We start from the raw sequence: 105,215 nt of genomic DNA, 5'->3' as shown, positions 1-105,215 counted from the left end.
TTCAATCGGTAGTCACTCGGATCTTCTACTGAAATTTGAGGTAATTTAGACACCTCATTTGTGTTAATAATTGTAGTAGTAATCTATGCTTTAATTTGAGGTAATTTAGACACCTCATTTGTGTTAATAATTGTAGTAGTAATCTATGCTTTGTAGTCGTTCTCATTGAATCAATTGCACGCTCTGAAGACATTTCTACCTAGTTCAGTGTTAGGCTTTTAGGTTACAAACAAAATATGTAAAATATTTATGATGATGTCAAAAATAGGACTGACCCTACTGGACGAATCAGTTAGTCAGACCAATTCCTTCATTCCTGATTGATTGCATTCCTTCCTACACAAGGAGCAAAATAAGCTACGGTAAGGCGCCGAGGGTGTGCTCAGGGACCTCTCCGAATCTCAAGTCAGTGTTGAACTTAATTAGGGAGGATGTGTTAGAACTATACTTCGGTCGGTTCCGAGATACTTCCCCATTCTTGCCTAACTAGCTTACGGGTGCCACATGGCTTATAATTAGTGGGAATTTTGATATTATCAATTTATATGAATTGTTACTTTTATACATATGCTTGGTGATGTAAATGTTGTAGAATGAGTCAACAAAGTACTCCAATTGTTGCAAAATCATCTCAAGCAGACAAGACACAATATGATGCTCCACTGACAAAAGATTTTGTTGACATCTATGTCTATCACTAAAAGGCAGGCAATAGGCCTAACACACACTTCAGCTGAGAGGGTTGGAAGAAGATAATTACTTCATTTAAAGAAAAAATGAGTACATCATATGATCAAACCCAATTAAAAGACAAATGAGATAATATGAGGAAAGACTGACATTTGTGGCAGAAGTTGGTGATTGGAGAGTCGGGGCTTGGATGAGATCCTATCCTCAGACGATGCTTGCAGAAAACAAATGGTGGGAAAGAAAAATAAAAAATCTAATATTCGTGTGTCGAATCAACAGATTTAAGTAGACTTGTTCCTGGTATTCGTGTGTCGAATCAACAAGTCCAAGTAGATATTCTTTCCACCACGTCGCGCTACATCAGTTGGTATCGGAGGGAGGTCTTCCTTCGCAATCATGGTACACGACGGTATAGCTGATGGAGTCTGTGAAGGTCATGGAAGTAGGCGGGTTCCGAAAGAGGAGGCCTATGAACATGAAAATCGTGGTAGTAGGCGGGTTCCGAAAGAGGAGGCCTATGAACATAAAAATCATGGTGGTGGACGGGTTCCGAGCGAGGAGGTCTACGATCATACGAGAGATGTTCTTGATATTTTCGATTCAAAGATAGTTCTTGTAGAAGAACTTATCTTCGATCCAGTTGGAGATCCTATCTTCAATGATTACAACGATGTTGACGACCCGGAGGTAGATCGGAAGTCAGAGTCGTACTTGGCTGAATCAGTGTTTGATTATTATCCGGAAGATCTAGAGTAGTTTCTATTAGAACAAGTTGTTGGTGTGGAAAAACCTACAAAATTTGTAGCTAAAGAAAGATTTCATCAAGGACTTCTTGTAGAGATACAACATGTGGAGTTTATTATTCCAGAATGGCTTGACAACCCACGTGGAAAAGGCTTTTTATTAATATTGTTTCTGAATTTAATCAAAAGTTTAAAGTGCCATGAGTTGGAGGCTTGTTCTTTTGTTGCAATGACAATGATCGAGAAATCCAGAGTTTTCTTACATTCTTTAAAACTCGAGGTCGAGTTTTCTCCAACAAGAGGAGAATGATGCAGATTGAGATTGAGATATTTCAATTAAATATTTTATTTTGGTGTTTTAGGAAATCAATTGTTTGTAAATCAATTAGTATTATTTTCTAGGAGTCTAGTATATTTTTTATTAGGAGTACTTTTATATATTTTCTTTTAGGTATTTGTTTCCTATTAAAAGGGTCAAGGGTTTTATTTAGTTTACTATTTAAGGTTGTAACCCTCATTGAGGAATTTAAGTTTTTGATTGAATAAAATTAAGAGACGGCTAGTATTTTCCAATTCTTTGGTATTCGTTAGAATAAACAAAGTTTTGAAGCCTTAAATCTGATATTCGTGTGTCGAATCAACAGATTTAAGTAGACTTGTTTCTGGTATTCGTGTGTCGAATCAACAGGTCCAAGTAGGTAATCTTTCCACCACGCCGCGCTACATCACTTGGGCATATAAGTGAGAGCAACCTTCTTCGAGGCTGGAGCTAGGAGAGAAAGTTTGGCTAAAGGTCGAATCTCAAAAACTTGGGATACAATAGACTCCAGAGCCGAGGCAGAAGCTCCAGGTCAGTCAGCAGCAACATTCTTATCACCTTCACAACCTCTCTTGTTCGGTCCAACATTGGTAGCATTGGACTTCCTCTTCGGCCCCCGAGGTGAGGAACTTGCATCTTCATATACTATCGAAAGTTCACCATATATGCTAATGAAAACAAGTTAGAAATCCAGAAAAAGTAAGAAAAATACACACTTCTCTATTCACCTTTAGATGCTCTCTCGGATCGAAAAGTTATGGTGCAGTCTTCATGCGAACAAACATGAGGGGGAGTAGTAGGAGGGTAGAAATGTTTATTAAGATTATAATAATAATCCACTCCCTTTCGTCTAGCTCAAGCAGCTGAGAAAATTTGGATAGCTTAGGGAGGCTCTAGTTGGACCGAAAAGAGAGGAACTCATAAGTATTAAGGGGGACTTGAACGAAAATAAAACTCGTCTTCTAGTCATGATTGGAAAACGCATATTTTGGAGCCACATGTTTTGGCTTGAACTTCAAATAACACAGTTCTTGGAACTTGGAAACATGGCATAGAGAAAAGAGATAAGGAATAACATTAGACGATGAAGGAATATTGTATATATCACAGATATACAAAATAGTGCCAAGAAATATCCAAGAATTAGGAGCTCAAATGGCTGGAAAAATTGATAGAATAATTGGTTGAGACATAAGGAAAGGGTATTTGAACACCATACTGTAGTGCAGGAATCGAGATGGCAAACTCCCCTTGACGAGGATCAAATGGGGAAACATCCTTAGGCACTCGCCTGCAAGTTAAAGGGATCTTATACTACCTTCTAAACTCCTGAACCTCTTCATCAGATAACCTACAACCCAAACCACTTGGTTTCTCATGCCATCCTTTTTATATCCTTTGCGTAAGTTGTTGTTAGCTTTGCAAATTTCTAAGTTCGGCATATCATCAGACAAGGAGGAACTCTCCTCGTCGGACGAAAAAGCTCCTAAAGACAAATAAGATTCATTAGACTCAAGGAATGGGGCATCCTCTAAGATGTTATCATAAAGATTAGAATCAGAAGCGGAATATATTTTTAACGTACCTTGGGAAAATGGAAGAAATGCTCGGGAATAAGAAAACCTAGCTCGAAACGAATAATGCTCAGTGCTCAAAATATTATTCAGTCTCAAGCTCACGAAAGGTAGTGTAATACCTGAATTTTGTCTGGGTAGATTTTTCAATAAATATTCTTTTTCTTTACATATAGATATACTATTTGATTTGTGTTGGGTCAAATTGTATTTTCAATTTTTTGTCTTAGTGAAATTCAAAATCAACAAAAAAAAAAAGAAGTCTAAGCCTATTTAATTTTAGGGAGGCCCAATTCCCTTTTTCTTTTAAACAAGCCCAATTCTCATATCAATTTATCCAAATCCGAAGCCCAATGATTTTTGAAGAAATCGAAACAAAACACTCAAAAGCCCAACTTATTTTGTCCTATCTAAAAGTCCCAATTAATCCAAGTATCCAACGCTACCCAAAAGCCCAACAATTCTAACTCAAGACCCCCCATTAATTCAATTCAACCTAAAAGCCCAATGTCCAAATAGACCCAAGCCCATAACCCTAAAAGTGGTCTTGACTAAAGGAAATAAAAGGGGAGAGGGACCCTTTTGAAGAGGGAGGACAACAACTACAAAACAAAAGTGGGGGAGAGGCAGCTGAGCAGAAAAGAACGAGAGAAAAAAAAAAGAGATGAAAAGGGGGAGAGATGAAAATGAAGAAGGTAGAGAGAACTTTTTACTTGCTTGGTTCATTCTACTTTCTCAGTCCTCATTTTGAAAAGTTTTCCCCCATTTCATTTTTTATTCTTGCTAGATAGTGTTCATCCAAGGTAGATGATCCTCAGAACTGGCTCCTCCCCTCTTCGAGAGATTCTGTCTCCATGCAGAGGGGAGAGTCTAGGCTGATCTTGTGAACTCTATCGTTGGATCCATTGAACTCCATCTCATGCACCTTGTCACTTCCATTCATTTTTTGTTTTATTCTTCATTGATTTTGTTATGAATAGTTTTTGATTGGTTTTCTCCTCTTTATGTCCACATCTTGTTTACATTGACAAATTTCTCTTCCCTTTTTCTTGGTCTTTATCTGGTGGTGCTCCTCCAAGATGGAGAAGGTCCCAGAAACAGGCTCAGCCCTACTCTTATCTGGTGAACTCTATCTTCAAAACTGAAATCCAAGAATCTATCGTGCCTCTCGGTTTGTTAGCCCAAAATGGATAGGTTTCATACCAGTTTTGAGCCATTTAGCCTTTGTTTTGGGCTGGATTTCAAACCAGATTTGGGCACATTTTAGCCTCTGTTTTAGGCTGGGTTTTAGACCAGTTTTGGGCCCACTTTGGCCTCGATTTTGGGCTGGATTCAAACATGTTTTAGGCCCATTTTCATCACCGTTTCGGTTGTTTTTCGTCTCTTTTTGGGATGTTTTCTAGGCTGCCATTTTTATTTTTTTTTGAAGAGAAATTCTATTAAAAAGCGCCAGGGAAGCACTCAAGCAAATACAAAGAGGTGATGGATACAGGGACTTCCTCTTGGAAAATACATGAATTATAAGAAAAAGACAGTCTTCCCATCAGAGCAAGAGCATTCGCTACTCTGTTTTGACTTCGAGAGGTGTGGATAATGTGGTGATCCACCAAGGCTATTAAAGCTTTAGTATCCTCAATCACAAAACCAATGGATGAGAGAGGCAAATCGTTCCCACGAAGGTCATTCACCACCTGAAGGGCATCGCCTTCCAGACAAAAAGGAAACAGGAGGTGTTCCATAGCCATTTGAGCCCCAAAAAGGAAAGCAAGCGACTCAATCATCACCGGACCCCCAGCCAGCGAGACTCTTTTGTAACCCGAAAGATGGACGCATCCACAAGCATCCCTAATAATGAATCCAACCCCAGCTGAACTCTCTCCTTGTTTCCAAGAACCATCCACATTGACTTTGTACCACCCATTGGTTGGAGGGGTCCACCGGGAGGGGGTGGAAGCAGAGATAGTAGACCCAATTGGGCTTACATGACTACAACATTCAATAAAATCCTCAATCAGCTTGGATGCTTGACACACAACTTCAAGAGGCTTCCAAGACTCATCCCTGAATGCAATCCCATTCCAAGACACACAACTTCTAGGCTGCCATTTGGACTTTATTTTATCTCTGTTTTGGGCCAACATTCATTTTATTATGTAATTACTTTTAAAATCGGGATAGCTATCGCCCCGAGATAAAAACGGTTGTAACCACCCACTCGTGAAAAATGACTTTAACTCTTAAAATGGTTATCGTTAAATTCAAAAGTTGGATATTTAATTCATTTATTAAAATTAAATTATTCCTTTGTAAATATTATTCTTGATTCTCCTCTCAAAAAAATGATGATTCTTTTTTTCAATAAAATTACGTAAGCTCTCGTACTCTTGTTCGAAGGATTTTGTCCCCGTGTAGAAGGAGTTGTTTCTAAAAAATCACTCATTTTCAAAAAATCAAAAATATCTTGTCGCAAGCTTGCATACTCCTTATTCGAGGGATTATGCCCTTGTGTAGACGGAATTCTTTCAAAAAATCTCTTTTGTTTTTGAAATTCTCAATATTTTCATTAGCCCTTCGATCAAGTGTTGGTAACCGTGCAAATGGGTGTCGTAGGGTGCTAACAATTTTCCTATACTCAATCGACCTCCGGACTCAATTTTCAAAATGGCATATCGGTATTTTAAAAGGTGGCCAATTGCACCTCCAAATCAATTGGTGATAACTTCATTGTTTTTTGTAAGTTTACTTGCGTCGCGATTTCAATTGCAATAGATAGCAATAGTGAAAATGACAATCCCACCACTATTTATAGTGGGGCATTGAGTGGGCCTACAACATTAGGTGACTCTTCATATCCTCTAATCTGAGCTCCAGATCCCAATAGCCGACATTTCATAGTTAATGACAAGTAATGATTACAAACCTTTGAACCAGCTCAATAAGATGACTCGACGCAAGCCTGGGGGATATGATGATGCTAGTTTGAAAAAACTAGAAACTAACATGTGACACAATTGAGATGAGCAAAACATCACCTCATACAAGCGAACCTTGGAGGAGCTCACCTCACCCCAACTTTACAAAACAAAGTTAAAATCTATCTCAATCCCGAGAAGTATATCTTGGGACCGAGAAGTCCATCTCGGTTAAAGGCAATTCTCCAGAATAATATAGGACTTCTACAAGGAAAGACTTCTAATCCAACTCAAAGAGACAAAGTCCAACATCTCCTAAATCAAATAGAAGACAAATACTCCAACTCCACTATGTATTAGAGTTAGCCCATCACTATATAAAGGTACTCCGGTACATGTAAATAGATTCATTAACAACTTTCTGTATTTTCTTCCTAAGAGCTATGTCTCCTCAAGTTCTTAGTTTTCCTTTTTCCTGCTTTTTTTAGTTAAGCATCGGAGTGTCTTTCCCAATAGAAAACACCTTGGGTTAGGTTTTGTAACTTACGTTTTATCATCCGTATAGTTTCGAAAATGTCACCAACAACATTGTAACCTATCTGGTTTGGATCAACATGAGGTGTTTGTAAGGCAAGATTTGCAAGTTATCACAACATATGTTCAATATATAATTTGGTCAGTCAGATTGGTTTACGAATCAGATAATGAAGAAATGCTACGACACATAAGTGCATTGACTGATCGAAAATCACAAAATCTGTTTGAGTTATGAAACAATTTTACTCTTCCGGTTACTAAGTTACATTATTTATACTTTTAGTGACTGAAATAAATTTTTTCGATCTTTCAGTAACGAAAAGTTGTATTAACCCAAATTGCTAATGAGTGGTTAATTAATGTTTAGCCTGCTAATGAGTGGTTAATTAATGTTCAGCCTAAAAACATAAAATATCAATTATCCTTAGATTTTTGATGATTTTCCTTCTTTTGTTTTTTGAATTGTTGCACTTCTTTCTTTTCTTTTTATAAGGTGTTGGACTTCATCTTTTCATGCACAAAATGCAATTAACTTCATGGAAGAAATATTGATTATATAGCAAAGGAGCATTCTGTAGGCCCCATTTTGATTGATTCAGACAAGACTAAGCTTAGCACTCCAGTAACAACATTTATTTTCAACCCAATTCATGTCCATACGTATTGATGTATGATAATGCTGCAAATAATAAAAATACTTCTTTTGTTTGTGCAATGACATTAAGATTAAAGCCGGTCCAAATTGCATGAAAGAGGATTCCCTCTAGCAGTGTTGCAAGATCTTTCACGCTAAAAAATATAATTAATTACTAGTTTACTAGACCATTATATCCTCCACTATATACCTCTATAATGTCTCATTTTGAACACATATGACTTGACACTTTTTTGCAGGGTTATTAGAATCAGCCCGGTCCGACCCATCAATTGAATCGGTTCAACCGATATTTTTCAACAAAGTCAGGCCAGTTATGATGTTGAACCGAACAAACAATTAACTCACACTGAGCTATTGAAACCCACAGTTAAATTATAAACCATCCGGGTTAAAGATTTAGGGGTTAAAATGTTTAAGAAAAATAAATGAAAATACTTTGATAGAAAACACTTTGTTCGCAAGTTAAAGCACGATTAAGCATTGTTAAAACATTGTTTTTTTTGTAGTCTAGTGTGACAAGTGTGTCTTACATTTTTAACCGAGAATGATATCATACAAATTTGTTATTTGAAAATTCAATATGAGTCTAAACTCAATCGTCATGCCCACGAGAACATAAATTTTTCACCTGATAATGGAATAAGATGGGTCAAAGCCCAACTTGCACACTTGCACCAGGAAGAAGACAAAGTGCTTTGTCTCGAGTAAGATAGCGATTGTTGATTAGGGCAAGCAGAGGAATCGCACAAGAGGACTACTACCTGTTTGGCAAGGCGGCTCTGCCCATGCCAAACAGGCAAAAATCGCCAGCGGATCCGCTAGCGCAAAAGAAGCTCCCTTAGGTAACGGTTTTCACTGCTACAGCTTTTTGGCATGGGTTCCACGCCAAACAGTTGCTGCTTTTATTTTTTAAAAGTTTTTAATGTGTGCGCCCCACACTTTTTACATATTTAATGATTTAAATATAATTATATTTTAATAAAAATTATAAATTAATTATATTTATGCATTTATAATTATTATAACAGTAAATTTAATATTGAAATAAAATAATTAAAATTTAAAAATGCAAATAAAATATACTTTTAAATTAATAATTATACTTCTAAATTAGTAATTATAATACAGATAAATATCTTAATTTTTATATAAAAATATTTAATAATGTATACCTAAAAATAATATAAATAAAGAATATATTTATTTCATTAAATTTAATATTAAATTTACTAACAAATTTCATATATAATTTATAAATCTAATATTATAATACTTTAATTCAACAGCTTTTCTGCTAGCGTCAATTTTTAATTCACCAAACACCTCACAGCATATCAGCATATTTCATAGCTTTAAGCTCAGTTTTTTTTTTCTACAACATTTCCACTAGCATTGAAAATCAATCTTTCCGCTCTACCAAACAGAGCCCTAGTGAAAGGTTTAGCCGTTAGGGCCTTAGGCATATGAGTATTTGATACAGTGGAGTCTCATGCAAGTTTGAAGTCCAATGACGTGGAGGATGGTCAACCAAGCATTGTTGTAGCTGACTTGGATCAAGTCACGTGACTCTTAAAGAGTCTTCTTTTTGTCCGTTGTTCTCTTAGAGATTTACTGCTCCTTTTCTCTTTGACTGAAGTTTGTAGCCGTTGTCTCTAGTTTGATTTGGTATTTAAAGTGTTCTCGTTGTAGCCGTTGGGCAGATCAGAATTTGGAAACAAAGTCTCTTACGAGATTACTGTAGTAGTGTAGTTTGTGCTTGTTATCTTCTAAGGAATATTGTGCTCTTTGTCTTATACATCTTGTTTTGTTACCGAGAGCGTGAAGCTTTGAGATTGCGTGTTATTCTTGACTCCAGATCTGTGTCTTTCGCTGTTGCTGGACCAGTTCCCAAGGGAGCTGCATCAAAGTGGTATCAGAGGCAGCACACCGTGCATAAAGGCTCTTCTATGTGCACTCGTAGTGGTCGCACTTACTCCGCTATGACTAATTCCACACAGGAAGATGCTATCCTGGCACTTACCCAACAGATCCAAGCGTTGGGCGGTCATGTTCAAGACATCTCACAGCGTCTTGATCTAGTTTGTCAACAGGTACTTCCGTCGGGCTCGACTTCCGAACCCCTCGCTGAGCCAGATCTGGCAGCCTCCACCGGCAGCGGTCGCTTGACGTCTCTTGCGGAGAGGACTCCACCTCCATACCGAAGTGGCACTCGCACCACGGGTAACCCAGAACCCAACTACCCGGCCCGTCGTACTGACCCTGTCGATGATGTCAAACGGCTTGTCCGTACTGATGTTCCTGAGTTCTGGGGAGATCTCAATCCCACAACCTTCCATGACTGGTTGATCTCCGTTGAGGATTATTTTCGGTGGTATAAAATGCCAGTTGAGTGCAAGGTGGATTATGCCATAATGAAACTGAAAGGCAGCGCTCGAATGTGGTGGCTCAGTATTGAGGAGCAGGCCCATCGATTGGGAAGACCTCCACTCTCGGATTGGGTGGAGATGAAGTTTCGTCTTAAGGAGAAGTACATGCCTACTGATTATGTCGATGCTCTACTTCGCGAGCTATGGGGTTTTAAGCAAGGGACTACCTCGGTGACCTCGTACACGGCCCGCTAGCAAGAACTAACCATCCGCAGTCAGATTGTCGAACCAGAGCGCCAAGCCATCGCCCGCTATGTCGCTGGATTACGTGAAGAAATTCAGCATGAGCTTTTGTCTATATCGTTGACCTCTGTTGATGCTGCCTACCAAGCGGCCCTTCGCATGGAAGCGCATCTTTCTCACCAGAAGCGGCCGTGGCTGACATCTGCCTCAATTCCTACTGTTTCGTCCCGAGGTACCAGTGTCAATTCCAATTTGTCCACTAATAATTCAGCTTCTTTTACAGGATCTTCTGCACCCTTTCGTGCGTCAACAACTCCAACATTCAATGACAACCGTCGACGAGGAGGAGATAGCACGACGGGCAGCTGTTTCACTTGCGGGGGCAAGGGTCATTTTGCTATAGTTTGCCCCAGCAAATCCACCAAGTTGGGTCTAGTCTGCGAGGGCGATCATGACTCCTCCAATTGTCAATCGGAACATTCTATAGAACATGAAACCCCAGATACAACCGAAGAGATCTTGGAGGCATCCCAATTGCCTAGTTGTGTCATCCAACCCATTCTTGTGGGAGAGTCCTCCTCCATAGACAAGGACTCGTGGCTTCGCACTTCCATCTTCCACACCCGGTTTGAAATTGGCGGCAAAGCCATAGACACGGTCATTGATAATGGCAGCGGCATGAATGCTATCGCCAGTGGAGTGGTCGACAAGTTGTCCCTCACCAAAGAGCCCCACCCTCGTCCTTATCATATTAGTTGGGTGGATTCCACTTCCAAGCCCGTTGAGGCTAGATGTCGTGTTCGATTTGCATTGGGCCCGAACTACAGTGACGAAGTTTGGTGTGACATTGTGCCCATGACAGTGTGCCAACTCTTGCTAGGTCGACCCTGGCTCTTTGATAGGAAAGCCCTGTATGATGGATTCCAAAATTCCTACTCGTTCTTCTTTAAAGGAAAGCACATCAAGCTCAATCCCTTGAGATCACCTCCTCGTCCTTCTCCTAAATTGGCAAATAACACAGAAGTACTGACTCTATCTCGTCTCTCGGAGGTGCCACAAGATGCTCCAATGTTATTTCTTCTCCTTAGCAAAACAACTTCGATCTCACCGGAGTTAGCAACCGTTTCGGCTCCAGAACCTGTCCAGGGACTGCTGTCTGAATTCGCTGACCTTATGCCCTGCCAGATAGTCTTCCTCTTTTGCGTGCTGTGCAGCATGCCATTGACCTGGTTCCGGGTTCTTCTTTGCCTAATCTGCCAACTTATCGCTTCACACCAGGCGAACATGTTGAGATGCAACAACAGATTACGAAATTACTTTCCAAGGGCTTTATTAGGGAAAGTTTGTCCCCTTGTGCCGTTCCGACTCTGCTCATTCCTAAGCGGGATGGATCATGGCGTCTATGCGTTGATAGCAGGGCTATCAATCGGATCACAGTAAAATACAGATTTCCAATTCCTCATTTAGATGATCTGCTGGATCAACTCTCAGGGGCTTCAATATTCTCAAAAATGGATTTACGAAGTGGGTATCACCAAATACGAATTAAGCCCGGAGATGAGTGGAAGACGGCTTTCCGTACTAAAGATGGGTTGTTCGAATGGATGGTTATGCCCTTTGGCTTGACCAACGCGCCCAGCACTTTCATGCGAGTGATGACGCAAACTTTCAAACCTTTCTTGGGCAAATTCCTTGTGGTGTATTTTGATGACCTGTTAATCTACAGTCACTCCCAGGAAGAACATCTCCAGCACCTGCGTTTGGTGTTCAAAACTCTGAGAACTCATTCTTTTTTTGTTCACAAAAAAAAGTGCTCTTTTTTACAATCAAAAATTGATTTTTTGGGGTTTATTATTTCGCAGGATGGTCTCGAGGTGGATCCTGAAAAGACGAAAGCAATCTCGTCTTGGCCGACCCCCACCAATTTCACGGAAGCTCGTAGCTTTCACGGTCTGGCCTCGTTCTACCGTCGATTCATCCGTAACTTCAGTGCAATTACCGCTCCCATTACTGATTGTCTCAAGGGCAAGAATTTCGCCTGGACTCCAGCGGCTGCCAAAGCCTTTATCTACCTCAAAACTAAGCTCACCTCAGCTCCTGTTCTTAGGTTGCCTGACTTTCACAAAGTCTTTGAGGTGGCATGTGACGCTTCTATTGCAGGTATAGGAGGAGTCCTAAGTCAAGAAGGCCACCCTATTGCCTTTTATAGCGAAAAGTTGACAGACACTAGGAGACGCTACTCCACATATGAACTGGAATTCTACGCTCTGGTCCAAACACTTAGGCATTGGCGGCCTTACTTACTTCACAAGGAGTTCATATTATTCACCGATCATGATTCGTTGAAGTACATTCCTACTCAAAAGACCTTAAGTCCCAAGCAAGCCCGCTGGGTGGACTTCCTGCAACAATTTACATTTGTTCTGAAGCACAAGTCGGGTATTGAGAACAAGGTCGCAGATGCGCTCAGCCGTCGCCTACACTTACTGACTACTTTCTCGTTAGCAGCTACCGGGTTTGAATTAATTCGAGACCTTTATGCAACTGATTCTGATTTTTCTTCTATTTGGGCAGAACTGTCTAATGTGGTGTCCAAGGACACTGTTGTTTCTCCTTTTGTTTTGCAGGAGGGATACCTATTTAAGAACAATCGTCTATGCCTTCCGCAAGGCTCCATCCGCGAATTTGCTATCACAGAATTACATGCTGGGGGGCTTGCAGGCCACCTTGGCCGTGACAAAACTTTCGCCTTGGTTGCCGACCGATTCTTTTGGCCTCACCTCCGACGGGATGTTTTTCGCATTGTCCAGCGTTGTCGCATTTGTCAGTTACAAAAGGGCTCTAAAACTAATAGTGGTCTGTACACTCCGTTGCCCATTCCGCTACAACCGTGGGATGACATTTGCATGGATTTTATTTTGGGCTTGCCGCGTACTGTTCGCCACCATGATTCAATACTTGTGGTTGTGGATCGCTTCTCTAAGATGGCTCATTTCCTTCCATGTGCGCGGACTTTTGATGCGTCACATGTTGCCACCATTTTCTTCAGAGAAGTAGTTCGCCTTCATGGCCTTCCTAAGTCTATCACCACGGACCGCGACGTTAAGTTTATGTCTTACTTTTGGAAGACTTTGTGGATGAAATTGGGCACAAAACTGCAATACTCCAGCGCCTTCCATCCTCAAACGGATGGCCAAACCGAGGTGACGAATCGGAGTGTTGGTAATCTCTTGCGGTGTTTAGTGATGGACCATGCGTCCTCATGGGACTTAATTCTTCCGCAAGCTGAATTTGTTTTTAACAATTCTGTTAACCGTTCCTCTGGCAGCTCCCCTTTTGAAGTTGTTGCAGGTATTAAGCCACGGACTCCAGTTGACTTGCTACCTCTTCCCTCCTTTCAACAACCCAGCGGAGAGGCCCTTGAGCTTGCGACCCACATTCACCAGGTTCATGCTGAAGTCAAACGACGTCTCTCTATCAGTAATGATTCCTACAGTTCGGCCGCGAATGCGCATCGCCGCCTTATCGAGTTTCAACCTGGCGATTTGGTGTTTATTCGCATCCACCCCGCTCGTTTCCCTCCGGGTACCATTCATAAACTTCATTCCCGAAGAGCAGGCCCCTTTGCAGTTCTCAAGCGACTTGGCGCGAATGCTTACTTGATTGACTTGCCATCCGAATTTCGGTTCAGCCCCATTTTTAATGTTGCTGACCTGACGGCATGCCATGAAGATTCCCCAATTCATCCTCCTCCTTCAGATGAAACTGGGAACCACACACCCCTGCCTACGGCCACTCTTCCCCATCCTGATTCGTCATTCCCTCCCGATGATACCCCTTATGTGATCTTACAACGTGAATTTGTCACTACGCGTCGAGGCGGATATTGGCGTTACTTAGTGTTGCTTCGTAACAGGCCTGTTGCGGATGGGATTTGGCTCTCTGAGTCACATCTTCGTCATTTTTATCTTGATCTTCTCCAACAGTACCTTCAATTGTACTCGACAGAGTCGAGTTCTTTGCCGGGAGAGATAGTTGATGCAGTGGAGTCTCATGCAAGTTTGAAGTCCAATGACGTGGAGGATGGTCAACCAAGCATTGTTGTAGCTGACTTGGATCAAGTCACGTGACTCTTAAAGAGTGTTCTTTTTGTCCGTTGTTCTCTTAGAGATTTACTGCTCCTTTTCTCTTTGACTGAAGTTTGTAGCCGTTGTCTCTAGTTTGATTTGGTATTTAAAGTGTTCTCGTTGTAGCCGTTGGGCAGATCAGAATTTGGAAACAAAGTCTCTTACGAGATTACTGTAGTAGTGTAGTTTGTGCTTGTTATCTTCTAAGGAATATTGTGCTCTTTGTCTTATACATCTTGTTTTGTTACCGAGAGCGTGAAGCTTTGAGATTGCGTGTTATTCTTGACTCCAGATCTGTGTCTTTCGCTGTTGCTGGACCAGTTCCCACGGGAGCTGCATCAGTATGAATCTGACTATATGGTTCGGTTATGTCATATAGGCTCGAGTTGGACATCCAATTGCTTTGATTTGAATTATCAGGACGATGCCTTGTATCTATTCTATCAAAAAGATGGGCAATCAAACCTATTTCTCGATTCAATAGAAGCCCAAAGAAGTGAATAGAATAGGATCACAAATAACGAGATATATATGTAAAAATATAAAAAGCAGGTCCAATTACCATATTGAATAGGGGCCTGTATAACCATAATGTAAATAACGAGATATATATGAATAGGGGTCTGTATAACCATATGGTGTATAAGTGTATTTTTTTTAAACCTATAATGTACTACAGCTCAGTGCAGTCCCCTAATCCCCTTCTTATGCCTTGGGTCGAATAATGGTTATACAAGCCCCTATTCATATATATCTCGTTGACCGAGTTGATTGATGTATCTCGATTTAATTATACATTTTCTCTTTCCACCCAACATGGAGGCCAACAACATTCCAGTCCTCCATATTATCCACAACAAAACTACACCAAAACACAAAATACCAAATCCACATCAACAAAACACTTCTCTCAATACAACTACATAAACAAAACATGTTTCACAAAATAGTCACATTAACAAAAGAAAACATTTTTGTTGATCCAATAACAAATTATCATTACAGGTGTCCTTAGAAGAATTCGTTGACCGAGTTAATTGACGTATCTCGATTTAATTATATTCTGTTTCATTAAAGAAGTTTGAGGAAAGTTTATTTTAGTACAACTTTTATTATAATTATGCTCTGGTAGGTCCAATGTGAACGCAGAGTGCACATGTGAAGAATTCTCAGAGATAGAGATTTGAGATTCTGATTCTTTTCATATTTTTTTATTACAAAAAAGTTGACCAGATAATTAATGATGCCTCCACTCCTCTACCCTTTTTCTACTCTACTTTGTTTCTTTCTTAGTGGGAATTAGAGACGGAGATGGTCTGATATGACCCCCCATCCCCTACCATCTCGATGAGACATTTTACTCTTACCATATGTAATGATTTCAAAGGTAAATTAGGTAATAATGATAGGGTACATCTAAATGTACACAAAATTTACTAAATGCACACAGCGTTGATTCCAAGACTGTCTTTTCACTCTTCACATACACCATCACGGTACCTTTTTATTCTCTCTTTCTTTTTTACATATAATCATTATATTATACGAGTGGGGTCCACGATAGCCTTTTCATTTTTGTTTTCCTCTTTTTTACTTTTTACCCCTCGTCGACTTCTTTACTATTCTTTTCTTGATCAACATTTTGACTATACTTTTTTTTGTCTCTTTTTTTTTATTTTGTATTTTTAAAAGAATTTTTCGATCAGTCAAAGAGTCAAAGACTATTAAGTGTTAAGGGCAAATGCAATGGTTGGTAGGTAATGAGGATAGTAAACTGTATTGGAAAAAGTGTTTTGTTGATGTGGATAGGAATGGAAATGTATTGTCTCTTGCCATTGTACAATGGTGTTAAATAGATATTGGTTTAGTTAGTTAATTTTGATGGCAAATGTTTGAATAACATACAACAATATATATACTATTCAAAATGATTTTCTATAAAATTACATTAACCATAAATAATTATTTTAATTAATAAAATTTTACAGCAAATAAATACAATATTTAAAAAAAAATAGTAAATGATGGAAGAAAAATTTTAAATTTCATCCTGTCCATTTTGTGTGTATATATATATATATATATACACACACATGTATATATACATGGGTTTGGGTCTTTTAAAAAAACTAAAGAGAGAGATGGGTCTTTTAATCAAAACAGTATCTCATACGAAACAGTATCACATACGAAACAGTATCTCATACGAAACAGTATCTCATACGAAACAGTATCACATACAAAACAGTATCTCATACAAAACAATATCACATACAAAACAGTATCTCTTACAAAACAATATCACATACAAAACAGTATCTCTTACAAAACAGTATCACAGGAGAGAAAATATATTTGCAGTTAATGTTTGTGTGGGCCCACACCAGTCCAGCAATTAGAAGCCCCAATAGAAGTCTTTGTTCCCAAAATTGGTCCAGCAACTTTGATTGCCAAAAAGCCCATCATTGTATGGATTTAACCTCTCCATTTCCCATTAAAGATCCATTTAACCCATCCATTCTTGCCCTAAAGCCCACCATTGCATTTGCCCTAATATTTTTTTTGGTACACTAATTCAAGCCATTTTTTCATGCTAAAAAAATTCTTTAATTTACAACTTAACATATAGAGGCTAATTAATTTCCATGTTTTCATTAAGGTGACTAGGTTTAATTTATTTATTATTTTGGTATTATACACCCTGAATGTTGGTTGGCATGGGTTGTGTGGGGTTAATTAAGAAATGTCGTCCTTTATGTACTATATTTCAATTTTCTCAATCGTTTGATGAAAATGGCATGGCCAACACTGACATGGAACACGTGAAAGAATATTCTATCAACCATGATTTAAGTTCTATGAATAAAACTTCTGCCACGTGTAATCACCCCTAAAATGCCGCTACTTGTCCGCCACTTAAAGAAATGACAGGTGCATTGACCTACTCATATCACCGACTGGTTCATGCAATCAAATGGTTAGGAACAGTGAAATAAGCTTAATAAATGAGAGATAGTGTGTCGGCCTCAAGTCCATGCCCACCTGGAATAAGCATCTGCAATTTCTTTATTTTCATTCTCATCGCCATTCCCCGGCGACGAAGCCCTCTCCTCCCTCTTCTTGATCTCCATTTCAACTTCTTTGACAACCCATTTTTATTATTAGTAGCCATTCACAACAAGATCTCTCTCACGCTCTTGATAGACTTATAAATAAAAAAGAAGTACTGACAGATGATGAAGAATTGAAGAGATACTAGCAAATGGGCTATAAATTAATGATATGATGCAAAGGGACAAGCCCATGCGAGTCGAGCCATCTACGTACGTTTGTTTTTTTTTATTTATTATTTTATATCTTTTGATCCCGGGGAAAACATTTCTGTTGAGGCAACTTCACCTGGTCAGTAGAACATGGTCTCGGCTGGACCTACATTCCCAATGTTATGGTTTTTGACGTTGCCCACGAAATTAATATGGCACACTAGACAGGCAACTTCTATTTTTTCATTCTATGCAAAATATATTTAAGTCTTCATTGTTCAATAGCAGTGGATTCTCAAGCACTGCTTTGTTCGGAAGGACAAACAGAGTGCACAATCCCTAGCTTGCTCGGTTTAAAAAATAACGAAAAAAATATTTAGTTAGCTTTCGATTAAGTTTGGTAACCATTTTTAAATGGGTGTTGTAGGGTGGTAACATCTTCCATACACTAAACCCAACCAACCTCCATACTCAAATTCTATTCTTGCGGATATGGACCATTTGGAAGAAATGAGAGCTTGGGCTGAAGATCTACGATTGTCAAGTAGTAGTTCTAGTGATCAGGTAAATATAGATACTAAAGACATTTCTTATTTGTTTCACGAAATATTTGGATTACTTACAGATATTCAAGTGAAATTTATTGTTAACAGGATTATACTATCAGAAACGATATGAAAAAAGAAGAAGAACTTGCGGATGATTGTGAAGAGAAAATTGAAGTTGACGTTACAAATCCATTTTTAACAGAGGAGGTATAACAATTAGGAAAATAATATGTCTTCTATTTTGAACATTTTCAGCAAACCTGTTTCAAGTTATAACATTTAGAAATTATTTTCAGGTGTTCGATTCACGTCAATCGTTGATTGATTGGGTGCAAGAAATAGGGCTTAATTTGGGATTCATCATCGTTACAAGGAGCTCATCGAGCTCATCATTATTGTTGCAATGCGATCGCGGTGGCACGTACAGAAGGAAGAAAACATCCACGAAGCTCACAGGCACGAAAAAGATTGATTGTCCTTTCAGACTTAAAGGGATGAAACTACGTGAAGCTGATTATTGGATGGTAAAAGTGCTATGTGGAATGCACAACCATGCCCCTGCATCATATATGGAGGGGCATCCATACGCCGGACGCCTTTCTGAATCTGAAGTTGAGATAATGGTAGATATGTCTAGCAATTATGTCAAGCCACGAGACATCTTGGCTTCGTTGAAGAAACGAGATCTGAACAATGCGTCCACTATTAAAACAATATACAATGCACGACAGAAGTTTCGAACTTCTGAAAAAGCTGGTAAATCCCACATCCAGTCTCTAATGTCTTTCCTACATGAGCACAGGTACATTTTCTATCATCGAACCAATGATGTAACCAACGAGCTCCAGGATTTATTCTTTGCTCATCCAGGCTCATTAGAACTACTACGTGCATTCCCACATGTTTTATTAATGGACGCAACATACAAGACAAACAGGTTCAGGATGCTTCTTCTTGAGATTGTCGGGGTGACTCCAACAAATATGACGTATTGCATAGCATTTGTGCTCTTGAATTCCGAGAAGGATGATAATTATACATGGGCTTTAAGGTGTTTGCAGTCAATAATTGAGGAAAGCATTGCCCCAAAAGTTATTGTCACCGATAGAGAGTTGGCTGTGATGAAATCATGTCGCCTGGTATTTCCTGATGCAAAGAAACTACTTTGTCGATGGCACATATATAGGAGTGTTTTGGCGAACTGTAAAAGATCATTTCAAGACAAAGAATCATGGGATGCATTCTACTCCTCCTGGAATACGTTGGTGGAATCTGAAAATGAGATTGCCTACGTGTACAATTTGTCGCACCTAGAGGTAATCCTACAAAACTATGCAGTTGTGTTTAGTTACATTAAAGATGTATGGTTGACACCGTATAAGGAGATGTTTGTCTCTGCTTGGACAAATACGTATTTGCATTTCGGGAACTTGACCACTAATAGGGTCGAGAGTCAGCATGCAAAGTTAAAGAAATACCTTGGATCATCACAGTTAGACGTTGAGTCTGTAGTATCTTTAATTCATCAGCTCGTCCAAGCTCAGTTCACATCAATCAAGGCTAGTTTGGAGAAAAGTAGACATATCGTCCAGCATCGGTTCAACACAGTTCAGTTCAGGGAACTACGTGGTTTTGTTTCGATTGATGCGTTGGATCTGATTTTCCAAGAATCTGATCAATCTAAATTCATCGGAGAAGATTCGTACGCCTGTGGATGTAAACTTCGTACAATCTACGGATTACCGTGTGCGCACGAACTTTCAATATACATTAACGATGGTCAACCGATACCACTTGCTTCCATCGATGCATTCTAGAAGAAACTTGACCTATCGCCATTTGCTTCTCTTAGAGACGATGATATCGATTGTACTGTTGAGTTACAAATGTTTGCAGAACAATTTAAGCGTCATTCACGACCAGGAAAGTTCAGTCTACTGTGAAAGATCAGGGAGATAATTAAACCCTCAACTACTACAGTACAAGATCCGGCTGTTATAAAAAGCACACGTGGACGCCCTTCTTCAAAGAAAAAAGCAGACATGCATACTCGTTGTAATCTTATCGCACCCGACTCTGTAGAACAAGATTTTCTTCAGTCCTACCAATAAAGTAGACATAGTATTTCAATGGGACGCCTATCATCGAAGAAAAAGGCAAGTGGAGTAACTCATACAGATTCACATCATGAATTTCATCATTCCCAGCAACCAGGGAGACACAGTTGCTCATCCCTCTACAGTACTCCACCACTCCCTACACAAAGGAGTTCCAAATCGAGTAACGTTACGCATGAACATATTTATGTTCGTCAGTTTCCGTCAATATTGCATCCTTACATTGGGTCTATACAAGATGTAATACCTGATGGAAATTGCGGCTTTCGGGCGATTGCTGTTTGTCTTGGTTTAGGCGAACATGCATGGGATACTGTCCGTCGTGATTTGATAGGTGAGTTGGGCGCATTCTGGCATGAATATGTTGCAATGTTTGGTAGTGAAGAGCATGCATTGGGTGTTCACAACTCACTGAACTTCTTTGAATCAGATAGAGCAGCACCAGTTCAGCACTGGATGACAATGCCAGACATGAGTCTCTTGATTGCTTCGAGGTACAATGTCATATTACATGTTCTTAGTTTTTCACAGAGCTTCACATATTTACCACTGCGATCAACTCCTCCACCACAGTATCAACATGTCGCGATAGCTATCGGACACGTTAATAATAATCACTATGTCCAGGTTTCCTTAGCTGGGGGTTACCCGATGCCTACCATTATGCCTCAGTGGAATTACTTTAGGTATGAGTGCGCAACTGCATGGGTTTTACCATATATGAAACAACTTGATGCATACATGCAGCATACTCGTTCTAGGTTTCCACCTGAAACCATTGTGGTGGAAGATTAATAATGTAATATGTGTTATTGTGTTTTAATAAAATTGAAGTCACTTTATTGAGAAATGTGTTCAAGCATATCCATTGTTTTTGCTAAATAATATTTTTATGAACTAAACTTATATATTTATAAAAAAAATGTTAATTAGTAGTATTTTAGTTTACAACTTAACATATAGAAATAGTTTTAATTAGGTGCTCCTAAGTTGAACAAACTATATAAACTCAAATAATAAATACATTAATATTCTAAAAATAATTCATTTAAGATATATGTTGAAGTTCATAGCTTTCAAAGAAACAAAAAAGAATAAATAAGGTAATTAATTAATTACTGTAATTGTTGGAATTTGAATAAATGGAAAAAGTAAATTTGTTTTGTCCTAGATGGTCATTTCCCTTTAAACTTAAAAACAAATGTTAGAAGACAAAAGAAAAAAAAAACGACGGTTCCTCCTTTACACATAAAAAGTAACGCCGTTATATCATAGATACACATACGTCAAGTCAATTGTCAATTCATATAATACACAAAAAAACATGTTTGTGTGCATTTAGCAAAACTCATGTGCATTTAGCAATTACCATAATGATATAGTGTTGACATGTGTGAATTTGATTGTTAAGTTGACTATTTTGGAGTGACTTTTAAGGTAAGAAACATAGTTGGATAACAAATTAATCACCTGCCTCAACTAAGTTTTGTCTCCACAAATGGATAGATATAGTAATAAATTAGTTTTATCAGCCCCATCCCCATCTAAGTTAAGAGAGTTGAATCGATCGACCCAATTGAAAGTTATTGTGAGACAATATATTTAATTTAATTTAATGTGTTTATTTTTATATTAGAAATGAGGAAAGTTGCTCTGTATTAATATATATATATATATATATATATATATGTGAGTGAATTTAGACAATTCAACATCAACAAACAGTTTTCGGGGGTGGTGGGACACACGTCATTGGTGAGGTCAAGAGCCCAAAGCCCTTACGAGTACGCGTTCAAACCTACAAGCCACATCCACACCAACACAACATCCCTGCGTTTTCTCTGCTCCTGCATCTTCAGGTTCTCATTCATAAAAAAAAAACAAATCTTCTATGTTAACTTCCTTTTAACGTTAGTTGTCCTCATCGTTTACTTCGTTTACTTTTCAATTTCAATTTTTTTTCTTTTATATATTGAGCTCAACCCATGATTACCTACTGATTATTAATTAAATAAGAAGTTGAAATATAAAACCCAAGGAAGAAGAAGAAAGCCACCTTTGCCGCAGTCTATGGGTAACTGCCTTGGTTCTTCTGCTAAAGTAGATAGCAGCCAAAGGTCACACACTCCTTCAGGTAACTTTGGATTGCCTTATTTCTCTTGGGTTTTCAAGAGCTTTGTTGTCTTTTTTGTGTGTTCCAAGTTGGTTTTCACTCGTAAGTTCTGAGTTGGGTTATCACAGATTTGGATTGGTCTTTTTTTTTTCTTCTTTTTTTAAGCCAACTTTGATGTTCTTATTCATTTAATTATTTTGTGGGACTGTTGAAAACCTCTCTTTTCATTTGGTTCTGCTTCAATTTTCTGAACTAACGGTTGTATGATGAAATTCCTTTTGTAATTGTCCTTGATTCTTGTTTTTGGGAATCAGTATTCTGGTCCATGAAGGTTAATTATTTGGATTCTCTGAAGGACAAGCTATTAGTCTCAATAATGTTAGCTTTTCTCTAAAGTGCCTGATTACTTAATAATTCATACCCAAAGTGAAGTTTTGTGTTTGAGCTTTCGAGTTCTTGTTCAAGGACCTATTTTCTGGTTAAGGTGCGAGAAATGGTGTTGTGATTCGTGAAATTTCAGTTTGATATCAGTTTCTGGGTACATGGATTTTATGTGTTATTCAATGTATTTGATCTGGAAAAACAATCTTTTGATCTGGTTGTAAAAAAAAAAAGTAAACAACTACCTTCCACAAGGCTCCCACAGTAGGCAATGTCAGGCACAAGCGGGATGTAGGCAAACTTTAACCATATAATATGTGGAGAGGCACTTTCATTTTAGAACTTGATGCCTTTGCTTAAAGAAATGGTTAGTTTGACTTGGCTACTGAATATTTTTCCATGTTTGCTTTCACTAGTGGATTCTAATTAAGAAATTCGATTTCTATCTACATTTACCACCAGTGGCTAGAACCTACTTTTTGAAAAGTCAGATATACTATTATCTATATAACTATATGCAGCCCCTACAAGAAAATAAAGAAAGAATGCAGATTTCATTTGGAAAGCAATCTGTGACAAACAAATGATGGCCAAAGGGGAATGAAAAGTACCCATGTGTAATTTTCCATCAATTTCACACTCTGACCAAAGTGTTTTAGATCAGTGAATTTCAAAGTTACCTTTAATTGAATGAAATTTCTTGTCTTGCCATGTGAGCTTGTGCCTTTTTTCTAAGATAGTTTAATAACTAGAGTCTGATATGCTTTGCACCTGCTATCGGTAAAAGGGCAGGAGTGTCTTCAGCTTTGCTTTTTTTTTTTTTGGTACTAATAAAAGGATAGAGAAAGAAATTTGAATTTAATGACTAGAGTCTGATATGCTTTGCACCCGTTTTGGATGGAGGTAGTAAAAGGGCAGGAGTTTCTTCGGCTTTGCTTTTTTTTTTTTGGTACTAATACAAGGATAGAGAAAGAAAATTGAATTTAATAACTGGAGTCTGATATGCTATGCTTTGCACCTGTTGTCGATGCAGGCAGTAAAAGGGCAGGATTATGTCAGCTTTGCTTCTTTTTTTTTTTGTACTAATACAATAAAGAAAGAAAATTGAGCTTAATAACTAGAGTCTGATTTGCTTTGCACCTCTTGTCAATGGAGGCAGTATAAGGGCACACTTTTGTTCAGGTTTGCTTTTTTGTACTAATACAAGGATTGTGAAAAAAAATTGACTGACACTGAGATGTAGCTTTAGGTTAATGCTAGTATGCTACTTTTTTGTTCTGTGAAATTCCTTCCATTTGTTATTTATGATGTATTTGAACTGTGACTATTCTCTTACCAGCATCTGGATCCTCAAGAATTTCCAGCAAAACGAGCCGTTCTTCAGCTCCATCCAGCCTGAATATCCCATCATATAGTGAAAAAAGCAATTCTGAATCTCTTCCTACCCCGAGGACTGAAAGTGAAATATTGTTATCTCCATATCTAAAAGCCTTTACGTTAAATGAGCTAAAAAATTGCACTCGGAACTTTCGCTCGGATAGTCTTCTTGGTGAAGGCGGATTTGGTTATGTTTTCAAAGGATGGATTGATGTACACACTTTGGCTCCAGCGAGGCCTGGGTCAGGAATGGTTGTTGCTGTTAAAAAGCTTAAACCTGAAGGTTTCCAAGGCCACAAGGAATGGTTGGTACGTTTATCTCCTTTAAGACCTGCTATGTTTAACATTTTGAGCTTGGCCTGTTGCCTAATATCTAATTTGTTTCAGACAGAAGTAAATTATCTTGGTCAACTTCATCATCCGAATCTAGTAAAACTAATTGGGTACTGCTTGGAGGGTGAGAACCGGCTTTTGGTATATGAGTTCATGCCTAAAGGGAGCCTAGAGAATCATCTATTTAGAAGTAAGTAATGCATTTTGACATTTTTCATTGAAATGGTCAAATTGAGTCTGTTACATATTGCAGTAGTGTCATTCTCATTATTTACATGGCAATGAAAGAAAAAGATAAGTAGCCCACCTTTCTTTCCCTTTGCCTTTGTCTCATCTCCATTGTCCACTTTATGCTTTCCTGTTGGGTTTCATTCAATTAATACCGCTGTCAGTCACTCTTATTATTATTTCATTTGTAGCTTTCATCCACTTACTTCCTAAAATTGAGAGCCAGTTACAGCTAGGATAAAAGTTATTTTGTTAACTCAGCGAATAAGAAAATGCAAGGATCCTATTTTATGTACTTTTGCTGTAGGTTGCATTGAGATGATCTTTTCAGCTTCAAGTGAATTTTTTTTGGCAAATTGGGGAGTCAAACCTCTGACTTTTACCCGGGTGGTTGCGGCCTCTGCCAGCTCTACCAGGGTAGTGACACTAAAATAAATTTCTTCTCTCTTTGAGTTTTCCACAAGATTTCACCCTCTTTCTTTCCATCATAAATTTATAATACATATATGAAAAATATTTTTTTAGGGTACAGTTGAACATGGGGATGAATCTCCACATGATGAAATTAAGTATATCACAATTGCTGAGAACACCTGTATTTTTTGTATATCACTTCATTCGGGAAAAAGTTGCTCGTGGAAAATCTTAATTTTCCATTCTTTTTGGTCATGTTACAAAAGAACTTAAACTTAATTTTTTTAAAAGTATTGTCTTAATTCTCATCTCGAGGTTATGATGAATATTTTTCCTAAGTCTAGAATACAAATTGGCAGGTTCTAGTAATGGTTTTTGATATTGATTCTTTTTGTGTGCACGAAAAGAATATTGGTGATGTAAAACAGTAAAAGTTATGTCATATTTTTGAGATATTTGGTGATCTTATCTGATACTGTTTTGCTTCCCAGAAGGGCCACAGCCACTTTCATGGGCAATAAGGATCAAAGTGGCCATAGGTGCTGCTAGAGGGCTCTCTTTCCTCCATGACGCAAAATCACAAGTCATATACCGTGATTTTAAGGCTTCTAATATTTTACTGGATGGGGTAAGCTTGTTAAATAGGAGACGGCATTTTTTACTCTGATAGCTTGTTTAAACTTTAAACTATCTCCTGTGAGGATAGTTATATCATTTACTTGCGTTAGTAATACCTTGCTTATGCAGGAATTCAATGCAAAGCTTTCTGACTTTGGTTTGGCGAAGGCAGGACCTACTGGTGATAGGACTCATGTATCAACTCAGGTCATGGGTACTCAAGGGTATGCAGCACCAGAATATGTTGCTACAGGTTGGCTGCAATTTATAAGTTAATAGTCAATTTGCATACTTTTATAGTGCTGTAACTGCGAAAATTAACTTAATTATAGGACTGAGAACATTCTACTAATTGTTTTTCATTAGCTGAAAAAAAAAAAAAAAAAAAAAAAACCTTGCATTAAGATTCAGGCCAAGTGACGCGCAGCTGGCACAAGCATAAGATTTTTGCTTTGATCATATGAACTCCCATTGGGTCTTTTGATATTAGAACCTCTAAAATGTCGTTCTAAAACTCAAATTTTCTACATAGTCTAATTAGTTGTTGTGGTGGTGATAAAAAAAGTTTGGTAACTAGGTTTTTTGTAGTGTTTGTTTGGAAAGTAGGAAATATAACTTGATCATTTCAACCTGGTGCTGCCAAGTTCCATCAACCATGGACTTACTTTACTTGTGTTTGAAATTTGCCATATAATGACGCTTTGAATTGTTGGACAGGTCGCCTGACGGCCAAAAGTGATGTGTACAGCTTTGGGGTTGTGTTGCTGGAGCTGTTGTCTGGACGAGGTGCTGTTGATAAGTCAAAAGTAGGTATAGAGCAGAAACTGGTTGATTGGGCAAAGCCATATTTGGGTGATAAACGAAGATTATTCAGAATAATGGACACCAAGTTAGGAGGCCAGTATCCCCAGAAGAGTGCCTACATGGCTGCTAACCTCGCCTTACAGTGCTTAGGCACTGATGCTAAACTGAGGCCTAAAATGTCGGAGGTATTAGCAACGCTGGAGCAGATTGAATCTCCTAAAAGTGCTTCAAAGCACTATCCGTTCGAACAGCAAACGCGGGCAGTTCACCCAGGCAAGTCCCCCATGAGACAGCAATATTCTCCACTGAATCTAACCCCACGAGCTTCGCCATTGCCATCACACCGTCAATCATCGCGAGTTCGATGACTTCTCCATAAATTTCTTATTTGCTTCCATATTTTAGAGTGGGTGTAGTTTTGAATCCAAGCATTTGCCATGATGCAATTTTATACTATGGGGAATGGATGACCATATTTTCTTATTCGGGAGCTATATGGTTTGATTTCATTGTTGGTAATCTGTTCATTCTGTTTATCATGTAATTAAAATTCGTGCATCAATACCCGCTCTATGCGTTGCTTGTTTTTTGATTACTCATATTAGAAGGAAATGTTTTAAATACTTACCGGGGAAGACTTTTAGTGTAATACCTCGTCCTAATGAAAGGAAAAAAAAAATAGAATAATAAAAAAAAAATGAATAAATGGGATTTAGTTGTGAAAATAATAAAAATTGTGGAATGAAAGTAGAATGTCATAAGAGTTTAAAGAATATTAGAGTTAAAGTTAGGGTCAAATGAGTAAAAGAACAAAAAATAATAATTTAAAAATGTATATATATCTATCTATATCTATACTATACTCTAAAATTCGAAGATTTCGCACGATTTGAAGGCGAGTTGACAATTTTTGTTGTGGTTTTATCCTACTCACGAGAAATAATAACAAACCGGCCGCAACGCAAAACCCAGAAAAACCATGCCCACCGCAAAGCGCGGGTCAGACACGTGTGTGTATATATATATATATATATATATATAACCCATCGGAATAGTGACTACCGTGTGTCGTTTGAGGAGAAAACGAAGCAAGATTCTTTTTTTTATTTACTTTTGCTCGGGTGAAGGCATTTGCACCTTCACCCTTTTTTTTAAACAAATCCTTAACTTCTGCATTTATTTACTTATATATATATATATATATATATATACTTATATATATATATATATATATATATATAAGTAAATAAATGCAGAAGTTAAGGATTTGTTTAAAAAAAAGGGTGAAGGTGCAAATGCCTTCACCCGAGCAAAAGTAAATAAAAAAAAGAATCTTGCTTCGTTTTCTCCTCAAACGACACATGGTAGTCACTATTCCGATGGGTTTTTGGCGAAGCTCCGGATGTAATACCCCAAACTTCTTTTTCTTTTAGAAAATAAGTAGAATCATCATGTGTTGAGTATAGAGATATGTATAAAATCATTAGAAATTAATACCGAGTGATTTTGGGGGTGTACGAGGGGTTTAAAACTGAAATTTTTTTGATTACAGTGGTAACCGTCCGAACAGTTTTAAAAACCGTCCGGACAGATACAAAAGAAAACTGAACAGAGGGGTTTTTAGGCATAAGTGTCCGGATACCTATAGAGGTGTCCGGACACTTCCTAAAATCTGCAACCCGAGATTGTTTAAAAACACTCATTTTCGCGATTTCTTTCAAAATACACGACCTAAACAAACTCTAAACCCCATTTTCTCTCAAATTTCCTCCCTCCCATCAATCTAAGATCATCAATCAAGGTAAGATTACTCTCTTTCAAGTTGTTTCAAGTTGGATTCCTAACTTCTCTCTCTAGCTTACACATTCTTAAATTTCTCTCTTTGTTCTAATCTTTCAAGGTTTGAACCCAAACTCAAACCCATGGGTTCCTACATCATTTGAGGCCTAAAGGAAGCTTAAATCCCTTCTCTCTACTTGTTTCTACAACCTTGATAAGTTTCTTAAACCTAAAGGTTAGTATCTAAAGATTGGGGGATTTGGGATTCTAGGGTTTATGGGTTTTGTGGATTTGGGGGAAATTCTCTAAACTAGATGAAATTAGTGATATAATAGGTTGATTTAGACTTGTTTATGGTTGTATTGCTAGATCCTATTGTCGATTGGAGTAGTAAGCTTGAGTAGGTGAAGTTCAAGAATTTGGGAAGTTTTGGGTAAGAGAAGGTAAGGAGTTCTTGATTTATTGAATTAATTTGTATTGGATATGTGCAATTGAAGTTGTTTTTATATTGATTGGAGGATGGGTTTACCGAATAATAGGTTGGTTGAGGCCGGGAAAAGTCAAGGTTGAGTATTGATTTACATAGCTAATTTTTGGAGTGCGAGGTAGGGAAATTCCATCCTTTGTTATTCTCTTTGAATATGTATTCCTATTGGGAACATTTATTTTTCTCCATTGCTCATTATGATGCATTCTCGCCTTAATTGTGCCTAAGGGAGAATAACCCCACTTTGTGATTTATTTATTATATGATTTGAATTATAATGCATACCCCGCTTGTTCAATCTTCCATTGAGCATGAATTACTCTTGAACATGCATCATGTAGTAGTATATGTATATATATAGGTTGTAGGTTACCTATTGCATAACCATGTTGGACATGCATTGTAATTGCATGGAAGATGTCGGGTATGGACCCGTATATCTCCTAGTTGTGATTGATGTGAAATGTGGAATGCCGTTGGGCCGTTCAGGGTTCCCATGACTACGGGAATGCCGGTAGGCCGGATCAGGATTTCATATGTGCTTGAACACCATGTGATGATGCCGTTGGGCTGTTCAGGGTCCCAATATGTGTAGGATGCCGGTGGGCCAAGTTAGGATCTCATATGGTGTAGTTATCTACTTGTGTTTGATGTACAGGATGTTAGCTATTATATTGTTGCATTTGTGCCTTTATTTAATATTTCAGCCTTATTTATTCAATTACTCCTTATTATTCCCTACTGGGCCTTTCGCTCACCCTTTTCTTTCTCCTATTCCCTCCTCTCAGGTGAGTCTAGTGTCGGTACCAGGGTCGCGGATCAGGAGGAGGGTGCGTGACATGGATGGACCCCTGGAGGGTGATAAGACTAAATAGTTCTAAACTTGATATATGTTATTATTTTGTCGTAATTATGTTACCTTGTCGAGACATTGTGTGATGTCCCTGTTCGATGACGGGATGGACGGTAGGGAGGGTACTCCGTGTGATCGGGACTCCCGAACCGGATTTGTGGACTTCGAGTCCTGACGATTCTTATGTTTTCAGAATTGCTATTTGTGCTGGATATTGACTATATATGTTGTTGTGTGGAGAAATTATGTGTGACTGTTAGGTGGCCTGAGGCCCTGCTTAGATGTGAGAATTTTCTTGATGCTATGATTGCTAGGTGGCCTGAGGCCCTGCTTAGAATTGAGAATTTAAATTTTGATGTTCTTGTTAGATGGCCGGAGGCCCTGCCTAGGTTGTGAATATGTTTGTGAAATTGTTGCGTGTTACTCCAGGTTGGCATCCTCTGTATTATGGGGAGGTGCGGTTGAATTGTTTTTTGGTGGTTTGATGATTGAATTTATTGTAGTTCAATTTATAGAGTTCCAAAAGTAGCGCATTCCGGGTCGGGGCGTTACACCGGCCGTCAAGGGTTTTTCTTAGGGAGTCTACACACATGCTTTAATTTCTTACAAGAAAAGAGAAGGATTAAGGTAAATCTTTGAACCTAGGGTTGTGGGTTAAATGGGTTTTGGAGATTTAGATTCAATGAGAGTTTTCTTTGTTCAATAACTCAAAATTAGGTTATACTATTCTTATATTACTAGGTTCAAGTGTGGTTCTTGAACCAATTCAAGAGACTTTATTTTCTTGATTTGGTGGAACTAACAAGTTTCAAGGTAAGGTTTCTTGACTCAAATTGTTCTAATTAAGGTTGGGTTGGGATGAAAATAATGTTGTGATAGAATTTTAATTGTTTAACCTTGAAAAATTAAGGTAGAATGTGAATATTTAGGAAATGGGTTAGATTGTGAAGTATGGAATCTTAATTGTTTAACCTTGAATGGGTTGGTGAATATGAAAACTTAATGAAGCTTATTTTAATGAATAGGTTAGTGAATTGGCGTGGAGTGTACGTTGCTTTCTTGGTGAGGATTGCAAGTTCACTTCGAGGTAGGGATTTCTTACTCTTTTTATTTCGAAACACTTTCAAGCCACCGAATTGCTTGAATATGGTAAGTTTTGGTTTCCATCTCGATCCTTTCCGAGGGTAAACAAGCCTTGAAGGCTTACCATTCTTTCTTTGTAATATTGTCAATGACAATGTTATTGGTGATTTAATACGGTGAATATATAACCCTTGAAATGCTTGGTCATAAAATCGGGTATTGTGTGATTCTTCATGCATCATAATGAATGGGTGTTTTTATATATGTATATTGCACGAATGACATGTTTTTATAGAATTTACATTAGATGCATGGTGGGACCCAAGGATGGACCCGGGCTCACGTTAGGTGTTGGATGTTATTTGGGCACGTGCGTGGATGATGGATAGGAGCCTTGTGATGGTCCTAGTCCATAGGATTCCTATAGCGGTATTTATTACTGCAGTTGGCTAGTATCCGACGCTAGCGGCAGGTTGAGATATCACTGTGGGGCCAATAACGAGTGGTTGCGACCACATACATGCCGACCTTCTTTCTAGCGGTTTAAGATTGACATTGATAGATGATTGGTGCTCGTTTCTTGGTATTGGCTGGATGCTAGAGAGAGAGGTAGCGTGAGTGGATTCTCGTTCATTTATCGACGTAGGGCGGGAATATGATCCACTGGCTTGGGTGTCATTGGAGGCGGATATGAAAGTTGGGTTGGATTGATCAGGTGCATTTGTTATATTACATTGCATTTTGTTGCATCGATTATACGTTGTTTCACCTTCAGCCGTACTATTCTTTACTTGTGCTATTCTGTTTTGTCCCTACTGAGCCTTCTGCTCACCCTATCTACTTTCCCTCCTCATAGATGAGACAGGATCTAGTGCACGACTACGGATCAACAGGAGGGCGTGTGACGGTGAAGGCCTGGACTTTTGTTTATTCTTTTGTGTTTATGTGATACATGTGTGTGGTTATACATATATGGATGTATATGCATGACTTGTTGTTTGCGTGCCACAATTGTGGGAGTAGGTTGTTGTACTTGGAGTAATGTTTATGTTTTGGACGTGGATCATATTTGGTTGACCGGGAGTGGTGTCCCATGACTACTATGTGTCTGATGTCGATGATGGGATGTGTATGACTATGGACCCTGAGTGTCGGTTGACTTTTGGAAGTGTTAGACACTATTTGGTTTATTGTATGTTTGTTTACAGGTTAGGTTCCTCAATTTATGAGGAGATGCTGCCGAAAGTTTTAGTGAAATAAAAATGGTTTGTAATGTAACATGTGAGGTGCACGCTCGTGTTGTTGTCATTTAGAATATGTTGTTATATTATTGTTAGAATATGTTATTACTTATTACATATTGTTATTATATTATTTTTAAGTTTTTCAAATTTTTATTACATTATTTTTTATTGTTACAGATTATTATTACAATGTTTTCAAAAACAATGTAATAAACTACCACCATGTCAAAAACACTATAATTAAGAACAACCAGGTAAAACATATCGACAATTGATTTTGTTGGAAAGAGTTTTACATGCTGATTTCGAATATGAATTTTTTTTTCAAAATCTAACATGTATTTTGAGAGATAAAGCGTTTTAAAATTTCATTTAAGAAAAAAAAAGTAAACAACCTGTGATGTTATCAACTTCTAAATGTCACATGCTCAATTTTACAATGTCTGAGTAAGCATGCCACCTAAACTTGAGGAGAATTGAGATGAAAAAAAGTTTGAGATATTTAAAGGGACTAATCTATTTACGCCTCAATTTTTATGTTCAAGCAAGATGTTTGATGTGGAAAGGAAAAAGCTAACGGAAAAAGTCAGCAAAAAAAAAAAAATTAGGGTTAGTATGATATTGCGTAGGGAGAAGGGTTAAGAGTTTTGAATTATTCTTTGAATTATTTTTTTTCAAAACAACATGTATGTGCCACATCATTAAAAATACCTCCAATAACATGTCATCGATTTTCGAAAAGAAATTGATTGGAATTGAAACGGAGTGGCCCAATATCTTAAATTTGGAACATTCAATGATCTAATTTGAAACAATTTTTTTTCGATGACCCAATTGCAAATAGTCCTATCTTTGAATGGCCTATTTGAACTTAACACCTTACAAACATTAGTGTTATCAATAATAACCTCAAAATGGTGTTACTAATTAAACCGGCCATGTTATATTTGTCTTTGTGCTTGTTTTAGCCATCAATGGCTTCCAAAAAGATAGGACCCCCTTCAAAACAGCTATAAAATTAATTTTCTTTGTGCATTTGTCCATCGAACAGTGATTATGCTCACACATATTTTATTCCACGTCCCTTTAATTAGTTCAAGTAAATATCTCTATGTGTTCTCTCTCTCTGTTAGAAATTAGTTATCAAGCATCATGCTTGGGAGTGAGAAAATAAAAATAAAAATTTTGGATTATTTTGCTACATTAGGATATGAATTAACATAATATGGATTTCTAGCAACATAAACGATTACATGGCCAGACAATCTAAGCAAATGGCTCTTAACTCTAAAGTAAGTCCCGTTTGAATGTATGTTTTTTTTTGAAATACCGCTGAGAAATATGTTTCTCATTGGAATCGAACATTAGATACACATATGCCTAACCCAATCGATTGTCAACCGAATCACCTCTCGTTGGATCGTTTGAATGTATGTTGACAAAAGTTACAAGTCCACCTTTTATTTCAACTATCTTCTGGCTTATTTTCTATGGTAGTAGAAAAATAATTATAAAACATGAAGTTAATTTTTTTATTATTTTCAAAAAATAATATATAATAATTACATCAAATATGTTTACCATTCTTTACTGTTTCTGGTAGACTTAACATGGGAAGGTGGCTTAATCTTTAAAGTGCATGATGAAATCAGTTTGATCTCTAGTTGTCGTGCAATTGTTGAAGATGTGTATGTGAAAAATTAGGAACGTATATGCTACAAACTTCGAAATCTACAGAGCATCTTCCGCGCTTATCCACCTAAAATCTCAATCTTCAACTAACAAACTATTTTAAAATTGAATACAACAATTTTAACAATAAATCCCTTGATTTTAGTCTTTCGAACACAACTCTTCAGACAATCATGATTTCCAACAACTAATTCTTGGATTTCAACTCAAATTCTTTGCAAAATGAACAAATAATTAATGTAAATTCACGTTGTCCTTGTCATGTATATACTAATAATCTATATCTATATTATTAAGTAACACAAAACTATGATATTCTCTGAGAGTTTCCACGTCAGTTTTAAGAGAAGTAATAATTGTCACACGTGACTAATTTTAGGGTTTTAGTTTATTCCTTTTGTATTGAGTCTTGCTCCTTGCGAGCCGTATTCAAGACGGCATCACTGTTCCCGAATATCTACGATTTTGTTCTCCACGACTCTCATTGATTATGGCCGTTCTCCCTTCGTGCGGCTCTCTTTATCCCTGGGTTCGTGTATCTCAATTTTTCGTTGTTTGAGAATAATGTCTACTGGGCTTCGAATTTATAACAAGTCTGAATCATTTTTCTTCATAATTCCTATGTATCTAAATTTTTCTAAGCACTCGATTGGAATTAAAGTCGCTCATTTGAGTGATGAATGGATTATATTTTGTGTGTGTATTTAGGGAGATTGGATTCATCGATTTATGATGTTTGTCACATTTTGGGATTGATGGCCATGAATGTCTTCCTTCTGGGATGTTGTATGTGCATTGCATCTTCAGAGATATTAATTGCTTAAAGGCCTTATAAATAAAGCCCAAGATTTGATTGTTCTCCAACGCCTGACACCTTCATCTTCGTTATGAGTTCTCTTACAAAGAAGAAACATCCTTCGAGGATGCTATGTTTTGATGAAGTTGATACTACAACATACAACTGGGTTGTTCTTGCCCGTGTATACGGATGTGGGAGTTAATCAATTTGAAAATCGACGATCTGATGAGCGTTAATATGATCCTCTTGGACATAAGGGTCAGTGCCCATCATGTTTTGTTATTTTATTTTTGTCGATAGTTTAATTATTTCTTCTTTTATTGCTTTTAAGTATGGTATTATTAACGCTATCCAGAATATGAAAAGAATGCAGGGTACGTTGATACACGCCATCGTTCACAAGTTCCAGGTAGACCATGTGCGCCCCCAATACGCGAGGGAAATGTTTACAAGATTATAAATTTTAGAGTTGAAGATGCGAACGGAGATTATAGGCCAGTGAGATGGGAAATATAGAATTGTTTTCCTTCCTACTATGCTGGTCGCATTACAGCTCGAGAAAACACCCAATCTATGAAACCTCATCTGAAAGCTACGCATGCTTACACATTGGCAATTCTAAATACCAATAACGAATGATAACTTCACAAATCATTTGAAAGTTTCTTGACTCAATGGCTCATGCCTCGGAGTGATGACCTCTTAAGTATTATTAGACATAACTACCTTGGTTATGTATAGTGGCCGATTATGCGTTTATGATTGATAATTCTGACTATATACATTTTGGAATGATTTGATCACCTGAATCAAAAAAAAAATTATGCCCTCATTCTTCCAAAAAAATTCTTCAACTCAGGCACCTCCGACAATAGATACTATGTTGGAAAAGCATTGATCATGTGTGACCATTAGAAGTCAGGGAAAGAAAACCACAGACTCCTAGACTTTATTCAACAGTAGATCATATTATAAAATTCAAGTTTCTCATCTGGGTGGCAATACCAAAAGTAATTCCATTTATCAACTTGAAAGTATGCTCATTGTTGATATCAAGTGGCTCTTGACAATCCTCTAATGGTCATAAATAAGGGTAACAAAGCCCCTAAAGATTGAAACGGTAAGTTCTTTAGACATTGTTGCACAAGAAGCATTGCCTTAATTTACAAAAAAAAAAATTATTGCGACACTTCAAGACTTTAATATGCACGGAATTAATTTAACTCTAAAAATGTGTCAAATTCTCATGATTCAATTTAAAAAATTTTTGAAGCTATCAAGTTATGACAATTTACAATACACACATGCTACTTATTGCATCTAAAATTATTGTTGATGTTGATTTCAATAAAAATACAATCCGAACAAAGACAAGTTCCTTTGTTCCCAAAAATTTTTCATAAAGTTGTTGATACAAGATTCATTATCGGACATAATCAGCAGTTTATGATTGTCCATGAATTTTGTTCCCTCTTCAAGATCGGAATACATTATGCCTAGTAATGGACATTTGTTAAAAGCTACAAGTAAAAGTTCAATAATTTGTAGATTATTACGTTATTTTTTTTAGGAACCAAGTTATAGGGGGTGATGTACGTTTGGTATGATGCAAATTTGTAGATTGGTATACGTATATTGTTGGGACTATGCAATGTGTGGTTTGGAAATAGATTCAATATATTACGTATTTCAGATAACATAGAAGGATGGGTTAAGTTCATGTTCTTGTTAAAAGCATTGATTGATGTCATATCTAAACTTCTCTATGACTTTTTTCAATTGACAGTTCAATAATTAAAGTTAATTTGGTGAGTGTATATGCATATTTACAGGTTTCAAAATGATATAGGAGGTTTGGTTCAATGTATATTCATTTATAAAACTTTGTTTGTTATCAACATTACACTTCTTTTTGACAATTGTCAATTTACAGTTCATTGATTGAAATCAATTTGGCCATTGTATGTAGACGTTTACAATGAGTATTTAGAAGGGCCTTTGGTATATCTATTTGTTGACCCTTTCCATATAAAAGGGATTATATTCATGACATACAAGCATTCTAACGGAATTGATAATGACGAAGTTTGATTAAAGGTCATTCACATTTTAAATTTCTCTTTTAAAACTCAGTCCCGACAAAGTAAAAGTGTGTGCATCCTTTTCGATCGCATCATTATTCCTTGAGACACAAAGGCAACGGAGCACTGTTGTTCATGGTATTAGAAATGCAGTTTTTGGAAACGGGATTGCCGCACTCTTGTGCCTTAAGGGAGCTCTGTAGACAAGCAAGAAAGATTAGGAAAAACAAACTTAGTGCAAGGCGATGTATGGCTACTCCTACTGGTTTGTCACATGCACTTTCATCCAACTATAATGTTGATAATATTTGTGAAATAGGTATGCCAATTTTTGGCTTTTTAAAAAAAACTATTTCAAACTTTACATGCTTAAAACTATTTAAAGAAAACATAATGCCTGTCATTCAAACAGGTGTTATGATTAAGAATACCAACTACAAAAATGCCAGGAGGAACTGAAAACATGTGTTCACTCAAAACTGCATTGAAAGTTTAACTACAGCATTGACTGAAGCAATGTCATGCTAAGTATTTTTAAAAGGTTCATGCGGTGAATAAAACGATGCAAATATGCTACTATATTTACTATTAATTTTTTTCCCAATTTCAACCGAGACCAGTTATAGAAAATCGAAAGTTAAGTAGTTGAACCCTAATATTGCACGCAAAATGGCGAATAGTATATGAAATTTCATATCATGTCATCACTATTAGGTAGGCAGTGATGAACGCAATATGTTAAGGATGCATATTCTATTTTTTTTTAAAAAATAGGCTGTCCAATCTCCTCATATGAATGATGAATACCAAGCCCTCCTTCGAAACAAAACCTGGTCCCTTGTCCCTCTTACATCCACACAAAATATTGTCAGTTGTAAGTGGGTCTATCACAATAAGAAGAACTGTGATGGAACCAATGCACACTACAAGGCTTGCCTTGTTGCCAAATGTTTCCATCAACACACAGGTATAGATTATACTGAGACTTTTAGTCCATTTATTAAACCTACCACTATACATCTCATTCTCAGTCTAACTGTGTCTAATGGGTGGATTATGAAACATTTGGATATCAATAATGCTTTTTTATAGAGAACTCTCACTAACACCTTTTACATACAGTAATCTCTAAGATTTATTAGCACACGGTTCCCTCACCATGTTTTGTCAACTGCATCGAGCAATCTATGGGTTAAAACAAGCTCCTCGTGCCTGGTATACTAAACTCTGAAATTTTTTTCTAGCTCAAGGCTTTACAAACTCCAAAATGTGATGCTTCTCTCTTTGTCTTACGTGGCCATGATCATGAACTATATCTACTAGTCTATGTAGATGACATGATTCTCACTGACAGCAATGAAGCACTCATTTAAAATATTATGATGAAGCTCTCTACGAGGTTTTCTCTAAAAATTCTTGGAGATCTCAATTATTTTTTGGGTGTGGAAGTCATCCGAAATTCTACTAGGCCGTTTCTCTCTCAAAAGAAATATATCATGGATATTATTCGAAAAACCAACATGCACCAAGAAAAAGAGGTGTCCACTCCCATGTCCTTCACAAATTCTTTATGTTTGGATGATAGCTTTCCCCCTCAAGACTCGAAGGAGTACAGGAGTGTCCTTGGCTCTCTACAGTATCTCTAACTCACCAAGCATGATCTCTTTTTTTGCAGGCAACAAATTGACACAATACATGCACAAGCCTACTACCATTCATTGGCAAGTAGTCAAGCGGATGTTGCGCTACTTAAGAGGCACCTCTCACATTGGAATTTCTCTCTCTTGGAAGATCAATTTTCACCTCCAGGCCTTTGTTGATGCAGACTGGGCTGATAACATAGACTCTCAGGCTTCTACGTCTTCATATGTTGTGTTCCTTGGCACTCATTTTTATTAGGTAGAATTCAAAAAAAAATCTATTGTTGCTCACTTCTCTTCCAAGGCAGAATACCAATCTATCGCTAGTGTCACTGCTGAATTGAACTGGTTAAACTATCTCCTCTCCGAGATTGGCTTCACCTTACCATCTTCTCCGATTGACCATTGTAACATTGTCGGTGCAACATACCTCTATTCTAACCTAGTGTTTCATTCTCGTATGAAACACATTGCCATTAATTTTCACTTTGTCCGTGACCAAGTGGGCAAGCAACTCTTGAAGGTAATTCATGTTTACATTGTTGATCAACTTGTAGATTCTCTAACTAAGCCTCTAGCTCATCCACAGTTCTGTGCTCACTGCTCTGAGCTTAGCATCCTGCCTGGATCCTTGCGCTTGCAGAGGCATGATAGAGATAATCCCTAGCCGAATTCCTTGGCAATCAAGATCAGTCCTACGCCTTAATCATAGCATATGTTAATTTCCTTAGTTATAGGACTGATTGTAATCCTTGTATTCATTACCTGTAATTACTTGTAATTATTCTGATTTAGTTTCCAATTTAGACTAGGAAACCTAGATATGTATATTGATATATAATGCAAAAGCTAGGTCAATGTAAAGCACAATAGTTTTACACAATCTCTTGCGCGCTCTTGTTTACACAACTCGTATTGATGAACTTATTTCTACTGAGTTTCCTGACAAAATTTTTGATCCAGTTGGACATTTGGCTGTTCAAAATTATATGATACATGGTCCATGTGGCGGGGTAAATCCAGGTGCACAATGCATGCAAGAACAGAGATGTACAAAGCAATTTCCTAAGATGTACTATAATGAAACGACCATTGATGGCGATGGTTTCCCAATTTATAGGAGGAGGCAGTGTTCACATTATGTTACGAAGAAGAATGTCTTGATAACCAATTTGTTGTGCCACATAAGATGGATTTACTTTTGAAGTTTCAAGCTTATTTGAACATCAAAGCATGCAACCAATCACGTTCTATTAAATATCTTTTTAAATATATGACCAAGGACGAAGGCAATTGGGGGCTGCACTAGATTGCAACCCCCCCCCCCAAATTTTTTATATAAAAAAATGCACTTCACATATATGCTTCACACACACACACATATATACTAACTAGGATACAAATACGCGCTACTCATTTTCAATTGGTATGAGTAATATTGTATAGATTTACCATTATATTACATAGCTATTATATGGTGTACGAATAATCAATTTAAACATGATTTTACATTAGCAATTTTGATGAGAGAATCGCCTTCTCTTCTCTTCATTCCTAGTATAGTAGTGTTGTTTGAATTTTGCTTCAAAATATATTATTCTTGTCTACGCCTTATCTTTGGAGGGTGGGTTTTTATAGTATCTTTCGTATGAAAGTGTAATCACAAAGAGCATCAGTAAGGTGACGAAACTACAGATGGGTTAAAACAGTCGAATCGATGATTATGTTTCCCCTTCACGTACATCTTATTGTTTTGCGGAGTAGAAAGCTAACCTGGACTCTTTAATCATGTTAACAGTTTGAATGGTAAGCTACAACTTACTCTTGATCTCTTGAAAAACTATATGCACAATAGCTAGACAATGTTTTTTAACAATATAGGATGTATCCAAATTCGGATGATGGATCTTCTGGTACTGGTGCAAGATATTTATTTCTTATAAAGCTGTAGTATTGAAAGGGTAAAAATTGTTTGTTAAACAAATTAAATTATTTGTTACTACTTTTTTGTATTTCTTGTTCATTGTTATTCGAATGTGTTTTATATACGTACTAACGATACCGGCATAAGAGTTTAATTTCTTCATAGCAGCTTTTGCATTGTACAACATGCACATATCTACATCAATTTGTAGTTATACATCCATTTTCTCCACCAAAGAAGGTATCTCCTTAGGAAGCCTAATTGTTGTAAGTACACATATAACATTTGTAATTTTTTTCCCATTTAAAAAGATTCAGCTTGTTAAATAGATTACTCTGTAATACATTGAAAAATATGTAAGCGAAATCATGTAACAAAACCTTCGTGCAGTATTTTCTGAATTTTATGATTTGGAGAAGTTCATATTGCAACTTTCAAATTGTACAACTCCAATAAATTTTCTAGTATTCCTATATCAATATTTTTTACTTGTCGAACCACCTATTGGTTATTGCTTAATCTATGGACTTGCTAATCTGGCCCTGAAATTAGAAGCCAGTATCAACAATAAGGTAAAATATTATTAAATCAATTATTTTAACAAATATTTAAGAATGCAATTATATTTTCTGACTGACTATTGTATGCAAATGAATTACATCGATAGTTAGACCAAACCTAAACCTAGTAAAAGCATGGAAATTGGAAGGCAAAAAACCTTAAACATACTATTCTGAAACACAGTGCAAAAGACGCTATTTAAAATATGTGCAAGGGGTTACCTCAATTAATTACTTGGTGGTGCGACATTCATTCCAAGAGAAACCAAAATACATATTAAAACAAAATAACAAATACAGAGATTCCATTTTTGTAATTACAGAAGTGACAGATTCACCAAAGTCTTTATTGTTTTCTCATCAAAGTTGTACAACCTTAGCCCTTAGCCAACAATATGAGATCCTTGCTCATTCAATTGCCTTTGTAGGCCATTGTGATGTAAACAATTCAACAAACAAATATCACTCATTTATTGATCTAGGCTTTTTGAGCCAAAAGACACGCTAGAAAAACATATTTAATCAAGCTTGAAGAAATTATAAAAAAATATTCCAGCTTATAGATTTTTCATATCGTGAATGAAACCAATTTTCATGATACAACCTTTGTTTGTATGGTCTTTGAAAACTACCCTTGTATGAGGCCCAACATGAATTCAAGTCTTTAAGGTACCTACCATAAAATCCTTGGTCACGGTGGAAATTTTCATCAAATAGACAACCTGAAACAGATAAAACCCATCAAAATCTAACATCAAATACTGAACGTCAAAAGACAAAAATATTTGCTCTATAGATTAACATCATCATGGGCAAAAGATAAAGGAAACAATGAGAAGGCGATAAATAGAATCTAACCAAATCAGTGGTGAATCTTGAAATGGAAATTAAGAAAATTTGATCGAAATACCACACTTGGCATTAATTTTACTCTAGTGTGAGTATCAGAGACATAGTCCCTATCGGAGTGGCAATGAACATGATGAATGCGCCTATTGGAATCTGGGATTGGGCAGCATCAATTCGATTGTATAAGATTTCTCATATCCTAAAACAGAGGAAACTCATCTAAACCTAATATCAAACCCTAAAATGCTTAAAGGCCAAAACATTTGCACATCAGATGAGCATCACCATAGGTAAAAGATAAAGGAAACAATTGGAAGACGACAAACAAAGTGGATGAAACTGTTGGACTGAATAGCACCAGAAGTAACGAGGGGAAGTTCAGTCCAAATAGGGCTAATCGCAAGAATCAGAAAAGAATGAGGGGAAAGCTCACTCACCACCTTCACAGATATGTGCATGTATTAATCATCTTCGTATTTATGGTTATGCGGCTATTTGTTCTCCAAAAGATCTATGGTATGCAGCGAGAAAGTATGAACCCAGTTCTCTTTGTTTAAAGTAGATGCAAGCATGTATTAATCGCCTCCGTATTTATGGTCATGCGATTGTTTATTTTCTAAAAAAATCTCTGGTATGCAGTTGTTTGTTGCCCAATAAACCCTAATAGGTGCATGAACCATCCAGAAATTGGAGTAAGGAGGTGCATGATAGGTGGCAACTTCAGGTGTTTACAAAGGCTAACATGGCCTTCTAAAACTTGTCAAAATGTTCTCTAAGCTTTCGTGGTATAATATTGTATAAATAAGGATACTAAACCCCAAGACTTCAACATGCTCCAGCCCAAAAATACAAGCCCAAATTGATGTAATGACTAATAAGATCCATTAATCTTAACGTATCTCGATCACTAGTCATATGTCACAGTACAACCTATACACATACATTAGTGATGAAGTGTTCCTCCCAAGAATTGTTATGTCTTCCTCAGATACAAGAGTACTATTTACATTGAAGATGCGTCAATTTCCAATTACAATGTGTTGTGCTATTACTATTAACAAAAGCCAAGGACAAACACTTAATAATGTTGGCACCTTTCTCTCAAGGCAAGTGTTTTCTCATGGACAATTGTATGTGGCTGTATCGAGGGTTACGAATAGAGGAGGACTCAAGATATTGCAAAATGACAAAGATTGTGAGCATAGTAACAAGGCTAAGAATATTGTATATCAAGAAATTTGCAATTAGAAAAGCTCATTTTCGTTGCAATGTGTAGTGTCAATAATGAATTGAATTATTGGTTATCAATGTTTGTTGGTAGTCATTAAAATTTTGTTGAAATAAAGATCAGGCTGCCTGGATAAGAGTTTTTCCAAAACAAAAAACAAGAAATAACTATTCTTCATCTTTTGTCAAAGATGCGCACGAATATTTTTTTTAACTGGAAATCTTTCAAAATATATACTTAGTCGTGCACTTAATAGACTATTTAGCAACACCATTTACTATGACTAAATATTTTGTGCTGCGTTTTGGTAACTTGATGCTTCCAAAATCTTTTTTCATGCCAGTTAATGGTTTAATAGTTCAAGTTTTAAAACTCAATGTTGTGGAAGGAGTAAATTGATGTTGTCTTTAAATGTTGACTTCTATTTTTTATTATTTAATTAATTCATTTATCATAAATCAAGTAGGAAGTGTATTGAAAAAATATTAGAAAACCGGTTGAGATTTACAAAAGAGAAATGGCAGAGTACAAGGAATGGAAGGAGCAAGCTTACTTTATCTTTAGTATGATCAGGTAAATGAAGTTCCATTTTATAGACTTTTGAAATTGAAAAATAAAGAATAGATACACTGAATGTTTGTTTTACCAAAAAAGAAAAAGAATAATCAAAACATCATTAATGTGTTAATCATTTATGCATGATGACTAAGTTTAACTCAGTGGTTAATCAATGATTCTAGATGCTTGGTAATCCTGTTCAATGCATAGTTATCAGTAGACAAAGAGGCACCTCAGATATAGTGTCTAATATCCATGTGTCCTCATATTGATAATCCATCCAGCATTTAATATGGATGCGTAAAAAAATAAGTGAACACAGTTAGTGCATGAATCAAATACTATATAAAGACCTATAGAGAAGCCTTGGATATCACTGTTAGATCACCAAGATACAATATGAGCGAATTATCTGATGATGAGATCAATCATTTTGAGAGGCTTCTTGTTGATATTGTAAGCAACATAATTGCAAGGGTTGCTAAGGAACCTGAGACATTCTCAAATATCCATCAATGGTAACGTTTTCTCATGCTTACATCTGTCAAAAATATTCAAAACTAACATTTTGATATGCCGTGTGCATCTTTCAAATATTCACATATGCTTTTGACCATAATCTGTTCTATCGAATGTTTGTGATTGTCAATTGCAAAGATTTTCACAAGATTGTCAACAAGCCAATGGGTGCAAGGCAAGTAAATATTTGGAAGATGCGGAACATGGTTCCTTTCATCAAGGGTAGGGGTGAAGATTTCCTAAATTTCATGATGTTGGCAAAGCATAAGGATGCAAAGCTTATCCAAGGAGTCAATCACATATTCAACAAGGACATGTCGTTTATTAGGATGAAATTACTGAAGGCCGCAGTTGCAAATTATGATAGGAATTTTTGTGACTATCCCCTTGGGTCGTGCCGAGATTAAGAGGTGTGAACCGTATTTTTCCAAGATCGCTGAAAACAATAAGATGTTTAGGAAGCACAGGGCTAACCTAATAAAAATGTTCAAGCCACATGCTTTTACCAAAATGTATGTTACAAACCGGACCATTGAGAAAGAGATTGGATTTCAATTATTGGTGAAAAGGGAAAGAATGTTTAAATGTCCAAAGTGTATGATGGACATAGAGACATTCAAGATACATTTCCATCTCATCTGATAATTTGTAGCACACATTTCTTTGATCTGTCATGCAAATAAATATCTCGCATGATTTGACCATTTTCGAGTAGTTTATGACATCTAAGTATACCATTTCATGAATTTGACAGCGATGCATCCTTTTCCAATTTAACAATGGTACCAGATCATATTTTGACATATAATGTCACATCCAATATAAAAGAAGCTCAACATCAAACATTAAGAGACACACATCAATTTCCTATTAAACCCGTCAAATCACAATTTCTCAAAAAATTTGATGGCTCAATAGAGCATTCACCATTGTAGTTGCACAATGGTGTAAAATTCTTGTCTTTGATTTTGCCTATCTTTTGTAGTGGGGCCCAATGAACTATAGAGCAAACCTAATTTTCTTTGTTTTGTTTGGTGTAGTGGGATCCATTTAAAGCAAACATATGGGCAAGTCAAAAACCATTCTCTCATGCTTGCGCCATCAAAAACAAAGCCAACAAAGTGGCTTCATTGTAGCACAAATTTTCCATGACCCCACATAAGAGACATTAAAACATATCCATGCCCCAATATATTGTCACTATTGTGGCTGCTCTCAACATGAACAAACGTATGATAAGTGAGAAGCAAACCTTGAGTACTACATGGTTCTGTAAACCCTCAACTTCATGAGCCTCATGTAAATTTCATTTCACGAAATGTGCTCCATTATTGTAATCAAGTTAACTATTCCCAAGCGCCGAAACCACCATATATGATATATTTTATAATGCAATACAAATTATTCTTTAGTAAAATAAAGGGGATGTACTATGTTATTTTGAAAATTCACTAAGCAATACTGTTAGGGAAATGCTTATTTAATGAATCCTCGACTCAATTTAAATATAAAAAATGTGTTTGCTATGTGGTGGTCATATTGTTCCTCTTATCTTGTATGATTTTTTTTTTGAATTTATTGATTTAAATAAATTGAAATATTCGGCTTAAAGTCCCTTTAAAAAGTATTGATGGTTCTTTTAGATGGCCAGGTTATTCCAAAGTATGAGAATTTCGATCTCAAATTTCAAAAGGGCAATTTGTCTCGGTGCGGTCAGACTCTGTATACTAAGGCTTTGCTTGGATGGTAAAATGAAGAGTAGAGTAGAGTTAATGGAGGGAGAGTTAAGTAAGGGGGGTCATGGGAGGGGGATTACCTTAACTAACCCTTATTTGGATAGGAGGTAGAGTTAAAGGAGAGTTAAGTTGAAATGAATGAAAAAAATTTATGCATGATTTTGAAAATTATAAACAAAATTTTTCTCTCACATCACAAACCCCCAAATTGAGTGGTTACAAAATGTAGAGTTGAAGAGTTAAGTGAGGGAGAAAGTTCACCCCACTTAGCTCTTCCTCTTACAATCCAAGAAAGGTGGGAGTTACTTCACCCTTCTTAACCCTCCTCACTTAACTCTCTATAACATCAATCCAAGCAAGCCCCGAAAATGCAATGAGGCTGAATGTTAGTATTCCTAAGGCTATAAGCTTATACTATTTTGGAAACGCTGAAGTGGCATTGATGAGTGATTTATATGAGGAAGCAAATTTACTAATACGACCGCGCGAAGCACGCGCACTCACCTAGTTCAATGAGAATCGTCCAAGATAGTTAGTCCCACGCTGTCACGTGTGTTATTGGGGATAACTTTTGTACAAACACTTAAGGTTTTAAAAACCGAACTAGTCCTACCAATGACCAGCACTTGTCCGGTCCTGAAAGTGCAGTGAGGCTAAATGTTAGTATTTCTAAGGCTATAAGCTTATACTATTTTGAAAATGCTGAAGTAGCTTTGATGAGTGATTTATATGAAGGATGAAATTTATTAATATGACCGCGCGAAGCACACGTAGTCTCCTAGTTCGATGAGAATGGTCCAAGGTAGTTAGTTCCACACTGTCACGTGTGTTACTGGAGATAACTTTTGTACAAACACTCAATGTTTTGAAAATCGGACCAATCCGACCAATGACCAGCACTTGTTTGGCCTGGTTGATATGTCAAAACCGAATATTTTAGGGCAAAAGAGTATTTTTCATCCCTCAATTATTGATCGGGTTTTATTTTCGTCCCTTAGCTTTTTTTCTTCCCTTTTTCGTCCCCCAACTATGAGAAAATACCATGTTTATCCCTCGAATAAATCCGGCCATTGAAAAATCCTACGTGGCATTATATTGTTCTTCAGATCAGGTTTTTCCCAACCTCAATCTCACTTGAAAAGACGAAAATGATACTTTTCAATAGGTGAGGGATGCAAATGGGAGAAAAAAAAGCTTAGGGACAAAAATGAAACTCGCCCAATAGTTGAGGGACGAAAAGTATCTTTTTGCCAATATTTTAGGAACCAAATTTTTTCAATTGAACCGTCTGGTTCTTTGGTTGATCCAATCAAAATCGACCGGTTTTGAATCAGTTTGGTTAATTTTTTTAAGTTTAGAAAATATTTTTAAATTTTGTTCTTGATAGAGTTTGTACTAGATAACTTTTGTACAAACACTAAAGGTTTTGAAAATCGAACCGGTCCAATCAATGACCAGCATTTGTTTGGTCCGGTTTATATGTCAAAACCGATAATTTTAGGAATGAAATTTTTTTAATTGAATCATCTGGTCTTTGGTTGAACTTATCAAAACCGATCGATTTTGAACTGGCTCGGTTCATTTGTTTTAGTTTAGAAAATATTTTTAAATTTTGCTATTAATAGGGTTTGACAGTTTGTACTCATGACCTCTTATTTATTAAAAAAGTATCCTAATCAGTAGGTTATGAGACTTTCTTTTAGAGCACTTTCTTTATTTAAAGTGACACTTTATTTGAATATATGATATTTTATAAAAATTTATATGTATATAATATATATATATATATATATATATATATATGTGTGTGTGTGTAATAGCTCACTGATCGAGCGCTCCTGCGCCGAAGATGAACGGGGCTAAGCGATCTGCCGAAGCTGTGGGATGTAAAAACGCATCGGTAGGGGAGCGTTCCGCCTTAGAGGAAAGCACCCGCGCGAGCAGGGGTGGACGAAGCGGAAGCGAGAATGTCGGCTTGAGTAACGCAAACATTGGTGAGAATCCAATGCCCCGAAAACCTAAGGGTTCCTCCACGGAGGGTGAGTCAGGACCTAAGATTAGGCCAAAAGGCAGAGTCGATGGACAACAGATGAATATTCCTATAGTACCCTTGTTGGTCTCGAGGGACGGAGGAGGCTAGGTTAGCCAAAAGATGGTTATCGGTTTAAAGACACAAGATGTCCCTGATTTTTCGGGGTAAGAAGGGGTGGAGAAAATGTCTCGAGCCAATGTTTGAGTACCAGACGCTACGGAACTGAAGTAACCCATGTCATACTCTCAGGAAAAGCTCGATTGAACCCCCATTGAACCTTTGAACTGTGAACCAAAGATTTTTCTAGGTTAGATGACCGATCCGATTTTCAAAACCTTAGGAAACACTTACAAAACAAAAATAAAACACGAAATCACTCAAATCGGCCGGTCGGTTTCGGTGAAGTAACCCATGAATGAAGAAGATAATGACCAAACTGACGACGCTTCTCTAATCCTTGTGATCATATGAAGCGAGACATATTGAAACTAGTCACCGATGGATTCTACAGAGAAGCCCTCTCTTTATACTCTCAACACCACTCTGCCTCACTGCGTCCTCACATATTCACCTTCCCTCCTCTTCTCAAAGCCTGCGCCAAGCTCAGCTCTCCTCTCCAGGGCCAAATCCTGCATTCGCATCTCATAAGGACTGGCTTCAATTTGAATACTTACTCTTCTACAGCCCTTACCGATATGTACATGAAGGTTAATTTTCTACACGATGCGCTGAAGGTGTTTGATGAAATGTCCGACCGAAACTTGGCTTCGTTTAATGCTTTGATTACCGGACTTTCATGTAACGAATATTATTTAGAGAGTTTCAAGGTATTTGGTCAGCTGGGTGTCGAAGGGTTTAGACCCAATTCAGTAACTGTCGCGAGCATGTTGTCTGGGTGTGATAATGTGGAGGGCGGTAAGCAGATGCATTGCTTGGCATTCAAGTTGGGTGTGGCAATGGATTTATATGTTGGGACGTCGCTAGTGACGATGTATTCAAATTGTGTGGAGTTGGTTTCGACCATGAAGGTTTTTGAAGATATGCCCTGTAGGAATGTTGTAACCTATAATGCTGTCTTATCAGGCCTGTTGCACAATGAGGTCCCATTGACAGTTTTGGACGTGTTTAAGGATATGAGGGCATCCTCAGATGGAGTACCCAATTCAGTTACCTTGGTATGTGCTATCTCCGCCATTGCCAGTCTTTTGTTTCTCTACCTTGGAGGGCAAATTCATGGGTTGGGTGTGAAAATTGGCTTGGAATGTGATACAATGGTTGGAACTGCACTTGTAGACATGTATTCCAAGTGTGGTTGTTGGCGTTGGGCCTATAATGTGTTCACAGAGCTGAATCACAATAGGACCTTGATATCTTGGAATTCGATTATTTCTGGAATGATGTTGAATAAGCAGAGTGAGAATGCTGTCAAGTTGTTCGAACAGTTGAAGTTTGATGGACTGGAACCAGATTCAGCTACTTGGAATTTAATGATAAGTGGATTTGCTCAATTGGAAGAGGGGGTTGAAGCTTTTAAGTTTTTCAAGAAAATGCAGTTATCTGGGGTGTCTCCAAGTTTAAAGTGTATTACAAGTCTATTACCTGTGTGTTCAACTTTGTCTGCTTTGTTGTGTGGCAAAGAGATTCATGGACATGCCATCAGAACTGATACTTCTTCTGAAGAATTTATTGCTACTGCACTTATTGATATGTACATGAAATGTGGATGCTCTTTCTGGGCCCGAAGGATTTTTGATCAGTTTAAGGTAAAGCCTGCTTACCCCGTGTTCTGGAATGCAATGATATCAGGCTATGGACGAAATGGAGATTGTGAGTCGGCATTTGAAATTTTTGATCAAATGCAGCTAGAGAAGGTAAAACCAAATTCAGTAACCTTTGTAAATGTTCTGTCACTGTGTAGTCACACTGGCCAGGTCACTAGAGGATGGGAAGCTTTTAGAATGATGAATGAAGAGTATGGCTTGGACCCAACTTCAGAGCATTTTGGTTGTATGGTTGACCTTTTGGGTCGATCAGGCGAGCTGAATAAGGCTCGAGAATTAATACAGGAAATGCCAGAGCCATCAAACTCTGTTTATGCTTCTTTACTTGGTGCTTGTAGGTCTCACTTGAATTTTGAGCTCGGTGAAGAGATGGCTTTGAAGTTATCAGAGCTAGAACCTGGAAACCCAACTCCCTTTGTAATTCTTTCTAATATATATGGTGAGCTAGCAAGGTGGACAGATGTAGAAAGGATTAGACAGAGGATAAATGAGAGAGGATTGACAAAACTATCTAGACTCAGTACAGTTGGAGTTACATAAAAATAAATTTCAAATGCATTTTATTTCTTAGAACAGCTTACCCATTGACTGCTCACTAGCCAGATCCGGCGCATCTCAGTATGCCATTTTCACTCATTCATAATTTCCTTCACAGAAAGGCCAAAGTAGTTATCAAAATGGAGGGGAGGCTCGAAGAAAAAACAAGAGATCACGTCTCTCAGTGTAATGACACCGATAACCTCATCTTCCTCGTCATCTACTGCGTAGATCCTGTGAACTGAGTTGGTTGCAAGACTGTGGATTACACTGCTGAGATTTAACTCTGCCTTGCATTGCATGTAATTGGTGGTTTGACTTTACCACTTTCTTGGGTTTTCAAGATGACAGTATTCATGAAATCCGTCACAGTAATTTGTCTGCCAGGATGAAGAGAAATGTAAGAATGATATTGATAAATCTGCATAAGCTCAAAGGATATGGATCAGGTAATGATGACTTAAAAGACCCATTCTTTGCTTCTCAAATAATTGAGTATTTATGTTTATGACTTTCAATTGGTTTCCATACTTACTCTATTCATTGTGTTTTTCTGTGCAGTGCTTTCTTTCAACCTGGTCCTCGGGTTAATTGTGTTTGTTGCATGTTTTTGCATTGGGATGCTTTGTTTTCCTTTTATCTTTCAGTTGTCTTCCTTTTTGGTAATTTTGGTCTTTTGAGTCTGATTGTCGTGAATGTGGTGCTAATGGGGAATGAGGCTTGAATTCGCTGTCGAGGTCACAAAATTTTAAAATTTTCTTTTAAGTCGCAAATTAGAATTACATTTGTGTTGTTTAGCTTATTGGTGGATATTAGTATACTCCACAAGATATTTTTTATATTAATCGGATTTCTGAGCAGTGTTTTTGTATAGGTTTCCTCTTCTATTTTCTGCTAATTTCTTAGTTTTTTTTTTTTTTTTTTTTATGTTTGGTTATATCAGGCTTGAGTTGATAAGGTGTGTGCTTTTGTGCTCATTGCGTATGTGTGAGGCTGTGAGCTTAATTTCAAAATAGTTTTTTAGTTTTTTTTTTTGGTTACTTTGAATGAACTGTTCAATGATGGTGAGTATGTCTTTTGGTGTACATTTTTTGTTATTTATACATAGCTGAGGTATAAAGAAGTTGAACATTGAATCAATAAGGAAATACATATTAGCATAGATCCTCACAAAAATGGTTAGTAACACGTGGTTAACATAGATCCTGGTTTGCTCTGCAACGCCCCTCTGAATTTCTCTGGCCACATATGTGAATTTGATTTTATGACATTCCTTTATATCTGATGGTGTTTTTGGAGTCTCTGATTTTTTCCAAAGACACAAGTGAGGACCTATGTAGCACGGACACGGACACGCGACACGACACGACACGACACGGACATGTGATTTTTCAAAAAACTAGGATACGGACACGTTGAATAATTTCTTTTATATTATATATATATATACATATATTTCATTTCAATCAATATAGTCCAAAACAACAATACATTAAAACATAATATAATTCAATTAAGATAGTTCAAAACAACAATACATTAAATGAAGATAGTCTTAAACAAAGCTTGAATATAATATAAGCAATCAACACAAACAACAGCTCAACACCTGCACCTGCACTGTAAACATTCATATTTAGACCACTGGAAAGTCTTAGTGCTAAAAAAACTATATAAAGCAGAGGTTTAATATAAACTGTTGCTAGAACCTAGAAACATGAAATTGAAAATCAACAGAACTGTGCAGAACTGTGCAGGTTTTCTCTGGTTTAATCCAAAAAGATGCTAGTATGCTACAGTACAAACATGAAGTCTCCATTCAAATCGAAAATAGGTGCAGGTGTTCACTAGATCACTGTAAATCAGATTGAAAACCTAACAAGTGCAGGTGTATCAAATCAAAAACCTAACGTTTGAGTGTAGAACAACGGCCTCAGTCGTCGATGATTTCTGTCTCTATTTGATCGTCAATCTCTGTCAACAGTCGTGGTGGTATAGTTTTTCTTCTATTATCTTCTTCGGCAGTTGTCGAAATAGGGCAGTCGTCGATAAAATAGGGTAAGGGTATAAGACGATAAAAGATAGGTTGTCGTTTTATGTTATGAGACTAATAAAAGTATTAAAAAATAAAAAATCCTTTAGTAAATTAAAAATAAAAGACAAAAACATGTCAAAAACGTGTCCAATATTCAAATAAAAAATAAAAAAATCGGATACTCAATTTCACGTGTCCCAGACGTATTTTGAGCGTGTTGGAACGTGTACGTGTCGGACACCGACACTCTGACCAAAACAGAGTGTCCGTGCTACATAGGTGAGGACCATTGTGTCCACTGGATTTAGGTGCTTTAGGTGCTTCTTGCGTGTTTGATTTCGTAAGACCTAAGACCATACTCAGTGATATAAAAGAGGAATTTGAATTTCCTAAATTAGGTGGCTGACTACAATTTTTTTTTCTTTTCGAAATGCAGCTGGGAGATTTCTTTTCGAAATGCAGCTGAAAATTAGCTCAGCTGAAACGCTACCACACTTTTAGTTACTTGTGCATTATATCTCTATTGCCGTTTCTTTTTTGCCGTTATTTTTACAGTCGTTTGAATTCCGAGGCTATATTTTTTGTTCGACAGGAGAGTTGGACTTTAACCAACCTTTTATCCGCAATCTTGCAACTAACTGATGATGATATTCTCGTTCAAGGATGCTGAACTAGAGTTCAGATCAGCAGATGCAGCATCTAGACGTGAGACAACATGCTGCTGGGAGGAATCCACTTCTGCTGTTGTTCCATGGTAGCTTTTGGTTTGTGGTTCTTAATTTTCGATAGATTTCTCATGCGCATAGCAATAGATTTAGACACAATTCCAGAGAGCTGTTGTACCATAACTCAAGAGGTTGCTAATACCATCTCTCATGAGAGTTTTTCTTTAATCTTTTTGTTCTACTTTTTGCGTTTTTATTTGTTAGTTGGAGGTTTCTAATTCTTACTCTCATGAGAGTGAATAACATTACTTTAATCTTTTTGTTCTAATTTTTGCGTTTTTATTTGTTGATCGGAGTTTTTATTTTTGCAACTTTTATTTGTTGAGTTTTCTTTCTATGACTTGGAAGACAGAGGAGTAGAATCAGCATCAAATAAATGGAGTCTTCTGCTTTCTATTGGGTGCTTCTATTATGGAGTGCTGTACTCTGGCAGGTTCTCTATTCCTCTCTCAGGTTTTTTACTTTCTTTGAATTTTAATTTGTACTTTTCATTAATGTTAAGAGTCCCTCTGAGAATACAAACATAGTTTACTCCATATAAAATGGAGGGAAAAGGCTTGGTATGTCTCTTCTTCCGTTTCTTTTCTCGGAGAGCTATCATAGAATGATGTATCTCATTTATTGATTAAGATACTATGTTTTCGTAATTTCTTGGAGGAAATAAGAAATCTAATGCTTACCTAACTGTAACAAGTTATTGGAGATCGAATAATATTTTTTTTATCTGTTTGAATGTTCTTATATTTTGTTTGGAATTTGTTCATGTCATTGTGATTGGTTGATCAATGTGAATTTACAAGCATGCTTTTCTAATTTTTGTTATTGCTTGGCTTAATAACAGATGCGTATCGTTGTAAAAGGCATTGTGATTCATCCATCGAGAGGAGAAAGATGTCAAGGCGATCAGGGGCTTGCTTGAGGTGTTTTGTGATATTTGCAGTGATATCAGCTCTGGCCGTGTGTGGCCCTCCTCTCTAATGGAATAAAAGATATTGAAATAATCATATATCAAGATTTCATCCATGAAGACACCAATTTGTCATTATTCCTTTTACCCCTCCTCAAATCGGAGAAAAGTTCAAGCTTCAACAGCAAATTTCGGATCTCTTTGTTAAATTCCCAACGATCCTCAGTTCATCGTTCTGGATGCTGATTAACTGGTAAAGGAGAAAAAGAACATGTTTGAAAATCTTGATGTTGGTGGGCCAGAAAATACGTGCTAGCAGTATTCAACGAATTCAACCTCATTAGAGGACATGAAAGGAAGTCCTTGTTCAGATATCGGACTTGAAACGATGCAGTCAAACCAATCCCTTCCGTTGCATTCTTCGAGCCCCTGAACAACTGCTGATTGTGTCAGAAAGTTCTTCATTTTTGGCATCCCTGATTCTATGACTGGTACGTTTCTCAGCCTATATTTTGAGAGAAATAGTAGGACGCTCAACCTAGAACTCTGATGCAACAGGGAGGAAAGGAGCCCAGCGATGGGATGGTATTGACGTTACCTGCAAAGCTGCAACGAAGCATTTATAGGTACACATAAAAGATGAAAGCGGAGATAGGGAGTTCCCCATTTTAATATCATTGTTCTACTTTAGAGTACGCCAGAATACAAATGCCTGGTACTTGCCATTTTTTACTGAAAAGAAAACGAATACATTCGGACAAAACATGTTCAAATATTTATCAGAAAGGATAAGCATTTCAGTCTACAGAATTTGAACTTGGCGTTTCCCTTGTATGTACTTATTGTGGTTGATTTAAAAGGGTTCTTCTTGAAGGATGACTCGGTAAAAATCCTTGCCAGCAGATGTGGGAGCATCTTTTCCAACCATTTTATCCACAGACATACCCCTACCACAGATGCCCTAACTTTTGTTGTCAAATGCGCAAAGCGTGCTTAGAAGCGCAAAGATTTTGTTTTGCTTCAAAGTGCACGCTTCAAAGAGTCAAAGCGCAAAATTCATGAATTATGTGATAAATTCATAATTGGGTACACGGTTTTGGGTTTTGGTGATAGGGTGGAGGGACGGAGAAGGGCATCACTCTTGAAGCGCAAAATTAATGAATTATGTAATAAATTCATAATTAGGCACAAGGTTCTGGGTTTTGGTGATAGGATAGGGGGACGGAGAAGGGCATCACTCTTGAAGCGCAAAATTCATGAATTATGTAATAAATTCATAATTGGACACAAGGTTCTGGGTTTTGGTGATGGGGTGGGGGGATGGAGAAGGACATCACTCTTGAAGTGCAAAATTCATGAATTATGTAATAAATTCATAATTGGGCACAAGGTTCTGGGTTTTGGTGATAGGGAGGGGGGACGGAGAAGGGCATCACTCTTGCATTTACCTATGTGTAACTTGATTTTCTGTAAACCTTACTTGATCTATTATGTTTAGTATTTGAATTTAAGGTATCTTGAATATCTAATTAATTTATTACCTAACTGAGGGCCAGCTTTTTATGATATTAGTTATGTTTGTTGCTAAATTAAGCAATCATCATACGAGTTTCACAAGAATCCGATTGTCATGTCATAGCTGCTGCTGCTTCTTCTTCTTCTTCATTTAATTGTATTAATCTACTTGAAGTTTCAGCTTTATGATATTCTGTTTACAGTGAGTATTTGGGGATCCATTGTGTCTTATGCTTGTTCAATGAAAACTGAAAGACAATGCGATATGAAGAAATTGTTGTATGATGAGTATAAAATTAGTTATGTTTGTTGCTTGCGAGAAAAAAAAGGGGGATTTTTGTAAGTCGATACACTAAATTGTACTTAATTGTAAAAATGTACAACCACTAAAACATCCTTTTAAAATAGTACACTGGGATCAGCTTATACCAAAATAACCTCAAATTTGATTTTCTTTCTCCACGAACTGCGATACAATAGTGATACTTTTAAACAGAAAGTCCAATATAGTGTTCAGTTTATATATTTTCCTCATAAAACGATGATACAAATGTTGGAATGTAAATTTGATTGCATTACATGTCTTTCTGGTTCAATTATATCATTTTAGTGGATTTTTGGTGTTAGTGATACTATAGTGATACATCTCTACAGATGTAAATGTTTTTTCAGAACAAGCAAGAGGTACAAACCAAGAAAAGAAAATCAAGAAAGGAAAAATAATTAGGAAGAGGAAGTATGCATACTGGTTCAATTGTATCTTTTAAGTGGATTTTTGGTGTTGGTGATACTATAGTGATACATCTCTACAGCTGTACAGTATCAATTTCCCTAAATTTTCTTCTGCTTATTATACGAGAAGAATAAAAGACAAAAAATATAAAATAAGACCAAACAAGAGCCATTCTGATCAATTTGATGAGGATCACCTCATCAGTTCTTACTCTCTGTATTTTATAGTGCTGAGAAAATTTCCTATGAATCATATCATAATATTTATTGACATGCTCCTCATACTTACTGTACAAAGCAGGAATTGTGATGGATAAGATGGTTTCTGTGACAGTATCAATGACAAAGATTCATAAAAAGTCAAATGGAATTTGAGAGGAGAGAAGAAGAAGAGAGGAGAGAAGAAGAAGAAGAGAGGAGAGAAGAGAGGAGAAGAGAAGAAGAGTATTATAGGTATAAATCAAAAAATATTTTAAGCGAGATGACAAAATTACCCTTAAATTGCACTTTTTTTACAATTTTAAAAGGCTCATAACTTTTTTACAATTAATTTGTTGAAATTGCTCTTAGTGGCAATTGTCGGAAAAAAAAAAGAAATTTCAGACATGGATTAATATAGGATATTTGATTGGATATGAAGCACATTCAAAAATGAAATGATAAAGTGATAAACAGATTTAAATCCAAGCAGTACTTCTTACAACTTACAACTTGCAACTTACAACTTGCTTTGGCTCTTTTCCAACTCGAAACGAATAAAAAAATTTTTGTGTCTATATTTTTACACAAAAAATGATCAAGTTTTACTCCAATTGTAAGTGAACTCTGTACTTAAACAGGAACAAGGAGACAGATATCTTTAGAGCCCATGAGCCTCCAATGAATATTGTTAAAACCATATATTCTACATCGGTGAATTAGGTAAAACCCACCCCTTACAACTAATAAGACATTTTCCTAAGCTAGTAAGTTGGGTTTTGACCTATAATACATGGGCTTTACTCAGTGAGTTAGGCTTTAGTCTGTAGTAGTTGGGCTAAAGAGGAACAAAGTCATGCGAACCCAATGTATCTATGAGAATCGGATAACCCAACACGAATAATATTATTGGTATATATGGGGTGTGGATTTCTGATAAATATTCAATTGCATATTCGATGGGCACAAACTACTAAATGGGCCTGTGGATGAATAAAAAAATGTCATGCTTAGTCAGCATGATAGATGACATAAAGAGGAAAGAACTTCCTAAAGATGATACAAAGAGGAGTCAAACTAGGAAGTCAACTAAGGAATGGGGAACGTTAGAATCCCCACAATCACGTAATCCCAACCTAACAACCATGCATAACTTGAGGAAGCCGGTACCTAGACTCAATCGAATGAGGAAAGATTTCACAGAGATTCTCCTTGAGTCAACCCAGGGGGAGTGAATCCAAGGATTAGGTCACAATGGACCTACAAATCGACAACAATATCCATATATCAAAAATAACTCGCAGCCTTCTCTGCGGGTGTTAGACAATGAACTGTCTCTTTGAGGCGTCCGAGACGAGGCAAACTACTCGACCTTCTCGGAGATGAGGCGAACCTCTCTGCTAGTCGCGATTCGCTACCCAAACCCAAAGAATAGCTGAAACCAGAGATTAAGAAGATGATACGGAAGAGGGAAACCATAGATGAAGAAAATCGGGTTAGCTTATCTAATGAGGAAGAAGCAAATTGGGTTATCTGATGAGGAATAAGCAAATTAGAGAAGATGCTAAATTGTGTGGAAGAAGATGTGAGATCGTGGGACTTAATCGGGTTAGGGTAGAAAATGGGTTAAATTTTGGGAACCAAAATTTTTTTAATCTCAGTCGTCCAATAGATCTGACGGTTTAGATAGAAGTGCGCAAGTTATTTTAACTTACGAGTGTCTACATAAGAGAATCCTTTTATATATATATATATATATAGGCTATTGGAATTGTATACTCCAATACCTAAGTTAAGGCTCCAGATGTCCTGTTAGGTATACTTATAACCTAGTTAAGCAATAACTGGTGATCGATTTTCGATGAATGATCGGTAGAGGATCATGGAAGGACTAAAGAATGATTGATAGTTGAGGTTATTATTGTTATGATTATTATTATCCTTGGTGACTATGGTTGGGATGTACTTATTTTATCTAAGTAATTACATTGGATTAGAGTATGCATTTGATGAGATATCATATCATTGTGTTGCACGGGCATCGTTTGTGGATTGTCATATTCGATTTATTCCTATTGTCTTCGAAGTATACTTTTAATTCTCTTTCGACACAGGTCATTAGCTTTCTATTTCCTACTGAGCATTTGACTCACCCTATTCTCTTTCCTTGTTCTTGTTTACCTTTGTTTTTAGGTAAGGAGGTTGATGATCTCAGCTGTCAGATGCGTGAACTGGGTGTAATCCATTTTGTCCTATTTTACTCTATTTGCACTCTAGATTTCCAGCTGAACTGCCCTGTTGACTAGGATGTTTGTTATATCCGCTATTAAATGTATTATAATGTTTGACATGGTAATTCTGGACATGTCTTGGATTATGTTTTTTTTTTTATTATTATTTGAGTGTTTAGCCACCGGATTGGATATTTCCATATTTGGATGTATGGATGCATGATATGTATGAATTATACAAGTTACATGGTTTGCATTTTTATTGATGCTTTTGAGAAAAATCTTGAGGGTCACCTTTTGGCATTTTCCATGTGAGAGATTGGTTTGATAGGTTAATGTCATTGTCATTGTTATGCAATATTGCGTCACATTCGTCGTTTGTTCCCGAATCCCAACGTATTTTCATCATGTCCTTGCATCCCCTTCCCTATGAAAATCGGGGCGTGACAGCGGCGGCCCAAGTTGCCCCATCTAAGGATGTTTTATGTCATTCATGAAGTAAAATTATTTTTTAATTATTAATCAAATAAACTTTTGAACTAGTGAATTATTTCTGACTCAAATTAAGTATAAGTATAAAATTGTGGGTGGAGCCCAGCGACTTTTAACAAGAACCACGTGAGGAAGGCACTTGTCTCGTTTATAACCACACGTACACACAAAACACACTCCAAAGAATAGGGTGCCACTGACGGAATTCCTAATCCGAACTCATCTCCACGAGCTCTCATCTCGCAAATATTTGTTACTTTTGTCACAAAAACAAATGTTTAGCGTTGGTTCGTGTCTTCGAGCTCCGGCACTCCAATGGCGGCACAGGAACACACGATTCTTGATATTTTTCCATTCCAAGAGAAATCCCAGCTTCATTCCTCGCTTCGTATCGTCCTCTTCGACAAACGATGATTTCAAGTCGAATTCAATGCATAAGAAGAAGAACCAGGCAACGTCTCTCTCTCGAGTTAATTATGTCATTACTATCTTTGTAGCTTCTTGATATCTTAGCATTTTTTTTTTCAATTTCTGAAACACAGTTCAATTATGATACTTCGGAGGAGTTATTGGGTCTCGAGGTTGATCTAAAGCCAAGGTTTGAGCTGCTTTGATCCAGTTCTTTTGCTTCTTTTTTCCTTGTGTAGTTGGCGAATTTAATTTTATTATGGTTAGTGGACGAAATATGCCATGATGTTCTTGCAAGTGCAATTAAATCATTCTAAAGTGTGTTTGGATCTAGCGATTTGGGGGAGGGAAAAGAAGGAAAAGAGTATTTCCTTCCAATTTCTTTGTTTGGATAGTTTATAAAAAATGAAAGGGAGAAATTTAGACAGAATTGAGGGAAATATTTCATTAAAACTTTTGTCAAAATACTTCCTCTAAGAAATAGATAGGGTCATTTGTAGGGAATGGAGAGCTAATTAAGTTATTTATGGGTTAAAAACCTATTTTACCCTTGTACATAATAATTTAACATAAAAAGTAAGGATGAATTAATAAATTATAACAATTTTATTTCCTTTCTTTTTTGCCTATCCAAACATGAGATGGAAGAATTGAGAGAGGGAAGTGTGAAGATAATGAACTAACTTCCTTTAACCATTTTTCTTTTTTGTTTCGTTTTTTTTAATTACTTACAAGGATATATAGGACTGGATCAAGAAATAAAGAGGATGCTTATTTCCTATTCATGCCAAAAGCTCGAGCTTCCCATTTTCCAATAGTTTTCGTTAAATCCAAAGTCTTGGTTTGAGTCCTGAGCGTCAATTTTTATGGGAGCCAAAGAACATTTGATGCTAATGTTGTTGATAGGAAAGGTGATTGGACTTTCACTGTTCGCAATTCCCACGTAATAAAGACTTACTTTCAAATCATTCCTCTTCCCTTAGTTTCATCACTAAATGAATCAACATGATACGTGAATCAATGGTATTTGTGCTATTATTTCAAGCAGCTCCTGCATTTTGCAAAGCATGTAAGTTATAGTGTTTTTCAATGCATCTTTTTTTGTAGCGAGTATCTAGCTTTCATACATAATGAGATTATTTTCACTTCACACCAAGTATGTGTCAGTGTCAAGGAGAGGGTTGTCTAGTTGATAGTATGATCGTTTATTTTGCCATTTTAAACACTTGTTTGGCTTCTGTAAGAGAGATGTTTGTTGATATGTATTGATGCAGGAGCATATTTGTGCTCCCTTTTTGTTTATTTATCCCTGTTGGTGGGCTTGTACCTGTTTGGGCTTGGTCTTTTCTTTCTATGTTGTTTTGTTTCTTTGGGCTTAGTCCTTTGTAAGCCCAGTAGTTGGTGTTTAGTTCGGGGGGTCATTCTAGGGTTGGGCGGTTGTTGATTTTGGAAAGAAACTGGTTTTCACACTGAACCCTCTTACAAGAGGCAGCGTTTAGTCTCATATCAATCTGAACGAGTTCGTGATTCCTTGACTGTCACTGTTTGTGATTAAAAGGGCAGTTTGATCGCATCATGTATTAATCTTAATTCTTCTTTCACAAACTGCTTTAATCAATTAGCTCCGTCTGGTAGAGCAGTTTTGTTGATTTTCAACGCTAACTGTTAAGCTGTGAAAAAAAAGCTGAGCTTAAAGCTGTAAAATAAGCCGTGAGGTGTTTGGTAGAGCTTTTAACTATTGTTAGCGGTTAAGTTGTCTAAAATATATTTTGTTTGTAATTTTTTAATTTTAATTATTTTATTTCAATATAATATAAATTATTATAATTACTAATATGAATATTAAATTTATATGGCATTTTTAAATTTATTATTAATTATTTTATTTCATTAGTTTATAAATTATAATACTAGAAGTCTAGAACTGATATTATAATTAATACAAAAATGACTTAAAAGTAAAATAAAATTGATAAAAAATAAAAATTCGAAGGTTGGCCCATCTCATTTTTTTAAAAAATAAAAAATACCATATATTAATAAGCCACAAAAGTGGATCCCACCATATTTTTTATAAAAAAATTAAAGAACTCATAAATTTTGTAATAATCAAAACGTGGGACCCATTATTTTTCTTAAAAAAATAAAATAAGCTTTGAACCGCTCAGCAAAAAGCTCCTTCCTAGAGCTTTTTTTCCAGAGCGGTAAAGCTGGCGGTAATACAACGATACCGCTAGCTTATTCGATCTGTTTGGTAAAGCTTGTATCGTTAGCGGTATCACTAGCTTTTAGGCTTGCATACAAGCCTTGCCAAACACACACAAATATGATCTTGGTTGCCAGAATAGTTCCTTTGGTTTCACAATCAAACATGTGGCCTAGTTTCAGAGCTGCATGATCAATTCCTGACAATTGAGATTTTTGGAGATGACAGATGTCTCTTGGGTTTTTATGGAGATGACAGATAAATCCCATACATACAATTGAAAGTCTGAAATTGTTCTTCTGCCTCATCCCATACGTATTTTGCTGCATCCCTGCCGTGTCCAGTGTGGGTGTGACGGCATTTTTGATGTGTTAGTGCTGCCTAGATTCCTTGAAACAGTCTCTCCACATATTATGTGGGGGTAATGTCTATATCTTGCCTATCCCCGACCCCCAATGTGGGAGCTTTGCTTTTTGCACGGGAGTTATTTTCTTTTACAATCTGCTTTAATCAGTATGATCTTGGCTAGTTTGGAAGGAGAGGAACAACACAATCGTTGAAGGCAAAGAAATTTCTTTTGATTACTTTATGGATAGTAAGCTTAGCACTCTAAAACTTTGGAGGAATGTTTGTGGTAGGAATTTCTTTGATAGCATTAGCTTATCTTTCTGTCACTTGCTTGGTTTGAAACACCTAGATGCTCTTTATTAATAATATCATATTTGCATTAACAATAATATATCATAGGTCCTTACACAATCTACTAAATTCAAATTCAGGAAAGCTATCCCTTCTGCAACAGAACCAAGGTCGTGGTTTGGTCCAAATGGTCAGTATATCAGAGAGCTTCCTTGCCCAAGTTGCAGGGGTAGAGGTTATACCCCATGTACAGAGTGTGGGTTAGAGAGATCTAGATCAGATTGTTCTCTCTGCAGTGGAAAGGTACATTCCTTTGAAGCCATGCTTAATAATTCCGAGAAAAGCAAATTATATTAAGTAGAAAATTGTTTCTGCTCCAACGGTTGCATTCATTTTCATCCAATTATGCAGGGAGTGCATTATAATTTATACCTAAATTCCTATACTTTTTTCAGAGTAAATACGTTCAAAATATTATTTAATTTATTTCTTATCAGATAAGGGAGCAGACAGGAAATTATCCTTTTTTTATATAAATTATAAAATGGTTGACAGCTGCAAGAGTGTTGTTTTATTGAAGTTTGTGATATGTTTGAAATATTGCCTTTCCTTTGCTTACAACATCTCTATAAATATTCCACATTTTCCCTTCGCCTTGTCACTCAACACTCAGATGCTTGCACATGCACATTCTCCCTCTTCTTATCTTGATGTAGTTTTTAAAACTACAGATGCAAAATTTGTGTAGGATTGAGCAATCAAATCCTGATTTTAGAATCGTATACGGTATACCCTGAATCTCTCAAGTAGGATCGGATAGTCTCACCTCCCCTCTCCATCTCTCACCGAGCTTGTAAAGGAATCTCTCCTATTGCAAATTATTGTATAAAATTTCAGACTACTCATTACTTAAGGAAAACAAGCCTTTAAATAGAAGTTACAATGAAATACTTGTAATGTTAGAAAACCTAGAAGCACATAGGCTTCATGGGCAAAGGTGGACAACCAGCCCTTATTTATCAAAGGTAAAAAAAAAAAGAAAAGCAATCCTTTTCTAAAAGAATTCCTGACCAGCAATTTAAACAAGGAATCCTAGAAAACCTAATTTAAAGGAAATTCTACTCTAATAATTCCTGACCCCGCATCATATATACTCCTACTGCTCTCCTTCAAATTAGGTTGACAATTCCTTGAATGGTTGGCAATCTCCTGCATTGTCCTTAAAAACAAAGAATCCAGCAATTTACAAGGCTATGCCACGAAGGGTGAGGGAGGTTCAGTTACATACAGGCCTACCATGGCAACGTAGAGAGGTTGATTCCTAGTTTGAACCCTTGATGCTAATGTTGCATTTAAGAATCATAACTACATCAAGGCTCGCTGTAAAGTTAATCATCATTTTGTGACATTTTGAAAATGGATGGCAGCGGGTTTATTATTAATTTTAGAAGTTTTAGATTTTAATATCATATGTTGGGTTATGCCAAATTTGACTTACGTTTTAGAATACCAGTAATACTGTAACATTTGGAATCAAGTTGATGCTTGCTTGCTAGACTGTAAAGCCATTTGAACTTGAGGGATTGGTCTGGATGAGCATTATGGGCCATGCTCAAACCATTTCGCATCTGAAGATAAGTATTTGATTGCCAATGAACATATTTAGTTTCACTTCTGATAGAAGATTAAGTTGCTAAAATTATCGTTATGAGATCCCGGAGAGTGTATAACCATATTTTAACTCACTAAAATTCTGACCTCTCTCATTTTCTGTTTCAAGTTCAGTAGGGGTAAAATGTTCATGCAAACTAGTGGAATACAAGATTACGTGTCCTCAAAAATAGGCTGATAGAAGGAATCACATTTCTTGAATGAAATGCATTTCTAAACTTGAATCAACCTTGGGGGCATTAATATATTGATGAGTAGTAAGGGAAGCAGATGTGAAACTACACCTTTTACTAATGCTTTCAGTTACTATACTAGTGCCTCGTCTGTCGTTCTTTTTGGACTAATGTTCTAATGCATATTGCAAAGAAATCTCGAGGGGTTGATGATTTCTTTTTAGTCAGATTTACTTATAATTGGTGGGTTCTGTTCGCTTACTAAATTGCATATTTCTGGCTCTTTGATGCATTCTTTCCAGTTATTCCCTTCAATTATGATGCATAAAGAGATTGAATTTTCGAGCAACTGGGAATTTCTCTACAATTTCCACTTATTCTTTGGTTCTTTTTGTAACAGGGTATAATAACTTGTCATCAGTGCTCAGGAGATTGTGTCATATGGGAAGAGTCAATAGATGAGCAACCATGGGAGAAAGCTCGCTCAATGTTAACTTATTAATGTCTTGCTTTTAAAGAAAATATACTTATGTTTGATACATCTTGTTATTACAGTTTACTGCTACCTGTTGCCAATGCCTATAGTTTTATCTTTTCCACCATTGTTCTCTCTTTTTCACATTTCTCGCTTTTACACATCCATGATAGCGAGAAACAAATACCTATGCATTAAGAGATCATTTTATAGTAATTATATTTTGACTCAAGTCATCATACGCTTAAAAAAATGTGACATAGATTTACTTACATATTAGATATATGAAGTGTTTTGAATCCCTTTCTCATGCATATACATTAAAGTTTGTATATTGTTCGTCTACAGATGCTTTTTTTTGTCTGAGGTAAGAAGTCTGTTATTAATAAACAAGGTTACAAGAAATATAAAAACACAAACCCACAAACTTGCATCGCCCCCATTGCAGCTGCTACTTTTACATTTAAAGAAATGATCTTTACCAAGTAAAAACCACTGTGTTTTCTCTAGAACCATCATAATATGAAAGCTTAGCCTTTTGTTGCTGCTCTGTATCAAAAATTTCCATTTTATACTGTAATATTTGTGCTTAAAGGCATGTGAACCATATGCATGTTGCTTGATGTGCCATGTAATTTTTAAGTTTCATCTATGACATGTATGGATTCTGAATTCTAATCAATTTCTATACTTTCTTTCATTCAGTTCGCCTGTCAAAGTGAAGGAAGATGATGAAGTAGACAATTTAGACATGAAGGTGGATTTGAAGAAGAAATCGAAGCGGGTGTATCAGTCAACTTCTCCTGAAGTTGGAATGAAGATTAGCCGATCATTAAAAGTTAGTTGGCTGTTTCAGTTTTCTCTGTCTTAGTGTCTGTACAGGAAACATGATGTGCATATTTTGTGTTGAATATTAAACGGATTATGAAATTATACATCATTACATGCATTGTGCAGCGGCAGCCAAATCATTTTCTTGGTTTTTTTTTCTTTTGCCATTTTCAAGTTGACCCCGTAGTCATGACACAACAGAAGCATATACTCTATATTTGAAAGATTCATCTCCAGTAGTCAGCATCTAGAGGTTATGAAGTTAATTTTGTTTGTACAATAGTTGAATATAACCTGGGAGGCATAGTGATTTGAGAATTTACCCTCTCCAATAAATGTAGGGCCTGTACTCTCTTTGCCAACTTTATATATAAATCCTTCGTCATTATAATTGGTTTAGAGGTTAATTTTTGTTTTTTGGAGTATTTATGGGTCCAGTAAGTAATTATCCTTGTTTAGTTGGATGGATGCAGAGTCTGAATGATAAAACGGGACTATTTAGTAAGAGAATGAAGATTATCCATCGCGATCCTAAGCTTCATGCGCAAAGGGTGGAAGCAATAAAGGTTAGCTACTTTTATATTTATAACCTCTTTGGCCTTCACATTTATATACAAATGTGCATTTTGGTATCTTAAGATGTGACTTCTTGTTTATAAACGGGGGGCATGCTCAAGTTGGTTTACAATGAATACTGTTTAATCTTAAGCAACAATCCAGGAAGCTACGTTTGGTTTTATAGTGCCTGATATCTAACATTGGTTGGTTGTAATTGAGGATGATAACTATGAAAAATATGAACTATAAAATAACATACCAAAAGAGGCGAGGTTGGAGTGTATATGTTGTAAACCTGTGCACCTTCTATTTCAATCTGATATGGATTTTTAAAGTACTACATTGAGCTGCATACAGGCTGATATCTAACATTGGTTGGTTGTAATTGAGGATGATAACTACGAAAAATATGAACTATAAAATAACATACCAAAAGAGGCGAGGTTGGAGCGTATATGTTGTAAACCTGTGCACCTTCTATTTCAATCTAATATGGATTTTTAAAGTACTACATTGAGCTGCATACGGGTCAATAAAATACATTTGTCTATATATCAGTTTGAAGAAATCAAACCTATACTGACTGACTTCATCTGGAGCACCTACTCCTGGACCCCTAATTTGACATGACCAGCTTTAATTTGACCTTTTATCTTCTTTTTTTTGGATGGTAAATTGTATAAATTGGAGTTTATTTAAATTATGAAGATGTGGGGAATTTTGTTTGCGTACTATGTTTTTGTCAAAGGAAGAGGCTTGAACTATTTTTTCTTCAATTTAATATGGACACCTCTTAAATGAAATACAGAAAGCAAAAGGAACTGCTGCATCTAGGAAGCGCGCTTCTGAGGCTTTAAAAGCTTTCTTTAGTGATCCAGAAAATCGCCGTATGAGGAGCATTGCAATGAAAGGTTAGTTCACTTGTTCCATGAAGAGTTACTGCTCAAGCTCTTGGTCAGGTTTTGGTTTCCTGGGCATAGCATTTAACCAATTGACAGTCACTGTAGCAATCCATGTATTTGATCTCTACAGTACTGAAAACCCTTGTCTTACTCCCGGACCCAAACTCCTTTATTGTGCCAGCTGTGACTGGAGAGAGAGATCAAGTTATTTCATAGTTTGGGCTTTCGAAATGGGGAAACATAATGAATTCGAACTTCAAAGTAGAAAGCCACTTGAGTTGACTTTTCTACCAAAAAAGCCAGCTTTGGAAGAAAAGATAATCAAAATGAGATTCTTGTCACATTAGATTGAAGGACGAGAGATTATAGCCTTCAAGGACTTCTCATTAGATTACATAGCCACTCCCTAGCTCTGCAAAATATTCACCCACAACAAAACCCAGACCTTTCTCTTGTAAAGCAAGCAGTAGCAAATACCTTCCTGACATGGCTTTCCAACCTGATCACACACTATATCTAAGGTTGCCTATGTTTTAGCATTTTTGAAACTGTATTAAATACCATGGTGAGAATGTTTTACTCCTGAATCCAGTTTAAAAGATGTAATATGTATTAGTAAGCAGGGAATGAGTTATTAATCATCTTCTCTTATTTGGTTTATTGTTAGAAGGATTTTTGCTGGGGTACTCTACTGTCACTCATCACACATTTATGACTCCTTAAAAACGTACAATATTTTTGTGCGGGAATACGAATGCCTACATATACTGTTCCCAGACCACAACTCTACTGTGAGGGACTTGTGCGCAGCCTTTTTTTTTTTTTTCTTTTTCTTTTTCTTTTTAATTATCTGCTTTTCTAAAATGGTCAATTACATTTCTTCTTGAATGACGAGGACACCACTTTACATGAATCCTCACCTAGCAATACTACTTTACATGACTTACAGGTTCTTTTATCATCTTGCCAGCAACTTCTTTCTGTTTATGATGCAGGGGTGAAGTTTTACTGCGGAAACTGTGGACGTGAAGGCCATAGGAGATTCTATTGTCCAGAAATCAAGGGTAGTTCAATAGATAGGCGGTTTAGGTGTCGGTTATGTGGAGAAAGAGGCCATAACAGAAGAACTTGCCCAAAGTCGCAGTTGAACAACCAGAAAAACACAGTTGCGAGGCATCACCGCTGCAAAATTTGTCGCCAAAGTGGACATAATTGCAGGACATGCCCCCAAGTCACTGGATTAAAATTGGTCGATAGTGCCGTGAATCAAAATTTCGTGACTTCAGAAATAGAATCTACTTTTGCTGATCCTGTAGACGAAAAGGGCACAATATGACTTACACGACTAATAAGCAGAGCCTTCAAGTCACTTGTAAAGAATCAACCTTTGAATTAGAATCATAGTTGTGTGTTTATTATTAATTGAATGTTTGTGATAGGATTACTAAGTGAAATCATTGCCGTAGTGTGATATCTCATAAATCTAAATTTTAATTCCTTTGTTAGTTTAGATTACATCATACATATTCTCATTCATCACCACTTCTCATTCATACATCAAGTTAAGTACAATAATTGAATTAGCTAGTCTGTATGGGATCAACCTTGTGCTTGCATACAGTGTGTTATATATAGACTCTTGTGCACTTGCGAGAATTATTACGTCAATAACTTATGTCCAAATTTGGTTTAATTCGGGTATAACAAATTTGGTCATCCAGACCAAACAGAGTTTTCCACCCCTGCATGATCCATAACTAGATTCCCAAATGTATAAACTCAGGTGAAAGTAGCTAGCGTTAAACCAAATCCATAGTAAATGGAAATAGAGAGGGAGATTTAGAGGATTTCTTTTCTGTGAATAGCGGGGAAGGGAAAGTAAAATAGGCTTAGCTGTGAAATTTTTCTTTTGCCATGTTAAGGTTTATCCAGCTGCCTTAGGGATCTCTATTAAGCTTACTAACCATAGCGGAAATATATTTTAAATGAAAATGACATGTAGTCCATCAGTTTAATAGCCCATAGGAGCTCAGTAGGTTTATTCCATTGATTTAATATATGAAATAGCTTTATTCCACTCTTTTATCCCAGAATTCATTTTTCAAAATTTATTGTTTTAATATTGATTCAATTGTTTTTTAAAACACGATCTAGAATTCATTGTTTTAGTTTTGAATTCATTGTTTTTTGAAATCTCATTGAAAAAAATAATGGAGTTTGAAATTCCATCAAAAAAAAAAACAATAGAATTAAGATTTTACCGATAAAACTCATTGACAATGGATATTGTTATAAAGAGCTTTATGCACTTATTATGAATATGTAATTTTGTTTTAAATCTAACATTTATTTTGAGAGTTCAAACGTTTTAAAATTTCGTTTAAGAGATTTGCGCTACCACTATATAGGCTACCTAGCACTACTGTATTTTAAACCTATTATGTTTCCCTCTAGTTGTCTTTTGAGTGCCCATCACTTTACTAGAGTATAAAATGGAGGTGAAGAGCCATCATGTTTTAATCTTTGAAGTTATTATCATACTCATAACAGTCATGAACACATGCTGAAGAGGGGGAGTCCATAATGTCTTAATAAGTGATTGTCTCATGTTCAAGAGAGAAATATATTTAGGTTCAATATTATTCATTAAAAAAAAAGTATTTAGACAACTTGTGGAACGATGGCAGAAAAACCAGGGGTTAGCTGACAACATTATTACCATCTCAATACAGAGAAGAAAAAGAAAAAGGAAGGAAAGAGAAGTCCTGATTAGGATTTCTAGTTTTAATAACAGCAGTGGCAATCTTAGTCGGCGGATAGAAGCAGCAGCAGCAGTGCTCAAAACAAATTCCACATGGACTGCACTGTTCTGCCGTGAAATGGCGATCTACACTCTTCCTTTGACTCTAAACCAGGAAACAAATCCCTGCTACTACTTTGGAAAGGAGTGAGCCCAATTTGATCATAAAACACCTCCCTAACCCCGTTATCATGGCTACCGTTGCCTATCTGTGGTGGTGGTTTTGTGTAATTCTCTTCAGTTTCTTCTTGTGTGGCATTTGAGTTCTTCTCAACCAACTCCTTAAATATTGAAGATCTTAGGAGCAGGCTAAGTGCAGTTGGAGAAGACGATCTCGCACAGGGGCTAACAGCACTACTTCCCCGGAACATGTCTTGTCTTGTAGGAGCTGCATCTAAGACGTCTAGTCTAGTAGGATTAGAGTGGAAAAATGGCAGCTCGGTTAGTTCCTTCCTCGGAGTTTGATTAGCGGGTGGCGAGGAGGTTGCCATTTGCAGAGTCTCTGAGTTTGGTTTTTGTTCTTGTTGAGAAAGAGGACTTGATCCTGGTCTCAACCATTTGATGTATGTGCTCAATTCAAAGTTGGTTACTGCATTGATCCCTCTGTATTCAATTGCAGCAACATCGTACGCCTGAGCCGCCTCCTCCTGAGTATCTGAAACGACAATACACATGTTTCTTATGCTACTTGAACTTTTCATTGTAAAGATGAACACTCTAGATTATAGAACTTACTGTAAGTTCCAAGGTACAGATATTTGTTTCCGAAAACTCTTCCTATCCTTGCTTCCCATCTTCCATTGTGATGGTGCCTGCAGATAAATTCACAATGCAATAATCTTGGTGAATTTGAGTTTCTTAGAGAAAATCGATAATTTCCTGGCTGAAGACTGTTGTTTACCTTGCAACTCCTCTAAATCTGGATACTCCTCTTGAGAAACCACTGCTTCTCCTACAAACAGAGAAAGATAACACATACTCTCTTATTTTCTGCTTTGGAGATATGAGAAAGTTGGTCATAATCTTTAATACAAAATACCTTCTTAAAGTGGCCAAGTATTCTTCTTTTGTCATAGTTATCATCATCTCAATTTCCTTCTCATACTCAGATACCTGCATCAATGATCATGTCGAGATTCCAAAAACCATTAGATTTCTGTCCTACCTCCATAATTAACAGAACATTCAGTTTATATTTGATCTAAACAGTACCGGAAAATTGGTAAAAGTAGAAGGTCCCCAATACTTGAGAGCAGCCAAATCATATGCTCTTGCAGCAGATTCCTCTTCATCATAAGCTCCTATTCAATCGAAAATTTGGAAGAAGAAAAAAAAGAGGTCAGTGTCCCTTTGTTTTCAGCTTTCGAAAGCTAAAAATGGTAGTGTCAGAGTGAAACTGAATTCTTACCAAGATAAACTGCTCCGTGCCAAACAATACATCGTTCCGAACATGTATCACACAAAACAGCAAAAGAATTAATTAATTACTGAGCATAACATCAGTAATATATAATAACAGATTCAACAAGCTTTGAGTTTCTAAATATACCTTGTTTCCCCTTCTTCCTTTGCGTTGGATTCCATGACCCTTTATCCCATAAATGAGCTTCATATCGCCCAGTCCAGCGATGTCTATGTTGTAATCACATATAAACAGATATTAAGCTTCAAAATTTCACTTAAAAAGGGAGATTTATAAGAGTATCTTGTACGTAACCAATACAGAAAACCATGTCTGACCTGCTGACTCCCCGGAATCTAGAACTTCTCTTAACAGTTGTGGTACTAGCAGTAGTCTGGTCAGCCGGCGACTGCTGCTGCTGCTGTGATTCAACTTGTTGAGTATTGCTGCTTGATGCAGCTGCAAAAGGGTTTTTTCGCCTCCTCTTAACATGCTTAGTCTCCACAGCGTCGCCTTCTTTTGGGGACAACGAGTGCCTTTTGGGGCTTATTTCAAATTTTGCAGTTGTCATCTCCATTGCAGAATTCTCTTGATTTCTCAGTGAATATCAGAGAAAAAAACACAAGAGACGTTTTTGGTTTGATGACTTGATGTCGGTCATTAAAACAAATATTTATACAAGCATAATAAGGCTTGTTTTCCACATTGATTTGTCTTCTAATTGTTCCGGCAGCTTCATCAGGACAGGACAACGACTATCCATCGATGTTCACTATACTGTATGAGACAAAGTTCAATCTGTCCTAATTCCATATAAGCCAAAGCAGGTTCTCATTGCTATAGGTTTCACCACACAAGCTCTCAGCAAGCCAAATTTGCCGCGTACACGAATTTTAATTTCCCCAGTTGGCTCCACTAGCCTTTCGGTATCACTAGCTTTTCAGCATCATCAAAGCTTTGATTGATACCTTGATGAATTTGTCATTTTAAGTTGTACGCGGTATAGTTTTGATTGATACCTTGAAGGAATTTGTCATTTTAAGTTCTACGCGGTACAGAGAATATTAAAAGTTTGCACAAAAAACTTGTCATTAGCATCAAAGATTCAACATTTACGTAATCTTACCAACAAAGACAAGCTAAACATTGCAGTGCTGATATGATTTGGTCATATAGTGAATGTTAGATCTCAATGAATTCTTATCCTACTTTCGCAAATAGCCAAAATGGGAAGGATAGATAACTTGCCTGGACTGTTTTTTTTCCCCGAGAACAGAAGGAGACAAACACATGCTTTATACTATTGTGCTGATGTATCCCTGAATTTGTTTGCTTGTGCAAATTACAAGACAAAAATGTCATATGTCATCCGTTTCTGTTTGCCTTTAGATTCTTCCTAGAATTCTTCGCCCGGTTAAAGAGTTTATGCCTGAAAGTTCTTAACTTATATGTCCGATTCCTCTAATTTGGCTACTATATTGTAAGATCGATTGTGTTGGTTTTGATCATGGACGGCAGTTCCCAAGAATGAAAGCATACCAATCCAAATTATGTTTTAATGTGTATTCAGAGTTAGGGTTCATAATCACTCTGGTCTCTGGTATATCACATAGAACATGTATATAGGTATGCCTTTATTTATATTGATCAGCTAGTCTCCCTGTTGAACATCCCATATATGAAAAAAGAAGACGATGAAATTATTTCTCAAAGTGATCAAAAGTAACAGAATGATCAACCAACGGACCAAGAAGTATTTCTTGCCCTTTCCCTTCACTCAAGAGTCGAGAATCCCAAAAAGATTAAAAAAATAAAAATAAAAACCCAAGAAAATATGAACAAATAACAAAGAAAAAAACACCAAACAATCTGATCTTTTTGTTGTGTCAGCTCAGAATGTGCTGTCTATGGGGAGGCTGCTGCATATGTTAGCAGTATACTAGTAGTTCACTGTTTGTATAAATTGGTTTGTCTTGTAAACTTTGACCATGTTGATTATTATAGTGTGACTAATTTGCGTGGTGGGGAAGTATCTTCGAGACGCTTCCAAAAGGCTATACAGCCTTATGTTCTACTTATGTGTAAAATTATGGTGTACCGAGAACTTTTATAGTGACAATTTATCTCGTATCCTTCTTCATGACGTGCAAATCTATTCTGATCTACTGGACACCTCAGATGGATCAAACCAGACAGAGCGCGACCGATTTGGCTGAACTTTGAGGTTGAGAAAATGAATAAACATAAGCTAAGAATGTCATACCCAAGATGTTTTCCTTGGGAAAGACCGTCCGATGCTTAAGTTAGAAAGCAGGAGAGCAAAGACTAAGAACTTGAGGATTCAGAACTCTTAGCTAAAAAGTATGCAAAATATGCAGTGTTGTAAAAGTACCCTTTTTATAGTGTTGTACAAGTACCAATCTTTATTGGAGTCGAATACTCATCTTCTATGCTTTTGGAGACGTCTTACCTCTAATCTTTGAGTTGTAATAGGAGTCTCCTTGTACAATTCCCAGTTTGTTTTAGATAGGGCTCTTTTGGCTTAGCCAAGATCATCATCTCGGTTTGAGAACTGTTCCCTGATGACGAGTTGATTCTCGGTTCATACCTGAACTGGGTAACATAATCTAGTTAGTTTCTAAGTATGAACATCTTTAATTAGTTTGCTCGTGCCACGTGTTGCGTTCGGATTGGTAGCGTAAATATGTTATCATCATATGGCCCGTAGACTTGTGCCGAGCCGAATTTGTTTGGCCAGTTTGGAGGTTTGTAATCATTATTTGTCATTAAATGCAAGTAACTTTTCGACTGCTAGGATCTACAACTCAAATTAGGGGATATGAGGAGCCTTTAGATCTCATCCATTGGCCCCACTATAAATAGTGGTGGGGTTGCCATTTTGTGCACTTTTGTGTTTTGAGAAGTTGAGAGCGAGCAACGATAGTTACACCTTGAGGAATATTCCATCCGAGCAAACTCTCTTTAGAATGCTCGGGCTTACGAGTCCAATGAATCTAGTGAGGGCTCCTCGTCAGATGAGAAGAGCTCTTCGTCGTCTGATGTAGGGCCCGACATAGAAGTGTGTACTTCTCATCCCAACCTTCATAAATCTTTTGTGAGGAGTGATCATAATAGGCCTAGTGGTTTGTCTTATAGATATACTTTGAAGAGGTGCAAGAATTCAAAAGACAATATGAGATTCCCTTTGCTTGTCGGCCTGTTTCTCATAGTGATTCTCCATTTGAACTTCTAATGATGGCAAATTTGCCATCTCAGTACAGGCACTACAATATGATGCTCAGATACCTTTCCCTCTTGTATTGACTAGTCTTTTTCACAATTATGACATTAATTCAGCTATTCTAGAGTCATTCCTCATCTTCTCTCCCTCTATCATATTCCAAAGCTGAGAGAGTTGTGCTATTTTGAAATTTAAACCTAAATATGTCGCTCTGAAGTATGCATCTTCCAATCATGATTGGAAGACGAGAATGAATATCTTCCATTTTGGTCCAATTGGGCTTTGCCAAAAATGAATAAGTGGTCTCAGCTAGTTGAGCTAGATGAGGTAGAGATTGACTATTATTATGAACTTAAGGGACATTTTTTTGGTTTTGCGACTCCTCCTGTTTGGCAGCATGAAGATTCTACTCAGGCTGCTCGGTCTGAGAGAGTATCCAAAGGTGAATGGAGTAGACTACTCACTTATTGCATTTTAATTTCTCGAAATTCTAACTTTGTTTCTTCTTGGCAGATATGGCCAACTTTCGGGATTACATGAATATGCAAGTGCCCAAGCCTCCAACATCGAAGAGGAAACCTGAGAATGCTGCTACTGGGGTGAGCAATAGGAGCAGAGGTGGGACAAAAAAAATTTCTGACCGAGCTGGTGCTTCCCCGATTCCTGATTCTGGAACTTCTCCTGCTTTTGAGCTTCAAATCTTAGCTAAGGTACTCCTCCAACTCTTGCTCCCAAGAAAGTCGCCCCTACTCGGATGGCGGACCTCCATGTTCCCAACTAGGGAGTTCTCGTCTCTGACTTTGCTTGCAATCCTCGGATTGCAGTTAGTATGGTGAATAATCTATCTACTCATACTAATGCCTACTGAGCTTCTCGGAGGTATGAAGAGGGTCTAATTGTTGGACTTGAAGACTTCAAGAAGTCATATGACTTCAGGTATATGCTCCGACAAGAAGGCTTTTTTGGCATTCAAGCTGGTCTAAAGTCGGTCAGTAGAGCTCTTGTTGATGCCAAGCTTGATCCCAAGATATTGACTCTTTTTTGTCCAGCTTTGACTAGGAAAGATGACGAAGAAGATTTGAACAAGGATGAAGTTTATGAAACTTATCGGGTTGCTGAGGAAGCTCGAAATGCTCGGGAGGAGGGTGGTGACGAAGATGTGGATATTGACACTTATGTTGATGATGAAAACCCACCTATCGAGGTTCACGAGTTGTCAGATGATGCACTCATTATTCCAAGTGCTCAAGCTTATCCATTCTTTTAACCAAGCAAGCTTTTGTCTCGGCAATAGATCAACCTTCTAAGAATGATCCTCTTACTTCAGTTTAACAATTCCCTTTTTTAGTCGTTTGTGACCATATTTTAAAAAAAGTTTTGTCGTATGTGGTCGATTACTATTTTGTAATAACTCTGGTTTTTATTTCATATTTTTCTTCTTGTTCATTATGGTTTCAAGAATGTCTCGATTTTCTTGATTTGCTAGAGGGTTATGCACACCGAGCACTAATTTTGCTCAATGGTAACTATTTGGATCGCCTGTTTGGCGAGAATAACCCAACGCTTAGTGTTTGAGGTTGAGAAGAAGAACAAACTATTAAGAGGTCAAACTCAAGTTGTTTTCCTTGGGAAAGACTGACCGATGCTTAAGTTAGAAAGTAGGAGAGTAAAGACTAAGAACTTGAGGATTCAGAGCTCTTAGCCAGAAAGTATGCAAAATTATGAATGAATGAATTACCTTGTAAAAGTACCCTATTTATAGTGTTGTACAAGTACCAATCTTTGTTGGAGTTGGATACTCGTCTTCTACTTGCTTTTGGAGACGCCTTACCTCTGATCTTTGAGTTAGAATAGGAGTCTCCTTGTAGAATACCCAGTCTGCTTTAGATAGGGCTCTTTTGGCTTAGCTGAGATCATCATCTCAGTTCGAGAACTGTTCCTCGATGACGAGATGATTCTCGGCTCAGACCTGAACTGGGTAATATAGTCTAGTTAGTTTTATGAACGTCTTTAATTAGTTTGCTCGTGCCACGCACTACGTTTGGATTGGTAGCATAAATATGTTATCATCACTTCTTCTTCTTAGAGTGTTTTTGATGTTTTAACCAGTGTTATCAGAACCGACTCAGCCCATCGGTTGGACCGGTTCAATCCCTACTTTTGAGTTTAGCTAGCTCGGTTCGTATATTGAATCATATAGGCAAATAGTTTGTTGAAAACCAACTAAACCCACAGGTTTGCGACTACCCTTTACCTGCGGTCCAATGTTCATACAATAAAATTTTCTCTGGAAAATAAAGGCTTGCTTTCAGTCTTTAATAAAGAACTTGCCATGACAATGCGCCACTTTTAATCGATGTGAGATTCAAGAATTAAGATACAAAGAAGAAGAAATATAAATGGGGAGAGGAAAACTAACCGAGACTAGAAATGATGCAAGAGAGAGAAAAAGGATGGGCTTCCATCACTTTGTGATTTATGTGGGTCCCACATTCAAATTTCTCCTTCTATTTTACGTCTTCTGCTTCTTTTTTTTCTCAATTTCTTGCTAATTAAATCTTTAAATTATTCTCTTATAACTATTTTTATGAGCTTTTCATAACTAATTTCATATTTTCATGTCAAGATTACTATTATATTATGAGATATATTATTAGAGTTTTTCTTTTTTCTTAAATTAATTAATTTTGTTGATCTATTTGTTATTTGGTATAAAAGTCAGACAACCATATATATGATTAAGTCAAGATTTTTATTTATTATACTACTATTATTATTTATAAATAAATTAAATTACATAATAAAATATGAAGAGAACCATCAAAGTTTTCATATAGTAATTCGAACAGTTCTCAATTTTTTTTAAGATCCCACCACCTCACAATTCACTTACACTTTTCAATTTTTTAAGCTCAACAACGTACATTAACAAAAATATAAAGGGTAGGTTAGAAAGGTAAACAACCGAATCAAAGAATGCCTACTTTCATCTCTCAAAATGATCGTCGTAAGAAAAGTTCACAAAGACATATTCTTGACAAGTGATCAAAACAAGGAATATGAGATATATTTCAAGAAAGTTTTAAGGACGAAAAAATAATGGAGTAAAAAACAAATCCCTCAGAGTAAAACTATTGGCTCAAAACTCATCGGGTACAAGTCTTCACAAATACATATGTGATGAATGACACCATGCAATTTTTTGAGTTCACATGCAACCTAATAATTCATGACAAATTTAATCTCCAAATCGAAAAATGCAAGCGAACTATCTACAGAGTAATTAGTCGGCATAAATTATTTTCATCATTGTGATAGAGCTGAGAACCACCCAAAACACAAGAAACAAAAACACTAATCTAACGTATCTAAGCCCACTTCTATACGGATTAATAACAATGGTATTTAGCACATACCACAAGCCTTTAAACCCATAGGGGTCTCTAGTGGATGAGTTATAATCTCGTGAGGGCTTACTAGGACGATTCCCACAAACATCACAATAATTTTGAAAATTATTTTTTCTAACAAAACACAATAATATACTAATGCAATAGATCTGAGTACATGTCCAAAAGAAATCAAAATATCAAAATACATGTCTCATGTCCCTTCCCCCACACTCAAATACAGTAGTGTCTCCAATGAGACAAAAGATAAAATAATAAGAAATCAACAAAAGATGGGGTAACACAACCTGATAATAAATCAAGACTGAGATGGCGCGTTCGGAGGTGGACATCCCAAGAATGCTATAAGTGACTCCATACCAACTCAACTCGCCTACTCATTAGTGATAGCACGAAATTGTGTCTCCATACACTCGAAACGATCGGGCATAGTAGGTGCATTGGAGCTCCCTTGAGACGCAGAACCTGGGGCTTCTCCTCTAGCAGGAGTCTTGTCTAGATGAGCCCTACTCAGATTCCAAGAAGTCATGGAGAAAGTGGCCATAGGGAAATCGAGGTTCGGTCGTTCTCTCAAAATGATAGTTATGATGTTGCAATAAGCAGGTAATGAGCCAAGGAAAATGAAGTGATTGATTCATTTGCTGACTCTCGAAATTGTTTGTAATCTTCATCATCTATTGCATGATTGCCTCACCTATATCGAACCACTGATTACTATGCATGGCGTAAAGCACCTCTAAGAAAGGACCACGTCACTTCTATTCAAAGCCTACAGAAATAGAATTCTCCTTGATCAACATATCAAGAAGTCTCATGGAACGAGGAAGTGTAGCACGACGAAAAAAACTTGTCCTATAAACACATTAGTCGAGAGGGCCATCACCTTCTCAGAAGGATATGTTGAATCTAGCTGGTTCCTCAAACCCTATGTTGGGAACAAAAGCCCGAGGATATCCCAGAATTTCATAGATGTCAGTCGTGGAAAACTGAAATCGGTCCTCGGGATTCGGTTCCAGCAGATAATTGAGAGAGTGATTGGTAAGGAAGGGCACTACATCCGCGTGCTCACGCAATGCATTGACAACTGTGATAATTCAAGCCTAGGAATCTATGGGTGCCTACTCAAATATATCTAGGGACGCAGCAACAATGTTAAATCATTCTCAGATAAAAAAAGAGCACGAATGCAAATATTCACATAAAGAAATAACAAAGTAAAGTGTCTATCACAAGTGCTCCAAATCATATGAAACTTCCCAGCATTCTCAAAAGAACTAGCTTGCACTAGACAAAACATCTCGTACCTAGTAGTTGTAACCAATTCCCAAAATCTATATAGTCTCATGTATCTATGATAAAGAAAAGATAAGCAGAGACATATAAGACATTATGAGAGAGTAAATCAAAATTTTCAGTGTCTTCTCTTCTCTGTGGCATTTTCTCAGATATGTGATATGCAGGCAACACGCAAATCATCCAAGAGACAAGACAGGAAGATAGAGACCGACTAATAGACGAATCATTCCCTTACACCATGTAATCAACTCAACACAGTACTCAAAATCAGAACGAGTAGGCAGGTAGCAAATCCCTCAAAATTACGCACACAGACACGATTACGGTTTCATTTGTAGATAGAGAATTTCAAAATTGTGGAAACCATGATTAATAGATCCTCCTAAGGGGGCAAACCAAGTAGTGAAATTAAAAGAAAAATACCTAATTCATGTCAAAAGTTGGAAATCCAAGCGTTGGATTTCGGTATCATGCGTGCTTGGTCGTCCGAGTGTGAGAAGGGAAATTCGACTGTGTGCATGAGGGAGTGAAAGCAGACCCAAACCCAAACCCAAACCCAAACCTGTGAGTGAGATGGGTCTATAGGCTGAGAGTTGAGCTTAGGCCCGTGTAGGTGGCTTAGGCCCGTGCAGAAACATGGGCTCCGCTTGGTAGAGCGGAAAGTTTGATTTTCAATGCTAACGAAAATGCTGTAGAAAAAAAGCTGAGCTTAAAGCTGTGAAATATGCTGTGAGGTGTTTGGTGAATTAAAAGCTGACGCTAACGAAAAAGTTGTGGAATAAAAGTATTATAATATTATATTTTTTGATTTTTATATTAAAATTTGTTATTAAATTTAATATTAGATGAATGTAATAAATATAATTTCATTAAAATTAATTTTAAGCATAATCAATTTATTAAAATTTATATTTTAAAATAATGTTGTTAATAATTTAATCTTAAATTTAATTTAATAAATATGATTTATTACTTAAGTTTTATAAATAAGTATAATTTCTGGAAAATTTACTGCTTGTGATTCGGAGTTCTCTAAAAAAAAAATTATTACAATGTGAATACTAGCTGCTCAGTTCAGAAAATCAATAATTACAGGTTCATACTAAACAATATTGATGTGAGACATTTAGAAGTCCATGGACGAATCTTAACATTTGGAGGAGACGACTAGAGCTTTAATTCATGTTTTAATTCATGGATGAATCACTCTTTAATTCATGTTTTAATTCGTTTTAGTGGTCGTAAACAATGCGAAATCTGCTATTATCGTCCATCTTTAGTTAGTTTTGATGTTGAAGTGTATAATGACTCTGTGTGAGTTTTGATGTTGAAGTGTATAATGACTCTGATCCACACACTTGCCAAACATGTAGTTTGATTGTTCTCGTCTCTTTCCATCCAGGGCAAAGTCAAAAAATCTCTCTTCAATTTATGTGAAACAAAAGTATGTCGTACACAAGACTACTATAGTGGGCGGGGTCAAAGACAGACACAATGTACACAGACCTTACCCCACATAATATGTAAGATGTTTTCAGAAATTCAAACAATGACGCAGACCTTACCACACATATATTTTCACTGTTCATGTACCAAGGAATATAGAAAAAGGGCAGAAAGAAAAAAAAAGACTCTCAGTAGACATCAAGGAAAGGAATATAGAAAAAGCAGAAAATACAGAGACGATCAGTACAGAGCTGCATAGGCATGGTTCTGTTAAGTGTTCCATTCAAATAATGATAATTCTTATTATTCCATTCGTGCATCAACACAAATGAATCGATTACAATAGATCGCCTGCATGTCTTCATCCATGTTCACAAAAGCTTACAAGGTAAATATGTTTTTACAGCATCTCTTCTGAAAATGTTTCAGAAATTACGTGGTAAATACATTTAATACTGATCCCTGTCTAGAACCATTTTTTGCGTCATATTAGCAATGGCCAAATAACTTGTGCTACTTACCGTACCAAGCACCATCTACCATAAGCACACTATCCTATTCTGGTGCTTAATTGGCTTTTACATACGTATTGAAACTTCACGTCCAAGTCTTATCTTCTCTAATAATTCTTCTATTTACCTGAAAAGTACGTATCACATCAATTTGGATATATTAAGATGCTTCCCAGACCTTGTAATCTTGTCCCTCAATCGCTAAAGACCATCTTTCAGGGGCACTTGGGGGTTCAAAATGCCCTGGTCCTATCTTCATTGCAACTTTCTCGTCAATGATTGCTGCATATACATCCCTTTCTGCCTTGATAATTTTAACCTTATGTAGCACAAAAAAAAAATGATGTTCAGGACTAGTATTTTGATCAGGCACTCTTTCTTATCACTATAGCATACCAACATGGGCATCAGAGAACTCTAACAGACATCTGGAAGTCTTACCTGAAATATAAACTAATAGCTCTCCACTAAGTACCAAAGGGGTAAAAGCAAAAAGTAAAAAGTGATACAGAACTGTAAGATATTGACCATGCAACATAATCATATTAAAATCACTTCAGAAGAGGTTTACTATAACTAAAATATCAGTCAAGTTGCATCCTTTGATCTTTTTTCTTTCTCATCTGATGTTTTAAGCTAATATTACTTTCAAAGCATCTTATGCTTGTTATGTGCCATAATGAAATTGTACCTTCCTATTCTCTTTCCAAAAATTTCTCTCTTAACATACGTCTAAGCACTAAAAATAGAAAACCCTTGTTTTGATACTTACCGTACTACGACAGTGTACGTTGTTGCGGTTTCTGACAGAGATAAGAGCTGCAATTTCAGATTGATAATGAGAAAAAATATGGTCATAGAACAAAGCTGGTGTTCCTGGGTGTGTCAGGATATAGGCATAGCCTTGCATTTCTTTCCCCCGTGGAAATCTCCAATGACCCTTTAGGAACAAAGAATAGATGAAGTAAATATACAAGTTAGAAACAAAATCAAATGTGGGAAACATTATCAAAGGAAGGTCAAGTTTTTGTGGGTATCACAATTATAGATAACTCCCATACTAAAAATCCCACCATTTGATACGAGAATCACCATAAACATAGCATATCTCAGCATTCACCAAAAATTTTGTTTTACTGTTGCATCTATCTCATCAATTGTCAACATCCATATGATTCTGTCTCTCCTTGTGGTTGTAGTCCATAAAATGGCAAGTTAAAATGAAAAATCCATTTGAAAAATGTCATACCTGAGTAGAACCAGTGTCATGATTCTCGATAAAGGTAACAGCACGAGATGGCCACCATCCAACAACCCCAGGGGGCTTTCCCTTCTCATCTGACAATCGCCAATATTCACATCTTTCCAACGCCTAAAACATAACAAATACAAAATATCTAAATACAACATCCTTCCCCCAACTGTAACAGAAAATAAATATTAAACTTTCATATTTTTAAAGTTTCCTAATCTTCCAGTGTTGCAAGTGCCAGAAAATTCTTAAATAATGCATCATAAGCTAATGTACTTGATATAAGAGATATCAGCAGAAAGTTCTTGATAATCCAAGGAATTAAATATATTCTTAGAAACGCCCTAGCAGTTCTTCATTCCAACATGGAGGGATAAAAATAAAAATGGACGTTCATAATGCCTTGTGTTTTCTATAAGTAATAACATAGTACAATAATTTTATAATCATTTTACTTCCATATAAACAAAACTGAAAACTTGAGAAATTCCTACAAGCCCTTGTTATCAACAATTTACATATGTATGCAGTTTGGAAAGAATGACTGAAATGAGATAAGACAAAAATATATGCAGAAGCATGAGGCAATAACGCAGTAAACATTTGATGTAAAGGGATTGGTAAAATTCATCAGTTGATCAAACTTCTAGGAGTTCTAAAGAAAGAATCGTCTAGATGAATGCTTACTGAATGAAGAATCCCTTTCGTGGTAACGTCAAAAGCGCCAGCAGTTCCATTTGCAGCATTTATCCAGTCAACAATTCTCTGTCGATGTGCATCTTGATTATGATCCATTTCACCATACGTATAACTGAGGGAGTCCCAATACTCGCCTACAGCAAAATAAGGTTCACTTGAATCCATGTAGTCCTTGACATAGCCACCCCAAAATCCTCTAACAAAATCAAGTCTCCATCCATCATATCCAATTTCTTCTCTGTAAAGCAGATATTACAAGAAAATGGTAAACTTAACGTTATCTGATATTATTCAAAAGATCCGAACTGAAGCACAGACCAGAGAGAAATACACTTAGTAAGATCTAAGGTGCAATGGCTGAACTTCTTGGACTTCATGACGAAAAAAGTAAACTTGAAAAAATTAATGGGATAAAAAATACAACCATTTGGAGCTAAATAACTCAGGCCACATTTTTGCAACAAACTGATTAACTGGCAAGGAAAACATTTTGTTGCTAACCCTACTCAGATGACAATTTTCAAGAAGAATTAGAAGACCAGCTAAAAATGATATGAATCATGCACATATCATCCCTTCATGAAGGATGTTTACTAGGAATAGATCATATTGACAGATTAACTAAGGACCAAGTTGACATAAATTCTCAAGAAGAGACCCCTCCACAATTTTTTTTGAGGATTTAGATAATAGAGTTAAGAACTTGACATCTTTGAGAATTCTTATCATTGTCGTCGTCGTCCAAGCCTTTATCCTAAAAGTTTAGGGTCAGTTACATGAGTTTATGAGAAAATCAACGGGAATACACTACTTGTTATTGTCCACCAAGCAAACCCTAATCTTATTAACTACATCTTCACTAATGTCTCCACCATCTTGAAAATCCAAGCCATGATATTTAAAAATTTTACTTTTGTTTCTTCTTTCACATCTATTTCGGTCGTTTGTTCGTTCCCTTGTATTGTTTTACTTAATTTAAATCACTTAAACTCTGAGACTTGCCTTCATATCTCGAGTTTTGAGTTAACTCCCAATATTGTCTCATCCACTAGAACCCAATATTGTCTCATCCACTAGAACTATAGCATCAGCAAACAACATGCTCCAAGATACTTCACTTTGGATATGTCGTGTGAGTTCATCCATCACCATAACAAATAGGAACAAGCTTAGTGCCGACCCATGGTGCAAACCAATTGTCATGGAAACTCCTTTATAACTCCATCATTAGCCCTAACACTAGCTACGGCTCATTCATACATATCCTTGATCATAGCAATATAACTAATCGGGACTTCTCTTCTCTAAAATCCACTACATTACTTCCCTAGGTACCCTTCATATGCCTTCTCGAAGATTATATATATTAAATGAAGATCTTTTTTCTTTTGTCTATATTTTTTACAAGTCCCCTTAATAAAAATATCGCCTCCATTGTGGATCGTCCCAACATAAAACCAAATTGATTTTCGGATATCGTAGATACCGATCTCAATCTCTGTTCCATAACTCTTTCTTCAAGTTTCAATGTGTGGCTCATAGGCTTGATGCCTTTATAATTGTTACAAAACTTTGGATATCACAGTTGTTCTTGTATGTAGGTATTATAGTGCTTTTCCATTCGTCAAGCATCCTACGAGTCTTAATAATTTGATTAAATAGCTTAATTAGGCATACTATATGATAAGGACCCCTCCATACCAGTGTTTCATGGGCTCTGGAGAGTCCAGACCCAAACCCCACCCTAACAGTCCAATAGGCCCAGCCCACATCCATGGATGCACGCACTCATGGACCGGCTGTAGTCCAATAGGCCTCCACAATACCAATGTTTCATGGGCTCTTGTGAAAACCTATTGGATATTTTAAGGAGTGTCTTTGCCTTCCTTTTAAACAGCACTTAACTCCCCTATCTTTCCGATGTGGGAGTTTCTATCAATACCCTCCGCTTTACTGAGCCAACGCCCACATTGGCACACTCTGCGGCCACCAGACCTCCACGGGCTTTACAGACTCTCCCTACCCTACCCGGATCTGCAGGTAGCCCCTCCCGTGGCACGTCCAACCCAGTGCAGGGATTACCCGGACAAAGGGAGATAGGCCCGCCCACACACGAAGGACCAAACAACTCCGATACCATTGATAAGGACCCCTCCATACCAATGTTTCATGGGCTTTGGAGAGTCCAGGCTCAAACCCCACCCTAACAGTCCAATAAGCCCAGCCCGCATCCATGGATGCACTCACCCATGGACCGACTGTAGTCCAATGGGCCTCCACAATACCAATGTTTCATGGGCTCTTGTGAAAACCTATTGGACATGTTAAGGAGTGTCTTTGCGCTCCTTATAAACAGCACTTAACTCCCCTATCTTTCCGATGTGGGAGTTCCTATCAATGGGTAATGATACAAACGCGCAGGCCCAAGAGGCCCAAACAAAGCAGTTGAAGGTCTTTGTAAGGAAATCCAAAGGGTAGTTTCATGATTTGTAAGAGGGTGTTTTGGGTAGTTTGCTTTTGTGATCTGTGTAGAAAAAGGTAAGAGTTGGTTTAGGGCGGCATCTGGTTATTGAGATTAAAGTGGTTAGGGTTTGGGAAAGGGCTTACTCTTGGAGTGCAGCCTTAGCTATGTGGTCGGAGGTCTGGGTTGTAACACTATACCTACATCTCCTACGCATTTCCACACTTCAATTGCCATTCCATCATGTCCCATGACTTTATCCACTTTCATTCTACTTAAGGCTTCCTCCACTACTTTCACCATAATATATCTCTTACATACCAAGGATCCCTATTCTCAGAAGAAATATGAAGATCTTCAATATTCCCTCTGTTCATCATTAAGCAGGTTGTTGAAGTAAATTCTTCACCTCTCATTAATTTCTGTTTCCTTCGCCAAAACTCTACCATCTCTTTCCTTGATGCATTTTACATGATTTAGGTCCTAATTTTCCTCTCTTGTAGTATAGCTAGCTTGAAAATATATTTTCCTACATCTCTTGTATCTAACTTGTTATATAACTCGGTATATGATTTACGATATGTCTCTCCTATAATCTTCTTAGTTTCTTTTTTTAAATACTTTGTACATTTCATAACTACCCTCGTCCCTACCATTATATGGCTTCCTATAACATTTTCTCTTAGTCCTAATTGCTTTTTTAACATTCTCATTCTAGGGCCTTTCCACCCACCATGTACCTCTTTTGCTACTTGTTTGATAGAAGCCGGTCATCTCTCCCACATTGAGTTTGTTTCCCCAACTAAACTCCACTTTGCATTCTTAAGTAATTTTTCCTAAAAGCTATATATTTATCTTCTTTTAGATTCCACTACCTAATTTTATATTCTTGTGCTACTCTACTTCTATATTTCGCTTAAAAATGAAATCTATTAGACTAGAGTTATGCCCACTCCTAAAGGTAATTAAATATGATTCTTCCTCTTTATACCAAGTATATACTAGATACAAGTCACACAACACGAAAAACTCTTGTTTTTCCAGCCTTATTTGTATTCTAAAACTCATACCTGCATGTACACTATCAAAAAGTTTCCACTCTCTCTCCCCACATGTTCATTTAAGTCCTCCTAAAAATATTTTATCCCTACTTGGAATGTCTTGAACAATCTCATCGAGATCCTCCCAAAATTGTTTATTGGTACTAGGGAATGAGATAATTAATAACTAGTGTACCATAATTTATAACCAGTCTTTTTCAATCTCTAGATTTTTCACCACCCTGTTAGTTTCTTGTAGACACATTATGTTAACCCTACGTCTAATCATGGTATCAACTAGTTCAGTGAATCTGCTTGTAAGTGACCCTATGTTCCAAGTGTCTATCCTTATCCTATAATCATGAACTAGCTTCTTTACCTCCACCTATCCAAAACAGAGGAACCATTGTCTATGTCTCATTGCATCCGGATGACTATGCAAGGCGTTTCTTGTGGGGGACGTCCTAGCATGCCCTTAGTCATTTATGATTACACCCGAGGTCCGATGCAACGCTCACTATCAAGGTATGCCCGTGCAAGCCCTCGATCATTTATCTCCACACCCGGGTTCCGATGCAATGCATCACACATAGTTAACGCCCCAACAAATTTCTCATGTTCATACATTTGAAAAGTTTTATACTGGTTGCCAACTACCACAACCCTCCTCTTTTATCCGTGGTTGGGACCGGCTGCAATAGAGACAAGCTTGCGTGCATATTTGTTCTATCATATTGTGCAAGACATTGTACCATACCGTGATTAGGCGATGTTAATGAAATACCAAGAGGAATCTATGAATTTTGTACAAGTTTGAAATCGATAAGTTCCGTTGAGATGGTTAAAAAGGTATCTTCTAAAGTTTAAGCTGATCAATGACTACTGTAGTCAAGATTAATGCCAAATTTTCGAAAAGTTTGAAAATTCAGACTTATGTTCTTTTTTTAGTTTCTAGTGAAATAAAACACGAATATGGAGGTAAATGGCTAAATGCTTTGGAGTGCATTCTGGTCAGAGGAGGAAACACCGGAGAATGCTTCTTGATCTATTGACTTCTGAGATATATATTACAATTACAATTACACATACACCAACCATACAATCAGAGTGCGAAGTAAATAAAACAATCAAGGAAACTCTCAGAAACAAGATAAAAAAAAGTCCAGCCTACTAACCTCAGCCAGTATAACCATTCTTTGATATCTTCCCTCACAAAATCTTGAGAATGATCAATGTTTGGAGCTGCATGGAAGTTATCCCCACTACTCTTGTTGCCCCTACCCTTTATGAAAAAATGAGGTAATCTTACACATCCAAAGACACAAAATTCACTAATAACAAGTGTTGCTTCAGAAATAGAAGAAACTCCTGAAAGCTGCAGGTTTTCCTTTCCCTCCCCTAAAATTAATCAATTCAATTCCAAACCTAATAAGAAGAAACAAATAGCAAAACATGGAGATCAAGACTTCAACTAATAATACCAAAACAATACCACAAGATCTATGCATGCTAGTTTTATGCTATGGTTTATTAATTAGCTACAACATTTATTGCATTCCTTAGTTCAGAAACTTGCATTACATGCAACAACCTTAGGTCCCATGAGATATACATAGATGTTAAGTGGTAATTTGTGATTTGATTAGAATCTTAAGAAGTTAGTTGGCAGGTGTTAAAATGGAGCAAGATGTCTAGAAGTTTGAACAGAAATCTTGTGCGCTTGTTTATATATATGATTTGGTATTGCATCAGCAAACTAAGACAATCATATTGTTTGGTAGGAGTGTAAGCTGATATTGCATGGGCAAATCAGTCATGTATTAGAAGTTTGTTTTGATGATGTAATAGGATGAGAAGTTGAAGTCTCTAGCAGACTTCTTAGATGGTTGGTGTTGTCTACTATATAAGGACCTAGTTGGTCTTCTTTTGTACGAGCTGGAAATTCTACAGTAATAAAGCAGCAACTTGTAGCCTTTATTCTCTATCAGTTATCAGGTCTAAAACCAAGACACGTGATCTATTTCAAACAATAGTGAATTAATGGATATATAAAGATATTTCATTTATTATATAGTTGATGTTGCTTCTGTTGTTTTCTGATTGATTATTATTCTCAGTACATTGTACTGAACTAAAAAATACATTCCCACCTCTTCTTACGTGGAGAGGTGCTACTATAACTACTAGTAAATGTCAGCTTTTCTGCCATAATTACTCCTACAATTGTTAGCACTACTGCACAGTTACATCTACAACTAAAAATGCTAATACTACGGCTGTGATACTACCATTGCCGCTATTGGAAAAAGGATTTAACTATCAACAATAAATCAAGCAGATCTTTATGGCTGATTGTTTTACTTCCATGAATGTTTTGCCATGGTAATTCTTAACAACAAACTCATAAGATTTTTGTATTCTTCTTCTTCTGGGAGGATAACTAAAGAAAAAAGTTCACATAGGGCATACAATCATAGGCGCAGTGACAAAGGGTGATTTCTAGTAGTCATAACCACTTTTTTTAAAACTAAATTGAACAATGCCATAAAGACCGATATTTCAGCTATCAAAATAATGAGCAGGCGTCAAAGGACATTATTTATGGCATATTGGCATACAATCTTGATGGAAAGAGGTGAGTTGAAGCAGCATGAGTAAACTAGAAGTGATTTGATAACATGAACCATGCAAGTTCTATACCTGCATTGGATTCACAGATATAAGATTTTATTCTTTAAAAAATGAGCACAACCACATCCAGATCATTATATGGGTAGTGGAAGGACAAGAACCTGTCTCTTGCAACATTTAATGGTCGCATACTTCTGAAACTGCATAGTTTGTCATGTAATTCTAGCTAATTGAGGCAGAGAATCTATTTAGTGGATTGAAACCAAAATTCTTTAATAGAGTTACTTTTCCAATCCCCAAAATTTTGGAAATAGAACTTTGAGATGATGATGATGACGTAAAAATGATGAGATGGAAACAACGAGCAAATCATAGAAGAGCTTGAGAATTATTAATATAAAGTTCATGATGCTTTGCATTTACCTGTATGCCTATTTGGCCATAATCTATGGTACACATACGTCTTTTAAATTTATAATTTGGATGCACAAAAGTGCAAAAATACAAAATCTGCAAACTATTACACTAGAATAGGCTGGTTTCAAAAAATATTAAGGGCATGTTTGGAAAGTGCTTTCTTTTTATGTTTCTCCATACAAATTCAGGTTTACAAAGGATACTAGACACTAAACGAGATTCCAAAATTCTAGCAAGAAATTCACTGAATGCAATCACCCTAAATGGCACAAAGCTAAAAGTACAGTACGTTTTTATAGTCTATCATATTATACAGTGTAATAAAAACCGGACAGGAGGCTAGTGTGATCGGTTGAACCAAGAAGCGGCACATGATCCAATTCGGATACTCATAAAAGCCAGAATTTCCAGTTGAATTGAGTTAGACCGTTTTGAACCAGTCAACCTGGGTTGACTTATCTATCACTGCATAGTTGGCTAGACAGTGAAAGTCCTATCAAGAGTACGTATCACTTTGATATGGAGTATTCTATACAGTACTATAAAATTAAGCGTGTGTTTGGCAGAGCGTTCAAGGAAGCTTAAGAGCTAGTGGTATCGCCAGCGGTACAAGCTCTACCAAACAGACTGAATAAGCTAGTAGTATCGCCCTACCAACGCCAGCTTTACCGCTCCCAAAAGAAAGCTCTAAAACAAAGTTTTTTCTCAAGCGTTTATCTTATATCTATGCTTCGTTTGTTTCGTTCTGTTACAAGAGAGCCTGAAGAGTGTTTCCCAGAGTAGATCTCTCATCACCCACCACCACACCAGCGAGGTACGGCGTTGATCTGGCTTTACCCTCCATCAATTCTTTTGTTCGATTTTTGTTTTTCCCTTTTGCTGATAGTTGTTATTTTACACGATGATGTTGCGTCTCCGTCGTCGCTGGAGGCAGGGAGATCACAAAGGCTTTTGATTTGCTGGTAAGAATCCATATCTTCCCTACTCGTTCGAATTTGAGCAAATCGATGGATGTTTAATTTCATTATGGGACTTGGTGGGAAAAAAGTGTAAGATCTGGTGAAGAGATGCAGTCATGGATGTTCTAAAAGAATTTGAAACTCTTATTATTTCTTTGAAATCATTAATTAGTATGCTCATATGATTAGGCGTTTTAGGCTATGCTCTTGGAACGGGGCTACTATTAGCATTATTTTTTATGGGTTTCGTCCATTTGTTTTGCTTGATTTTAGGCCTGATAGTGTTCTATCTAAGAACGGGGTAGTTCTCTTTTATGGCCATTTCTTCTTGTTTTATCCTCTTGTGAGAGGTATCATTTATCTCAGTTCGGTCATGGTCGCCGCGCAACAGGTCCTCGTGAGGTGTTCAACCACGCACACTCATCTCTCCGAAGTGTAATTGAGAGAATTTTTGGGGTGACCAAAAATAGGTTTCCTATATTGAGAAAGATGTCATCTTACCCCTTTGAAACCCAGATTCATATTGTAATTGCGTGTATGGCACTTCACAACTTCATTCGATTGAGGGTGATGTATGATGAAGAATTTACAGCAACAGATGAAGGGTCAAGTAGTTCAGTTCAGGAACCACCTACTGAAGATGTTGGGATGATGAATTGTGTGATGGCAGAACCATGTCCTCTGTACGGGATAAGATTGCAGATAAACTTTTGCGTAGAAGGCAGAGGCAGTGAGTGTTTGAGTGGTATTAAAAACTCATATGGTTTGTGACATCAAGATAATTAGCAATACTTGAACATTTAATAATATTAATGTGTAATATTAAATTTAAATGTGGACATTTACAATTATTTGTATTAAAAAAATCCCCAATTTATTTTGATCTGGTCTTTTAAAAAGATAACTCGTTTATTTGTCAATTAACCAAACAATGCACAATTCAGTACCGCTTATAAGCTTTAAACAACTTTTGGTTTCACCAAACACCTCAAAGCTTATTTCATAACTTTAAGCTCAGCTTATTTTTCACAGCTTAACCGCTAGTGTTGAAAATCAATACAACCGCTCTACCAAACGGAGCCTAAGATAATCTCTCGAGTGACCATATCTTACATATGAGAATAATCAATATAGCAACTTGAATTTCAGTGTGCATTGTATGACAAGAATGACGTATCTTTACAACTAGATAACTTGATTTGAACTCGACAAAGCCTTTATCTCACACCAATTATAGGGTAAATTAGTCTCCTTCCCTTCAAAGGACTAATTCCAAGTATTTTCATTCTAGAAAGACATTAGTTTTAAGCGAATCTAAAATCACATTCTAACAAGTAACAACAACAAATGCATCCAATATCGAATAGAACTCAAGTCAAATACCTGAAAATGTGGATCATCTGCAACAACCGCACGATCATCCCAATTTAAACGGCCACCAAAAATATTCCACACACCATTTGGATTTTGATAGGTTGCACAGCGGTGATTCAAGACAACATCCCCCAAAACTTTGATACCAACTTCATGGAGTGTCTTTACAAGATCCTTTAGCTCATCAATACTTCCATATCTAACAATAAAGAATAGAAGTCTTGATCAATATTTGGTATTATGTTAGCTCCTACTCTTCCAATCAATATATACACACATGAACATGTGTGAAAACAACAATACAATTGATTATCCACGAGATATTTTCAAATATTTCCACGAGATGCATCTTAACTCATTGTAATGATCTACCATCATTCTAGCAAGTGGAAAAAAAAAAAAAAAAAAAAAAAAAAAAAACACTACAATTGATTATCCAGAATATTATAAGCTTAGATCATTTGACCAAGTACAGGATTTTGTTTCTCCTCCTTCATGGTTTGTGACAAATGTATGCACATACAGAATTACAAATCTAAAAGGATAAGTTACAGAAAAGCATCAGCTTCTATTATTTTCCTCCCTGGAGATGAAAAAAAAATCACCTGGAGTTCAAGTTATATAAATCCTTTGGCATGTACCCCTCAGGTGACACAGACTCTGTTGGTGGTGGCAACCAAATGACAGTGAATCCCATGGAAGATATTTCAGTAGCTTTTTGTTTCAGGTCCATGTACCATCTTCCAGATCTATGAGATTCCCAATTAAAACCTTGGCATAATATTTCAAACCCTGATCCTGTCCCAGAGCATATTCTAACTGATGGTTTCTGGACCTTAGATTCAGAAATGGTTTCCTCTGAGAAGGTAGGGATGGAACTTCTGAAGATGCTGTACGCTTCAGCTGCCAGTTTTTCAATTTCCTGAAGAATGCTTTCCTGTGCTTCTTTTGTTTTTGTCTTCCGACTCTTCTCAGATGAAATGTCACTCACTAAGTTTCTTATTTCATTAATTATTCCTTCAGTATAGGCAACTGGAGAAATTTCTTCATTTGTATCTGTTGCTCTCTCAGCTTTAAGTACATCAAATTGACCCTGTCCAGGTTGAGAATGCAAGCCACCTGAACCAGAAAGAGGGATATGGAAATCATTTCCCAACCATTTCAACCAAGTGCTTTCATTTAGCTTGAGAACAAAAAGAAATCCTTCATGTTCTTCATCCAGAGTAAATAATCCGGAACATCCATTTCCACCCTCTTTTGGCTGCATAACAGATAACCATGTAAATTTGAAGAAGAAAAAAAGTATGATAATAGCCATTCAATCTCAAATTAATTGACAACAGTATGCAAGTTGTAGTGAAGACACTCAATATCAAAGCTTCCAACAAAGACGAGTAGCAGAAGGTAGTATGAAGAATATAACAATGCTTTAAACCAGGCATAATTAGTACATGCAGCGTGTGATCCCATGCTGATACACCCCCATTTTGGCAGACAAATTCAAACTTGTAACAAACAAAATTTGTCTACGAGAAAATTGATTCTAAAATATCTACAGCAGTAGAGAGAACATATGCAGACTCTAATGTATACAGCAAACAATTGAATTTAATCCACTAATCCTGGATGACGTTAACTTCAACAGTTATACCATGCAATTATAATATGACAATTGTTAGAAATGCTCCTGAAAAGAAAAAAAAAAAAAAAAAAGCGCCCCATGATATGGTTTAGGGAGAGGAAAGCATGTATTACACTACTGGATTTATCCTCCAAAGCAAGAATAACTTCGTACAGGATACTGGGTTCTCGTTAAATGGAAGTATATGCTTGCTACCTGCAATAGAGTGCGCAAAGCCTTGTTCTTGAATACAGTTGTCTCTGGTGGATATGGAGCTTTTGGAATTTCCCAATATTTGGCATCATCTCTACAAACTCCCCAGTGAACAATTACGTCACCAGGTAAATCAGTCTCCATATACAGAAGATTCTTAGCCGTCTCTGGAGATTTCTGAACCGAAACAGTCATTGAGTTTTCAAAAGAAATTTCCTTTGTGATAGGTTGCTCCTCATAGAATCCTTCTAGGAAGATTTTTTCTTGCTTGGTATCTTCCAATTCACTGCTACTACCTTGAAGTTTAGAAGCAGATGATTCTTTTTTCAGAATTATGTTCGAGAGTGATCCCAGGGCTCCTGGGATTAAGGATGACAGTCAAACTATCAGCACATCATGAAAATTGAGGGTAGAGGAGAAAATCAAAAACCACAACTCATAGCCCAGCACCCGTCTCTAACTAATAATGTTAAGTATGGATGAGTACTGTGACTGTTAAATAAGTAATCCACTTGATTCGAATTTCCACGCTGATCTGTGACAGGACCAAGTTATGAGAAGGTATTAAACAAAAGTTTCAGTTTCAATCACACACTATAGAACCATAAATAACAAAGTCCGAATGAGGTCACACAACATACAAAAAGGAGCACAAACAACGAATAGAAATCAAGAAACTAGTAGCCTCTCACTGCTGTTTAAGTATTTTACAGTATCCAGAAATGAAAACACATATGGACAGTTAAACCAATTTTATTCCTCTCCGCTTAACTCATAGTTCCAGTAAGTCATGCTTGCTAAGAACCTGCTCTAAATTGAGAGAACTTCTTGGGAACAAATAATATTATTAACCTTGATCAGGACGGTCTTCCCTGACTTTGTTACCCCCAGTCGAGTATAGATATGTTCTGGGATTAGAGATCCACAGTATTAAACAAGAATATATTATGCGATAACGACAGCATATAATGGCTAATAGTACCTTTCCAGAGACCCAGGTCCCTTTTTGCACCAATCATGTTTCCATCATCTTGAAGGTAGTCCACAAGAGGCACTTTAAAATCTCTCCCTCTATGTTGATACCATGCTCCAGTTTCTTCATCCTGAGCCACCAAAATACCCAAAAATACAGGGGAAAAAATGGTTTAACTTAGAGAACTAGCATAAACAACTAGCACGCTCAACTACAACTGTTGAAAATTCAAACCTTCAGCACAAAATTTATTCCTGCAATTTCACCATTGGGAATGACGTTAATCTTCACTTCATAAAATATATCTTGCTCTGACGATTCCTTCAAAGGTGTCTCTATTGCATAGTCCTGGGCAAAAGATCAATATGGATAAGGCAGAAACAAGTTATCTTCAAGATCAGTAATTGGCTAGTAAAAGCCAAGGCATACCTTGATTGGAATTGAACCGGGAGGTCTCATACTTTTAGGAGGTTGATCCCATTCACTACAAAATTTGGAAAAAGATTTGTCACTCAATAATCATTTCAATATTCTCATCAATTATTGACGATCAACTTTGAAGCAAAATAAGAGAAACAGAAAACACAATAAGAGAAACGAGAAGCTAAACCTGCCATTGTCTTCAATGAGAGAAACTCCCCAGTGAAGAATCCACTTCCCCGGAATGTTACAGCCTATAGTAAGCTCCCAAGCGGCCTCATCGTTCCCTTGATCTAGTCTGATGAAAATCTTCCCCTCCACCTACCAATCCATATGAAATCAAAATCAAATTGCACATATAATAAGACATAAATGAAACAATAATAACTGACGAAAATCTTCTCAGAAATCCTAAATTTCCCCAGCAACCAAACACATCAAGTAACACCAATACACAACAAATAACATTTTATTGCAAGAGAAGAGAAAGCTCAAACCCTTTGAGTTCTTATGAGGGAAAAGGTCTCCTTGAAGAATACATCCGCGGATTGAAAGGTATCGAGGACAGCAGCATCAGCTGAGCTAGCTCTGACGGGTTGGACCCTGTGACGGGGCTTGAAGTTGCAGAAACTTGCGCCATTAGAGAGTAACTCGACGGTCTTGGAGCGAAAATTCAACGAAGCAGGATTCAACAAACGCGAATTTCGAGGTCGGAGTCTTGGGTGCCTCTGTGTACGCGAATAACGGAGCAGAGGCTCTGTCGTAACGGTCGACATGTGTTTTGTTTTGTGTTATGATAAACACACGAAGGATCCCAAAAATGTGAACAACAACAGAAACGATGAAACAGAAGGGAAGGGAGAGGAGAGGAGAGGAGAAGAGATATCAGAAGTTCAGTGATTGATATTTTTAATCAGAGTAAAAATTAAATTGGTGTTCTCTCTCGTGCGTTTTGTTTTGTAGAGATCCAAGCTCTCTCCTCCGTGCATTACCCCCTCTAAAGTCTAAATCCACCGTCACTCTGCCAGAGCCACAAAGGCATAAAGTAAAAAAATATTTTTTTCATACACACCGACAACACAACTTTTGAGATTTCAAATTTCCATATTAAAATTTAAAATCTTCTTGTATTTGTGGTTTGATAGAAAGGAAGTGGGTGAAAAATCTTAGTTACTTTTGAGTTTTGAGAGTTGTTAAATAATTAACTAATGGACCATTTTATGAAACAGATGCTGCCAACAAAATGTAAATTGAGGAATAGAAATTTTTTTTGTGGCAGCTAATCGAGGTTTGAGATATTTTTGTAGTTTTCACCTTTATAAAATATATATATATGTATGTATGTATATGTCTGTGTGTCACACACACTAATAAAATAAGATTATTTATAGCCGCCATTGTGTCTCTTTCTGCATTGAAGATCCTTTTAAGTATCTATTGACAGCAAGCAAGGTGTGGTTCAACTTCAAAGATGTGATGAGAATCTCACATTAAAATATGATAGATTTAAAGTATAGCTTATAAGGGAGGATAAATTTTTTTTTATCGACCTATGTTTTCAATAGAGAGTTATGTCCAAACTTGTGATGTTAGACTTGGGTTCATATCCCGTGTGGTGGGTATCCATATTGGTACTTGCATTGAGAGTGCACTTGCCTGTGTGCAAGCCCTGGGCTGATACTATTATAGATGGGCCTATCCCAGAGCCCATATCTTGTCGAGTTGGGTTAGCAGACTGTGGACCAAATTTATTGTGGGCGGGTTGGAAAAGAGAAAAAGTCATTCAACTAACTGGGAAAGCCTAATCCATTCGATTGGCAAGGTTATGTGATCCTGTCTCACAGAGGTCCGATATGTGATCCTGTCTCACAGCGATATGTGATCCTGTCTCACAGGTCCGAGGTGATAAGTGAGTCGATGGTCGAAATGGTCCAGCCCTAGCCATGCACGAGGACGTGCGTACTCCCAGGGGAGGATTGATGAGAATCTCACATATCAGAAGATGGTGGATTTAGAGTCTAACATATAAGGGAGGACAAACCTTCTATTGTCTACTTGAGTTTTCAATAAAGAGTTAGACCTAAACTTGTGATGCTAAACTTGAGCCTCATCCAGTGTGGCGGGTATTCACCAATGTGTGAGCACTCTTTACTATTTTTTGAGAAAAAGAAAATCGTGTGCACTCTTTTCTTCAGTCTTTTTCAATTACAAGCACCGACAACGGATTCGATGGAATGTCTAGCGAGTTCAAGAATCGATTCAGGCGGCTTTTGGCATATGGTGGTAGTACTTTAGCCGGTTAACACATTGGAATGTCTAGCATCATCTTCGCAAAGTTGACAGCAAGTTCCAGGCACGTTTTGGTGGAGTCTTGTAGCCGTTGGCATTCATCTTGGCTGGGACGGGGTTTTGGTGACCGACCGATTCCTTGGGCAGCACCGGATGGAAATATTTAACTTCAGGTGTGGGGCGGCAAGGGGAGAGAGATACATAGGGCAGAGAGTAGAAAATCTAGGTTTTCTTCTGCACTTCACGAATCCCAAAACTAGTTATTATAGGTTTAATTCAGCCTTTTTTCCTTTATTTCAATTTTTAACCCTCAAAGATTTTTCCTTTTCCATTTAAACCCCATGTTCATAAGAAATTTTCAATTAGCCCCCTAAACAAAAGTTTGAGGTTTTACAACCATAACTAAATTGCCTATATCCTAATGTATTTATCCATTAGAAAGCCCCTTTGAGCCTAAATAAGCCTTTTTATTCCTGAAACTTATCTACTTGACCTTTTAACCCGAAAAACAATTATTTACCTAATTCTAAGGGATTAGTGGAGCATGGTACGAGATTTTTCAAGTGTTGATGGTATTCAAGTATGTTGAGTTTGTTGATGAAAGAATTAAGTGTGGGGGAGTTCTTGTTTGTTTTGGGATGTTATTTGGTAGAGAATAAGTGTGATATCAAACACACGTGCATTAATGTGTCGAAAAAGAAAAGGAAAAAAAAAGTGAAAAAAAAAGACAAAAATATTTAGTATGATTCGACATTGTTTTGAATTGAAAAAAAAAAGAAAAAAGAAAAAAAGGAGTTTATGTGCATAATGCAAGAATCTTGAAGTTGTGAAGAATCGGTGGAGTATTGAATGTTGAGAATGAAGATTGGGCAGACAAGAATATATATGCCCTAATTTTTGTGCTATACTAGTTCTTTAAAATTTTTGTGATTTCCTATACCACTTTTTCTTTTTATCTTCACCCTTGGCGCCATTACAACCTTGAATAAAGACATCTTGATTCATGAAGTTACATGTTTTTAATAGTATAGAATGGATGGACAAGCAAGCATATGGTAGGACTGTTTTCATGAGATTAATTGAGTACAAACACTTTACTACCACTAAATTGAGTGAATCTTGAGAGTATTCCCTGTGAGAAGTTGAAATTGAGTTTGAATATGCACTATTTTGATTGAGATATGTTGTGTTGATGTTGGCCGAATTCAAATCATATATATTCGAGCATGATTCTTTGTGAAATTCTTTAGCTAATAACTAGTTTATAAGACATGTTTAGTATTTAAGCGTGATTGGAATGACTAGTTTAAATGTTTGTGGGTATCATTTTGGTAAACCCTCATGAGACTATAACTCGTCTACTAGGGATACCTAGGGGTTTAAAGGCTTGTGTCACATGCTGAGTACCACCATGATTTCTGTGAAAGTGAGTTAGGTTTCTTATTTTTTATTTTTCTTCTTTTGTTTTACTCGAGGACGAGCAAAAAATAAATGTGGGGTATTTGATTGTATTATATTTTAAATATTTTTATACCTCACTTTACACTTATTTTTGTCTCTTTTAATGGAATTAATCATGGATATTACAAGAATACTTTTGTTTTGATTTTCAGGTCTATGTAGGTGAAATATTGTGAAAAAAAAGTCTTATTTGGTACCAAGACTTGGAGATACAAGAATCAAGCCTATGATGTCAACGAGGCGTACAAGAGGACTTCTCTTTAATCTAGAAGGCAGCTTGTCACTTAAGCCCATTTGAGAAAGTGTGTGGATCCATGATTGAAGCCCATTAACTTTGATTTGTAGGAGTTCAATTAGAGTGATAATATTAAAAGGGCTGCAGATGAAAATTAAGAACAAAAAAAAATAATAATAAAAGAAGACTTTGAGAGAATAAAACTCAAAAGGCACGTGAGGAGTTTGCCAAAGTCAGAGACAAAGACTATTAAGTGAAGGAAACCGAGAGAGATGGAAATAAAATAAGAAATCCGACTTTGAATAAAGGAAGGAAATCAGATAATGAATGGGAATTGGTTTGCAATGGAAGGAAGTTCCCGTGCAATATAAATAGGAAATTCACGGCAGCTTTTAGGGGGAATTGGAGAGCCACATTCTCTAGCTTTTGTTCTTGTTCTTGTCTCTAGCTTTTCTCTTTGTTCTTGTTCTTGGTTCATGACTTTATCATATTTAGTTTCATTGTGTTCTTATAACATAAGTAGCTAAACCTCTTTGCTAGGGCTTGATGTAGCATAGTATGATTGTTGCAAGTATTTCAATTAATTGAATGTATAATTTTGGTTCATGATTCTTGTCTTTAATTTCCAACTTATAATCTATTGCTTGTTTAATTGATTGACCACCAATTGAATGCTCAGTTAGATTCATCTAGTTAGACTAAAGAACAAACCGAATTCACATGTTCTAGCGGAACTGGAATTAAGAAAATCAATTGTCGATTGCCATGAACAATGTTCAGGGAGTTGATTGGTTGTTATAGTTCTTTAGATAGTAATGAGTTGTTAGCCTTGGGTTAAAAACTACGAACCGAACATGATTAATCCATTGTTAATAATATTTGTTGGCACCGCGAACAAACGAACCAGCATATTTAAGAAAGAATACAACCCTTGTGTGTTTGTTAATTAAATGCTTGTGATAGGATTACTAGGTGAAATCATTGCCCTAGTGTTCTTCTCATATTGATACTCCAAAAAAATCTAAATTTTCATTCATTGTTAGTTAGTCTCTAATTGCATCATTCACATTCTCATTCTTCATAAATTCTCATGCATACAATAAGTTAGGTACAATAATTGAATTAACTAGTCTCTGTGGAATCGACCTCGTTACTTGCATATATTGTGCTATTTGTACTCTTGTGCACTTGTGAGAAATATTACATAAGCTATCCAGAAGATCAATGAGTATCTAGCACGACCTCTTACAATTCACACAGCTCGTTTGGTGACATATCAGATTTGGTGTAATCCTATATCAAAATCTTTTCAATGACAACAAGTCCTAGCACACCTAAACAAACACATCATTAGCTGCCCAAACATCCCTATTCCCAAGTATCGTAATCTGCAAATCTCCTGTCCTATGTAGAACATAGCAAACATGAGTAGGTCTAATGGTGTACCATAAAGACCTGCCCGCAATTTTTCAATATGAGACATTCGGTCTCTAACACTCCTTAGCATTTATGGGCTGGGTTATGTCAGACTCAACAAGTAGACTGTATGGATTAGGGTTATTTATGGATGGTATGTCCATTGGACATCCAAAATGACCTACAAGTATCGCTCACTTGTGTGTGGTCCATCTATAAGGACGTTCGAGAGGCTCACAGGTAACCCAAATGGGTGGAAGTTTGAAACCTCGCTCTGATACTATCTTATAGTTTGGTCCAACTCAATCCACGAGAGGTATTGTCTGCTTTTGATTATTCGGTTCTCGAGGATACATCATAGCCGCACAGTTTTGTCCTTTTATTAGAAAAGGCACCTCTTGGTGGGAAGGTGATGGGTCTATACTTATAAGTTAGACTGTTTACCCATAATATTCCAATGTGGGACTTTTGGTCTCTAACATCCAATAAAAATATATGAAAAAAAATCTATGTAATTTTAAGGTCACTATATTAGATTTTATGAACATAAAGATATATAGTAATACTAAAATGATTATAATTCTATTATTAATATATATATATATATATATATATATATATTGAAATTGAAATTGAAAGTTATAATTTTATTTTCTAGCCATTTTACGTGCTCCTGTTCAGTTTCCAATAAAATCCCTCATAAGAACTCAAAATATAAACTAGAGGTTAGGGGTGCATATGGGTTGGGTTGGGTCGGGTTTTGGGAGACCTCATCTGACCCGCATAAGTTCGGGTGAGACTTTCATCAACCCTCAACCGACCTCATTTGAGACACGGTTGGGTCAGGTTCATATTAGACAGGTAGGATTGGGTCGAGTTGGGAGCCTTTATCATAATTCCATTATTCAAATAATTCAAACAACCTACAAATACAAATAAGTAATGGTATAAATTTCTAAATAGATTTCTAAATGTACTATAGTGCGGGTTAGGTTGCAACGCAAGACTAGTGGACTAAGACTAAATGGAGTAGTATAAAACGAGGTCGTTTATGTTATGTGGGGTTGGGTTGGGTTTCACCATAACTCATATCTGACCTTTATAAAGCTGGCTTGCATATTACATAACCCTTATCCAACCCTCATTTAAGTGGGTAAGGGTCGGTTTAGGTGGGTTGGATCGAGTCACATGCAGGTTATGTGCACCCCTACTAGAGGTGTACATCAGACTGGGTCGAGCCTGACCCAGTATTTTTTAAGAGCTTAGCCACTCGATCAATAACCCTATTAAGGGTTACCAAGTTTCGGGCCACTGGTTACCGACCCAGTTCCAGGTAATCGGGCAATACTTAACAAGGTTGGAGGGCCCAATCCATAAATACGTTTTAAATTGTACTAACTACCAATACAACACTACTACATAGTATATACAGAATTCATGTTGAAAAAAATAATTATAGAGAGATTTACATGGAGGCTTTTTGACTTCTACCAAGTATGGCATGACCTAAATCCATGAGATTAAGGCTGCAATAGAGCACTCAACAGTCAACACTACATCAAAACCTACTCTCTATCACAAACAAATATAGCCAAATCCAATCATTCGTGTCAAAAGAAGATTTGCACGACAAATGATGCCCTATCAAATTAGTTTAATGACATGTATTACTTAACTAAAGAGTAAAGACTTACGAGAGAATCTAACATGACAACATAATCTTATACCTACAACTAGTCTTACCAAATAATATTCAACAATGTTTAGCCTACAAACCAATGGTCCAAGAAAATCAATGCATTAACATATGACTTGAGAACAATAAAAGTAGAAATGAAACTATATTAGCCAAATAACTTGAGGACAATGAAAAGTATAAATGAACTTGGTCAATGGTCGCTTAACACTCCAAAATGAGCCTCTATTCTATTCGGTTAGGACTTCCTTGGATATTCGCTGGTCTAACTTTGGAAACGATAAAGGTCAGTGAGCCTGACGATCGTGGTTTGGATGCAGACACTCTCACGCTCAAGTTAGTGTCAAGATTATCACCAGCCAAATGATCACAAAACAATGCTTAAAAATGCCCTTACGTACCTCTATCTCTTTTATAGTGAATGAATTAAATGTAATTCCCTCTTAATCAGGCCAATCTCACGGGAATTGCTATGTCAAATCTCTCATTTAGCGGTCACTCACTCTGGGGATTATGGATATTCTGGTTTGGGTCGGTCAACGCACACTTTTTGCCAATAATGGGTTGACATCTATCATGAGTAAAATAACTGCCCTCATTTAACCCTAGGCTTCGTGATATGTGAGTAAAGAGGTCTTCAAAATGTGAGCATTTAATTGCATCTCTCCTTTTACTTTTTAGCTTAAATTGTAGTTTTGATTGGCTCCACTAATACATGTCATGCATCCACCTCATATGTGATATGTCATGTCACCCCATGTCCATATCAATCGTTGATGTTGACTAAAAAGTCAACTTTTCTTCAATCGGCTCCATTTAAGTTAATCGTGTTTGACCATGATTAAGAGTCCATTAGAGTTCAGTCAATGGCACCATATCGATACTTGATCAATTCGATCATCCTACACACAATTAAACTCAAGACATAAAATGTAAGCCTTGTTAGGGCTTCTTGCATTGTTAGTCCTTATTAGTTTATTAATTAAATATCAATTTAAATATAATTGAACTTCCAAATTACAAGTCTTGAATTCCAAGCAATTCGGATAGACACAGTTAAGCATCAATTTAAGCTCAAAGTTTTGTGCATTGGAGTTGTGTTTTTTACATCAGTGTGTTTGGACACTAATAACTCATTCGTTTGAGATCTGATTGAGATGATTTTTACGAATTTCTAAAGAAGACTTGTAAACCCATAGAATTATATCTAATACATTTTTGTAGATTCGATCATTTTAAATGTCAAATCAAGGCTCAAAATTTTCGTATTGGAGTTACGTTTTTGACATTAGTGTATTCAATGTCAATGTGTTCGGATAGCCATAACTCACTTGTTTGAGCTCCGATTGAGATGATTTTTATGACATTTGAAAGAATACTCTAAAACTCACATAACTATGTCTAAACATATTTGTATATTTGAACATTTTAGAGGTCAAATTGAGGGCTCAAAGTTTGCACATTGGAGCTATGTTTCTGAGGTCAGTGTGTTTGATGTATATGTGTTCGGATAGCTGTAACTTACTCATTTGAGCTCCAATTGAGACCATTATTAAGGCGTTCTAAAAAAACTCGAAGACCTAATGTTTTGTGTCTAATAAAATTTTGAAGATTCGAACATTTTAGATGTCAAATCAAGGCTCAAAGTTTGCATATCAAAATATTGATCGTATAGACACAAATGTATCTGAACCAAAATTATCTACATTATCTGTTGTGTTTTGTTATGATTAGTACATATTGAAATTTATTTGCAGTATATGTTGTAATTTTGTTATGGTTAGTATATATTGTTTACCCTACAGATAAATTTTATGCTCTGCAGATAAATAGTTTTTATGCACTACAGATAAATTATATGATATGCAAATAATTATATGTTCTGCAGATAAACGCAGTGCAAATAAATTATATCCTATGTCGATAAGTAGTTTTTATGCACTGCAAATAAATTATATATTGTACGTTTTGCATATAAATAATTTTTATACAAGGTAGATAAATTATATATATTACAAATAAATGATTTTTTATTGTGCTTATTGAACATCTCTTTCCAATTATATTCTCATTGATACTTGCCCCTTATATTTATGCATTAATATTGATTAATCTCTTTTGTGTTGGACATGAGAACAACTGCTTCTGAAAGTTGGAGATAATAGTGTTTGGGTTATTGATGATGATGTGTTTAGATCTGCCATGACTTGTTGATTTTGATATGGAGTTGCACCAAATCTGACCTGTCACCAAACAAGTTGTGCATAGTCTAAGAACACAAAATTACTGGTTCGAGGTTGCCTTCTGAGAAAAAACTTAAAATTTAATTAGTGTGAAGTGAGAAAAGCATGAGATATGAGACTAACACCAGAATGAAAGAACTATTGAAATGAGATGAAAAACAACACATTGTTGGAATGTATCAAGAATTTCATTAATTGTGAATACATCACGGAATTTATTGGGCATGCTTTACAAACTAAAATAGAAGGTGGGGACTATTTACACTCCCCATTTTCTCATTCACACCCCCTTTCCCCCAACCACCAAAAACGCCCTTACCCCAACATCGACTGTTCATCTCTTTGCTTCATGTTTCCATCTTCCTCTCTTTGCTTCCTCTTCGACATCTTCAGTGCCTCCTTCTGGATTAACAACTTCCAGACCTTCATAATTTACTAAACTGTCAAATGAAATACTCCAAATAAGTCACTGAATCAGATTGTTTTGTTCAAGATTATCATACACAAGTTTCAACATTTGATAATTACACAAATTGGAACTGCGAATTTTAAGAAGAACACGGATCATATTTGAATTACCCGTTCACAGATTTGGTAAAGCTCAAAAAGGTAGAAGCGAGAGATGAACAGTCGATGTTGGGGTAAGGGCGTGTTTGGTGGTTGGGGGAATGGGGTGTGAATGGGAAAATGGGGAGTGCAAATAGTCCCCACCAAAATAAAAACATAGTCGCGAAAGCTACAACCATGGAGACTTGAAAAGTAAAAAAGCTATCTAGGAACTAGTTGGCCTGAACCATGCTAATTGTAAAGATAATTGACTTAAGTCATTGCTTAAGAAAGCAATAAAAGTTTCTAGACACAGAGTCTGTATTTGACTTGGGGTGAGTGTAAATCTCTCTTCTTCTTCCTTTTATAGTCTTCATGGTGATTATGGTGATCTTCTACTCCTGTTCCCTTGACACGATCTGCATATGTTTTGTCATGGGAGATCATGGGAGACAATCTTCTTACTTGTTGCCTGAATTGTTAGGTCAAAACTTTTCATAACTGCAACTCCTTCATGGTTATGGGTATCATGGCGGGAATCCATGGTCGTGCTTATTCCTTAAGATGGATGTGGGAGTACTGGGGGATGCACCCTGCTTCACTCTCTTGGATTGTAGGTATTGTGTAGTTGTGTTTGTGATTGAGAGAAAATAGCTAACATTCGCCATATTGATAGTGTTTATGTATACTAGAACGTGAAAAGGTTTCCTCTTCTTG

General features: G+C 36.7%; 8 protein-coding genes and 1 long non-coding RNA gene across 17 annotated transcripts; 6 read left to right on the top strand and 3 right to left on the bottom strand.

Moving 5' to 3' along the window:
* Positions 1-6,224: 6,224 nt before the first annotated feature.
* Positions 6,225-15,210, top strand: LOC120000670. Its single transcript, XM_038848795.1, has 8 exons — positions 6,225-6,303; positions 7,670-7,734; positions 8,161-8,275; positions 9,249-10,007; positions 10,092-11,154; positions 11,232-14,168; positions 14,378-14,510; positions 15,175-15,210. Exons 1-8 carry the CDS (start codon positions 6,225-6,227, stop codon positions 15,208-15,210), a joined length of 5,187 nt encoding a protein of 1,728 aa, XP_038704723.1.
* Positions 15,211-17,924: 2,714 nt separating this feature from the next.
* On the top strand, positions 17,925-19,797 carry LOC120000669 (PKS-NRPS hybrid synthetase CHGG_01239-like). Its single transcript, XM_038848794.1, has 3 exons — positions 17,925-17,996; positions 18,086-18,187; positions 18,277-19,797. The coding sequence occupies exons 1-3, from the start codon at positions 17,925-17,927 to the stop codon at positions 19,795-19,797; spliced, it is 1,695 nt and encodes a 564-aa protein (XP_038704722.1).
* Positions 19,798-21,876: 2,079 nt separating this feature from the next.
* LOC120000566 (probable serine/threonine-protein kinase PBL3) lies at positions 21,877-26,988 on the top strand. The gene is made up of 6 exons (XM_038848698.1): positions 21,877-22,231; positions 23,931-24,277; positions 24,356-24,491; positions 25,435-25,571; positions 25,691-25,814; positions 26,279-26,988. The coding sequence occupies exons 1-6, from the start codon at positions 22,168-22,170 to the stop codon at positions 26,731-26,733; spliced, it is 1,263 nt and encodes a 420-aa protein (XP_038704626.1). The 5' UTR covers positions 21,877-22,167; the 3' UTR covers positions 26,734-26,988.
* Positions 26,989-47,763: 20,775 nt separating this feature from the next.
* LOC120000520 (pentatricopeptide repeat-containing protein At2g02750) lies at positions 47,764-54,287 on the top strand. Of its 6 annotated transcripts, none has more exons than XM_038848630.1 (4): positions 47,764-50,196; positions 52,375-52,536; positions 52,856-52,940; positions 53,349-54,287. In XM_038848630.1, exon 1 carries the CDS (start codon positions 47,897-47,899, stop codon positions 49,748-49,750), a length of 1,854 nt encoding a protein of 617 aa, XP_038704558.1. In that variant the 5' UTR covers positions 47,764-47,896; the 3' UTR covers positions 49,751-50,196; positions 52,375-52,536; positions 52,856-52,940; positions 53,349-54,287. The 6 variants fall into 6 exon arrangements, with proteins under 6 accessions (XP_038704558.1, XP_038704559.1, XP_038704557.1 ...); XM_038848631.1 differs by having other exon boundaries at positions 52,856-52,960; XM_038848629.1 differs by having other exon boundaries at positions 52,375-52,940; positions 53,349-53,905; positions 53,973-54,287.
* A 4,492-nt stretch (positions 54,288-58,779) lies between these two features.
* LOC119999870 lies at positions 58,780-67,886 on the top strand. The gene is made up of 8 exons (XM_038847649.1): positions 58,780-59,033; positions 59,125-59,180; positions 61,976-62,138; positions 64,080-64,168; positions 64,860-64,992; positions 65,459-65,551; positions 66,352-66,454; positions 67,441-67,886. The coding sequence occupies exons 1-8, from the start codon at positions 58,857-58,859 to the stop codon at positions 67,779-67,781; spliced, it is 1,155 nt and encodes a 384-aa protein (XP_038703577.1). The 5' UTR covers positions 58,780-58,856; the 3' UTR covers positions 67,782-67,886.
* Positions 67,887-69,126: 1,240 nt separating this feature from the next.
* LOC120000926 (AP2-like ethylene-responsive transcription factor At1g79700) lies at positions 69,127-71,274 on the bottom strand. The gene is made up of 8 exons (XM_038849094.1): positions 70,986-71,274; positions 70,795-70,877; positions 70,654-70,662; positions 70,458-70,546; positions 70,285-70,358; positions 70,147-70,197; positions 69,981-70,057; positions 69,127-69,900 (listed from the first exon to the last, which is right to left on the bottom strand). The coding sequence occupies exons 1-8, from the start codon at positions 71,222-71,224 to the stop codon at positions 69,284-69,286; spliced, it is 1,239 nt and encodes a 412-aa protein (XP_038705022.1). The 5' UTR covers positions 71,225-71,274; the 3' UTR covers positions 69,127-69,283.
* Positions 71,275-74,037: 2,763 nt separating this feature from the next.
* LOC119999338 lies at positions 74,038-75,249 on the top strand. Its single transcript, XM_038846842.1, has 2 exons — positions 74,038-74,330; positions 74,402-75,249. Exons 1-2 carry the CDS (start codon positions 74,180-74,182, stop codon positions 74,722-74,724), a joined length of 474 nt encoding a protein of 157 aa, XP_038702770.1. The 5' UTR covers positions 74,038-74,179; the 3' UTR covers positions 74,725-75,249.
* A 2,157-nt stretch (positions 75,250-77,406) lies between these two features.
* Positions 77,407-79,144, bottom strand: LOC119999788. Its single transcript, XR_005468507.1, has 2 exons — positions 79,018-79,144; positions 77,407-78,430 (listed from the first exon to the last, which is right to left on the bottom strand). It is a non-coding gene; the product is annotated as an uncharacterized LOC119999788 (long non-coding RNA).
* A 1,149-nt stretch (positions 79,145-80,293) lies between these two features.
* LOC120000287 (alpha-amylase 3, chloroplastic-like) lies at positions 80,294-95,613 on the bottom strand. Of its 4 annotated transcripts, none has more exons than XM_038848300.1 (13): positions 95,110-95,613; positions 94,803-94,933; positions 94,622-94,676; positions 94,427-94,540; positions 94,202-94,322; positions 93,220-93,578; positions 91,991-92,646; positions 91,395-91,584; positions 87,180-87,286; positions 82,492-82,741; positions 81,802-81,924; positions 81,325-81,492; positions 80,294-80,871 (listed from the first exon to the last, which is right to left on the bottom strand). In XM_038848300.1, the coding sequence occupies exons 1-13, from the start codon at positions 95,386-95,388 to the stop codon at positions 80,713-80,715; spliced, it is 2,712 nt and encodes a 903-aa protein (XP_038704228.1). In that variant the 5' UTR covers positions 95,389-95,613; the 3' UTR covers positions 80,294-80,712. The 4 variants fall into 4 exon arrangements, with proteins under 4 accessions (XP_038704228.1, XP_038704230.1, XP_038704229.1 ...); XM_038848302.1 differs by having other exon boundaries at positions 93,220-93,539; XM_038848301.1 differs by having other exon boundaries at positions 93,223-93,578; positions 95,110-95,612.
* Positions 95,614-105,215: the final 9,602 nt, after the last annotated feature.

This window comes from Tripterygium wilfordii, chromosome 6, assembly GCF_013401445.1.
Source record: "Tripterygium wilfordii isolate XIE 37 chromosome 6, ASM1340144v1, whole genome shotgun sequence".
Classification (NCBI taxonomy): Eukaryota; Viridiplantae; Streptophyta; class Magnoliopsida; order Celastrales; family Celastraceae; genus Tripterygium; species Tripterygium wilfordii.
This window is presented reverse-complemented; position numbering and strand designations above follow the sequence as displayed.

Bases quoted from the DNA above. Each gene is read 5' to 3' on its own strand.
- LOC119999338 (XM_038846842.1), top strand. From the start codon at position 74,180: ATGAATAAGTGGTCTCAGCTAGTTGAGCTAGATGAGGTAGAGATTGAC. The intron at 74,331-74,401 runs GTGAATGGAGTA...TCTTCTTGGCAG, and splicing joins GTCTGAGAGAGTATCCAAAG to ATATGGCCAACTTTCGGGAT.
- LOC120000566 (XM_038848698.1), top strand. From the start codon at position 22,168: ATGGGTAACTGCCTTGGTTCTTCTGCTAAAGTAGATAGCAGCCAAAGG. The intron at 24,492-25,434 runs GTAAGTAATGCA...TTTGCTTCCCAG, and splicing joins AGAGAATCATCTATTTAGAA to AAGGGCCACAGCCACTTTCA. The intron at 25,572-25,690 runs GTAAGCTTGTTA...TTGCTTATGCAG, and splicing joins CTAATATTTTACTGGATGGG to GAATTCAATGCAAAGCTTTC.
- LOC119999870 (XM_038847649.1), top strand. From the start codon at position 58,857: ATGTTTAGCGTTGGTTCGTGTCTTCGAGCTCCGGCACTCCAATGGCGG. The intron at 59,034-59,124 runs GCAACGTCTCTC...TCTGAAACACAG, and splicing joins TGCATAAGAAGAAGAACCAG to TTCAATTATGATACTTCGGA. The intron at 62,139-64,079 runs GTACATTCCTTT...TTTTTGTAACAG, and splicing joins GTTCTCTCTGCAGTGGAAAG to GGTATAATAACTTGTCATCA.
- LOC120000287 (XM_038848300.1), bottom strand. From the start codon at position 95,388: ATGTCGACCGTTACGACAGAGCCTCTGCTCCGTTATTCGCGTACACAG. The intron at 94,677-94,802 runs GTTTAGCTTCTC...CAAATTTTGTAG, and splicing joins CTCATTGAAGACAATGGCAG to TGAATGGGATCAACCTCCTA. The intron at 80,872-81,324 runs GTAAGTATCAAA...GTGCTACATAAG, and splicing joins ACGTACACTGTCGTAGTACG to GTTAAAATTATCAAGGCAGA.
- LOC120000926 (XM_038849094.1), bottom strand. From the start codon at position 71,224: ATGGAGATGACAACTGCAAAATTTGAAATAAGCCCCAAAAGGCACTCG. The intron at 70,878-70,985 runs GTCAGACATGGT...ATTACAACATAG, and splicing joins AGATTCCGGGGAGTCAGCAG to ACATCGCTGGACTGGGCGAT. The intron at 70,058-70,146 runs GTAAACAACAGT...ATTTATCTGCAG, and splicing joins AGATTTAGAGGAGTTGCAAG to GCACCATCACAATGGAAGAT.
- LOC120000520 (XM_038848630.1), top strand. From the start codon at position 47,897: ATGAAGCGAGACATATTGAAACTAGTCACCGATGGATTCTACAGAGAA.
- LOC120000670 (XM_038848795.1), top strand. From the start codon at position 6,225: ATGACAAGTAATGATTACAAACCTTTGAACCAGCTCAATAAGATGACT. The intron at 6,304-7,669 runs GTTTGAAAAAAC...ACTTTTTTGCAG, and splicing joins TGGGGGATATGATGATGCTA to GGTTATTAGAATCAGCCCGG. The intron at 10,008-10,091 runs GTTTTAAGCAAG...TTGTCGAACCAG, and splicing joins TCTACTTCGCGAGCTATGGG to AGCGCCAAGCCATCGCCCGC.
- LOC120000669 (XM_038848794.1), top strand. From the start codon at position 17,925: ATGGACCATTTGGAAGAAATGAGAGCTTGGGCTGAAGATCTACGATTG. The intron at 17,997-18,085 runs GTAAATATAGAT...TATTGTTAACAG, and splicing joins GTAGTAGTTCTAGTGATCAG to GATTATACTATCAGAAACGA. The intron at 18,188-18,276 runs GTATAACAATTA...AATTATTTTCAG, and splicing joins ATCCATTTTTAACAGAGGAG to GTGTTCGATTCACGTCAATC.